The following is a 144,179-nucleotide window of genomic DNA, read 5'->3' as shown; positions in this document are numbered from 1 at the left end:
GCACGTCTCCGTTGTATCACGTCACGTATCGTCATTAATGCATGTAGTTCATAGTTATGTACATTAACTGCTCCACGTGTGTTTGACAGCATTAGTTACTAACGTTAGTTACTTGGCAGATTCAGGATATCAGACAAAATATACTCAACTAATAAATGATGTGTTATTACAGATTAAACTACCAGCAGTATATAAAGTCATTAAAGTGATGAACACATGCTTTTTTGTACTTTTACTGAAGTCAGACTTTGAGTAAGTAAGATTTGAATGCAGGACTTTTACTCAAAGAGTATTTCCACCATGTGGTGGTATTAATACATATTTTTTTACTGAAGTACAAGATGTGTAGACTTTCTCCATCACTGTTAAAATAATGTTTATGTACAAGAAGTGCAAGAAGATATTAATTTGATGAAGTTCTAATTCTCGTCTGTTTGCATCTCAGTGATGGATGAAGATGAAGAGCTGGAGAGAGGGATGCTGAGTATCTCTCCTTCAAAGCCACATGTGCAGAGCTGTGAGTAAACATTTGATGTCTTTCATTTCTACCACCTGAAGATTTAAAATCAGTTACAGTTCAGCCGGTTTGCTGACCGGTTAATCGTGTGTTCTATTCAGTGTATATGATATGTTTTTTGTTTGTTTACCAGCTGTTTCTGCATCATCAAACAGCCAGACAACAACAGGCTCCGGGAACAGAAAGAGGTTTTTCACCAAAAACGTTCTGCCGTCAACAGACAAGCATGGGACCATGACTTCTTATCCCACGTGAAGCATTGAACCGTTCTGTCTCATGTTGTGGTGTTCTGCTTGTTGTCCTTGTGACTATGAATTGATACCAGTCATGATGAGGGTACGTAGCACTCTTTGTTTTCTTATATGGATAAAAAGAAACAATATGTATGTATGAAACTGCTGTGTTACTAACACCTGAATGCATGTGTTTGAAGTGTGCCATGTTGCTTCACCTGCCTAGGTTACATCACAATGACACACACTGAATATTAACCCATTGAAAGACAAACACACGTGTATGAATGAAGTATATTCTTTATATATTAATGTGAGAAACAGTCTGTCATTGGATACGGCTGAGAAAGGTGAAGTAACGATACTAACAGTTGTGTTTCTTTGTCAAAATATAAATTACTGACAAGGTGTTTTCCATTGTAGAACCATCTGCTACACTGGCTGCACCAACTCATCTGAAGGGTTCACAAGTAGATGGTAAATACATCCAACATGTAAACACATCTGTCATATTCACTGTGCTCATATCTGTTATAAACCATTGATTGTGTTTTGTGATCCTTCTCTCCTTGCAGCTGTAACTGTAAGGAGACCAGTGCCTGTTCCTCAGGAGCTCACGTGTCTGCTGCCAGAAGGAGCGGGTCGTCCAGCAACAGAGGCGACTGTCACAGTCCCTGGTGTGTGTTATTTGACCTGTATTTGCATCTTAAAAATATACTTCATGTCGTGTTCATCAAAACTGTTGTTAATTCTATACAGTTGCTGCTGCACTGTATTCAGACAATAGGTAGGCAGCACTCCAGTGTCCAGCTTGCTGAGTTTCACAGACTACAGTGTAGATGTCATGTTACATCCTTGCTTCATCTTACTGTCAATAATAATGACAACATGTTTAATATTCTCGATAGTGTCAGAGGCCCCCCTGATTTCTCCTGAGACGTCTGCAGAGCCCGCTCAACTGTCACCTGCACAGAGAGATCAAAGTTAGTGTGAGAAGGTTTTTCATGTCAAAAGATTAAATCAAGACGCACCCAGAATCATACTCATTTGCTCCGTTTATTCTTGTCTGACTAGGTGAGCCATCACCCAGGCCGTTAGCTGTCCCCACCGTCCTCCTCCACAGCTCCCTGGATACGACCATGAAGTCAGCCAGTGGACCTGTTCACAGCAGCAGAGGATCTGGATGAAGACAGAGCTGGAATCCACGGGTCTCTGGCCAGGCTGCTTTCCTGTGCGCAACCTTATGAAGATGGTGTCATTGTGGCATCTCCCTCCCCAGCCAGAATGAATCCACAGCATCTCTGATCTTCCTCCTCCAAAGTTCTTTCAGCTGGAACTGGATGCTACAAGGAAAAGGGTGGAGGACAGAGGACAGCAGAAGAGGAAGAGGACTGAATCCCAGCCCACAGGTCGCAAGTGTCGATTCTGTCAGATGAAGCAGGATCCAAACAGTCCTCACATTCACACGGGGTTCCCTGGACTAACAGGGAAGTACATTTACTGCCCTGGTAAAGTCTTTTCCTTTTACAAAGACCAGGGCATGGAGAAGCAGACGACCTGCTTTTTATGAGACAGAAAAAAAGAGATGGGAGGTTGAAAAGGGAAAGTAAGAGAAAAGGGGAGTGTTTTGTCATTATTATATTTGTTTAACATATTTGTGTTGTGTATTTGTGACCTTGCATTATTGGCTCTGTGTTCAATATTCACTGTCCCTGTTGTGTTTAATAAATATATTTCAATCACTAATGTTCACATGTCTCATTAATACGTGAATCATTATAGTCAACAGTAAAAACTACAATATAATAGGTTTATAGCCAAAAATAAGTCAAGTACTTGATAATCTATCTGCCACTACAATCTAGTGATAATCAGTAAAAGGTAAAGCTGGATAAACATTTCTTGATTTATGAATAGCTCTTTGTCATTGATGAGTGGCTTAGCCCCAGTTAGACTCGAATCTGCGTCCAGGAGCTGAAACCAGCGATATGAAATGCTGCAATTTCATTGGCTGTCAGCGTATGCCAACTATACACGGCTTGCCCCCGCGCGGCACCCGGGGATTCTTTAGCTAAAACTCCCTAAACCGTTTCCCATTCATTTTCAATGGTAGTCCTAAACCAGTACGGATGTAATATATCTTTGGCCACCAGCAGCAGCAGCGCTGTGGTGCCGTTTTGCGAGAGAAAGATTTTCTCCGGTGTTTGTCAGTCAGTCGGAGCCTGGAAAGAGCATCGACAGCCCGCATTTTCCGGATCTATTCGCTGGGTGGACACTACGTTGAACGGTAAGTCATTAAGATGAATAACAATGAATTAAAATGTCATGACAATTAGTCTGGGCTGTCTGACATTCACTTGAAAGCTTCAAAGATAAAGTTAGTTGTGTTTTTTTTGTGTTATATTGTGTCGAAGTCGGACTTCTGTATGAGTTCGTTACCTTACAACGTAACGTAATCTGGAGCCGTTAACGGTTCATACCGGTTAATTCATGTCCTACTTTGATGCGTTTTTGTGACCAAAAGTATCACAAGTTAACACGAACGTGCATTCAAATAAAATGAGTTCGCGTTTACTACGCATGTCAGTGAACACAGAGGCTGAGCAGCGGCTGGTTAAGGTTATGGTGAACGTAAGATATACTCTGTTACTTTACGGACACGTAACAAAAGAACAACAAGCTGTGACCGGACCCGGTGGTTCATGTCAATCACGTTAACGTTAAATAAACACGCACGTCTCCGTTGTATCACGTCACGTATCGTCATTAATGCATGTAGTTCATAGTTATGTACATTAACTGCTCCACGTGTGTTTGACAGCATTAGTTACTAACGTTAGTTACTTGGCAGATTCAGGATATCAGACAAAATATACTCAACTAATAAATGATGTGTTATTACAGATTAAACTACCAGCAGTATATAAAGTCATTAAAGTGATGAACACATGCTTTTTTGTACTTTTACTGAAGTCAGACTTTGAGTAAGTAAGATTTGAATGCAGGACTTTTACTCAAAGAGTATTTCCACCATGTGGTGGTATTAATACATATTTTTTTACTGAAGTACAAGATGTGTAGACTTTCTCCATCACTGTTAAAATAATGTTTATGTACAAGAAGTGCAAGAAGATATTAATTTGATGAAGTTCTAATTCTCGTCTGTTTGCATCTCAGTGATGGATGAAGATGAAGAGCTGGAGAGAGGGATGCTGAGTATCTCTCCTTCAAAGCCACATGTGCAGAGCTGTGAGTAAACATTTGATGTCTTTCATTTCTACCACCTGAAGATTTAAAATCAGTTACAGTTCAGCCGGTTTGCTGACCGGTTAATCGTGTGTTCTATTCAGTGTATATGATATGTTTTTTGTTTGTTTACCAGCTGTTTCTGCATCATCAAACAGCCAGACAACAACAGGCTCCGGGAACAGAAAGAGGTTTTTCACCAAAAACGTTCTGCCGTCAACAGACAAGCATGGGACCATGACTTCTTATCCCACGTGAAGCATTGAACCGTTCTGTCTCATGTTGTGGTGTTCTGCTTGTTGTCCTTGTGACTATGAATTGATACCAGTCATGATGAGGGTACGTAGCACTCTTTGTTTTCTTATATGGATAAAAAGAAACAATATGTATGTATGAAACTGCTGTGTTACTAACACCTGAATGCATGTGTTTGAAGTGTGCCATGTTGCTTCACCTGCCTAGGTTACATCACAATGACACACACTGAATATTAACCCATTGAAAGACAAACACACGTGTATGAATGAAGTATATTCTTTATATATTAATGTGAGAAACAGTCTGTCATTGGATACGGCTGAGAAAGGTGAAGTAACGATACTAACAGTTGTGTTTCTTTGTCAAAATATAAATTACTGACAAGGTGTTTTCCATTGTAGAACCATCTGCTACACTGGCTGCACCAACTCATCTGAAGGGTTCACAAGTAGATGGTAAATACATCCAACATGTAAACACATCTGTCATATTCACTGTGCTCATATCTGTTATAAACCATTGATTGTGTTTTGTGATCCTTCTCTCCTTGCAGCTGTAACTGTAAGGAGACCAGTGCCTGTTCCTCAGGAGCTCACGTGTCTGCTGCCAGAAGGAGCGGGTCGTCCAGCAACAGAGGCGACTGTCACAGTCCCTGGTGTGTGTTATTTGACCTGTATTTGCATCTTAAAAATATACTTCATGTCGTGTTCATCAAAACTGTTGTTAATTCTATACAGTTGCTGCTGCACTGTATTCAGACAATAGGTAGGCAGCACTCCAGTGTCCAGCTTGCTGAGTTTCACAGACTACAGTGTAGATGTCATGTTACATCCTTGCTTCATCTTACTGTCAATAATAATGACAACATGTTTAATATTCTCGATAGTGTCAGAGGCCCCCCTGATTTCTCCTGAGACGTCTGCAGAGCCCGCTCAACTGTCACCTGCACAGAGAGATCAAAGTTAGTGTGAGAAGGTTTTTCATGTCAAAAGATTAAATCAAGACGCACCCAGAATCATACTCATTTGCTCCGTTTATTCTTGTCTGACTAGGTGAGCCATCACCCAGGCCGTTAGCTGTCCCCACCGTCCTCCTCCACAGCTCCCTGGATACGACCATGAAGTCAGCCAGTGGACCTGTTCACAGCAGCAGAGGATCTGGATGAAGACAGAGCTGGAATCCACGGGTCTCTGGCCAGGCTGCTTTCCTGTGCGCAACCTTATGAAGATGGTGTCATTGTGGCATCTCCCTCCCCAGCCAGAATGAATCCACAGCATCTCTGATCTTCCTCCTCCAAAGTTCTTTCAGCTGGAACTGGATGCTACAAGGAAAAGGGTGGAGGACAGAGGACAGCAGAAGAGGAAGAGGACTGAATCCCAGCCCACAGGTCGCAAGTGTCGATTCTGTCAGATGAAGCAGGATCCAAACAGTCCTCACATTCACACGGGGTTCCCTGGACTAACAGGGAAGTACATTTACTGCCCTGGTAAAGTCTTTTCCTTTTACAAAGACCAGGGCATGGAGAAGCAGACGACCTGCTTTTTATGAGACAGAAAAAAAGAGATGGGAGGTTGAAAAGGGAAAGTAAGAGAAAAGGGGAGTGTTTTGTCATTATTATATTTGTTTAACATATTTGTGTTGTGTATTTGTGACCTTGCATTATTGGCTCTGTGTTCAATATTCACTGTCCCTGTTGTGTTTAATAAATATATTTCAATCACTAATGTTCACATGTCTCATTAATACGTGAATCATTATAGTCAACAGTAAAAACTACAATATAATAGGTTTATAGCCAAAAATAAGTCAAGTACTTGATAATCTATCTGCCACTACAATCTAGTGATAATCAGTAAAAGGTAAAGCTGGATAAACATTTCTTGATTTATGAATAGCTCTTTGTCATTGATGAGTGGCTTAGCCCCAGTTAGACTCGAATCTGCGTCCAGGAGCTGAAACCAGCGATATGAAATGCTGCAATTTCATTGGCTGTCAGCGTATGCCAACTATACACGGCTTGCCCGCTCGCGGCACCCGGGGATTCTTTAGCTAAAAATCCCTAAACCGTTTCCCATTCATTTTCAATGGTAGTCCTAAACCAGTACGGATGTAATATATCTTTGGCCACCAGCACCAGCAGCGCTGTGGTGCCGTTTTGCGAGAGAAAGATTTTCTCCGGTGTTTGTCAGTCAGTCGGAGCCTGGAAAGAGCATCGACAGCCCGCATTTTCCGGATCTATTCGCTGGGTGGACACTACGTTGAACGGTAAGTCATTAAGATGAATAACAATGAATTAAAATGTCATGACAATTAGTCTGGGCTGTCTGACATTCACTTGAAAGCTTCAAAGATAAAGTTAGTTGTGTTTTTTTTGTGTTATTGTGTCGAAGGCGGACTTCTGTATGAGTTCGTTACCTTACAACGTAACGTAATCTGGAGCCGTTAACGGTTCATATCGGTTAATTCATGTCCGACTTTGATGCGTTTTTGTGACCAAAAGTATCACAAGTTAACACGAACGTGCATTCAAATAAAATGAGTTCGCGTTTACGACGCATGTCAGTGAACACAGAGGCTGAGCAGCGGCCGGTTAAGGTTATGGTGAACGTAAGATATACTCTGTTACTTTACGGACACGTAACAAAAGAACAACAAGCTGTGACCGGACCCGGTGGTTCATGTGAATCACGTTAACGTTAAATAAACACGCACGTCTCCGTTGTATCACGTCACGTATCGTCATTAATGCATGTAGTTCATAGTTATGTACATTAACTGCTCCACGTGTGTTTGACAGCATTAGTTACTAACGTTAGTTACTTGGCAGATTCAGGATATCAGACAAAATATACTCAACTAATAAATGATGTGTTATTACAGATTAAACTACCAGCAGTATATAAAGTCATTAAAGTGATGAACACATGCTTTTTTGTACTTTTACTGAAGTCAGACTTTGAGTAAGTAAGATTTGAATGCAGGACTTTCACTTAAAGAGTATTTACACCATGTGGTGGTATTAATACATATTTTTTTACTGAAGTACAAGATGTGTAGACTTTCTCCATCACTGTTAAAATAATGTTTATGTACAAGAAGTGCAAGAAGATATTCATTTAATGACGTTCTAATTCTCGTCTGTTTGCATCTCAGTGATGGATGAAGATGAAGAGCTGGAGAGAGGGATGCTGAGTATCTCTCCTTCAAAGCCACATGTGCAGAGCTGTGAGTAAACATTTGATGTCTTTCATTTCTACCACCTGAAGATTTAAAATCAGTTACAGTTCAGCCGGTTTGCTGACCGGTTAATCGTGTGTTCTATTCAGTGTATATGATATGTTTTTTGTTTGTTTACCAGCTGTTTCTGCATCATCAAACAGCCAGATAACAACAGGCTCCGGGAACAGAAAGAGGTTTTTCACCAAAAACGTTCTGCCATCAACAGACAAGCATGGGACCATGACTTCTTATCCCACGTGAAGCATTGAACCGTTCTGTCTCATGTTTAGGTGTTCTGCTTGTTGTCCTTGTGACTATGAATTGATACCAGTCATGATGAGGGTACGTAGCACTCTTTGTTTCCTTATATGGATAAAAAGAAACAATATGTATGTCTGAAACTGCTGTGTTACTAACACCTGAATGCATGTGTTTGAAGTGTGCCATGTTGCTTCACCTGCCTAGGTTACATCACAATGACTGGCCACTGAATATTAACCCATTGAAAGACAAACACACGTGTATGAATGAAGTATATTCTTTATATATTAATGTGAGAAACAGTCTGTCATTGGATACGGCTGAGAAAGGTGAAGTAACGATACTAACAGTTGTGTTTCTTTGTCAAAATATAAATTACTGACAAGGTGTTTTCCATTGTAGAACCATCTGCTACACTGGCTGCACCAACTCATCTGAAGGGTTCACAAGTAGATGGTAAATACATCCAACATGTAAACACATCTGTCATATTCACTGTGCTCATATCTGTTATAAACCGTTGATTGTGTTTTGTGATCCTTCTCTCCTTGCAGCTGTAACTGTAAGGAGACCAGTGCCTGTTCCTCAGGAGCTCACGTGTCTGCTGCCAGAAGGAGCGGGTCGTCCAGCAACAGAGGCGACTGTCACAGTCCCTGGTGTGTGTTATTTGACCTGTATTTGCATCTTAAAAATATACTTCATGTAGTGTTCATCAAAACTGTTGTTAATTCTATACAGTTGCTGCTGCACTGTATTCAGACAATAGGTAGGCAGCACTCCAGTGTCCAGCTTGCTGAGTTTCACAGACTACAGTGTAGCTGTCATGTTACATCCTTGCTTCATCTTACTGTCAATAATAATGACAACATGTTTAATATTCTCTGTAGTGTCAGAGGCCCCCCTGATTTCTCCTGAGACGTCTGCAGAGCCCGCTCAACTGTCACCTGCACAGAGAGATCAAAGTTAGTGTGAGAAGGTTTTTCATGTCAAAAGATTAAATCAAGACGCACCCAAAATCGTACTAATTTGCTCCGTTTATTCTTGTCTGACTAGGTGAGCAATCACCCAGGCCGTTAGCTGTCCCCACCCGTCCTCCTCCACAGCTCCCTGGCTACGAGCATGAAGTCAGCCAGTGGACCTGTTCACAGCAGCAGAGGATCTGGATGAAGACGGAGCTGGAATCCACGGCTCTCTGGCCAGGCTGCTTTCCTGTGCGCAACCTCATGAAGATGGTGTCATTGTGACGTCTCCCTCCCCAGCCAGAATGAATCCACAGCATCTCTGATCTTCCTCCTCCAAAATTCTTTCAGCTGGAACTGGATGCTACAAGGAAAAGGGTGGAGGACAGAAGACAGCAGAAGAGGAAGAGGACTGAATCCCAGCCCACAGGTCGCAAGTGTCGATTCTGTCAGATGGATCTGAAGCAGGATCCAAACAGTCCTCACATCCACACGGGGTTCCCTGGACTAACAGGGAAGTACATTTACTGCCCTGGTAAAGTCTTTTCCTTTTACAAAGACCAGGGCATGAGAAGCAGACGACCTGCTTTTTATGAGACAGAAAAAAAGAGATGGGAGGTTGAAAAGGGAAAGTAAGAGAAAAGGGGAGTGTTTTGTCATTATTATATTTGTTTAACATATTTGTGTTGTGTATTTGTGACCTTGCATTATTGGCTCTGTGTTCAATATTCACTGTCCCTGTTGTGTTTAATAAATATATTTCATTCACTAATGTTCACATGTCTCATTAATACGTGAATCATTATAGTCAACAGTAAAAACTGCAATATAATAGGTTTATAGCCAAAAATAAGTCAAGTACTTGATAATCTATCTGCCACTACAATCTAGTGACAATCAGTAAAAGGTAAAGCTGGATAAACATTTCTTGATTTATGAATAGCTCTTTGTCATTGATGAGTGGCTTTGCCCCAGTTAGACTCGAATCTGCGTCCAGGAGCTGAAACCAGCGATATGAAATGCTGCAATTTCATTGGCTGTCAGCGTATGCCAACTATACACGGCTTGCCCGCTCGTGGCAATAACTGGTTCTGATTCTGAAAAAAAGAAAACCAAACTTGATTTCCAAAACATGTTAGTGTGAAATGTTGGCGATCTTCACCTGTTGGAGACGGACAATGTTAAAGATGACAAAAACACGGAAGAGTGAGTGGGAGGGAGGGAGGCAGAGAGAGAGAGAGAGAGAGAGAGAGGGACTACTTATAAGGAGAGAGTGGGAGGCAAAGAAGAAAGGGAGGATGAAGGATAACTCGGCGGATATAATATAGACACACTGTACACTGCATACAGGAGTAAACAGAAGAGAGGGGGTGACAGTCAGAAACACAAAAAGAATATGGATGGGGCACGATGAATGAAAATATGAAGAGACATAGGAGGGCTGGACTATCACAGTGGCCTGTATGTCTTTAAACTATACCACCTAATTCATCACACATGATGATCCATTCAGACAGCTCAGACATGTCCGTCCTGTCACTGTTAGCTCAGCAGAAATGGAGCAGTCCAAGTGTATTTGCTGGCAATGGAGGGAAGAAGAATGCTGCAATTGTACGTAAAGGATAAGGTGTATCACAATGTATTCGTTTACTTTTAGTGATGATCAGATCAGGTTGGTTTTAGCCACTTCGAGCAGAACTCTGCAACATTCATGGCCTTGTGAGAGACCCAAGACAAACGATGTTATCAGCTGTTTCAGCAAGGGCCCCGAAACAAGATCGTTTGTGACAGCGCCCTCTACTGGCCGTAATAATCAGGAGCAAAGTAGGGAGTTAGGTAACAGTAGTAGTGAGGAGGTCGGGGTGGATGGATGGGTCAACAACACATCGAACTTTAACAACGGAGTCCTCTGTTTATTTTGGTTCGCATGATGTCTTTCAAAAAGTGATTTGGTTATTATCAGTGCATACTCCTATGAACCGGCAGAAGAAGCAATCAGTGCACCTGTGCAAGTCCCCACTGTGTGTAGGCAACATAACTACTTGGTTATTTGGTTTAGGAAAATACAACCGTTTGGGTAAAAATAAAGATGCTTGTGGCGGAACTTAAGTAGTTACGTTTTCAAGTCAATGTTGATCACTGGTTCACACGGGACACAAAAAGCAGTCTCCTGGGTGAAAGTCCAGTGTTTATTTGACCCACCTATGGAGCTCCTCTCGAGGTACCCCAGGGGTCGGTCCTCGTACCACTCTTGTTTTCTATCTACACATTACGTGTCATCCGCAGGCATGATGTCAGCTTCCATTCCCACGCACGACACGTAATTGTATCTTTTAACCACAGTGATTTTAATGAAATAAATTCACTCAACAGCTGTATTCCTGACCTCAAACGCTGGATGGAACTGTAAACATCTTGATGTCGTCTTTGATAATAACCTCAGCTTGAACAATTGTGTGGTCAGAGTTGTCCAGTACTCTCCAAGATCAGTTCTATTGTTTCCAGTAGAAATCTAGACGGCCCACTCTGGACATCTCAGAACCTGACATTACACGTGCCCGGTCGCAACCTGAGGTCCTTAGCCAAGGCTGTGACAGCCATTCTGTAATCTAGGCTGTGTACAAAGGGTGACCGGGCCTTTTCCACTCTCTGGAATAACCTCTCTGAGGAAATTAGAACGACAAGGACTCCTTATCCTATTTTAAACTCCTCGTAAAAACGTATTTTCTTCAGTGTGCTTTCACAGGGTTTGTGGCTTAAATTTTGACATACAGGACTTTTCTACAAAGTAATTGACGGTGGTGAAGGGGGTAAAGCATATGATGTTATTAAATAAATATATACTGGCAATATGTACTGCATAGAATTACAAAATAATAACAGAAATCTTTAACAAAGGGTGGGGCGTTAGTCAGGGTTGTGATCTAAGCCCCGCTCTTCAGTATTTACATGGATGGATTGGCTACTGTCATAGTAAAGTCAGCACACGGTCTATAGCAGAGCCTGGACCTGCAGAGCAATGCTGTCTGATGTGAGCCCTGCCAGTAAACGGCAAAAATACCAAAATAAGGATTTTCCGAAAAAAGGTCCAACCAAAGTTTTCAATTAGTACAATTATGTAGAGTACACACTACAATAACCTAGGTGTAAAAAATCAGACATTTTAATGAGGTAGTTCATGAACTGAGAGGAAAAGCATGCGGGGTTTTCTATGCCGTACCAATAACAATTTGGCTAAAACTCATTGAGTGTGTCATTGAACTAATTGCACTCTATTGCAGCGAGGTGTCGGTACACTTATACAACACAATTTCACCCAATGAGACCCTGCACACAGAGTTCAGTAAGATTATCCTCCGTGCCCAGAGGAAAACTACAATTAATGCATGCAGGGCAGAATTAGGCCAATATCCACTATTAATAGAAATACAAAAAAGAGCAATTAAGTTTTAAACATCATTACCGAGCCATGCAGTGAAAAACACCGTCAATTACACTCAACCAAATTACAGCACTGTTCAAACAAAACCACAGCACCTATTGGCTAACGCAGACAACAACACAGAACAATGAAATGATGTCTGGCTCTAAGTCAACAGTACAGCATAGCAGATTATCTGCACATGGTTACTGATCTACAACAGAAAGAACCTTGACGAAATACAGACTGAGCATAGAGCTCCCTGTAGAGCAAGCATGGGCAAACTACGGCCCGCGGGCCGTATCCGGCCCGTTGTGCGTTTTAATACGGCCCGTCAAATATTGGTACAGAATTGTCAATACTATAAGGGCTGGGCAGTATACCGGGTTTTTTTCCCGTATGATATGAATTCTTCACACACCATCATACCGGTGCATAGCCGAAACAATTGCCGTCTGCTTTCAACAGGAAGCTAAATGTATTTTTTGCTGCTATTTCTCTGCAGTCAGAGCTAGTTGTCTTATATGTATTGAGAGAGAACAAGGGGGGAGAGACAAGGAAAGACTTTACAGAGCAGAGCTCTGACAATGTTAGATGTGACAGTCAAATATTTGTATGATCCCGTCAAAGAATCAAGCTGCTAAAAAGACCACAGTCATTAACCTTTACATGAGAAACTCCGTGTAAAAAATGACTGCTTAATAAGTAAGTGCATGATAAAATATGCATTTATGCAATAAAAAAATACCGTGTACGATCCCAGTTAACTGATGAACACCTCAGATCTATTCTGAAAATTGTCACACCCAAACTGACACCAGACGATGCACTGGTTAAAAAGGGTGACCAACAGCACTGTTCCCACTGGAATTAAATGCAAGTTACTTTTTAGGTCATGGCTTTTACTTGTAATTTATATTAGTTCTCACAAACACACTCCATTCATCTGCTGCTGGCCCGGCCCGTCTGTCAAATTTTAAAACTCAATGTGGACCCCGAGCCAAAAAGTTTGCCCACCCCTGCTGCAGAGCAATGGCTGTTCTCTTTATGCACCCTGAGGCTGAAACAGAGCTACACCTCCTCACCAAATGTGACATATAGAAAAGATTTGAGGAATTTATATATATATATATATATATATATATATATATATATATATATATATATATATATATATATATTAGTGCTGGGCAAGTTAACGCGTTAATTTCGCGTTAACACATTCATTAATTAACGCTGACAATTATTTTATCGCGCGTTAACGCATTTTTAAAAACATTTAAATTTTTTTTTTAACTGAAAGACAAGAGACAATACATATACATAACAACAAGAGGATGACAAGAACAGTGGGATAAAAGCCAGCAAACATCGTATCGTCAGACTGTCTCATGTTTATCGTTTTGTATTAGAGATATGATGTCCCTTCAGGGTTGCCGTAGAGAAAAGGCGACTTCCGCTGCTCTCCCTGGAGACGACTGGACATCGCTGCGGTAAAGTCAGCAGACACTCACATGTTAGTGCACCTATATGCTGAAATTCACCGTAAACACATTTAAACGGTACAGATCGGGAGCGAGCGAAGGACTTTGAAATATATATATATATACATATATATACATAAATGTGTTAAGAACCAAAGGTTTTCTCAGATGAAGACAAATGACCAGGACACTAAGAGCTGCAGTGAGCTGTCAGTGTTGAGAAAATTATTTCTTTTAAGGTGTAATAGTTTACACCTTCTACTGTTTGCAATTAGTAGGGATGAAATAGCTTTATAGCAGCAGCTTTAATAGTCACTAAGCTTTATAGCAGCTTTAATTAAACACTAGCTTATATGCAGCTTTAATAACCATTAGCTTATGCAGCTCTATTAACCACTCACGCAATACACACAGTACACGCTAGGGCAAGGGAGAAGCAAGAGGGAGATTACTGATTTAACTGCGTCACAAGGAATAGGCCGCCATCTTTAGATAGGCCCAACAGCCTCGGGCTGTATTAACCCAGTCCCCCCCCTGCAGTCAACAACATTTCACCACACACTGACAGATGACGACGCCTTCTGGGACGGGCCAGTGTGGACGGATTTGTCCAGGCTCCACCCAGGTGTCATACGTGTACAAACACGCTACGCCTGCATCTTTGACTTTGGCCAATGGGCCTCCAGGGGAGGAACCCTACATAAAGCATCACGCTGCTATGTTGAAGTGTGTGCTTATGGTGGATCTCTGAGAGTGAAGCTATTAGTGGCCCGTGCACGTATGACTGCTGGGCTGAATAACTCTGTTGATAATAAACCTATTGCTTTTGATATAACTAAACGCCTCTTGAGAGCTTTCATTATCCTCTTAAATCCGCTCTGAGTGTGAAAGATAGCTTTATTTTCACAACAAATTGGTGGAGAATGTGGGCAGACACGATACAGAGCTTCGGATTAGAGAAATAATGAACCTCTCTTTATCTTTTCAGAACCAAAAGGCGTTTTTTCCTCTGAGGCTGGGATTGCTGGTAAATTGCCACCAGAGCAGTGCGAGCAGCTCGGGAGTCTGATTGTACCGGTACATCTAAGGTGAGCAGAAGCCTATTTAACTGAATTCTGCATATTGTATTTATAGACATGATCCAAATTTTATCAGACTGACCGAACTGTGAGTATTGCATAGTCATAGAGTACTTGTAAAGAATAATCAACCGAGCAACAGAGTTGTTATACAGCCATTTGGGGGGTCTGTACACATGCGTGAATGAGTCCGTCAGAAAACGTAAAATAAAGACGAAAGATTGCGCACCTGTGGCGGTGTAGATGTGAAGTAATGTGAGACGCGGCCACGCGCCTCTTCTGTCGCTGTCACGCGCCACACGAAGCACTCGAATTCATGCCACAAATAGCGTAATCTTTAACGTAATTTATAAGACGTTTTGGGCTACGAAGAAATTGTATAACATGACGGGGATATATGTATATGTCATTGATGTCATTGATAAACTGTATTGAGAGAATTGACCGTGAAGTATTACCGTATCAAGGCATCAAGTCTCCGGATACTAAACCCGTGTGTTGCGTGTGGTGTAAAACCAAGTTAACTCTGCGTAGAGTAACCTTTAGATAGTTTCTGCACGGGAGCACAGGTTTTAAGTTAACCGATGAATCGTTGTTAACCGATGAATCGTTGATAGCGGACGAAGAGAAAAATTACCGTATTGAGACCATCAAATCTCCGGATACTAAATTCGTGAGTGGCGTGCAGTGTAAAAACATGATATCTCTGCTTAGAGTATCCTTGACGAAGTTTCTGTACGAGATCACAGAATTTAAGTTAATCGGTGTGTCGTTGATAACGGACGAAGTGTAAAAAAGTAACCAGAGGACAGGTCCAGAGCAGAGGCCTAGGTTACTTAACTGTGTTAAATTGTGTTGTTGATGTACTGCGCTGGTAGTGTGGTGGTCAGTATAGCTGCCTTCCACGCGGTGGCAAGCCGTGTATAGTTGGCATACGCTGACAGCCAATGAAATTGCAGCATTTCATATCGCTGGTTTCAGCTCCTGGACGCAGATTCGAGTCTAACTGGGGCTAAGCCACTCATCAATGACAAAGAGCTATTCATAAATCAAGAAATGTTTATCCAGCTTTACCTTTTACTGATTATCACTAGATTGTAGTGGCAGATAGATTATCAAGTACTTGACTTATTTTTGGCTATAAACCTATTATATTGTAGTTTTTACTGTTGACTATAATGATTCACGTATTAATGAGACATGTGAACATTAGTGATTGAAATATATTTATTAAACACAACAGGGACAGTGAATATTGAACACAGAGCCAATAATGCAAGGTCACAAATACACAACACAAATATGTTAAACAAATATAATAATGACAAAACACTCCCCTTTTCTCTTACTTTCCCTTTTCAACCTCCCATCTCTTTTTTTCTGTCTCATAAAAAGCAGGTCGTCTGCTTCTCCATGCCCTGGTCTTTGTAAAAGGAAAAGACTTTACCAGGGCAGTAAATGTACTTCCCTGTTAGTCCAGGGAACCCCGTGTGAATGTGAGGACTGTTTGGATCCTGCTTCATCTGACAGAATCGACACTTGCGACCTGTGGGCTGGGATTCAGTCCTCTTCCTCTTCTGCTGTCCTCTGTCCTCCACCCTTTTCCTTGTAGCATCCAGTTCCAGCTGAAAGAACTTTGGAGGAGGAAGATCAGAGATGCTGTGGATTCATTCTGGCTGGGGAGGGAGATGCCACAATGACACCATCTTCATAAGGTTGCGCACAGGAAAGCAGCCTGGCCAGAGACCCGTGGATTCCAGCTCTGTCTTCATCCAGATCCTCTGCTGCTGTGAACAGGTCCACTGGCTGACTTCATGGTCGTATCCAGGGAGCTGTGGAGGAGGACGGTGGGGACAGCTAACGGCCTGGGTGATGGCTCACCTAGTCAGACAAGAATAAACGGAGCAAATGAGTATGATTCTGGGTGCGTCTTGATTTAATCTTTTGACATGAAAAACCTTCTCACACTAACTTTGATCTCTCTGTGCAGGTGACAGTTGAGCGGGCTCTGCAGACGTCTCAGGAGAAATCAGGGGGGCCTCTGACACTATCGAGAATATTAAACATGTTGTCATTATTATTGACAGTAAGATGAAGCAAGGATGTAACATGACATCTACACTGTAGTCTGTGAAACTCAGCAAGCTGGACACTGGAGTGCTGCCTACCTATTGTCTGAATACAGTGCAGCAGCAACTGTATAGAATTAACAACAGTTTTGATGAACACGACATGAAGTATATTTTTAAGATGCAAATACAGGTCAAATAACACACACCAGGGACTGTGACAGTCGCCTCTGTTGCTGGACGACCCGCTCCTTCTGGCAGCAGACACGTGAGCTCCTGAGGAACAGGCACTGGTCTCCTTACAGTTACAGCTGCAAGGAGAGAAGGATCACAAAACACAATCAATGGTTTATAACAGATATGAGCACAGTGAATATGACAGATGTGTTTACATGTTGGATGTATTTACCATCTACTTGTGAACCCTTCAGATGAGTTGGTGCAGCCAGTGTAGCAGATGGTTCTACAATGGAAAACACCTTGTCAGTAATTTATATTTTGACAAAGAAACACAACTGTTAGTATCGTTACTTCACCTTTCTCAGCCGTATCCAATGACAGACTGTTTCTCACATTAATATATAAAGAATATACTTCATTCATACACGTGTGTTTGTCTTTCAATGGGTTAATATTCAGTGTGTGTCATTGTGATGTAACCTAGGCAGGTGAAGCAACATGGCACACTTCAAACACATGCATTCAGGTGTTAGTAACACAGCAGTTTCATACATACATATTGTTTCTTTTTATCCATATAAGAAAACAAAGAGTGCTACGTACCCTCATCATGACTGGTATCAATTCATAGTCACAAGGACAACAAGCAGAACACCACAACATGAGACAGAACGGTTCAATGCTTCACGTGGGATAAGAAGTCATGGTCCCATGCTTGTCTGTTGACGGCAGAACGTTTTTGGTGAAAAACCTCTTTCTGTTCCCGGAGCCTGTTGTTGTCTGGCTGTTTGATGATGCAGAAACAGCTGGTAAACAAACAAAAAACATATCATATACACTGAATAGAACACACGATTAACCGGTCAGCAAACCGGCTGAACTGTAACTGATTTTAAATCTTCAGGTGGTAGAAATGAAAGACATCAAATGTTTACTCACAGCTCTGCACATGTGGCTTTGAAGGAGAGATACTCAGCATCCCTCTCTCCAGCTCTTCATCTTCATCCATCACTGAGATGCAAACAGACGAGAATTAGAACTTCATCAAATTAATATCTTCTTGCACTTCTTGTACATAAACATTATTTTAACAGTGATGGAGAAAGTCTACACATCTTGTACTTCAGTAAAAAAATATGTATTAATACCACCACATGGTGGAAATACTCTTTGAGTAAAAGTCCTGCATTCAAATCTTACTTACTCAAAGTCTGACTTCAGTAAAAGTACAAAAAAGCATGTGTTCATCACTTTAATGACTTTATATACTGCTGGTAGTTTAATCTGTAATAACACATCATTTATTAGTTGAGTATATTTTGTCTGATATCCTGAATCTGCCAAGTAACTAACGTTAGTAACTAATGCTGTCAAACACACGTGGAGCAGTTAATGTACATAACTATGAACTACATGCATTAATGACGATACGTGACGTGATACAACGGAGACGTGCGTGTTTATTTAACGTTAACGTGATTGACATGAACCACCGGGTCCGGTCACAGCTTGTTGTTCTTTTGTTACGTGTCCGTAAAGTAACAGAGTATATCTTACGTTCACCATAACCTTAACCAGCCGCTGCTCAGCCTCTGTGTTCACTGACATGCGTAGTAAACGCGAACTCATTTTATTTGAATGCACGTTCGTGTTAACTTGTGATACTTTTGGTCACAAAAACGCATCAAAGTAGGACATGAATTAACCGGTATGAACCGTTAACGGCTCCAGATTACGTTACGTTGTAAGGTAACGAACTCATACAGAAGTCCGACTTCGACACAATATAACACAAAAAAAACACAACTAACTTTATCTTTGAAGCTTTCAAGTGAATGTCAGACAGCCCAGACTAATTGTCATGACATTTTAATTCATTGTTATTCATCTTAATGACTTACCGTTCAACGTAGTGTCCACCCAGCGAATAGATCCGGAAAATGCGGGCTGTCGATGCTCTTTCCAGGCTCCGACTGACTGACAAACACCGGAGAAAATCTTTCTCTCGCAAAACGGCACCACAGCGCTGCTGCTGCTGGTGGCCAAAGATATATTACATCCGTACTGGTTTAGGACTACCATTGAAAATGAATGGGAAACGGTTTAGGGAGTTTTAGCTAAAGAATCCCCGGGTGCCGCGCGGGGGCAAGCCGTGTATAGTTGGCATACGCTGACAGCCAATGAAATTGCAGCATTTCATATCGCTGGTTTCAGCTCCTGGACGCAGATTCGAGTCTAACTGGGGCTAAGCCACTCATCAATGACAAAGAGCTATTCATAAATCAAGAAATGTTTATCCAGCTTTACCTTTTACTGATTATCACTAGATTGTAGTGGCAGATAGATTATCAAGTACTTGACTTATTTTTGGCTATAAACCTATTATATTGTAGTTTTTACTGTTGACTATAATGATTCACGTATTAATGAGACATGTGAACATTAGTGATTGAAATATATTTATTAAACACAACAGGGACAGTGAATATTGAACACAGAGCCAATAATGCAAGGTCACAAATACACAACACAAATATGTTAAACAAATATAATAATGACAAAACACTCCCCTTTTCTCTTACTTTCCCTTTTCAACCTCCCATCTCTTTTTTTCTGTCTCATAAAAAGCAGGTCGTCTGCTTCTCCATGCCCTGGTCTTTGTAAAAGGAAAAGACTTTACCAGGGCAGTAAATGTACTTCCCTGTTAGTCCAGGGAACCCCGTGTGAATGTGAGGACTGTTTGGATCCTGCTTCATCTGACAGAATCGACACTTGCGACCTGTGGGCTGGGATTCAGTCCTCTTCCTCTTCTGCTGTCCTCTGTCCTCCACCCTTTTCCTTGTAGCATCCAGTTCCAGCTGAAAGAACTTTGGAGGAGGAAGATCAGAGATGCTGTGGATTCATTCTGGCTGGGGAGGGAGATGCCACAATGACACCATCTTCATAAGGTTGCGCACAGGAAAGCAGCCTGGCCAGAGACCCGTGGATTCCAGCTCTGTCTTCATCCAGATCCTCTGCTGCTGTGAACAGGTCCACTGGCTGACTTCATGGTCGTATCCAGGGAGCTGTGGAGGAGGACGGTGGGGACAGCTAACGGCCTGGGTGATGGCTCACCTAGTCAGACAAGAATAAACGGAGCAAATGAGTATGATTCTGGGTGCGTCTTGATTTAATCTTTTGACATGAAAAACCTTCTCACACTAACTTTGATCTCTCTGTGCAGGTGACAGTTGAGCGGGCTCTGCAGACGTCTCAGGAGAAATCAGGGGGGCCTCTGACACTACAGAGAATATTAAACATGTTGTCATTATTATTGACAGTAAGATGAAGCAAGGATGTAACATGACAGCTACACTGTAGTCTGTGAAACTCAGCAAGCTGGACACTGGAGTGCTGCCTACCTATTGTCTGAATACAGTGCAGCAGCAACTGTATAGAATTAACAACAGTTTTGATGAACACTACATGAAGTATATTTTTAAGATGCAAATACAGGTCAAATAACACACACCAGGGACTGTGACAGTCGCCTCTGTTGCTGGACGACCCGCTCCTTCTGGCAGCAGACACGTGAGCTCCTGAGGAACAGGCACTGGTCTCCTTACAGTTACAGCTGCAAGGAGAGAAGGATCACAAAACACAATCAACGGTTTATAACAGATATGAGCACAGTGAATATGACAGATGTGTTTACATGTTGGATGTATTTACCATCTACTTGTGAACCCTTCAGATGAGTTGGTGCAGCCAGTGTAGCAGATGGTTCTACAATGGAAAACACCTTGTCAGTAATTTATATTTTGACAAAGAAACACAACTGTTAGTATCGTTACTTCACCTTTCTCAGCCGTATCCAATGACAGACTGTTTCTCACATTAATATATAAAGAATATACTTCATTCATACACGTGTGTTTGTCTTTCAATGGGTTAATATTCAGTGGCCAGTCATTGTGATGTAACCTAGGCAGGTGAAGCAACATGGCACACTTCAAACACATGCATTCAGGTGTTAGTAACACAGCAGTTTCAGACATACATATTGTTTCTTTTTATCCATATAAGGAAACAAAGAGTGCTACGTACCCTCATCATGACTGGTATCAATTCATAGTCACAAGGACAACAAGCAGAACACCTAAACATGAGACAGAACGGTTCAATGCTTCACGTGGGATAAGAAGTCATGGTCCCATGCTTGTCTGTTGATGGCAGAACGTTTTTGGTGAAAAACCTCTTTCTGTTCCCGGAGCCTGTTGTTATCTGGCTGTTTGATGATGCAGAAACAGCTGGTAAACAAACAAAAAACATATCATATACACTGAATAGAACACACGATTAACCGGTCAGCAAACCGGCTGAACTGTAACTGATTTTAAATCTTCAGGTGGTAGAAATGAAAGACATCAAATGTTTACTCACAGCTCTGCACATGTGGCTTTGAAGGAGAGATACTCAGCATCCCTCTCTCCAGCTCTTCATCTTCATCCATCACTGAGATGCAAACAGACGAGAATTAGAACGTCATTAAATGAATATCTTCTTGCACTTCTTGTACATAAACATTATTTTAACAGTGATGGAGAAAGTCTACACATCTTGTACTTCAGTAAAAAAATATGTATTAATACCACCACATGGTGTAAATACTCTTTAAGTGAAAGTCCTGCATTCAAATCTTACTTACTCAAAGTCTGACTTCAGTAAAAGTACAAAAAAGCATGTGTTCATCACTTTAATGACTTTATATACTGCTGGTAGTTTAATCTGTAATAACACATCATTTATTAGTTGAGTATATTTTGTCTGATATCCTGAATCTGCCAAGTAACTAACGTTAGTAACTAATGCTGTCAAACACACGTGGAGCAGTTAATGTACATAACTATGAACTACATGCATTAATGACGATACGTGACGTGATACAACGGAGACGTGCGTGTTTATTTAACGTTAACGTGATTCACATGAACCACCGGGTCCGGTCACAGCTTGTTGTTCTTTTGTTACGTGTCCGTAAAGTAACAGAGTATATCTTACGTTCACCATAACCTTAACCGGCCGCTGCTCAGCCTCTGTGTTCACTGACATGCGTCGTAAACGCGAACTCATTTTATTTGAATGCACGTTCGTGTTAACTTGTGATACTTTTGGTCACAAAAACGCATCAAAGTCGGACATGAATTAACCGATATGAACCGTTAACGGCTCCAGATTACGTTACGTTGTAAGGTAACGAACTCATACAGAAGTCCGCCTTCGACACAATAACACAAAAAAAACACAACTAACTTTATCTTTGAAGCTTTCAAGTGAATGTCAGACAGCCCAGACTAATTGTCATGACATTTTAATTCATTGTTATTCATCTTAATGACTTACCGTTCAACGTAGTGTCCACCCAGCGAATAGATCCGGAAAATGCGGGCTGTCGATGCTCTTTCCAGGCTCCGACTGACTGACAAACACCGGAGAAAATCTTTCTCTCGCAAAACGGCACCACAGCGCTGCTGGTGCTGGTGGCCAAAGATATATTACATCCGTACTGGTTTAGGACTACCATTGAAAATGAATGGGAAACGGTTTAGGGATTTTTAGCTAAAGAATCCCCGGGTGCCGCGAGCGCACAAGGAATGTGACATGATATCTCTTAAGTCTTTGTTTTGCCTGCTACGCTATTCTCCTCTCTGTCTCTTTCATTCTTTCTAAGTGTGTGTATGTGTGTCTGTGTGTGTGTGTGTGCATGTGTGTTTAGAATGAAGATGTTTCATGAAGTGGCATAGAGAGTGAAGCCTCTCGCTCCTTTTTTTCTTGTCTTGCTGATAGTCGGCAGCGTGTGTGTGAGAGTGTGTGTGTGTGTGTGTGTGTGTGTGTGTGTGTGTGTGTGTGTGTGAGAGTGTGTGGGTGTGTTAGTGTGAGTTTGTTGTGGGACTGGCTGGAAGAGGAGAAAAGCCTCTGATAGCTCCAGTCACTCTCCCTTGAGCCTGACGGATTAACTGGGACACACACACACACACACACACACACGCACACACGGTCGGCACAAACACACTTACAGTGTGCGTGCACATTGCAAAATGTAACTGCCAACTGTATGTGTATACATTTGCATGCATACACCCACGCGCATCTACATGCTGATATAATAATGGATGGGACAACACACACAAGAGGAAGATTTGTATGCTGCATTTCAGAACGCAGATTAAATCAGAGCATATGGCACATACACAATGTAGGTGTACGTACCTGCATCTATGCACACCAAAGTCAAATGAAAGAAGATGAAACACACACAAACACAGATCCAGAAAGACAAATATACGCTGTCCATGCATGGACACAAATAGACTAAATGCACAAACACATACGCGTCGACATCAGTCATAGTGAGTTTGATTCCAGGAAGTGTTGCCTTGGCTGTTTTTAGTCCCGGACATTAAATATTTAAAGGGGCCAATCAGACAGGTTTAATTGAATCTGAGGCCCCTCCCTTCGTGGGCGACGGGCTCCGATCACAGCCAATTAGAGGCAGAGGAGGCTGACAGTAATGGGTGCTATCTGCTAGTCCCTGGAGAGAAAGAGAAAGAGTGTGTGAGTGTGTGTGTGTGTGTGTGTGTGTGTGTGTGTGTGTGTGTGTGTGTGTGTGTGTGTGTGTGTGTGTGTGTGTGTGTGTGTGTGTGTGTGAGTGAGTGAGAGAGATAAGGTGCAGGGTAGGTTCTGTGACGCATCAACACACTTACCGACCACCCATTCACACACACACACATGCATGCATGCACGCAATAATGCTATTTACAAAGTGTGTGTCTGTCTGTACTCTCTTTGGGTGTGTGTGTGTGTGTGTGTGTGTGTGTGTGTGTGTGTGTGTGTGTGTGTGTGTGTGTGTGTGTGTGGAGAAAGAGAGAGAGAGATGGGGGACATGCAAATCTACGTTAACCTAATTATTCTGTTGGTCCCCTGTGTTTTCTCATTAGAACTCACTGCCAGCAGGGACCAGAGAGAGGGAGAGAGAGGGAGAGAGAAGCTTGGCGAGAGAGAGAGATTTAATAAGGCAGATTGAGCCACAAATGAATAGAAAGCAGGGAAAAAGATGGAGTGATGCAGAGAGATGAGTGTTACGGAGACACAGAAGACAGCTTGTTGAAAAGTGTATGAGCCATAAATACCCAGAGAGATGCGTGACTGAGGTTTCTCACCAACTTAGTACACACACACACATTTTTGTCATGTCCAAATTAGAAATCACTTTGATTTCATGGACATAAAAGTTTACAGTTTTAAGATATATTGATTTATTTTAGATTTTGTAATTTACTTTAAAACAATTAAACATGACTTGGCTGATATATTATATTATACTATATTAACAGCAGTGGCGGGCCGTCAGGGCCTGCAAGGCCTTCTCTGCTGGCCTAAACAGAATCACAATGCTATATCTGTTTGATCATTTAATCATTTTTCTTAAATACACTACATGTATTATAATTTATAAACATATTTTCCCCATTATCTTATTTTCTCATTGCACAGCTACTGAAGGATAGTTCCGATTTTTCTAAGTGGGTTTGCATCAGGTACTTATTTATAGATTGATAGAACCCCACTTCATAAAATCTGTACTATACCTTTAATATATGAGATGCACATGCACGTATCTGCACCTACTGTGCTGAAGTCAATCCAGCAGAAGGCTCAGTCAACCCCGCTTCCCATATCTCCTCGTGTTTGTAGCATGATCCTCCTTTGACTGGGCTTCGCTGATTGCATGCAAGCTGTACCTCGGCTCTGAGGAGAAAACTGTGCTTCCAGGCTGCTGCATCTGTTTGATAAAGAGCCTTCACGTCTCCAAACACAACCTCCGAAAGTAGCACAAACATTTATATTCTTGGCCTAAAAAAAGCAATGACAGGTCGATTTTTCATTGAAATGAACATTCAAAATGTTGTTATGGGAGTACCGTAGCTCCTTCAACCAAACAGTTACAAGTCGGGGATTTATGTCATGTAGTCGCATGTAAAGTGCGACGGTTAGACTGTTCAAGATGTATTTCGCAGCAGCCTTTAAAGCAGCTGTTATCTGGGGGGATGCTTACTACATTATTGAATGCATAATTTATGAATTAGTGAAGAAATAAAAAACAAAGACAAGCTGCTGAGAACAGAAATAAAGGGATCGTCCCGACAGCAACACAGTCATGAAACCCCCACAATCCAACGGGTTTACAATTAATATCCATATAGGCCTGTTGCTACAGCTTAGTTTTTCTCTGAACTCTCACAGACACAGTCAGCATGTGTCAGCTTTGCATTATGTCTTCTGGAATGTGAAGGAGCTTTTTATATTGGAACACTGCAGCGCCGGGACTTCATCACACAAGCATACAACCCATAATGTGATACATGTCAGAGACGGTATGCTGGCTCCAGTCTGCCTGAATTAACAAACATCTGAGTTTGCCAAGTATCGTTGGAAAGAGGAGTGAAATGTTTGGTGGAATGAAGTGAGTGGAGCAAACATAGACACGGAGTGTTTGTCTTATGAAGAAGCCGGGACTGGAAATAGAAACATTTGGATCAGCGTGAGAGGAGTGCAGATTGGAGACTCGCATTCTCTGCGCGTCATCCTGCTGGCACCTCCGATGCTAACTGCTAACTGCTGTGGTTTGTGGTTGGAAGGCTTCTCGCCACTATGTCACTGTCCATTCACTCGCGCGCGCACACACACACGCACACACACCCACACACACGCTCACAAAGGCATTCTCACAGAGAAACGATACTTATTATAGACTCACACAGACAAAGGACCGTCTGTAATCCCTGCCTTGAAAACTGAGATAGCGGGCTCCGTGCTAACACTTAAGCATGCACTGTGTTCACCGATAGCAGGCTGAATTTGATGACATTCAACTCTTTGCTCCGCGGCAAGATATGTCAACAAGCCCTGGACAGTTTGCTGTGGATAGTCATATTACCAAGCGGATGAATTCTAATGATTTTTTTGTATCTCATCCACCTTTTCTCTCCAGCACCACCATCAGATTGAAGTTCCTCAACAACCTTTTTCTTGATAATTTTTCTTAAAAATAATAATCAGATCTCTATGGCATTCACTGTAAATATTCAGGTTCCTCAGAGGATGAAGCCTCTCTCTCTGGTCATCACCCTTAGCTTTCCTGTCACTATTATGCTAAACCATATATATATATCAGTGGTGGGCCGTCAGGGCCAGCAAAGACTTCTCTGCTGGCCTAGACAGAATCATAAAGTTATAAGTTAATTCTTTTTCATAAATACACTACACGTATTCTAAATATTTTCCCATATTGTCTCATTGCACAGCTACTGTCTTCCTAAGTTGCCCTGCTTTCAGCTTCCAGTGCAGCTTACGTTGCAGCTTCCAGTGCAGCTTATTTTAAGTAGAGCTTTTATCCAATCAGATTTCACTCCTATGCTGTCTCTAGGTAAAATAAAATCTGCCCGGAGGCCTTCAGAATTACAAGTGAAACCCGTTGCAGTTTAAGTAAATTGGGACGATATTGTTGATTATCATAGTCTTCAACCAATCACATCTTTAGTTTGACGTGTCAGAGCTTCTAGCTGGCCTACATGTATGTCATCGTTAACGTGCGGCTTGATTGGTCAGTGGGATGGCGTTACTGTTGTGAAACTAGCTTGCAGAACTTTGTAGTAGTAAGAGTTTTTTTAACCTAGCTTTGTTTTTTGAACACTCAATGGCTGAAGGAGGGGGAGAAACGGATTTGGTGGCGGATTTACTGGCAACGCCTTTCTGGAGAAGGACATTCCCAGAAAAGCTGAAAGAAAGGGTCGGCCAACCCCACAGCTAGCAGCCCTGACCCAGCCAGGAAAAGGATTTGTACGAACGGTATTCATGGCTAACAGCGTCGGAGAAGCTTTTCATGGCTAAGAATGCGTTTTATTTGCGACTGAGCGTCTTGGTGTTTGGAGCTACGCTACGCTAACCTGAGTTGGCTAACCAAGGCAGCAACACGACACCATAGCACGACAGGACACTTACAAGCTGCGGTGCTTTTGAAAAACTTTAGCTGAGACCGAGTGGATCTACAACTCAACCAACACATTCGCAGGAGGCAGAGGCTGGAACTGAACCGCACCGATGTTCTGTACAACTGCGTCATTAAACTCTTTATTAACAAAGAAAGGAGGATGGACTTTGTCTCTAAGTCAACAGCAGCTTTGGTCAGTGAAGTGCTTTTGTGTTTTTACATCTGCAGTAGCGTTACTACGGTGTTCATGTGTCTATGGTGTTTTTATGATGTGGTTCATATTGTTCCCTCTGATGTGAATCATATTTGAATGGCTCGTGCTCTTCAGTGTGTGGATTATTACGTGTTTTAGCTCTGCAGGTTTGCTGAATTGATTTGTCATATGTTGTTGTCATATAAATATTTGTGACTGGTTCTTGTGAGTTTGTTCTTGTCATTGTGATATTTACATTGATTTTGACTACATGCATTGTCCGTTAATGACGAAGCATCCCGTCATGCGCGTATTCATGTATCTGCAGTTAGTGCATTTGTAGGTGTTGAGCTTCATGTAACATTTTATTTCACTTTTCAAATGTTGCTGTGCTTTTTACACAAAGAAATGATAACATGTAGCTGTGGCGTCATAATGAGGTTATTAGGAGGTGGTTCAACTGTAGTAGGCCAGCACTGAAGGCCCAGGTATAAAACACATGGCCCAAATATGTAATATAAAATCATAATGGTTGGATTTGTGTGAAATTTACGGAACTTATTTATGCTCCCCACAGGATGAAACCTCTCCATTTTGGACTCTTCATGAGCTTTCCTCTAGCAGAAATTCATAAAAATGTGTAATCCCTTGTTATTGTACACACACACACACGCACACACACACACTCAGAACCGATAGTCATGCAGTTAGAAGGACAATAGATCAGGGGTCTCCAACCTTTCTTTCCTCTGAGAACTAATTAGACAAAATGAAAGCCGCGAGCAACTCATAGCTCCAACTTGTAAATCGCCAATAAAAGGCATAATTTCTGGCTATCTTTATGGCCCTTTAATAATGTTTCATCCACTGCAGTCATCGCCTCTATTTCTATCCCGCCATGGGTGAAGGGCTCTTTGTGTGTAGTTGGGATGTGCACCACTAAACTAAGCCTCCGATGCTGCGCTGGCCTTTTTAGTCAGTTTGGTAAACTGTTGATTTTTGAGGTTTGTTTTCAGCTCCTTCACCTTCTATGTTAACCTTTAGTGAGCCACTCAGATATAGTAGCTCGTGAGTGCACAGCTATGTGTAGTATTCTATAGCATGGTACTATCTATCTGTGTCATTACACCTCATATCTGTGTGTGTGTGTGTGTGTGTGTGTGTGTGTGTGTGTGTGTATATTACCTGCCCTGTGGGACATATACTGTATAGCTTAGTATGATTAATAGGCCTTTAGGTTTGGTGAAGTGACTTTTTCCATTCACTCATATAGAAGCTGTGTGTGTGTGCGTGTGTGTGTGTGTGTGTGTGTGTGTGTGTGTGTGTGTGTGTGTGACCTATAACCTCTGACTATGACTAAAAGATCATCACTCACTTACACACATGTATAATGGCTCACATTCTCAAACATACATTCATACTCCAGCACACAATTCTGTGATTCATGATTCACATGATTCCCCCCCCCCCCCCCCCCCCAACACACACACACACACACACACACACACACACACACTGAGGGTGTCAGTGGTAGGTGTCGCTAGGCAGATGATGGCGAGGCGGCAGGTCATGAGCTTGAGGGAGGGTTTGAGAGTTAAGAGGTTCAGTGGGGGGACAGCACTCTGGCTGATTGGTTATGGTCCCATGGGACGGGGGAGGCACTGAGACATGACATCATACTGTGCTGTGAGGAAAGAGAGAGGGGGAGAAAGAGAAGGTTGAAGGTCAGAGGGTCATCAAAAGGAGCGTTGGATGGTGACAACAACGCCAACTGCATGAGGTCAACAGCTCAATATCAACCAGCATCCTGGCGAAACTGCAGTTCACTGTTTAGCTCAGTTTAGCCTCAGAGTTACTTTCTCCAGGGTGGAAACAGTACATTACGTAGTAAGGTAATCAGCAGTTTCAGAGGGCTGCACTCTAACTTCCATCATGCTGAAATATGTAATGTATGGCGTCATGCTCCAAAGAAATAAGGGGCAGCATTTCACCTCTACTACTGGGTCCATACAATCTAAATACAACCGTTCAGTCTAACAGTTATCAAAGAAAAACAAGCCAACTACTAACAAACAGCAGTGCAAAATTCAGCTGAAACTCTGAGAGGCGGTCAAATAACACTGTTATCTTAAAATGTTTGCATGTGGTGCTGGCCTTTAGTTTACGTTAGACATCTGTGTGTTTACTGTGGGCTTTACCGTCCATGAGCTGTTCGATTGTGTATTTATTGGATCAAATTCAAAGTGGAAGAAACAAGAAAACGACTTGTGTTTAGTTTTGTCCTCCCCGCCACCAGGAGGCGACTTCACCAGGAGGATAGCAGAGACGGAATTTAGGTTAGTGGCTGCGTAGCAACTCAAACGTAAAGGCAACACTCAAAACATCAGCTGGTTGGTGGAGCAGCAACAGAAAGTCCGATCTGGTGGGGAGTTAGGGCAGTTCCCCAGGTTCAGACCTCTGACACTGGGCTTTGCGCTGGCTGAATTCGAGCTAACTGTTAACTGCTAACTGCTAACTGAAGGTCTGTCTCCCGGAGCTGCCGCCCATTTTCCTCCGAGCAAAGTAGTCTCCTGGTGGCGGGAATGATGACTAAACCAAAATCTAGTCATTTTCTTATTTCTGCCACTTTGTATTTCATCCAATAAACAAACTAGCAAAATGAACACAGACCCTTTACCTTCAACGTATTTCACAAGCCCTCAGGGCAGCTCCATCTCTTCGACCTCTCATGTTGGACTGAGGGCAGACTGGACGCTCACTATCGCCTCTCCAGAAAAGAAAGTAGTATCACCAGACAGGGCGGGCCTGGGCTAGCTGGTTAGCATGCTAATACCAGTAGATATCCCTGCAACACAATACATAGAGGTCATTGACGTAACGTCAACACGGTCACATTCTGGCCAGATACACATGCACTTTAACCATACACTACACAGGTGTTGATATGAGGTTGAATCCCAATCTGAAAAGTGCACTGCACTGCACAAATAGCACCTGTATTATTTGCTTGTCACATATGCCTTTGAACCATCATTGGCAGTGATATCTCGCCGTACACCCCCGCCCGACCACTTCACTCTGCTGCCTCGGGGCGATTGGTCGCTCAGAGGTCCTTGCGGCCGATCGACCCGGTCACGGCTTGTTTCTGTCCTGGCCCCACAGTGGTGGAGTGAACTCTCCACTGACTTCAGGACAGCGGAGTCGCTGCCCATCTTTCATCAGGCTGAAGACTCACCTCTTCAAGAAGGCCTACCCTGAGCCTTCCACTCAGCACTTATTGTATTCATACTAGTTTGTTGCACTTATTGCATTCATATTAGTTTGTTTCTGCACTGTACGTTGGCTCTGGTTTATTCTCTTAGATGCTAAAAAAGGAGATGCACTTATGACTTCTGGTGACTAGTAGTTCTCTTGAAGCCCTTCTTCCAAAAATACAATATCCCTACTAAGCTAATGACGTTTAATATTCCTGTTTACATACAGCCAAACATACTCTGATTCATGTTAAACTCCCCAATGACACATTGGGATACATTTTCCCTCCTTTTCTATTTGCAGTCACGTTGCTCCGGTGGAGTACAGCAGCAGGTGAACAGGCTGAGGCCGGGTGGGTTTTGTCTTTTAATATCCCTTTAGTTCTTCGCATGCACCTCTTACCAATATCACTGAGGCTCAGTAGGTACCAATGATCTTTCGGGCGGTGTTAATCACCCGCTGCACATCTCATGCCTGTTTGTAATGTTTGCAGGATGCTTTCTTATATGCTGTATACATTTCCAAAGAATGCTCCTAAAACCTGAAAAATATCGGCAAATGAATCAGAAAATGCCACAAATAAGGCCTAATTCAGAATATCCAAACAGATCAAATTTGGAATATTGTCATGTTTGGAATAAAAGTGGAATATTAGTGTACCGTACATATGTGTAGTCAATGTTTTATTATTTTTCGCTCTCTGTCTCTCAACTAAATTGTCATCATGTGTGTGTGTAAAAAGCATGTTCATCATTTCTTTTGAACATTGTATAATACATCTGGCTCCAGTTCTGTAGCGAATGCACAAGCATGAGATTGATATTAATCTTCTCATCTCACTCTCAGAACAAAAGCAGATTATTTTTTGTAAATGTTGAACTATACCGAACACCAAAAAACATCCGATTTACATTACAAGACCTACAGGCTGCAGTCATGAACTATTTCAATAACAGCAATATGGAGGTTAAGAATGGTAAAATGTGTGAAAAAAAGTATTTATTCAAAGTGATTGTGTTATATCCAGTAATGTAATTGAATCTGTAAGTCTCTGCTGTCCAAAAAGTACTTTACTCATATTTAAATCGCTGGAGGAGCACATCTGATAATTTATCACCTTCATTATGCTGTAAATCTGTTCTTGTCCAATGTTGCTGCACGTCTGCACATGAAGCACATCACCTCTAACGTACAGTATAGGAATCGTAAAAAATGAAGTGTTTGCCTCAGTTTTACTACAGCGTGTGGAGAGATCTCTCCGTGATTTATTGGGAGGTAAAAGAAGACGGTGTGGAGTGGAGGAAAGACAGAGGCTGCTATCTCTTCCAATCACGACCCACTGCTGAATGGCTTTGATGGAGGACGGATAAATGAACGGGCCAAGGGAGGGAGGTGGTCGAGTAACATACGAGTGACTGGGGCATTCTGGTGGATTACCGCAATGTCCAACCCGTTCTCATTCACAACTCAACTCACATTGGGACGATTGGAACCCCAGGCTGGTCTCACACAGAGTTCATACCCACACGAGGATGAATGCACTGCAATTCATAGACAATCGTTGATCTACAATGTTCGTATCCCTCCTGTTTCGTTTTGTTTGCCCTGTTCTTCTTTCTTGGATTTTTAGTTACTACTATTGTACTCACCTGGCATGTAAGTTCTCTTTATTATAATCTCTGGTTATTGTCCTCCTGCTCACCAGGTCTGTCTGTATTTGGGGCCATCCCCAGTTGTCCAGACTTTGAATCCCTGTTGGTCAGGCTCCAAAAACACTAGTCCTACACTCCCCATATTGCAACTCCTGACCATGCTGTTCACGTTTTTCAAACTTCATACCCCAGTTTTTAATGCAGGGTTCATGTTAACAATGTTTAAAACCCCAAACTGAGATAACTGCACAAGACTTTGTGATTACAAAAGCACTCTGCCTAATGTTAGGGAAAGATCATGGTTTCTGATGAATGTTAATAAAAATATCATCTTTCTTATCAAATCAGAGTCAGCGCATTCTGATTCAAGACCTATTTGTCCCAAATTATTAGTATATGATGTCATTTCTTAGAGACAGGGTTGCTGTGGCGTTATTGGAATTAATGAAAATGTTGCATTTTGTTGTTGCTCCAACGATAACTTAAGAACTTCTCCCTATTAACTATGTCTTTAATATCGTATTTTATCATATTTTTATAGCCTTTGCAGCCAATTGGACCCACTATCAGGGCTTCACTTCCTGTGACTGAGGTCCAGATGGGTTTAACAACTCACAACATCATGAATCCACCAGATAATGAGAAGGAATACCAAAGGGAAGTCCATAATGTATGAGCGAGTCTGCAGTTATTCAGCTCCAACGATGCAGTTACATGAAATGTCCCCTTGAAGTACAGTGTGTCAAATAATGAAATAAGTATGACTGAACATTTATTATTAGAATTTGTTTCATTCTCTTTTGGTGAATCAACATTGAAGAGAAAGCATGAGAGTCGTATGTAATTCCATTGGTTTAGGCCTGACATTTTAAATTGGACAGCTAGCTACTATTTTAACACTTCAATACTTCAGGCCAGGTGAAGAAGTGTTTATCATTTATAAATAATAAAATAATCCACTATTCAAATCCAGTACTCTATTCATTATGGAGCCGTGCATGTCCCTGCATTCACCACAGCAGTGTCCTGCAAATCTTTCAGAATAAAAGCCTGACACAGAAAAACACAAGAGGGCAGTTGTTGAGTTAAAAAGAAATAATAGTAAAGTTCTTCATGTCCGTGACATGCTGTACAGATATAGATGTCGAAACTGCTGTAGCGTTGCTAATATGATGTCAATACACTGTCAAAAGATCATTACCACGTCTGTTATTAATGTGAACCAAGTGCACAAACAGTCCTTCACCTCTGGCGGGATTATTCTCAGTGTGTGACCATGAGTGCCAGGACTGATTGTGGCCTCATCAACTTTAGACCGCTGGGACTTTGTAATATACTCTAGACTTCTATTCAAAACCTGGCAGATTGGCTCCCTAAAGCCAATCAATTCACCCTGAATTCTTCAATGATTTTCCTCGTGGATCGGTGACGGAATGGATTTCCTGCATTGTGCTGCGTGTCGATAAAGCTGAGCGATAAAGCTGAGAGGAAGAGGACAGAAAGAGAGGAGGGGAAATAGAAGACTGGTATTCGTATTTACAGGATTCCAATTACTCTTTCAACTCTCAGTCACTCTTAATTCTCAGCATTTAACACAGATGCGGTTATTTGCAGGACGTTATAGAGTGGGATGTTTGGACATGTGGCCTTGTGTTCATTGTGAATTCACTGTGACTGTCCCAGCTTGGTAATTTGTCACTCTGGGTTTGCAAAATGGTGTTTCACTCAGCGGGCTGAGTGGCAAGCCCACTGGGACAGTCATGCTGGCTGTGATTGCCAGTTTGAAAAAGAATAACCAGCTCTGACATCAGTGAAAGCCGCCCAAGGCCATGAAAACAACACTGAACAGTGGGAGGCTCACACGCTGTCTGCAGAATTCACTCATCACAAGTCCACTCTTTGTATTTCATGACTGGGAGCACTCGTTAAAATGTACATTACATTACATTCGTCATTTAGCAGACGCTTTTATCCAAAGCGGCTTACAGTAAGTGCATTCAACATCGGTGTTCAAGAGAACTACGAGTCACCAGAAGTCACAAGTGCATCTCTTTTCATAAACAAGCATCTAAGAGCATAAACCAGAGCAAGAGCACAGTGCAGAAACAAACCAATACAATAAGTGCAACAAACGAATACGGATACCATAAATGCTAATACAACTCAAAATGTGTATTGTATTCAGAAAAGGATCTCAAGGCACTGTACAAGAATGTACAGAATAACTGTTAAATGTATAGATTAACCGAAACGTTGATGAAACAAAGACTTTAAGTGAGCTAGACACCTATCACCTACCTGCTTATCACCAAAACCCCACCAGCTGCTCCAACTTTAAGAGGAAAATCGTAGTCAGCCCGAGGCAGTCAGCATGTCCTCATACAACCGTTCCTATGATATCTTATGAAAAATGACTCCTCATTTTCAGATCCTGTTCAGATATGCTGCTCTGATGTCAGCTACAGGTGCTACTCTCTGTTTCTTTGAGCCTGTATTTGTCAACACAACGCCAGATGATCAGCTGTTTGCAGTGTACCTGTGTTTGTACAGACACCTTGAACTGGAACACTTTGACACTAAAGTCAATCAGGTATTCATAGAATCACATGTCATGTGTTCAGATTTAACTGAAGGAGCATGCTTCCATTGTTATCATTTCATGTATTGATTTTTTTTCCATTACTAGTGTAATTGATGAACACATAATGGAGAAGTAAACATTCCTGCGGAGAATATGATGGCCGTCTTGATGGCGATGATCCGATGGCAATAGATTTGAAGCTGGGTGTTTTCGTTTTTTGCTTGCTTGTTAGTTTCTTTCCCACGACCACTTGATTTTGTTGTGATGTCTAATTGTCAAGCAGGCGCGAGTAAAAGTAATTGTCTTCTGTAAATCCTCTGGCTGCCAAATAAAACAAAAACATCTCTGTCCCTGTGTGTCTCTGTCCCAGTATCGTATATGTCTCTGTCCCTGTGTGTCTCTGTCCCTGTGTGTCTCTGTCCCAGTATCATATATGTCTCTGTCCCTGTGTGTCTCTGTCCCTGTATCGTATGTGTCTCTGTCCCTGTGTGTCTCTGTCCCTGTATCATATATGTCTCTGTCCCTGTGTGTCTCTGTCCCTGTATTGTATGTGTCTCTGTCCCTGTGTGTCTCTGTCCCTGTATCGTATGTGTCTCTGTCCCTGTGTGTCTCTGTCCCAGTATCGTATATGTCTCTGTCCCTGTGTGTCTCTGTCTCTGTCCCTGTATCGTATGTGTCTCTGTCCCTGTGTGTCTCTGTGCCAGTATCGTATATGTCTCTGTCCCTGTGTGTCTCTGTGCCAGTATCGTATGTGTCTCTGTCCCTGTGTGTCTCTGTGCCAGTATCGTATCTGTCTCTGTCCCTGTGTGTCTCTGTCCCTGTATCGTATGTGTCTCTGTCCCTGTGTGTCTCTGTCCCTGTATCTTATGTGTCTCTGTCCCTGTGTGTCTCTGTCCCTGTATCGTATGTGTCTCTGTCCCTGTGTGTCTCTGTCCCTGTATCTTATGTGTCTCTGTCCCTGTGTGTCTCTGTCCCTGTATCGTATGTGTCTCTGTCCCTGTGTGTCTCTGTGCCAGTATCGTATATGTCTCTGTCCCAGTATCGTATATGTCTCTGTCCCTGTGTGTCTCTGTCCCTGTGTGTCTCAGTTTTCCACATCTCTGTGACTCTCCATGTCTCTTTCTCTCTTTTTCCCACCAATTGCCTCCTTCCCTGTTATCTCTCCATCTCTTCTCTGTCATGGCTCACTTTCTTTGTTTCTTTTCTCTCTCTCTCTCTCTCTCTCTCTCTCTCTCAGCGTCTGGGAAGTAGAGCGCTATATTATCATCTCCCCTCATTTCCGAGGCTGGCCTGCCACCTTGAGGCAATGGAGACAAAAACCCTGCATATTGCATAATTAGACCACTTTTATGTGACATAAATTACTCCAAATATTCACCTCCTCCACCAGCACTGGGCTATTTTCAGGGTAACATGACCAGATAAATAAGAGTCATCTTGAATGCCGGTTACAGCAGAGTGGTTCAAAGAGAAACTTCTACTGTGGTGGAAAGTTTATTCACTCAAGTAATGTACTGCCCATTTCAGCTACTTGTGCTTTACTTGAGTACATCCATTTCATGTGACTTTATACTTCTACTTCACTAGATTTCAGAGAGAGATACTATGCGTTATGTGACAAATTTACCAATGAGCTGTTTCATACAAAGCATATGATAAACATATACAATGTGATGCATTGCTATCGATGAAACAGCTCAGTAACATATAAATGAGTTAAAAGCATAGCTGGAAAAGCAGGCACACTAACCCTGTTATATACTGTCCCTGCACAATCCAAACATAATCTACCAAATTCTGTCCTTTTCATGATTTTTGTAACTCAAAATTATAACTTTCCTCAAAAAATAAGGTATTTTTTTCTCAAAAGATGTGGACTTTGTTCTCAAACCAATGAACAAAGAAGATACATACAGTATGTAGAATTATGATAATGATGGTAGTAGTTTCATGTGGATCATACCTACAGTGGAGACACACTTACCGTAGCGCTGTACTGAATGAGGGTCGTGGGTATGATGTGCTGCTTTCATTACAGCATAGAACTTTCTTCATCAGTTCAGTTTTGCACGACTCCCTCCCTCTGTCAACTTCACTTTCAAGAAATTTGGCATGACTGCATAATACAATCAATCATGCCAAAGCATGTTAATACAAACTACACAAATATAATAAACAATAAAGATGCAAAAGGCAGGAAAACCACAGGGCTGTGGATAAGGATATCACAAGACATAAATACATACAACAGGCAGCGGACATTAGTTATGTGCCATGTGAGACAGGGAGCTCTCCATAGAAATAGAATAGTAGAACAGACATCAAACTGTGTGGCGCGGATGGTTGTGTCTTGAAAAAAAACTCCAGGGTATTTATTGGTAATGTAAAAATAAATGATGAAGAATAAATACTATTACAATGAGCCCCCGTCATAGAACATGAGACAGTTATTGCTGCGTTTAGTTATTGTAAAAGGAGGCGGTGCCCAACCACACTGGACGAGTTCAGCAGTGATGTCACTGGGTTAGGGGTCAGATTAGGTCAACGAATGTGTCACGTTAAGAGCACAACAGACGATTAACAAATCATAATCAAGTAAAGGAAAACACAGCTGACCATTTGAATGAAGCCAGCAGTTGAATGCACACAGAGCCAACAGATCCACAGAGGACCGTGTCCTCAGCCCTCGCTGTGGGACAGAACACCTCCATCAGGATGCTGTAGCTGCCATCAGCGCAGCGTTCATTCCCGTGCACTGTGAAGGGTGATTAACAGCACCCACAACATTATTGCTACCAGTCTACAGAGCACCTGTGATATCAGTGAGAATATTTCATTTCTTCTTCAGAGCTACTTTTATAGGTTGCTCTCTTAGTTATATTTTATTCTAATTTAAATATTTTGGAATATCTGTTAATACGTGTGTAGCAAAACTAGACTGAATTAAATGAGTAGAAAGTTATAACATGTTTAAGCTTGGACTCAGCATCTCATCAGTGTGACTGGGCATATTAGTTATATGATATAGTATTGATAACTTGTACACTTATTGCATTTACTGTTGGAAAAGGGTTTCTGGAGTTTTTCTGGCGTCTCTGCATCGCGGCTCACGTCTTCCTCAGGGCTCACACAGAGCAGACATGTTGCTGGAGGATTCTAAAGAGAGAATCAGGACTACACTCTCAGGAACACTGGACAGACGAGGCCGTGGACACAACCTGGAGTTAGTCCAGCAGGAGGACTGCTTCCTGTTCTCTCCTCTAAACTTTCTTCAGACGACGACACGCAGCAGTTAACTACCGTAAGTGTCTGAGGAACAGACAGGCTCTGATTACCAATGAATCGGTCTGTCAGGTAAGTGGTGAAACAGATTATAAAACTCATGGTGCTGGATCAGCTGGTCTACAAGGCTCGAAGAAACCATTCCAACCGTTCTGAAGTCAGTAAACCATCAAATGATAGTCATGTATGTTACGTTTAACATATCTATCGAGTTTATTTTCCTTCATAAACACACAATTCAAATAAGGAAATAAAAGATTGTATTTTATTGACTAAAACAAATCTTGTCATTAGTAGTTTTAATGATGTATTATAAGCTGCTGAGAGCTACAGTGTAAACAGCTCATAATTCATCTCTAATATCTGTCGATGTTATTGTGAAAACATCTTCAAACATCTATGTGTATTCAAGTTTCTCAGTGGGGGATCAGTACAGATCACGGACCAGCAGTGGTCCGTTTCACCACTAACCCCAGTGCAATCCATTAAAACAAGTCCCCTTCAGGAAACTACTTTTATTCAGAACTTCTTGACGGTAGATAAGTAAGAGCAGGTCGACGGTGAGCTGAATTCAGTCGGACTCGCACATGTTGGAAAGTGGTTTTCATGGGATGCCTCACAGCTTTTCCCCATCAACGTAAACAGACGCAGAGCAGTGAAAGGATCAGCAGGATGTCTTGTGTGTCACTCAAACACGTTCAGTCCCGGCCTGCATGTGCTCTACTCCTACTCTCCAGTTAGCGTTACGTGTTGGGAGCGGACAGCGCCCTCGTGTGGCAGAGCATAGAACTTGTTTTTTGGTAAATAGCGGCTCATACTCTCAACAACACTCCCACCAGCACAATGGTACCTTTTGATTTTGGAAACATTGTTTTATTGATCCATTTGTCAGTTTGTAATGTATAAATTACTTTTAAAAAGGTGAGAAGCAGATGCACCTACAAGAAGGACATGGCATGAAAACACGGGAGTCATAGAAAACTTAGACTGTGTTTAAAGGAGCCGTCCAGGTCCACATCTCCCACGATCCTCTATTGCCTCTCCAGAGCGGATGTATCTGGGTTTTCCCTCAGTTACAGAACAAATGTGCACGGGGCCTTTTTTTAGAATTTAAAAAAGTTCCATGGGCGTCGACCTGCCTCCATGTGCCAGCTCCCTTTCCTGTCTCTTCTGTGGCACTCAGTCCATCCAGATCAGTGCAATGCAGGGGCCGTAGCCCGGGGGGGGGGGGGGGGGGGTGTTGGCAGACTAAGGCGTCTGGCAGCGTGTTGGCATCTCCTCCTCGTCCCAGCTCACATGTCGTTGGCCACGTCGTCGTGCTCTCCTGCCGACAGGTCTCCGTTGGCACTGATTGTGGCGTTGTTGTCCTGGTAACCGGGGGGCATGAAGGCCAGGCTGTAGGGGTAGATCTTATGGCAGGCCACTCGGTAAGCCTCAGCAGCCTTCTGCTGGCCCTCGCCCAGCTGTCCGTCACGCAGAGCCTCCAGCACCTGAGTACAGATCTGCAGCACAGACACACAAGCAGTCAGTCTGGATGTCTTGAACCTAAAGAACCGCATCAGAAAACTCATGGCTCACAGCACAAAAGACACAAGGAGCAAATAGAACTCCTAGAGATCCCTGATCACGTTATTTTGCCAGTGATACTAATTGATGATCCATATTGGCAGATACACATCCCTTTGTTGTTTGATTATAGCAGCTTTTTTTATCACTGCCCAAAAAAAGTAATTTCAGCTGCTCTGAAGTCAGTGTAAACCGTCACATATTCTAGATGTTATCCTTTTACATTGTTGTATGGTTTTTAATAACTGATCCCATACCTGGATGCTTCTTCCAGACAGTGACTCGTCCAGGGCCGTGGCTATCTCACAGGCCATCTGATCAGAGAGAGGCTCCAGGTGGACCATCATCTTAGCAGCTGGGGATGCAACACAGAGACACTCTGAACAACAGCACCTCCTCATGCTAATCATGTTGGTCAAAAATCTGTTTTATACAGCGGTCACATTGGTAATCACACTAGGTCCACCTGTAACACTTTTAACCCAACACAAGTCTGAATTAAATACTTTAATGTTGACAAAATAAAGTGAAGGGAGGGAGGACAGAGGACAGGGAGAGGAGGGAGGGAGGAGGACAGGAGGACAGAGAGCACGAGGGAGGACAGAGGACAGGGAGGAGGACGGAGGATAGAGGACAGAGGATGGAGGACAGGGGAGGAGGACAGAGGACGGAGGGAGGAAGATAGAGGACAGAGGATAGAGGACAGAGGGAGGAGGATAGAGGACAGAGGATGGAGGACAGAGGGAGGAGGATAGAGGACAGAGGATGGAGGACAGAGGGAGGAGGATAGAGGACAGAGGACGGAGGAAGGAGCACAGCGTCATTACTTTTACAAAACCTTCTGGGTTTATGTATTTTTCTCCTGGCCTTGAAATTGTTATATTCGACATCCATGACTTTTTCAGCTTTATATGACAGCACAAGCCCTGTAAGACTCTACTGGGAATAAAACGTTGATGTTTAAAATGTTTTTTCTTTGAAAAACAAAAATTGTTCAATATTTTAAAAGTTTTATGTTCACATAAATTCCTTTTCCCTCATTGAATATGAACATCCGAGTGATGCTCATTTCATAATAATAATAATAATAACTTTAATTTATATAGCGCCTTTCAGGGGACCCAAGGCCGCTTTACAAGAGTAACAGTTTAGACACAAACAGTTTAGACAAACAGTCAGAAAAACAGAACAAGTAAACTAGGGGCCGAAAGCCTTGGCGAACAGATGGGACTTGAGGGCCCTTTTGAAGGCGTCCAGAGTGGAGATGTTGCGGATCACCGCAGGGAGAGAGTTCCAGAGGGTGGGGGCTGCCACACTGAAAGCTCTGTCCCTGAAGGTTCGCAGTTTGGTGCGGGTGGTGGCAAGCAGGCCAGAGTCTGAAGACCGCAGGTTCCGGGGAGGGGCATGTGGACCCTGCTGGACACCGGCTATCACCTGCTTCAATGGTGGTCCAAAGGTGGCGGCTTCATCTAGTTTCCACTGAAACTGTAGATGTCCTGAGAGGTATCACTGTGTGTGTGTGTGTGTGTGTGTGTGTGTGTGTGTGTGTGTGTGTGTGTGTGTGTGTGTGTGTGTGTGTGTGTGTGTGTGTGTGTGTGTGTGTGTGTGTGTGTGTGTGTGTGTGTGTGTGTGTGTGTGTGTGTGTGTGTGTGTGTGTGTGTGTGTGTGTGTGTGTGTGTGTGTGTGTGTGTGTGTGTGTGTGTGTGTGTGTGTGTGTGTGTGTGTGTGTGTGTGTGTGTGTGTGTGTGTGTGTGTGTGTGTGTGTGTGTGTGTGTGTGTGTGTGTGTGTGTGTGTGTGTGTGTGTGTTCGTTCTGCTTACCGGCCAGTCGGTGTGGGATGGAGCTGGAGTGTTGACTCAGGTAGTTCTTGTTGAAGCTCTGAGGGTTGCTCTCTCCAAACAGCCTGGAGATCTCCTGCTTCAGCACCTCCCTCACTGCCTCCGCCAGGTCTGCACTCTCACGCACTACACACACACACACACACAATAAAGGACCTTTATGAATCGTAGCTCACACTGAGGCACGTCGCACTATTGAGGAAACGCCCACAGACTCATGAGTGAATGACTGTATACTTGACCTATACCACACAGAAAGGTTTCCCACTTTGATCGCACAATGTTTCCCACTCTTCAAGTCACTTTGAAGCCCCTCCCCCACAGCCCCAGTAATATGCGATGAAACATCAGCTCAGTGTGGATTATAACCTCTTGTTCCGATACTGAAACCAGCATCTAAGGCAGGCTCTCAAACTCATTTTCACTCCGGGCCACATCAGCATCATGGTCGCTCACAAAGGGCCGGTTGTAAATGTAACTACTCGTAACATGTTGTTAAATAACTCTCTGCATTCACAGTTTAAAATAGTCTTCAATGTGCTCACAATACATTTCCATGTTAAATGTACAGTAACCAGCCAAAGAGATGCTTCTAACTGTTTAAGTATCTCATCATTTTACTTTCTATTTCATAATTTTGACTGTCAATCTAATTTTTTGGACTTTCAATCTCATTTTTTTTACTTTCTATCTCAGAATTATGACTTTCTATCTCAGAATTATGACTTTCTATCATCGTTATGACTTTCTATCTAATAACTTCGACTTTCTATCTCATAATTTCGACTATGGCAGGCATGTCCAAAGTCCGGCCCGCGGGCCAATAACGGCCCGAGGTCAGATTTTATACGGCCCGCACCGTCTGTCTTAAAATGCATTATTTATGGCCTGCCAGCACAGTCAAAACGGAATGAATAAATCATACAAATTCAACATGCAATACCTCTTTTTACCTCATGGTGGCAGCACCACTCTGTAACTGTCTGTCTGTTTGAAATTTACTCTGACCCTTGAACTGTCATGTCTACGGCAAGTAAAAAAGGAAAGTCGATAATGAGGGCCACCGATTCCAGGAGGTGGAGATCGCAATATTTTTTCACCGAAAACCAAAACAACTGTGTCTCCCTAATTTGTCATGAGACTGTTGCCTTGTTTAAGGAATATAATGTAAAGAGGCACGGCGAGCGGTGCTTTTCACATGAAAACATCATCAAAGTAAGTTACAAGTGGCCGTGGTAATTGCTAAACATGAGAAACCTTTTACGGAATGTGAGTTTATCAAAGACGGTGTTATGAAAATAGCAGAAAACATAATTGCCCCGAGAAGAAGACAGAGTTTGCTAATGTTTGCCTGGCTCGTAACACTGAAGAGCGATCATCAGATACTAAGAAAAACTTGATTTTTTTCGTGAGCCTGTTTCATGTGTGTTGAATTTAAATGTTAGACAACTTTTCATCACCCTCACTAAGTCATATTTAAGATTGTCTTGAGGTGAGAATATTGATCGGTTCCTATGTAATTAGCTTTTAGATGGCTTGTTCTTTGTGTTATCTGACTTTCAAGATGTGAAAGAAAGGCAGAATAGTTGTTGCGATTTGTTCATACATGAATGCTTACATTTGGTTACATTGCTATTTTCTGTCATTGCAAATAAAATGATTAAATAACAATGTATGTATAGGCTACTTGTATTGTTTAAAATAATGTCAGCAGGGACTGTTGGCCCTTGGGCATTTTCACATTATCAAATCTGGCCCTCTTTGAAAAAAGTTTGGACACCCCTGGACTATGGGGATATTTTTATTATTATTAGTCTAACTTAAAAAATAAAAGAAATAAAAATAAAATTCTTTTTTTTTTGCTGGCGGATTCGCGGGCCACATAAAATGACGTGGCGGGCCGGGTGTTTGAGACCCCTGATCTAAGGTATCGGATCAGTACTCTGTGTCGGCCAATAAGCACATTGGGGTAAAGCGGTATCAGAGCATCTCTACCTCCTTTGAAGAAGCGCACCAGACACTGGTGCAGCCATGGGTTGGAGGGCTCTATGGTTACAGCCCGCTTTATCGCCTGAAGCATCAACAGGTACTTCTCTGAGGGAAGAAAAGACAAAAGAGAATGTTCGTTCAACAAGTAATGATGCGGTTACACCAGAGATCCTAAATAATCTTAAAGATGAGACAGAATATTTTTTTAAAAGAGTGCATGAAACACGGAGAAACGCAGGCTGGCAGTGCTGGTTGGACCTTTCCTGAAGTAGATCTCGAAGGCCAGGAGGTGAGTCTCGATCTTGTTGCGCACGAGGTTCTTCAGAGGGATCAGGAACTTCACCGCCTCCTCCAGAGGATTCTCTGCCTGGTGAAAACAAGTGCAAACGCGGTACACGTCACACCACTGGGAACATTCCAACGGGGAAAAAGGAATCTGCCTCCGTTAAAACTCTGGAGGGCGATATAAACGGAGGAGTCCGTACGTCGCCGTGACAGCACTCTGGTTGCTTTGGTGCTGGTTCTATTTAATCTGAATCTATGTTTTCCTTGTTATTGGTCTCTGTTCAGCAGCTGCATACAGCTCCACTCCACAGAGCTACATTGTGATGCATAAACCAAGATATCAGCACCGACTAGGCTGCAACTAGAAGCATATTCATTTATGAGTAGGACTGTAAGCGCTGAAGTCAATGACATGGCCTGTCAGAGTCAGGTAAATATAGGACTCAGTGATCCAGCCGACACTATTAGCTAGAATACACACAAGTCATGACATGTAGCATGTGACATCACTGCAGCTCCCTGGGTATTTATTACCTGCCGTCACGCTTTTAACAGAGATAGTGCTGGCTGACGTTAGCTAAACAAAGTGCACATGCTAACTTAGGCCCAAAGTTATTAACAACTTAGCCTTAATAATACTAATCACACTAATAAGCGGGATCATTTTGGTAACTTTCAGCCCTAACACACAGCCATCACCTTGATGCCGCTGTATTCACACAGCTCAGCTACTACAAGCTTCTGTGATGGCGGAGTAACTGATAAGAGGAGCCCACCTTGGCCAGTTTGTCTGGTACGAGCTCCTCTTTGGGCCCTCCGATCTCCTCATCGTCGTCCTCTTTCTTCTTCTTCTGGTTCTTGAGCTGTTTCTCCTTCTCCGCGTTCTTCTTCTCCTCCTCTAACTGGGCCTTCTTCTGGGCTCTTCGCTGTTTGTTGCGCTGCTTCTTCAGCTCCTTGTCGGTCAGATTCTCTACAGAGAGCAAAACAGAAAACGGTGCGTTTGAATCCACAGTGACGCTCTGAAGACACACCGACAGCAAACTAGTGTTGTTCCTATCGGAATTGACTTTACTCTCGGTGTTCACAGTGAAACTACAACTAGCCTACATACTACCTAGTCGGGGTGGAAATCGCCAGAGATCTCGCGATACAATATTATCACGATACTGCGATATATCACGATACTTTCACGATACTGCGATATTCTGAGTATTGTGATAACATATATTGCGATTTATTACTTTTTTCAACTTCAAATGATGTCCCCAAAGGAAAACTGTCAACATGTTTTATCTGATAGGATAAAGTTTTCAGTCTGTTCATCTCACTTCAATCATTTTTATTGCAGCAGAATATTATTGTCAAGCAGACAGACTGACCAACAATGTCATAAATGTTGCATGAACCTGACAAACTGAACTGTTTGTATTACTACACAGTCCAACTTAACTGAACGCAAACGTGTGGACTCAGTCTATGAACTATAACTTGTATAAGTAGGATATTAGAGTTATATAACTCAGTATAACTTGTGATGCGTGGACGTCGAGGGCAGAGACAGTTATGCGCTGCACTCTCCCCATGAGCCGGCTGCTGTTGGCAGGTTTAACCCCGTTGTGAGGCCAGATGTCTCTTTGTTTTGACCAACTTCCTACCAATCACGCTGACCTCACCAGAAAACAACTCAGCACCATCTAGTGGACTGAAAGAGCAATTGATTTGATTTTTGTAAAAATAAAATACAAATGTGATAGTTTATAAAACAAAAAAAATCGACAGTTGCCGTCCATGTATCGATATAATATCGCCACGCAAAATATCGCGATACTATGCTGTATCGATTTTTCCGCACACACATAGCACTGACCGGTGTCCGCCTGGCTCTCCTTGTTGTCGTCGGCCAGAGGTTTGTCGTGCAGCACCAGGTAGATCTGGATGGCGGTTCGAGCAGCTTTGTAGTAGAAAGGGTGTTGCCGCAGCACGTCCTCCAGCTTCAGCAGGTCCACGTAGGAGCGCAACGTCATCTTCCTCATGCAGTAGGTGTGGAAGTCGAATTGGTCATCTGTGATCTCCACAAAATGCTGATGGAGGGGGGGGGGGGGGGGGGTGAGAGGGGAATGCCTGCGTTTAGATCGGCTGCTTTCAAAGAATGAATGTGAAACTCCTCTGATGGGAGTGACGGCGGTGGAGAACACCTCATAATAACCTCAAGTGTCTCGGTAGAGATAAATGTGATATTCTGTGTTTTACAGCGGAAGTCATGGGGCCCACTGATATCACACTGAAGGCACAGCAAGAGTGTTGCAGCATCAAAAGAACTATTTTATGACCGGGCTCTGGAGGAAGGAGGTATGCTTGGGACAATCTAAAGATGCACACAAAACAAGTGAAAATAAATGATATCATAGAGCAGGAAGAAGAGCAAAAGCCACTGGACGTATTTGAAGGCTCCACCTAAATAATGTTAAGATATTATAGAGGACAGAAAATGAATATAAATTAGGTTGTGGAGGCTCACCCTCTCAATCTCGTGGCACTTCTTCAGGGCCTCTCCAAACTTGTTCATGGCCTTGTAGGCCAAGGCACACTCGGTCTGGAACCACATGCACTGCATCTCATTCAGGTTGTCCACTGCAGACGCCCCCTCCTGAGAGAGAGAAACACACCCACTGTCACGGCTCATACAATGGGAAGTTACACCGCCCGACTGAACTCAGTGACATCATCTCTCACATCCCAACGTTAGCTTTCTGGCTGAACCAAAGGGTTTTATGAGCTGAGCCAACTAGAAATATCTCCGTTTGCCCAGTCGTATCAAAGGTCCATCCTATTTACTGGAGCAGTGAACAACGTTTCCATCCCATAGTGATTGTTCCAAGTATTAGAAAACCAGTGAAACGGAGTGAATGCAACAAATTGCTTGTTTCGACCTGATGATTACCAGTTTCAGCCGACACTATATGATAGTAATATATAAAGTTCCCTTCTGACTCACCCGTGTGAACTTGGAGCACATCTCCTCTGCTTCCTTGATGAGGCCAGCCTTCAGCATGTACTTGGCACACTTGGAGTTAATGAAGCGGTCAGCAGTGTCCAGGGCCTGAGCTTCATCCATCCACCGAGCTGCTTCCTTTATGTTGCCCGTGTGCTGCAAGGACAGAACACAGGGACAGTGTGAACGCTCATGACACACAACAGATCTCAGTCCAGTTCCATCAAAGTCAAGAGCCGAATACAAATGTGCAGAGTTTCTACTCCACCTTGTAGATCTTGGCCTTGATGAGGAAGAGCTCGATGAGCGTGGGCGTGCTGTCGATGGCGGTGTTGATGTAGTCCAGAGCGAGGCCCGGCTGGTCTATGAAGTCAAAGTGCTGTGCTAGGAAATACTGGACCCACAACAGGGTGGTAGGGGGCTCCTCCTTCCCATCATCTGCACACACGTTTCACAACAGTCACAGTGTGCACTTCAGCCTCCACACGTATGAGCTTCAGCCTCCACACGTATGAGCTTCAGCCTCCACACGTATGAGCTTCAGCCTCCACACGTATGAGCAATCTAAATCAAACAAACACATCGAGGCCAGAGAAAGGCCACACTCACCGTTTTCACTAAACATTCGACAGGCCTTCAAACAGCTTTCATAGCCAACTACTAGTTCTTCAATGATTGCAACCTGCATAGGAAGAAAACAAGTCAAGAACACATCTACATACATATATACACAGGTTATTTGAGATGTCTCCATGCGTACCTTCTCTCTGTCGGTGTAGAGGGATTTGAGCGTGGTGAAGACGGGGGGGCAGCCTTTACTGAAGTTCATCCTAAGGTAGCTGTCCAGACATTCACCAAACTTCTCCCCTGCCCAGCACAACACACAGTAGAGGTACAGTAACGTGAGACTTGTATTGAGGAGGATGACAGTAGTGTACATGGCTTGATCCCACACCTCTTGAACCTGTGGTGAGACTCAGTGAGCATAGAACACGTATGGTAACATTTGGGTTTGGAACATAAAAAGAGCCAACTCTGCACACCAGTAAGTGGACAGGTACTGAGGTTTGAGATAGCATGGAAGCTGGAGGGATGAACGACATTTTCATTTATGCGCTGTTCTCCGGTGCCTGCTGGATGCCGGGGAGCCAGACTTCGCTAAAAAGTTTTTTGTGTATTTTGTTCAGTACTTTTGGTCAGATAGATCTTGTTTTGGCCTTCGTTAATCCCACATTATATTGTTGCAGTTCATTGTTAGCTGAAACTTAGTTGAATTATTAAGTAATAAATACTCGTATTGAGGAGGTAACAGCCTCTTACTGTCATGGTGTGCTTCTACTCCCCTAGATAGAGGCACAGCAAGGTTTAGAAACCAAACCTTCTTTAGGTTTAGGTACTAATTCTACTTGGCTAGGTTTCAGAAAAGATGATGGTTTGGGTTAAAGAAGTAGTTCATCCTGGAACTAGTCTCAGGGGGAGAGTTGTCAAGTTAAGTGGGAGTATGGTGTTGCCTGTGAGACTGCTGATGGAATAGCTGGCCTCTAACAGGCTAGAGAGTTTGTGTCACAATATGGATATTATATTCCAAATCATCGTGGGCATTTGCTCACTAAGCACGACGTACAGTAGATTGAGACGGACTGCATGGTGGTGCTGCAGGCTGTACTGTGTTTACCTGTGAGGAAATTAAGAGGCAGTCTGCGGAGAACCAGGCCTTTAGGAAACTTCACCCAGGAGTCCTCGTAAATCTTCTGACGAGCCTCTACACTTCCTGGAGAAACAGAAACAGAAACACACACACACACACACATGCACACGCATGCACGCACACGCACACACACACACACACACACACACTAAGGAGAAGTACTATCCAAGCACAGCTGATTTACAGCAACAGACATCTGAGGCGCCAAAGACTCATTGGACACACATCAGGGCTTCCCCCCCGAACAGTCAATTCTTCAAATCATCAGCCCAATCTCATTTTACAAGTCAAATCACTACATTTCTTTGTATTTTCTTATATTGATGTTTAACCCGTACAGAGAAAAAGGTACACATTAGCACATGATATCCATCCATCACACACTCTGCCTTTCTGTCACGGACAAGAATGCTCCCCAAACCTTCTTAAAGACAGCAGTCACCCTCTCATATCATCACTCATTCATTTAAAGTCATGACATTGATTGGTTTCCAGGGTCTTAAAGTCATTCTACTCCCTGTTATTGTGGTCAACCTAAGTCATAGTCTCGGCTGTTTAGTCAGTGTATTGGGCTCAGGTATTAAACCCAGCATACACATGAATCAGCTGTACTTTCACAATCTTAATGGATACACCCTTAACTGGTTACTCTGAGATCATTGTGGTTCTGGTACGGCCCTCTTCAATAGCTACAGTAGCAATAGTCAATCCACCATATCGCGTGGACCGAGGGTAGTGTTCACCTGGCTTTAAGGCCTTTTCCAGGCCCTGGTAGTAGGTCCAGTTCTCAGGGTTCCTCTCCTGGAGACTTCTGTAGACCTCAGAAGCCTCATCAGGCCTCTCCAGCTTCAGCAGCAGCTCTCCTACAAACACACTTTCAGCATTAACTGAGCACAATGGTTTCATTACACAGGTCATTCAATCTAAAATATCAAGCGGTACTGACATATCAAAAGTGCTCCTTAGCCGACCTCAATTGTGTTGTTAGCTCCGTCACATGTTCTGTCCAGAGAGAGCTGGAGAACCGACAGAACCTCCGTAGCTCCTCTGCATTAACACAGCAACTAAGTGCCGCCGCCGGCATCAACCCACCTCTCGTTTCCTCCACGGCCAGTTTGTCGCAGATCTGTTTCTCATAGTTGTTGAGGTGCTCGAGGGCCTCCTTGTGCAGGCCGGCCTCCCTCAGGACCTGGTTCTGATACAGCAGCAGTTCACTGTACTCGTAGTCCACCTTGTCTGGAGACGTCTGGGGACACACACACACACACACACACACACACACACACACACACACACACACACACACACACACACACACACACACACACACACACACACACACACACACACACACACACACACACACACACACACACACACACACACACACACACACACACACACACACACACACACACACACACACACACACACTGTTGGATTCTGTTTTTTGTGGGCACTACAGAGAGGATCATTTCTACACTTGAGAAGTTGAACCAGGACTCGGAGCCTTGTCTACACGTATACAGATAGCTTTGAAGATGGACATTCTCCCCCTTCGGAAAGAATAAACAAATAATTACCTTTGACTTACAAAATATCTCTGTCCACACGAAAACTTCTAAGCGAGGCCAAAGGCTCAAACAAGTACTGCCGATGCTTGACAGACTTTAAATTACCGTCATCAACATCAGAGATCATTTTTCATAAAAACTACAGAATGTGGGCTCAACGTTTGGGTCCTGCTGAACAGCTGATTCGACATCAAAGCGTTCAACGTTTCTCTGCCAAAGCTCTGCAACATGTCTCTCTTTGCCGACGAGAGACGGGCGCACAGGAGGACAAGAAATGTTACGAATTCAACTGTTACATCTATGTCACTACGTATTTATGAAATATGGATGGAATATGCAAACATTAAATGCCATTTGACAACATAACGGGACGCACAACAGAAGTGATCCTGGGCCAGTCACAAGCACAGCACATAGTAAATAAAAGACCACACTGATGCCTTCATTACTAATCTGAGACGATATGTAGCCTCCGTATAGTATCGATATATTGCCCCGTCCTAATTCAGTGACAAATATCTGGTTTATTAAAAATGGCGTATGCAAAAGTAGCCGACAGCAGAAAAAGCATGTCGTAACATTTTACTTCAACTTGTCGTTCAAAGAATTCAAACCTACTATTTCTATACCACCACCACTATAGTACTACTACGATAAAGCTGTTTTCGACTTATGTCATGTTCATGCTTATGAATCACTGAGTGTGATACAGTTTGTGCAGACTGTATTCGAGTCAAAGCTGTGGCGGGAATAAATGGGAAACTAAGCACGAGTCATAGAAAACAACAACCTTCATAGTTCTTCTGTGTCGAGCTGCTTTCAACCCAATTTAGAAAATGTCAAGAAATGCTCGTCACCATTCACCACCATAAAGCCATGATTAGGAGTTGGTTCCTTCAACAGTAGGTGGCAGCAAGTCTCCAGTCACAAAACCCAGAGAGGAAGAAGATGACACTGAAGCACAAGTTTCAGTGGACAGTGAAGTCTACAATTTCACGGACGTCATGATTTCCATTGAACTTTATCGCATTTCACTCCTTTTTTCCACCTCAGCCGGCATAAACCTTCTTGCCATATTTCCCTATTCGTTCCTGATATACGTTTTGTTGTGTGTTGACAAAAGAGAGGATGGTTTTTTACTCAAATACATCACACAGTATCTTCGCTTGACGTCTGCTTTTGGATGTCGCCGTCTGCTACAGACCATATCCTGGAGCTCTCTATAACAATAAGTCAAATTACTGAGGACCACGGTGAATATCTCCTTTGCCCCGCCTCAACCCCTGTAATGTTAATGTAGTGTTGTTAGAGTGGGTCTACTAAGCACGTAGAACGTTTGTACAGAAACGTGTACGCTTCTGTTGAGTCGTCTATAGCTCTGGCCTACCTGTTGCGTTTTGCGGAACTCCTCAACGATCTTGGCGGCCATCTCAAAGTCCTCCAACAGGTGATAGGCTACAGCGTATCCGATCCACGAGGCCCGCTGGGCCGGACGGAGCTGCAGCAGCTGGTACCGGGTCTCCTGTCATAGCACAGCAAAGTGAAGGCAAGAAAATGTAGGTTTTATAATCCCGTCCACCATTGACTTGAAGTGCTCTGTCAGCCTCTCCTCGGTCTTCATGTCCCCCCTCATGCAGGACCGTGGGTGACAGTATGACCCTGCACAACCTCCCGCCTCGAGTCCCCTTCATCTGTTTCCTACACACGTCCTCCTCCCTCTGCCACACTCACCCTGTATCCCTCCAGGTCCCTCATCTGGATCTGCAGCAGGGAGAGGTCTCTCAGGATCTGCAGGTTGTCCTTGTCCCACTTCAGAGCGTTGCGGTAACATTTGATGGCCTCGTCGTACTTTTTATCGGAGCGCTGCAGCAGGCCGTACACATGCCAGCCTGGAGGAGCGAGTTCAGGAAATAAAAACAGACACACACACTATGTGGGTTTTCACATGTGCTTGAAAATGTAAACACACACACACAAACTAAATTAAATGTCTAGAAGAATTCACAGAGTGTTTTACAGAAGCAGAAATGACGTTAAAGAGCAAGTTCAAGGTATTTCGGGGCGAATGCAGCTGCTGTGGGGCTTCACTGAATTTGAATGAAACCCGGCTGTCCTGAGGGGCTGATGTAAGGATACAGACGTGGCTCTTGAGGTCGTTGCGAAGGCCTCGTCTCACCAGCTCATAGGCGTCCTCCTTCTTGCCCAGACAGTTGAGGGTTAAACCCTTCATGGCCAGCGTCTCTGGAGCACAAAGCAGGGGTGGGAGGGAGAGGGGTGAGACATCCGGGGACATGACTTGTCAAGAGTGACACAGGCCGTGTTCCGTTAAATTGAAGAAGTGAATCATTGAAGCGAATTTTAGGCGAACTTTTGAAATGCTGTAAAACAGGAAATGCAAATCAGGTGCATCAGCACGGTTTGGTCAGTAGTTGGCTGCCTTAGGCTATGCTTTACACATGGCAGTGGTCTGCCAGTAAACAGAGTAGAAGAAGTAGGTTTTTGAACCGGAAACAAAACATTTAGCTCTGGCCATCTGAAGACGAAGACCAGTGTTGGGATCTGACGATATGGCTTCGACATGTGCTGTAGAACAAAGAGAGTCAGGCCTTCCCTTTTGCAAGCTAAGGTTTCATCCTGATTGTTGTTTGATGAGAGCAAACCTCCTCTGAAGGAATTTCACATTAGGGTGTGAATTTCCTCCCCCCCCCAAAAAAACTGCGTTCCTGAAGTCACCTGAATGCACCGCTGCAATCTCATTGGCTGAGAGCCAAGACACCCCAGGACCCCTGTAGTTCAGCAACCACCTGCAGCTCACACCTCAAGGCTTTTTCCCTTCGACCTCCGTCGAGCTAGGGAGCACACCAACGGTGCTCCTCTTTTTAACCAAAATCCTAGGTTTAACAGTTTATATTCGCTGGCCGAATTCACCAAACTGTCTATTTTATCTTTGTTCGCATCCACGAAGCGAACCCGTTTAATCCTGCAGAAGTGAAGGAGCAAGACTCCTTCAGAAAGAGAGACGGAGAACTTCCACTCTCCACCAAGCGCTTCGTCTGCTCCGGCCACTGAAAGTCCCTTACCCAGACGACAGCGAGCCTCTCCTACCGAGAGAAACACGGCTTCCGACGCCGCTGCACGAGCCCACTGACGCTCCAAAGAAACCCCCCCCCCCCCCCAGAAGACTCCCCTCAATCACCACGATTGAATCGTACCGTAAGGCAACAGAGAGTCTGGGCAGAGTTAGAGAGAGTTCATTTGTGTTTATTTTATCTTGTTTGTGTGCTTAAAGTACTGTTCATTTTTATAACGAGGTGCATGCTTAATAATCGCCGACACTAACGATCGCTGAGATCGTTGGGGTGGTGTAGAAGTAGCGTGTATTCCATGCTACTGTGATCTATGTTGAGCGAGCAGCTTAGTGAGGTCGAAGTTGCAGAACCGCCGGCTGAGACAAAGAGTCGCTGTTCTCTCCCCGGGCTGAGAGAGCAATCTTCCGTACTCCTGCGCGGCGCAGAGGATCGTAATCGCTTGTTTTATTTCATTTTGTTTGTTCCTTTCCCTTCTGTTTTACTCACACACACACACACATATAGCCTTGAGCTAATCTAGCTACGTGCTGAACAGCTACTAGTGCATGTAGACACCGGGTCTCCTGTGGGCTACCCGCCATTTTGGGTCCCGCGCATGAGAGACGTCACCACGTCCCACGTCACTGAGCTGTTCCCTCGCTCCCCCCCCCCTTTTGCTCGCTCACACACGCTCACACACACACACACACACACACACACACACACACACACACACACACACACACACACACACACACACACACACACACACACACACACACACACACACACACACACACACACACACACACACACACACACACACACACTCTCTCAATAGTCTGTTGATTTTAGATAGCGTGCTCATGAATGTATAGTTGTTGTTAGTTTAGATATTAGTTGACGAGATCATTAGTATTAGAACATAATGAACTCTGTTATATTTGAAAGAGCAGCTGTCTGTGATTACTTTGTGCATGCGTATTGTGATAATAACTGTATATGTGGTCTGTGCTCGAGCTTAAACCTTCACTTTACTCTGAATGTGTAATAGTACGCAGACTACTGACATTGTGAGTGAATACTAATGATGAGACTTAGTTTTATCGTTTGGTTATTGTTCCCTGTCCCCGTTATTATTAATAATCATTAATAATTGTTACTTACATCAATAATTCTATTGATGTCAAGAATTTAGTTTCTTAGATGCTGATAACCCAAACACGCTCCTTTACGTTCCCAACACCAGCATTCACGCGTCATGACAATATTCAGGGAAGATGCAAACAGCAGAAACAGCTGATCAGTCATAAGAGGTAAATGTTCACTACGTCAGAATATATTCGGCGTTTAGATAATCCGTTTAATCCATCAACTATTTTTCCACAAATGGAAAAAAACACCTCAAGTAAGCGTAAAAACATATTTTTTTGGATGAACAATATGTCACTGGGAACTCAGCTACTGTTTATTAACATCGCGGTTTACGTCACAGTATTTAAGAAGCGAGCTGGCCAGATAAATGGAACAGGCGTGAGAAAAAAATACAACCGCAGAACAGGTACACTATTAGAAATCCTGCTACTAAACCACTAAAAACTCCCAATGGAACACAGCATAACTTACATCACAATGATCAGTATCACTGCACACATCAACTGATAAGTAACAACACACTGAAAGAGCCATGCTATTACAGTTTATCCATCAGAGAGGACTGAGAAATGATCCACTCAGCACATATATATTGGTCAAAATTCTTTTAAAAAAGCTAAATTAAGGGATGTCAGTTTGTTATGTTACAGAAATATCAATATGTACTTGTATCTGCCTAAAAACAATCTACAATCTAACTCTAAAAAGACCGCTGTGTCAATGTTTTGCTTTGTTGTACCAATTTGTTTGCCATCAACGGTCAACGTGGACTTGTACTTGTATTGTGTCTCTCAAGTCTTCTGACAGCTCAGAGCGCTTTAACACTATATGTCAACGTTATCACACACACATGAAGGAGCCGGGAATCTAACCGCTAATATTCAGATCAGAGGTAGACCTGTTCTACCTCTGACCCACAGCTGACGTGTGTGTGTACACACACACACACACACACACACTTTTGTTTTTACTTCAAGTTGCTAGGACACCTATTGTTTTTTGATGACTGGCTATTTCACCTCAATCCACATTTATTTTAATGTGTGTGCAACTGTCAAGCGGAGAAGGGAGGTTGTGTGAACGTGCAGAAACATAAATTACACAGTGAACCATTCCACTGTACGTCATTAATCTCGGTGTCTTACCTCCATGTTCAGCAAACTTGGGGTTGTTCAGGATCTGCTTGCAGAACTTCAGGCCGTTTCTGTACTGCTTGTGTTCGTAGCATCTCTGCAACAGACAGACAGAGCAAACTTCACACCGGGCGTCTGAGGGACAACAGACCGCAACGCTCTGCTGCACTGATCCTCAAGACAGTCGGCTTCAAGTGCACAAATACATGTGCAGTGTTGTAAGTGCTGAATGCAAACCACCGTGTTCCAGACAACCAGCGGAAATAGTCCAGTCAGCAGGACTGTTGTAGCGCTGACTGAACAGCAATTGAGAGAACTATGTTGATTACAAATGTTGACACTGTAGACGAATATGTTTTAAAAAACGTTAAACTAACCCCTCAACTACCCTCCTAACTTAACGCTAAGCTGTGTATTGCTGTACATGCCGAGCAGCTCTGTTACTGTTGTACTTTACTTGTGTTTTAAGGCCAATGGCAGAGCTACGACACCACACGACTGGTGTTAGTCAATTAATTGCTGTTTCCTTAGTTTCATTATTACAACCAATCGTTAATAACAGAGACGTGAACAGCACAATGCGTTTGGTGTACTGCAATATTTGGGTTAATTCAGGAGCGACTTCCTAGCTACTTGCTCTGACTGCTACAACTGACGGCTACTTGGCAAACTAGCATTAGCCAGCAAGCTAACGCTTTCTCAGGCATTTAGCCTACCAATATTCTCTTGAAGAGAGCATTCTCCTTCGGCGGTAGAGTGATTGTGGGCATTGTGCTGGCTTCCTACGCCTCTGTCGAGTCACACATCAATAGTATCCTCTTTGGGTTCAGATATCCTGGGCTGTGTCAGTCTCCAACGTCTCACGTGTTGAAGCCGAGGCCCCCTTCCGAGCAAAATGGCCGATGTGCTTCTCCTCCGGGTCAGACTGCTCTGAGTCTGCGTGTCAAACACGGACAAGCGGGGCTGTGTGTCACTTAATGGCCTTTGGACAAGAATAACATGTTTAACTTCACATTTAAGCGCGTGTATCTGGTTATATAAAAACAAATACAACATGTCCTATGGTAGCAGGTTGAATGTGGCAGTAGTAGCCTACTGTGTCCAGTGCACTGTGGATGTATCGAAAGTTGCAAACCAAATTCCAAAACTGGATAACGTCAATCGAGATGCAATCGCTTTACAATCGTCAAGTCCAGACATTTGTTGAGTTTAAAATTCCAAACGCTATTAGTTTGTTAGTTTTTCTCATAAGTCTCCTAGCGATTTATCGGTGATTCTGTGATCAGCTACTCAAGTCTTCCAGGGCGTTTAATCGATTGCGGAGTGGCAGATCGCATGAAGGAAGCTGCTCTGAAGCTAAAATGACTTTCAACAGGATATTCTCTGGAGCCGCTTTCGTCGGCAAAAGTAAGATTAGGACAAAATCGTAATCCTTTCACGGATATGATTATGAATAACGTTTTTTTTTATCTCGCCGTTCACAACGTGAACGTTGTGATGTATGTGTATGTTGAAGCCTGACCTTAGCTTAGCTTCATGTAAGCACTGCAGTCACACACAGGCGGGTTTCTCGCCATTAATTACGCATTAAAAGTGTTTTTTAGCTTAACGTTAGTGATTTCCAAATTGTTTACCCAGCTGTTGCGAATGTATTATTATTATGTTTGGTCTAGTTAACAGGAAGGATTGTAATCCAATCAGTATCCACGTTATACCCTTCGCTCATGTATGAATAGGTATTCACGCCAAACTTCTTTCAGGATTTGTGCGATTTCTTTCTCTCCTGCTTCTTGTAAAAACAAATTCAAATACATGCTGTCAAGTAATTACTTCTATGTTTGCAAGGGTCCATTCCTGTAACCATGATCTTGATGCGACCCTTAATGTCTGTTTCAAGTCCAGTCAGTGTGCTTGTTTATGATGTTGTGCTGTTTTCTCTTTTCTTGCAGTTGGATCCAGGTCTGCATTCACAAGCTCCAAGCCTGACAGTGGGAACCCCAACTGGTTGAGAGTGGGCTTTGCCTTTGGAACATCTGCTCTCCTTTGGGGCCTGGTAAATGAACACATCATATTATCATCTCTAAACACTGATCATTTGTTGTTGTCAGAGTTTGGTGTTTAATTCACAGGAGGGGTTCTCAGCCCATTGAGCTCATGTCTGTCTCAGTGAAAGGAGACCAAACTGACCTATTCAGAAATGTATAGGCCTGCATGTCTTTTGGCAAGATGAAATACTTTTATTTTCGAATCATGCAGCAGATTGTATCAGGTCAACTGTTCAGCATTTACTGTACCTCAAAGGGACAGGAGAGGGCAGCAATGTTTTATTTTTTTTTTAAAGAAGAAAAAAAAGAAACCTATGTCACATTTTGGATTTTCAGTGAAGCATAGTAGATCAGGACAAAAAAAACTGTGTGCTTATTTCAAAGCAGAACAATGAAATATGTCCTCATGCTATATGGTGTGATATTCTCATCATAAAAGGAGCATTCCTTGATTTGATTCATGTAGTTTAAAAGAGCAGTCCTAGTAAAGATTGGTTTTCTTATATTGTTAAGATTTCCTTTTATTTAATTCCAGATGGCGATAGATCATGGAGTGTAGTTGAATATGAAGAGTGTTCTAATATAACGACTTGGTGCCATTAAACGACTTGTGGTGTCCGTCTTCCACCCGCAGCTCTTCAAGCAGCACAGTACGGATGTACACGAGTACAAAGTGAGGAATGGCCTGGAGTAACCCAGCACGCTGGTATGTGAGTGTTTCGTTTGTTTAGATGTTACTATAATCAACGGACAGTATACCATTATGCCTATATATGATCTGATGCCATATAGCGTTATTGGTATATTCTGCCATCCAGTGTGAAGGTGTATGTTCTATAAATAGATGAACACATTTAGACGTGATACTCTTGTCATTTCTTGTCCTTTTTAGGAGGTCGTCAGGTCCTGTCTATGGGATGCACCTGTTTGTCTGCTTCTTTCTGTTTCCACTGCTCTAAATTCTGTGTAAAATAAAAAAATCGAACATGTGAAATATACACGAGTCATGTTCATTTTGTTCACACACATTCACAGTTAGTGTGGTTGTTTTGTTGGACCTCATTCTTTGTACGTGGAGTTATTCAAATTACAATGTTTGACAGAAATCGTGATTTTTTTTATTTTTATTAAAGAGTCTGGAACTGTTGTCAGGGCAACCGCAGATTGATTGACAGCTAGCTGGCAATCGTACTTTATTACTTATGTTTGCCAGAGATCGGAAGTACATTCCAGCATGCACACGGATGACTGCGGTCAAGGTCTCCAAACAGATCACGGCTCAGTTAGCAACTGCATTTAGCTCAACTCAAGTTAGCTACATCGTGATACATGACCAACATATTATAGCTGTGGGGGGGGGCCTGATGGAGGACCTGGCAGTGGGAGCTTCTTCAGATTGTGGCCTTGATACTGGAAGGAGCAGGGATTCAGGATAATTTATTGTCATTATGCAACACAGGGATGCAGTTGTATCCTAACAAAACAAACACAGCAGTGTATTCCTGTAGCGCATGCTGGGGAATTTGCATCAGGAGGAATGTCAGCAGCAACAAAAACAGATAATATGGCCGATATCTTCACATAATTCAAAATGAGGCAAACATCGTCCATCAACTTTCAGCATGTTTGAGCATCAAGCATCATGATGTAAACACAGAGTCCACCAGGAGCAGCCGTGCACGTATATTACTTTGGCGAGCGCTTTTACATCACTCCGCGCAGAATATCTCTGCTCGCGGAAGCAAAATTTACACTATATAATATTTTATTTTTTTGAAATTCCTAACACAGCCGTTCTCGGCTTACACAAGACAACATATCCAGGTAAATTGTAAACCAGCTTTAAGAACACACAAAAATGAAGACACCTACATTCAGAGAGAGAGAGAGAGCACAATACCTACTATCTCCAAACAGTCGCTAACATGGAGGACAACACTTAAGTAAAATGTTAAGAATCCACAGCAACATCAGCTTGTGCATGAAAAACAGAGCCTGTAAAAGCAGAGTTGAGTACAGGAATGAGCAAGCATGAAAAAAAAAAAGATATCATTTTGTGTGCGCCCTCGACCTTCTGTGCTTCTTATGACGTGCCTCTTCCAGGTCAGAGGGGTGGAGCGATGAGTCACCGTGAGGTATGGAGGGTGATCGATGCCATGAAAAGAAACAGCAGCAGGGAGGAGTGCTCTGTAAGTTGACACTTTGGTGGGAGATTTTAAAAAAGCAGTTGAGAAGTGCAGTCGTAGAGGTGGATATAGCAGGAGTATAACTTTCTACACTTGTTTGTGGTATTTCCCAGTCTCATCTTATATATCTTAGACAGGTTTTGAGCATGTGGTGTGCTTGTGGTAGAGGATCAGTGGTAGTCGTGAGATAAAGTTATTTGGACATGGTAACCCCCACATGCTGCTTTGAAGATGGTTGATTACGAATTCCATGAAATGTACACCTTCATGCTGATCTATTTCAGATTGTCTTGTGTTTATTTGTGGTGGTGCAAGGGATCATAAAGCTCACGGTTCGGATCGTATCACAGATCAGATCAGAGATCAGATCAGCACAAAAGAAAAAAGGGAGCAAATATAACTTTTAGATTTGCCTGATCCTGTTGATTTGCTGCCTATACTAAATGCCGATCATTATTGATCCATAGATTGGCAGATATAGATCCATCTGTTTGATTATAGCAGCTGGTCTACAAGGCTACAGACTATTTGTTTGTTTTTTTCCTTTCAACCATTCTCAAGTTAGTGTAAACCATCAAAATACCAAATCTTATCCTGTTGCTTTGGAATAGCAATTCCAAATTGATCCAAATGATCGGAACCTTTGTTCGTTAGCCGTTAGCGGTGCTGCTAACTTTACTACCTCTCCTGTCAGTTTAAACACGGATTGGTTGTTTACAATGTAACATCAGAGATGGCCACTTGAACATCCTTCTCTTCCGTGGGTCCGAATGACTCCTCATACACCTCACCTTCCCCTTTCTGTGGCATTAAGCACCCTTCATACACAGCGCCGCACAACCACATTGCGCAACAGAAAGCAAGTGTGCCCTCCGCCTCGCACACGTTTTTCTGATCAGACCAGCCATTCATTCATCCAGCACTTGCTGAAACTGCAGCATTCATTCCCCCCCCCACCGTATCCCGGAGAGCAGCGATGTTTTCCTGCAGAGCGGCCTGGCAGAGGTGTGGGCCTCTGGCGCGGAGAGCAGCCTACAGGTTGCCCCGGGATGGTGAGTGTTCATCACTGGGACAAATTGGCAAAACACAAAATCGGAATTTCTCGTATTATTAACCGTTGTCTTTAACGCAAGACTTGCTATTTTAATGTGACGTTTTCTCGCGTCATCCGTCGCCTCCTGACTGAAGTGTGTGGAATAGTACACGTTGTCCTCGTGCGAATGTTTCTGCATAGCAGCATTCCCCCACCGAGCTGGAGAATGGCAATGGGCTGCCCATAGGATGTGAAGGTCAACTCGAGCTTTTTTTTATTTTGGGGGGGGGGGGGGGGCTGAAGCTGGGCTGTAACACGTTTGTGGTGTACTTTAATTTTTCTCATTTAAAGTGTGCGTCTCGAGAAATACGGGTATATTGTGAGCCCCGGTTGGAGTATTTCCGAATGACAGTTACCTCCCTTCTATCCACGGACAGAGTGCACACGCGTCCGAATGAACGCGGGCACGCGCTCTCTCTCTCTCTTCTCTGGGAAGTTCATGCCGTTTGAAAAGCGAACGTGAAGCATGCATCGTGTGTGACTTCACATGCTGCGGGTGGCGTGGAAACATGGTGGCCGCTGTCGGTCACGTGATGCGCTCGTGTGACTGCGGTCTAATGTAAAGAGTGTGGCTGACGTAAGCTCTCTGACGCCAATGTCAGCAGCTTCTCTCGCCATCGCTGATAATGACCTTACGTAACCACGGGTGACACATGGAAACTACTTAAGGTTCGTTAGCCGTTAATAATAATAATAATAATAATAATAAACTGCATTTTATTTGTAACGCACTTTTTATTAAAACAATCTCAGAGTGCTGTTAGCAGTGCTGAGTGAGGTTAAACTAGAGTGAGTGAAGATGTAGGCCAGCTGAAGGGGGTGTCCTTCAATCAGAGGATCGGTAGTTCGATACCCGCTAGTTTGTGTTGATGTGTCCTTAAGCAAGACACGTTACCACTTAACAGAGGATGGTATCATGGTCTAATCCTCCCGACATCTTGACCTGCATCCCCTCCACTGGCCACCCCCCCCCCCCCCCCCCCCCCCCCCCCAACTCCAACCTTGCTTAGACTTTAGCCGATTAGCTGGTAAAAATAACAGGGTGTCGTGTCAGAGCCTTGACTCCGGATTAGTTCCTGAGAACAGGAAGAGTTTAACCCCCTCAACACTGGACACGACAAGTCCCCGTACACTGGCTATGAAGTACTACACACAAAGCCACTTTCATACAGCCAAACTATCTACGACAACTAGTTAATGACATTGATTCATTTCATGTAATCTCGGGTTATTGATGACAGTGTCCGCCTCATAGAGTACATTAAATGTTCTTTAATCGCTATTCGGCGCATTAATTAATACAGTAGCGAACAACCGCTATCCATCTCCGTTTTTGTACTAAGGCTCTTCGGGGCACGGTCTCCACCAGAGGGTGCTGTTGTACAAGAAGTTATAGGCTTTTCTCTATTTCAGACGCAATAATGGCAAAGCTTTGTCTACTTCATCAAATGTTTGCAATTTGACATCATGTTCTGAATGAAATCTCTTCTCTAGAAACACATTGCTTTGTTGTGTGTGTAACTTGTGTGTCTTTGTACCTGATGCTGCTTGGTCTACTGCACTGATCATGAGTGGGGCCTGATGGCCAGGGTCCCTAAAAGCATCCCATTGGTTGGTTTTAAGGGGTGCAAGGGTGTACACGTGATATTGTACTTGCATTAACGTTACAATGGTCGTGATGACTCGTGTGGATTATTTAACTACGGTATGATTTAGCACTTTACACCGTGAGCAAAAATGGTAACGTTGCCTCTCAGCTTGACGGTGCGCACAGACAACCGTCGGACTGAATAAACGGGTCTGCTCTTGGCAGAATTCTAACCTGTATAAAGCTTTGTGGAAAGTGCGACGTTGCCTTGCGTGGACATGACGAGTCTGCCGGCTCGGTGAACCCTGGCCTTTTCAAATGCATATTTAAATGCGTATTAAAAACCCTATTTTCGGGCACTTCATCCATTATTCAAAAACAAACTTTTGGATTGCATGTACAATGTTTAAGAGGATGAGGCTGCTCAACAGATGACAAATGCACCTTTGGTTGCTGGCCATGAGCAGGCTGTTGGATGTTGACCTTTGGTGGTGCTATGTGTTGCTATGGTAAGATATGTAGTCAGATCTTCATCGTGTGATTTTTAGACGGTGTTATTCGGCTGTATGTTTGGATTGCATCATCACATGTTCTCGTGTGAATATTGTGTGGCCCCACCCAAAATGTTCATACCAAAATTGCCACTGCTGCTATCTGTTCAAGGATTCAAGGATCATTCATTTGGCATCATGCAACACAGGGATGCACAACGCAATTCAGCTGTAACACAACAAACGCGTGACGAACAAAACTAAAACAGTAATGCATTCCTGGAGCGCAGCTCTTGAATTAGCATCATAAGGAATGTAAACAGCAGATAATATGACCGGCGTCTTCACATTAAAAACTCAACACGAGGAAAAACATTATCAATCAACTCTGACTCTGATGTTTGGAGTCAGCTGAAACAACTGCAAGGCACTCGTTTGTCCTGTTTCCTGGATCTGTTTTATGAAAGGAATTCATTTGGGTGCTGTTTAGGTGCAGAGTTCATTGATTTACACAGTTTTTATAATGAAATGGTAAAAACTGACTTTGTTTAAGTGATGTGATGTCAGGAGTATTGGTAAAAGGTGTGGACTCCAGTCAAGTTTTTTATGAATAGTATTGTTAAATATTAAAATGGATAGCGTGACAGGCTCAAACCGAACTGCGTACCCGAGGGTGTATGCATCACCTTGCAGGTATCAAACAAGCCCTGACGAGCCTATTGTTTGGTAAAGTTGATCTACTCTGCTGAATCCAGTCAGAGCATGAGGCATCGTGAGCCCCTGGGTGCGTTCTCACCATATCTCCTTCTACACTGAGAGCTGACGCTTCGGGCTTGTGCAGCACATTGTTGTTATCCAGACCTGTGGGATCTTTTGAAAAGCTGCCGTGGGTCAAGTGTCATCAACAGTGAGGACACATGGAGGCAGAGCAGCCGATGTGAACAGTGAAGGCGAGGTTTATCATCCTCTGTGTTCTGTCTAGTGGTGCAAAGGATCATAAAACTCACGGTACGGATCAGAGTCACGGATCCGGTAACCGATCGGATCAGCACAAAAGAAAAAAGGAAGCAAATAGAACTTCGAGAGATCCCTGATCACATTCTTTTGCGGTGTTAGATCCTGGGGTACTTCTGGCCCGATACGAGGCTGCTTACTGACTCAGCTCTCTATTAAAAGATTGTCGAGCTGGTGTTCTTGCGAGGGAACTCGCCTGGCTCTTCTAACTGCCGTTACTCCCGACCTGTACCCTGCTTCCTCCGGTCTGAGTGCACTCGGTCGAGGGGCCACCCCGACCCCGGGCGCTCCTACCAGTCGCGTCGGTTATGGCAGCTTCCCTCTTCTGGATCCGTGCTCTTGGTAAATGCCAGGTTAGGTTTTAACGGCTAGGATTACTTCTAAAACCGTAAGGGATTGTTAAGTGGATTCGGCCTCTAGGATAACCTTACAGAACTCAGTTGTTTGACATACAATGGATTTAACTTTTTACTGCCACGAGGAACTTTTACTACTTGAGCAAATAAATGCACTTGAGAAATTTACTTTAAATGCAGATTAGGTATTTATTGCAGGTTATATTTAGTTAGTTAGCAAGGGTTAAGCTACAGCTCACATAAAATGTTACTACACTTGATTCGTTACTTTAATTTTCTTCTTTTAGATTGTACTCATTCGTTTTAGATGCCGAGACGGCTCGGTTGGAGCTGGATTTTCAATGGTGCGATGAAAAGGTTCTTTTGGAGTTGTTAGGAGCGAAGGTCTGGCCAGACCCTCGGTCCTCCTGCTCCCGCAGCGGAGTCCGTTCAACAGTCCTCAAGGCTCAGTACAAAGTCTTTCTAGGACTGCCGCGTTCCTCCGTTGTTCAGTTGTTAAAGTCGAGCAGTGGGGAGAGGAAAATCTCCGTCTTTCAATCTTTGTCCACGAACAGCGGTCTTCTTTCCGTGAACAGAGACGAAGTCCTCGAATACTTCAGTTACGATCGTCCGTATCTTCTTCTCAGAGTGTCTGGACGGCTCGTGCAGAAATCCCGTCTTGCTGTTTGCAAGTTACTTCTTTTATCATACTTTTGGGCTGCCTCTCGCGTCTCTCCCCCCTCTTCACTTATTCGATTTTTCTCTCCTTCTCTCTGCAGCCGTTATTTTCTTAAGGCCTGCAACTCAGCTCACTTCCTTTCTCTGTACTTTCTACACACAGACTGCACTATACTCAGATACACATTATTATTATTATCAGGTTTACATTTGTTAAATCACTCTATGTATTAAACATTCGTTATGTAACGATCATACACTTTATCTTTCGATTACACTTTAACTATTGATTTCTGAGTATATGCTTTATGCTTTTATATCCTGACCTTCCCCTGATCGTGTAGTATGTATCCAAGGCGGCTTTTTCTGTGAGCTCAACTCTTCTCGACAGCGGCGATACTATTTTTTCTTCATAAAAACACTCAATTCAAATGATAAAGGAGTTAATTAATTATTGTACTTTAATGGATTAAAACAAATGTCAGTTGTAGTCTTAATTATGTATTATAAGCTGTTAGAGATGTTATAAACAGGTCATAATTCATCTCTAATATCTATTTATACATGTTGTGAAACCGATTTTATTCAAGTTTTCTCACCAGTTCAAACACTGATTGGTTGTTTACGATGTAACATTGTCAGAGATCGGCAAACAGAAAGCATAAATGATGACCTGATCACATGTTTTACTGAACATTGATTGATAACGATCGTCAGTAAAACTATATTTCACCCTGCGATGGTTCACGTTAAACTGTGCAATCCGTGGTTCACGTGCGCGCCGAACCTTGAGGGGGGGGGGGGGGATCAATACGGATCGACAGTGGTCCAGTACTAGTTCTGTCACTCTGTTCCTTTCAGTGAATCACTTCCTGTTTGAGCCTTCTCTAAAGCCCCCTTTTTGGACTGCAGGAACCTTCCCCCGGGACGAGTAGGAACCTTTCTACCTGCGACCTGCAGAGACCCGGGTTGAAATAAACTTCTGGGGACACTCAACATTTCCCATCCCTTGTCCCCTGTCATGTTGTTTCTAATATGTCGGCGGACCAATTTGCCTGACCCGGGGCTGTCGGCCAAAACAGACGTTTGAATATTCGGTCTAAATAAACACATGTTCATGCCCTCGCTAGCAGGGAGCCTCCGTTTGGATCCCATCGGTTACGTGGTTTGTTTGCACGTCGTAACGTAGCAACTTGCTGTTGTTGAATTATTCCATGTCGAGCTTCACCCAACGTTTCCATTCTATGTTAATTAATGAGAGTGGCATTGATTGGCTCCTGTCATGCGGTTCATTCGGTGCTTAACATGTGACCTTTGAATCCTTTCCAGTTGTGCAACGGCGACCGATGTCATCCGTTCCTGGTGGGTCTGGAGAGAACATACTCTACACCCTGCTGTGTGGTGGAGTCTTTGTTGGCGCTGTGTCATACGTAAGTTGTATTATTTTTCATCATTTGATCATCATGATACGACCACGATACTAACTTGCACTTAAAAACATTGGCATTGTGTCCTCAGCAAAAGGTTTAAGCACTCAAGTGCAACAAACGAGCCAATCTTGTAGACTGACACAATTTGCAAAGTACCTGCGGTTTAAATCCTTTCATTTGACGAACTGAAATTTCTTTCGTCCTCCCACAGGCATACAGCACTGTGAGCACAGACGGCGCCAGGTTCAACGACCGCATTGCAGAACTCGATGCCAGACCCAAGGTGGAGTGGGTACCTAAGCCATGGCCCCCTAAGAGTAAGTATTCCTCAGCTGACACTTGTTTCCACCACTCTACCAGACTCCACTAGTGTTGATTCAAGACCAGATCCCCTCCACTAGCTCGCTAATTGTAATGTGTTGCACTAATAATGATTCTTGATAAAACGTTGCTCACGTATGCTTATCGTGCACGTACAAGCCATATTCGGGTTTCACCTCCCGATAGCTGGTTTTATTTTCAAACTTTTTCCAGGTTGGCAAATTATATCGATTTAAAGCTTTAATTCCTTCATCTTTTTAATGAGGCACATTGAGTCTGTGCCAGTTTATTCACTTACTCAAGAGATGACAACATGATGTTGTTTTATGCTTTCATTTTGTTCTGTCATCAAGTCGCTCACAGAACGGAGGGTTTTCACTCTGCGTACTTTCTGGTATTCGAGAAGATGGGAGATTTCCAGATCCCTTTTGGATCTCCACATCCTCCACCAGTGCATTGCCAGCGAGATGGTTTGATGTCAATCATCAAGCGGTTCCTGGAACTAGTCCAGCCGGACGATTGTTTCAACGCCGTCGACACTGTGTAGACCAGGGGTGTCAAACATACGGCCCGCGGGCCGGACCCGGCCCACCACGTCATTTTATGTGGCCCACGAATCCGCCAGCAAAAATAAAAAATAATAATTTTTTTTTTTTTTTTTTTTTTTACAAAAATTAAAAGTTAGATGTGAAAATAAAAATATCCCCATGGTCGAAATTATGAGATAGAAAGTCGAAGTGATGAGATGGCATGTTGTCTGTGTGCCGACATTAAAACTATCACAACAGGTGGACAGGAGATGCAACAGCCCATAAAGAGGATTTCCAACAAGTTTCTCAACATGCGTACTTCTCTGTACTGAAACGTCATCAGTCTCAGCCCAAGTACTGTTCCAATTCAAAGTTCACATCGAGCCAAGCACGGCCCTAATGCCCGGATGTGGCTCGCTCTGCCCATTTTACCCGGGATGCATCGGAGGTGACTTGTCTGTACTTGGGACAGCCAAATATCCCAGAATGCATTTTGCACCAGCAACAGGAAACAATGGCGGAGGAGAAATCACACAACTGGAAGTACGTGTTGTGGAAGTCACAGATATCCCGGGAAACTAAACTAACTATGTTAGGAGTACCGTAGTTACATTTACACCGTCTTACATTTACAACCGGCCCTTTGAGGGCGACCGTGATGCTGATGTGGCCCCAGAGTGAAAATGAGTTTGACACCCCTGGTGTAGACCGTAAAATATTGACATGGTCTCTGTGCCGTCACCGTAGCTTTGAAAGTGGGCGGCTCTAATGGTTAGCGTTGTAGCACAGCAGAGTGCAGTAAGGAAACAGCTGAGACTCATTTCCTCTCAATACAAACATCCTCTGGTCCAGTACACACGACTGTGTGTATTTTGTTTGAGTATCATATCTGTGTTTGTGATCCCTGATAGTCTGCTTTCTATTGGTTCTGGCTCGCAGAATCTTAACTGCCCGTGCCCACTTATCTCATCCATCCTAATGTGGAGGAGATAAGTTCACTTGATCCATTTGATCAAGTGTAAATGGATCAAATCTACCGATTGACAGTGTGCTCCCAAATCCCATCACCAGCAGCACAATCACTGCACAGACACGAATGCGTAGAAGATGAATCCACTGTGTAAAAGACTTTGCTTATGCCAAGTCTACCCATCACTTACGGTCAGAAAGGATCACCTCCAAGCATTGACAAATGGAGTTGGTTCCACAGAACTACAGTTTTAGGGGTTGTAGAACTGCATTTTTTGCTTTTGAGGAATCTTTTGTCCACCTTAAAACCAAATATTCCATTTTTACGTGAAAAAAAAATGACCGAAGTTAACTTAATGCATTCGTTGCTCCCCAAAGGACAAATCCTGTGTGATAAATAACAATAACGTTGGAAATTGAATATCCATTTCCAAAAGCATACCTAAGAAAACAAATGGCATAACTAGCGTGTTTGTACAGAAAAACGAATTGATTGCAATGCATATCAAAAGTCATTGTTCTTAAGCTGTAACAGAATGTAAACTGAGAGAGGTTCAGGACCTTTGCTGAACCTCTGCGTGTCCTCACTGCTCAGCTGCTGTCACTGTGGCTTGAATCTATGACATGAATGGTGTTTCTGTTTGCTTGCAGGCCGGGACGAAGAAGAGGGTAAGTCGCGTTGTCACAGACCTTCAGCATTCCATTCATTAACACTGCCTGAACACTTTCTGAATGCTCACTAAAATGCTGTGTTGAGTCCGGTTTTGGACTGGATTGGGCGTCTCTGGGCTATGTTTACTATCCCGACTCCAACATTGGTTGCAATGAAAGTTCATGATGGCACTAATCACTGTGTATTTGTTTGAACACTCACGGTTCCAAGATTAGCCCGCCGACGGCGGGAAGGTAATTAGTCAAGTGACGTACACACCGAAAACGGAGACGATTGTGACGGTCGTCATTCCATCGCCGCCATTGGCGACCGAGCTGCAGACTAAAGAGCTAAAGCTGATATTCATGGTTGACTTATTCGTCTTTCATCAGTGAAGTGACACACTTTCGGTTAATATTTGGCTCTCGACAATCACACAAAATAGAAGTTTGTTGGGTGAGCTATAGGTGGAACTGAGAATGAGGAGCACTTTTTGTTTTACTGTCCTATCTACGGGGACATGAGGGATGTACTCTTTCGTAAAATGACTTCCATTCATGTAGATTTCTTTCTATGGAAAACTTGAGGAAAACCTTTTTTTGTAGCAGATTTTCTTCGGCAGGTCTGGGAGAGAAGGCAGAATAGTGCAAGACCGAGCGGTGAAGTAACCTGTGATTTTGTAATTGAATGAAACTTAATGGAATGTGTCCACTGCAGCTGTAATTTGAGGGTTGGGCACGTTCATGACATGAAAATAAAGATATCAGTCAATATAGGTTAAATAATGGCTTCTACTGATGAACTCAATTTGCACAATATAAGAAAAGGACAGAACAAAGAGTATCCTGAGGAGCTAAGCTTTGTCGGTGCCCATATTTGCAACTCATTTTTAACATAATCCTATTCTGCGTAGAGCTTGGCTATACTCGGCCAATCCAATTTTGACAAATCCGTCCTCCCATGTGACCCCAGACTCAACTCTCCTGAATTGTTATCCTACTGGCCAAAAGGCTTCGGCCCAATCTCCAGTCTCACAGGCTTTAAGGTCCTCGAGGGTTTAGTTCTGTTCCACTGTCAAATCATCCAGTGTTTTAGGACTCTCAGACATTTGGAACACTTTCAGTCACTCCACATTTCTGTCGACATTACCCACAATTCATAGCAATCTGCCGTTAAACACGGGGTTACCAGTGTTAAACAAAGAGGATGCCACATGGGTGTTCAGCCTGTCGTATTGCATTTACTCAGAAACATTAAGGATTAAAGATTTTGTCATTAAAGCTGTTTTGACAAAAATGAGTGAATAGATTATTTGAAATGACCTCATCTTTGTGAGGAAAGAGCCTGGAAGATGTTCAAATCAGGGAGTAAGAAATGTAAAATAAATACCCACATTTGTACATCATATTGTCATGGTAACGTGATATGTTTCAGCAAAGTTGTTCCATTTGTATTCACAACATTTCATCTACCAGGTGACGTCAGTTAAGTCCCTGAGGGTTTTGGGTTTAGGGCCTTAGGGGGACATTGGGATTGGGCCTTAGTCTCCATCGGTCTCTTCCTTTGGTACCACTCGATCCCTCGTATCTCTCTCTTCATTGTCTCCCTCATACTTCTCTGTGTTTCCAAGAGGCTTCAGATAAAAACAATCTTTCGTCGTTATTTAATCGATCTCTGCTCCAAGTGAGACAAACTGCTGACTTTTGTCATAGTTTGCTGATGACTAAAGCTTGTTCTCATTAGAGCGCTTGCCATCAACCTCACCAGTGCATCGTGGTAGCAGCTCATACCCATTTATTGATTGTATTTTTTGCTAACTACACACCACTTCTGTGGTTGATCTGTAGTTTGACAATGACCTTGTGTAAATTGAACTGGGCTCTTTTGAGAGAGCACGAGTCCTTCCTCCCGTTTCTCTAATTCTTTGTGTCTTTGCTCTTTTCAGTGTAATGGTAAAGCTAAGGTCCTCTGTGGCCGCATGGAGATCCGTCCTAGAACTGGATTCTTTGGATCTGAAAAGGGAAACAAAAATCCCTCTCTCCTTCCTCCCTCCCTCCCCCTCCTGTACTGATAAGAAAGAGAGAGTGCTCCACTCAGCCTAAAACCTCGGGACAAGTCTGTGAAGGATATTGATTCCGTGCACCGTCCTTCATTCTTTTTTTGTTTGCGCCTCTTGCTGATAAATGTAAATGTGCAACCCTGTGAAGAGGATAAATGGACTCGACAGAAGAGTCTGAAACATTCTTCATGGACTTTTCTTTAGTCAATGGACTTCATCACTGCTCAACACCACTGTGGGTTGTAAGGAGAGGATTTGTTAATGCGGGACATTTGGTGAACATGTACTGATGTATCTGGTGAGCGATTATTCATCCACTGTATTTGCAGCCGCAAAGGGCCACTTCAAAAATCATTCAAATAAATCGTTACGCATTGAGACTTGGGGAAAGCTTTTTATAGCAGTCGTGTTTTCAGTATGAAAGAGTGGATTAAAAGGTTGCAAGTCGCTTCCTTTGATCATGATCAAGTGTTGATCGAGTCAAAGTGGACTCCTGGGCCAGTCTCCCACAACTCTGTGTGCTTCTGCTGATGGTCAATGTGGAGGATCCCTCCGTTTAAAGATTAAACAAGCTCAACCTACCTGGGCTGGTCTCGCTGTCAGACTCGCTGTCGGAGCTCCAGATAGCACGTAGTTTGTTAATTGGATGGTAAGAACCCAAATTCAACTTGACCCCCTTCTACCCTGCACCTTGACCCGCACCCCTCTCCTTCCCCCTGCCCCTCCCCCTCTCCTGTCTATGTCATGCACCTCCCTGTCTTTGAGTTTGCATGCGGTTTAATGTCGTGAATGTGTCGCCTCTTTGTTGTTTTTTTCCCAGAAGAAGTATTCACTGAGGCAGTGGTGTGTTTTAAAAGTGGCTTGTCAGCCTGCTATGTTTCCATCCAACGGCCTGTCCCACACAGCTGGTATACACTTAGTCCAACGAGGTTACACTTGTCTTTGCAATGCACCTCTTGTGATCGGACGCACCGCAACGGAGCTCAGCTGTGTCCCCACATGTGTGTTGACGGTTAACGCAACCTCAATGATGGCCATCGGATATATTTTGCGGTCAAAAGAGCAGCTATAAAAATGGTAGATTTCATTTTCTATCAATTCTTCATAATAAAAGTCCACCGTTATTTTTTTTGCTGCCTTCTCTTCCTCCGTCTAGTAGTAGTAGTTGAGTTATTGAAGAATGGCTGCTAACAAAGCTCATTTTCCTATTTTCTTTTCACAGTACAAGTCCCCTGTTATTTTGTTATTTAAAAGCTTTTATTTTAAATCATTTCCATCATCAGTAGCGGCTGTGCTCCAGCCTGGTTGTCCTCTCTTCCCATTGCTGTCCACAGGAGATGATGATGGAGAGACCCACATTTAATAAACTGTCTGTGTTGTGTCCACATGCTGTCCACACCTCACTGACACCACTGAGGTGTGGACAGCATGTGGATACAACGCAGGCCACCTCGGCATACAGCCCCGGCTGGTCCGATCCTGATCTCCGAGCGCACAGACTTGACAGTCAAAGCGTCCCGGCATAACCGGATGACAATAGTTTGCACTGAAAAGACCCGTGTCAGCCCTACTACATTTGAGTGCGCCCTCTCCGTTGTGTAGTTCAACACACCTTGGATGGAAACCCAGCTGCTGATAATATAACAACAATGCCGCTTTTTAAAATTATGGTTTATCTTCTAACGTGCAGCGTCTGTGTCTGTAGAAAGCACAGAGCAGCTGCACCGCTGATTTGATATCGTTGAGGGAGGGTGGCTGCTTACTGTAGTAGATAGAAGAGTGTGGTAGTGGTGCTCTGGCTAATGCGCTCCTTCTGCTTCTTGTGTTCCAGCTGGAGAGGAGGGGGAGGAAGTGGCAGCTGAGGAGGCCGGCGGAGAGGCTGAGGTCGGCGAAGAGGAGGCGGCCGCTGATGGCGAGGCAGAGACTGTAGCCGAGGCGGTTTCCGAGGCGGCGGAGGAGGTCGCCGAGGCCGCGCAGGAAGTGGAGACGGTTGCGGAAGAAGTGGCTCACATGGCCGAAGCGGTCCAGGCTGCCGCAGAGCCAGCCGCCGTCCCCGCCGAGGAGCCCGACAGCAACGGTACGACTTCTTCACCTGAGGTGGTGGTGGAGGAGGAGGAGGAGGCGGCAGCTGCCTCTGAGGCCTGAAGATCCACACAGTCATTATAGGGAAACATACACGCGCACTACCAGACACAACCGCAACTATCTCTAAACCACTTTCAATTAAGAGCCACTGAGAACAGTAACGCTGGTAGCTGTCTAGAACCCTAGAGGGTAGTTGCTTCTCCTTGGGTGCCTGGGTTCACCTCTTGTTCATCATCCTCTATTCATTTCCTAAAGCTGTATATTATTTTCTCTCATATTTATTGGAGTGGGTATCGGGCGCAGCATTGTGCAATTGAAGCGTGATTTCTGTTGGTGTGCAGCGTAGATCACCTTGTGCGATGTCTATATTTGTTCAGATTATAACGGAGCCCTCTACTCAGCAGGCTCCTCTTGGTGTACAGCTGCACACCACAGGGAAACATTTCCAAAGTGGCAAAGAGGTCTTTATGTGACTCTTATGTAGTTATGGGTGAAATAAATGTGATCACTGTGAACACAGAATCGGCAGGAACAGCCCTCAAATACTGTTATATTATTGGTATATTTTTGTTACGAAGGGCCTCATGCTATTTCACGAGATTTGACCAAACACTGTATTTCATTGAAAATCTCTGTACTGTTGCACTTCCTCGCCACGTGTCAACGAGCAGCTGTGTATACCTGACAGCAAGAGGAGATGGCTCGGTACAAACTGTAACTGCTGCAGTGTGCTCTTTTTATTTTCAGTGTAATGTGAAACTCGTCACCGAGTGATTTAACCCACATGTGATCATTATTTTATTTGACTTATAACTGGTTAATGAGCACTGTCAACATTTTAGGGTAACTCATCAAGCCACACAATAAAACCTTTATCAAAGCGGAAAGGTTTACTGCAGTCTTTAATTTGTCTGAATTGGTCTTTTAATCCTAATTTGTGTTGGAGCTTTTAAGGATCTTTTCTCGCTATCCGTTCCAAGTTTAAAGTCTCTCGTATTGAATGTTGGTCAACATGGAACTTGCAGATGTAAGCTCGCTCGTTTCATTTATTAAGTGAGCATTTCAGCTTGATTGAAATGCACACTTAATAAATGCATTTTCATATGCGTTGCATTTTCTTCTCACTGCTTTCTGCGCCCAACTCTACTTTGCTACACTGTCAGAGAGGCACTGTGACCTGTATTTGTCAAGAACACAACCCTTACCTTCTGCATGGGTCTGTGCACGATGACCGAAAGTATGTTCCATTTGTATTGTTCAAAATTCCCAGTCTCTTCACAGATACTGTGTATCGGCACCGCTGCATGTTTTGTGGAAAAGTGAAAGAAATCTCATACGTACGTGCGTGTTGATATTTATCATGTACTCTTATTCTGATATGGAAGATCTTCATTGGTTTATGGCACTACATCGACACTCTTAGCGACTAAAACTGCTTCTCTGTTGCACCTTATTCTTCTACTGCAACTGTTGACATTGCACCTGCACGTTGTCTCAATCCACCAGATAGATTTTCACTGGATTTGGTTAAACACCACAAGTTGAGTTACCTTAATGTGGGAAAAAATATATAACTGAAGCATCAGTGATGTTTGGATGGCTGGGTTTTGTGTTTCAGTGCTGCTGGCAGCTGCCTCTGCTCTAGAAGTACCAAAGATCACTGGAGTAAAGGAAGAGGTGGCAACTGCTGTTGAAGACATCGATGAGTCCGTGGCACCAGTTGAGAAGGCTACTAAACCAGTAGAAGAGGCCCTTGCCCCAGTAGAGGCTGCACCTGCTGAAGAAGCCCCTCCACCAGTAGAGGCTGCACCAGTTGTTGTAGAGGCCCCAGTAGAGGCTGCACCAGTTGTTGTAGAGGCCCCAGTAGAGGTTGCACCAGTTGTCGAAGAGGCCCCAGCCCCAGTAGAGGTTGCACCAGTTGTCGAAGAGGCCCCAGTAGAGGTTGCACCAGTTGTCGAAGAGGCCCCAGCCCCAGTAGAGGTTGCACCAGTTGTCGAAGAGGCCCCAGCCCCAGTAGAGGTTGCACCAGTTGTCGAAGAGGCCCCAGCCCCAGTAGAGGTTGCACCAGTTGTCGAAGAGGCCCCAGCCCCAGTAGAGGTTGCACCAGTTGTCGAAGAGGCCCCAGCCCCAGTAGAGGTTTCACCAGTTGTCGAAGAGGCCCCAGCCCCAGTAGAGGTTGCACCAGTTGTCGAAGAGGCCCCAGCCCCAGTAGAGGTTGCACCAGTTGTCGAAGAGGCCCCAGCCCCAGTAGAGGTTGCACCAGTTGTCGAAGAGGCCCCAGCCCCAGTAGAGGTTGCACCAGTTGTCGAAGAGGCCCCAGCCACAGTAGAGGTTGCACCAGTTGTCGAAGAGGCCCCAGCCACAGTAGAGGTTGCACCAGTTGTCGAAGAGGCCCCTGCACCAATGGAGGCTGCACCAGTGGTTGAGGAAGCCTTGGCGCCAGTAGAACCTGATGTTACCACAGCTCTTGGTGAAGAACCAGTCACCACCACAGTTGAGGAAGAAGTTGCGGCAACCCCTGCTGCAGAAGTAGAAAGCCATGTGGTGGTGGAAGAAGCAGCTACTGAGACCCTGGCAGAAGGTGCAAAGAGAGAGTACATTGTCGTGGTCCTGGAAGGAACACCTAAAGCTGATAAATCGCCCAAGGTGCTTGGAGTGAGGTCCATGACTGGTAGAATCATACCAGCTCCAGACGACGACGCCCATGCTTCTGAGGTACCAGATAACTTTGTTTTTTGACTGATCTCAGATTGGTTACTCCATGTACGGACGCTGATCAGTATTTTTCTCACATGTCCTAATCTTGGTTTCAGTGTAGCAGTGTTTTGAGAAAGGCTTTAAGAGACCAATTTGTGTTATCAGTATGCTTCACTAATTATATATAGTGGTTTAAAAAAAAATCTCTTTAACATGGGTTTTTACACTCTGCTACTCAGGGTAGGCGACGCCTTCTTAGGATGCAAATGCAGTAGTTCCAAATAAGGTACTGAGCCTTTAATTTATTTCTACCATGGTAGTTAGAGCATGCTGTGGACATGACATACTTATTCTTAAAATATAACATTCCCACCCGTCCACATTTCTATGCTGACGGTTCAAATACACTCTAGGGATGTAGAATTGTTTTTTTTGGTTTTTAAATATATTAATATTGGAATATGTTAAATATATTGGTGTTCGTATGGCTGCAGACAGTGTACACTACGATTGACTTCAGTGCTTCTGTCCATCACAGTAAACAGCTTCCTGAATGATGACTTTCTATCCTGCAGAAGAAGATGGATGTGCCTTCCTCCAACACTTTGCCCTTACTCCCATAAAAAACACTGCAAGGGATAATATGTCATTCCAGTGTAAAGATACACATACCGCACAGTGTTCAATGCCCGCTTTGTGGAGCCATCAACCCGACATATGAGCCCCTTACTGTGACACTCTACACCAGGGGTCTCAAACTCCCGGGCCGGGAGTTTTTTTTCTTTTTTTTTAATAATAATAAAAATATCCCCATAGTCGAAATTATGAGATAGAAAGTCAAAAAGATGAGCTTGAAAGTCAAAATTATGAGATTGAAAGTCAAAATTATGAGATTGAAAGTCTAAATTATGAAATAGAAAGTCAAATGATGAGATACTTAAACAGTTAGAAGCATCTCTTTGGCTGGTTACTGTACATTTAACATGGAAATGTATTGTGAGTACATTGAAGACTATTTTAAACTGTGAATGCAGAGAGTTATTTCACAATATGTTACGAGTAGTTACATTTACAACCGGCCCTTTGTGGGCGACCATGATGCTGATGTGGCCCGGAGTGAAAATGAGTTTGAGAGCCCTGCTCTACACCGACTTCCATGTCTTGACTCCGTAGATTAGCCCAGTCAGTAGTTGAACAGATCTCTGGTATATCTTTTAGTAGCCTCACTGAGCCATTCAGTTACAGTCAGTGTTTACTGCTTCAGAAACTAGTTACACATTTTAGAGAAGCAAGGGGGCGGGGGTTGTGTTTTACTTCAGCATTCTACACAGCAGGAAAACACCTGTTGTACTATTGTTATGAAGAAACACCTTGACCACACTGGCTCAACGGCCCCTTTGTACAGAAGCTACCTCACCGGTCGTCATGTTTTCAGTCCTTACAAATGAAACTCCTGACCTCTTTATGACGCAGTCACACAGAGGTTACACTTCCTGAGCCAACAACACAGTTTCTAAGCCACTGACTTCAATATGCACATCGTTATTCTTTTCAAAAGCTGTCATTTGATCACCCAAACTCATCTTATAAAACTAAATACTGGAGGCGTTTTGATTTCATGACACTTTTCTAATTATTATTCAGTGAATGTATGAAATACATGGGACATTTATTAAACTTTTTGTCCACATCTGCGCCTCAGTCATTGATCTAGATTCAATACGTAACAGTTTGTTTTTAATCTAGGCTGTGGGTTGAGGGAGGTGGACGAGCAACATCGTGTTCTTTCACTCTTTGCTTTTCTTGTCTTAGTTCTAGCGGTCAGGTCTGTGTAGATGTGTGATTTAATGGCTTTGCAGCAAGTATGAACAGTAGTAATATCAGATATGTGGGTGTGACATGAAGTGTGTGTGTGTGTGTGTGTGTTTTGGAGGTGTTGCGTAATGTCTGAAGTGAAGTCTCCCGTGTGAAATGCTTTGACAGCTGCTGTTGTGGTCCTTTCTTCTGGGACTTCCTCTTTCAGATGTTCTCACCTCTACCATTGAACCTCTGGCTGTGTTAGCTCAGTGGACTGTATTTGAAATGGAATCACTGAGGTTAGATTTGAACAAGACCATGAATTCTTTGAAATGGAAATGAGAGAAATTACACTCTTGGCGGTCTTCGCTGCTCGCAGAAAGGATTTTGTAGTCTGATGTGAGTGGATGCCTTTGACTTGGCAAAGGACTGAAACTGACTGTTTCACATAATACCGTTTTTCTTGTTTTTTTGCTTAATAAAGTGGGATTAAACATGATTTCTGTGCTGTCATTCTTAAGCCAATTTTTCCCACAACAATTGACTGCTTGACTCGCCCTAAGTTGACATAAGTGTGTGTCCTGTAAAGTCACAAAAACAGACGAGCAGCCCCTGTGCTAAATGATTCAAGTTCAAAGTAATGATAATGGGTTACTGGTCATTTTAAATGGCTGGTGTAATACATTGTCACCCTGCAGCGCTCATCTCCTGTGCTCTCTCTGTTTGTGCTAATCTCCTCCAACTACACACACACACACACACACACACAATGTCAGTCAGCTGAAGGGCTGCGGTGGAGACTGAAGTGAAGACGACAACTACACTCGTTACTGTTAGTGCAATAAAACTTTCTGGAGTAAAAAGTAAAAACTTTGTCAAATCTGTTGAACAAGCATGAACATGTAAACCGAATTCAAGCTGCTCTCATCCACCACCGCTGTGTTTACGGCACACTAGCTCGGCTAAAGCTCTTTTTTTTTTAAACAAAAGCTGAGTGTCTGTAGTCTAACTGTTCATCTTAGTTTGTTCTTGTAAACGTATCTGCTGCCTGAGACAAAGCAGCTCCTCTCTCTAGAGGTATACCTATATGAATATATATCTATTAATCAGCAGAGGACAGGAGGGAAGAGGACTGACTCATGTTCTTCATTCATTACAAACTTCACTGAGGAATGTTATTTAGTCATATTTGTTTCCAGTAAGATATTATTGACTTTAAAAGTGACTGTTGCTGCTCTAAAAACAGTGTTTCGTTCTATCTAGTCTAAAAAATATATAATAATCCTGCTCTGAATTAATTTTTTTAATTGTATGTTTTTATAATTAATTATGTAGTCATGAAGACTAACAGAGTATTGATAAGAGTATAGCTCCTAGCAGTAATACTATCCTAAAGATACCTATCTCTACCTGAAGGACATCGCCCTTCTACACGAGGGAAGAGTGAGCTGAGGGGTATTTAGTTGGTTGTAATCTGCAACTCGCCACTAGATGGCACTAAACCTCACACACTGCTCCTTTAAAGTTACTGGGAGGAACTTTTAACTGGTAATGAAACAGCCTCCGTTTCATACTGATGCCTTTCTATGTATATAGATAGATAGATAGATGTAAACTTTATTTATCCCCAGGGGGAAATTCGTTTGTAGCAGGAGCAATTTACAGCAGCAGCAATATAGTTATTCTTCATGCTTGAAATCAGATGAAATCGTCCGGGTTCACTGGAAACTGATTCAGGTCAGACTCCAGCGGGGCCTCCAGCAGAGACCAGCCCACCATGGACAGACACAGATCCTCCAGCAGAGACCAGCCCACCATGGACAGACACAGATCCAGTTTCGCTGTTGCCTTCGACCTTGCAGTCGAAAGCTCTGACGGGAGGAGGAGAGCTCTGCGCCCGTCAGCAGTGGCGACTCCTCTGGCCAGGAGCAGAGCTTAGGTTCGCTGCTCCTCCGATCCCTGCTGCTGATGGGATGGATCACGCTGGAGGGAGGCAGGGCAGAACCAGGACTGAGCAGGGCAGACTGTCAAACCCTGCTGCGTAAAAACAAGAGCTTTTTTAAAGGGAATCTGGTGTACGGGACCCCCCCCCACACACACACACACTTTCATCCAGAGGGACTGCCAATATTAACACAAAATGGAAGAAAGGGTATTTTTTGAAGCAGTTTCTTATGATGTGATCATACATTAAAACATTGTTATTATTATTACCATGCAAGAGGCCACCTGCTAGGTGGACTATCTAATCATTCATACTCATTCATACACCGCAGGCACAGCGATTCTGGAGGTCAAAGGTCACTGTGACCTCAGGTCTAACCCTTTCTCTGGAATGTGTTATGTCTGGAACAACACATTTCCTCAAATGTAACACAAACATCTACCTGCACTGGGTGAACTGATTAGAATTTTGTGGTCAAAGGTCACAAAACACGTTTTTGTGAGAAACAAGTGACAGTAGAGTGCAGATGGCAGAGAGTACATATCTTTACATTAAAATTCATAATTAATCTGGAATGTAAACAATGGTTTTTGGGGGAGGTTACACATTTACATTCTACTAGGACGTGTCGGCTACTTTGCATGTGAATAAGGTGCCAGAGAGCATTAAAAAGCATCAAAATAGAGCAGGTTGATTGAAAACATTCCCGGGGGAAGATCCCCCCCAGGTCCGCCAGTTATAACTATTCCACATAAATGCTAAGCATTTTTTTCAAATTATACTGACTGCTTATAGACTTAGATTAACTTTTGGATGTATTGTGGAATGGAACAAAGACTGTGGATTTTGTCCCTCATCTCTTAAATTAGAGGCACATCAGAAAGGCCTGTAAGAGTAGGGGGGATGATTCTGGCAAGTAAAAACGTTAACGGTGTTCGTTTGGGCACCTGGCCGTTGTTTTCAGACGGATTTAAAAAATTGTGAACGTATCCTTTAATAATCACGGCTTTCATGTACCTTACGTGTTCATTAATTGGTATGACTGTTTATGTAATTATACAACATATTTGTGGGTAAATTTGTGATTTTTGTTCCACAGGAGGACTTATGTATGGAAGCCCATTTCCATTAGCAAATGTTATTTTTTTTAATCACTAAAAAAAGATCCAAAAAAAAAGAGAAATTCTGAGATAGAAAGTCGAAATTATAAGATTCTTTAAGACAACAGTCATAGAAGCAGCTCTATGGCTTAGGTTACCCTACATTTGACAGAAATGTATTGTGAGTACATTGAAGACTACTTTAAACATGGCTTTACAACAGATGGTATACTTCAATTGCTTGCTGTTTCACGTGGAATTGTACTAAGCACAGAAAGAATAAAACCGAATTTCCTTTCTTTTTGTATTTTTTTTTTGTAAATTAAAAAAAAATAATAATGCTAACTTTTTATATGTTATTATAATTTTTTTGCTGCCGGAAATGGGCCTCCATATTTCCGAGCTTCCTTTCTTACAAAAAAAACACATACGAGATTGCGCCCATTGGTGGGGTTCTGTCGTGGTGACGTCACGGCGGGCCGTGCTCTGATCCGCCTGGATATCCGCTGCAGCGAAGAGGCGACGCGCCGGAAAGCTACAGGATAGCAAGAAACGAGCTGGTATCAAAACACCACTTCAAGGCTTGCGTCCGCGTCCACTCTATAGATCCCGGCGCAGGAAGGCGATAAGTGTCTGCAAAAGTGATTTTGAGGGACGGAGGACGTGGAAACACTGGTTTTATGCGAGCAAAGTAAGCGTTTTGGCCTTGACAGCTCGGCTAACGTTAGGCCCAGCTAGCGATAGCCGCGGAGCTTTTCTTCTGACAAGCAAAAGCAAAACAAGGTAAGGGGGAGGAAACTCATTGCTATAACACACTAGCGAGCTCGGATAGAGCACAACTCCCAATACAGACGTCTTAATTGGGCCACTTGGTCAGTCAGTGACAGTGTACTAGTTAAATGTTAAGTGCGGTATCAATGTTTGCTAGCCGTATGCTAACGTCAAGTGTTTCGAGCTTGTTCGTTAAACTTAATGCTAGCTGGCTATGTTATTCGGTTTTGGGCGAAACCATATTTTACAGGACAATCCTCTGTTTATGTATTCTTATGGAACGAAATGTGTGACGTTACGCGACAAAAGTGCACAACGCGAGTAGGAGTAACGTTCGCTAATTTAAGTTTTGTTCGCTAAGTAAGTAACAGGAGCGTTGTCGTTAGCCGACGCATTAGCCGCAGAGTTTGTACAGTAGTTGTAGCCACGGACCCGCGCAGGAAGTAAACATGAGCCCGTGTGGTGAAGAGGCTCGGCGGCGTCTGAGGGGATGGACGCGGTTGTAAAAATTAGTCGTGCTGGCATTTTGCCAACGGTACGGTTTTTCTTCTGGATCCTGAATTTCATGCATTTCGTACTAAGTCATGAGAGGAACCGTGGGGCTTTCACATGATCACACACACACTCACACCCATCTTCTCCAGCCTGACCCTTGTACTTGTTTGTTTTGGTAGGAATGAGTGATGACCTCTGTGGTGGTGTCAGATGGTGGAGGGAACATAGTGGAGTATGTCACGGTGGTGGAGGAGCCCCAGCAGGTAAGCCCTTACATCCCCACAACAGCTGTCAACAAAGCCCTATGTTGGAACAAGACTGAGTTATGAAGGAAGCTATGTAAAAAATAATCAGAAATGCTTTTGTTGCCAAGTACGTTACACATACAAGGAATGCTGCATAACAATAAACACAACATAATATAATATAATTATAAGACACAATGTGAAATAGAAAATGTATGATGAAACATGATAAACAGACAAATAAGAGTATGTTAAGACAAGTATGTTATTAACGTGTCAATTGTATATTAATAGAGAAGAGTTGTGTATATATAGGCGGTTATTGTCAATGGACTAGCCTATTAATACAGTTTGGTGCTTTTCATATAGGATGGGGGTGGTCCCACTTAAATAATGGTGTGGAGCAAGTACCTATTGTGATATTAGTACAAACATAGTCATACCAAAGGCACAAAACATAAATATGTTTTCAGAAAATATGCAGCATTCATTCAGTAATGATAAAATCAGGACAGTATGAGTGTGATGAAATATTCATCAAGTGTACTGCTGCTGATTAAAATGATTTATCATTTCCCAAAATTCTGTGGTCCAAAAGATTTCACACCTTTTGTTTTTGTACATGCTAGTGAAACAAATGTTTATACTGAATTATATAACACTGACTACGTTTACATGTGTACTAATATTCCACATTTATTCCCAATATGGCAATATTCTGAAGTTGATCTGTGTCCTGTAAACATCATGTTGGATATTCTGAATTAGGCTTTATTCCAAACGGAGCATCTTCTGATTAAGACGTGTGGGATAAGCGATATTATTCAGCTGCTATGGACATTCTTTGGACATGTATCCAGCACATTCAGAATGTGTGCATCAATGAGGCGTGTTAAGACGTCACACTGTCTGTTTACGGCCAGCGCTGTGCGTTGAACACAAACCAACTACGGTTTGAAAAACATATCGCAAAAATAATGAAAGACGGAGGCTGTACTACTACATGTATTGCTACATGTAAACAGAAGTATTAATTTTCATTCGGCATGTAAACAGCTCTAACTCGACAAAAACAAAAAAAATCTCACTTTTCTCACATCTTTCCAAACTGTTCAGTGTGAGCAGCAGCACACTGAGGAGGAGGCGGAGGAGGAGGCGGAGGAGGAGGAGGAGGAAGAAGAAGAGGAGGTGGTTGAGCAGGAAATAGTGGCTGTGATCGTGGGAGGCGGCGAGGAGGTGGAGGAAGATGTGCTGGAGGAGGAGGAGGAGGGCGTGTTGCTGCAGGAGGAGGGCTGTCCGGCGGTGATCGTGGAGGAGGTGCCGAGCGCCCAGGTGGAGGAGTGCTACTCGGCACAGGTCCTGGTCTACGATGACGAGACGTACCTGATGCAGGATGTGGCCGAGGAGCAGGAGGTGGTGACAGAGGTGTCCGAGACCGGTAAGGAGTTCTCTGGATTTTAATATTTACTTCTGACAAAGTTTGCCATGTGAAATCCTATTGTGTGAATGAGAAGGGGCAGATTCACTCTGTCGTCCACATTGAGCTACATCGACGGTACCTGTTGTTGTGTATGACTGCAGCAGACTGCCCTCTACTGGCAGCATCAACGTCTTACTATTTACACCAGATTGCTGGCAACGTGAAGAACAGACGTAACCCAGAGTGGACATTTGAAAGTGGTTGCGGCCGCAGCGCTGTGCTTTTGTGAATGTGACCACGGACGGGATGTTTGAGCAGTCTTCTAGCCTCTCTCTGCTCCTCTTCTCAGTGGAGATGTCCGGTCACAACATGGTGTGTTTTGACAAAACCTTCGAAGCAGCCGAAGCTCTTCTCCACATGGAGTCTCCTGGAGGACTGCACAATGAACGCAACACAGGTAAACGCACCTCAGCGCTTCCTCCTCTGTGGTTAAGGTTAATGCTGTGTTTCATAAATTATGTCAGCAGCTTTTTAACACTGGAAAACATTGTATCGTTTTATTTAAATATACAATGGGCGTATGGCCCAGATTTATTTCAGGGTTTCATTTTAAATCAAGGTCGGTAACAGTTTATATCACAGTATATTTGTTTTTCCTAAAATGTCAATACAAGTGCTTTTGCATTTCTACCAATCATTACTGAAACAGAAGCGTAGGCTGTGCCAGCGGGGTTTGATTACACCAGAACAGATCAATCGATTGTTAGCGTCGAAAAAGACTGAACAGCAAAGAAAACGAGACCCCACTTCATCAAAACGATTCAGAGTGATGCTTCTTCTCTGAGGAGTTCATCTCTGACCAAGCAGAACTAGTACAGGTACAGCTGCTGAACAAGAAGTTTTGAAGTTGAAGTTGAACAAATAAAGACAAGAATTCAGATTCAGCCAACCGGTAGTGTATGTAGTAGGCATTCCAAACTGCCTACTACATACTACGCAGTTCATTTAGCAGGATACTCGGCCAGGCTCTAGCCTTTAAACAAGCTCTTAAAGCACCGGACAAAAAACTAAGTTATATGAAAAGTACAAGTTACTGCCAGCTGCTCTGAGTGAGGTAGTGCTGGACACACAGAGCTGCAGCTCTTTACAGGCAGCAGTGTGAACAAACAGCTTGACCGCACCTGAGCTGTTATTGGCCCACTGACCAAAGGCCGACGCCCAGAAAATGTAATTTTAAGATGTTTTGATCATATTTTGATCATTATTGGGACCACATGGTTAATCTCTTATATTCTGTCCAGGATTGAATCGAGTATACGGTGCGTGTGTCATGGAGTCTGTCCGGCCCTTTGTCTCGTCCGGTGAGGAACCGGCTTGCAGCCGTGAGGCTCCAGCTGATATGTGAATGTGTGCTTTGTCTGACAGCAGAGGATGTGATGATGGAGACGGTGGTGGAGGTGTCTACAGAGTGCGGACCCATAGAGGAGGAGTCCTTCCCCATCCCTCCTGACTGTGAGCCCGCTGTCAAGAGGAAGAGAGGAGGTCAGTGTCACTACAACACACCTCCGAGGCTTAATGTGTGCTGGAGGCCACACGGGTTCTCCATGCCACACGCATACACTGTATGAGTCATACTAGATAGGTGCAACAGATAAGGTACCACACATGTTTGGACATGAGATCATGACATGGTGCATAAAGGATCCCGTGTATGTGTGATGGGTGCAGGTGGACGCAAGCCCAAGACCAACCAGCCCGCCTCCAACGGCTCCTTTGACCTGGGCATCAAGAAGAGGCCGAGGGAGGGCAAAGGTTTGTGATGCTCAAGTATGCTTCTATCAGATCACCCCGCTCGCTAGAGTGGAGAGTATTAATATTATCAGATACATTTTTGAATCCCACTTAAAGTGACTGTGAGGAGCTTTGAACTCGTTGTGAAACAGGCTCGGTCATCATTGTGCTTCTTGGCACATCGTGTTATTGACATACAGGTTGTCATGGAAGTTAAGACCTGTGTTTTGTATAAAGCCAGTGTGTGAGTATTATGGAGTATATCTGACAACATCTTGACTACTTTTCCTACTCCAAGATGTCCCCAACTGGATGTGAGGAGAGACTCAAAGATATTGTATTTCCACAGCTTTTAAATGAAGCTCTTGAACTAGAACTGTGTGACATCTTTAAGTCCGTTAATATTCAATGTGTTCGGTAGAGTCTCTCTATGTAAAAGTCTTCTATGTTGCATAGCAACTTGTGAGCTTCTGTATTTCATGTTGGTGTTCTCCGTTTCCCCCAAGGCAACACCACCTATCTGTGGGAGTTCCTGCTGGAGCTGCTGCAGGATAAGAACACCTGTCCCAGGTACATCAAGTGGATGCAGCGGGAGAAGGGCATCTTCAAGCTGGTCGACTCCAAGGCCGTGTCCAAGCTATGGGGGAAACACAAGAACAAGCCCGACATGAACTACGAGACCATGGGGAGAGCCCTGAGGTCAGCCCGTCCTCTCCGCAGACACCCGATCCTTTAGTAGTCCTGAGCAGAGTCCGTCTCGGTGCTGTCTGACAGCATAGCTCTGATGTTGCCTGTGTGTGTGTGTGTGTGTGTGTGCAGGTATTACTACCAGCGCGGCATCCTGGCCAAAGTGGAGGGACAGCGGCTGGCCTACCAGTTCAAAGAAATGCCCAAGAACATCCGAGTGATCGATGACGAGGAGGACGGAGATGAGGTGGAGGACAGCGAGGGCGTGGTGTCTGGCCAGCTACCTGATCACCAGCACGGCACGGCCAGCCTGGGCACCAATGCTCCCGCTGCCACGCAGCCTCAGCATACCTACATCACCGTCATCCCCAGCAACGCCACCACCAGGTCTCTGCTCCCCGTCTCTGCCCGTATCAAAGGGACCATGTTAACTTGTGAATGGTAGTTTATGGACCACAGTGTTTTGTGAAACCATCTCATGTAAAATATGCTTCTGATCTGGTCTAGTGTCCCAGTTAGAACAGTACAGAGGCCCTGGAAGGGAAGCAGCTAAATGGAACTCAGCCACCTTTCCTTTTCATGATGCCTGTGCTTCTCTGGCTGCGTTGTGTCGGTCACAGCTGTAGTGAAGTGTTACAGCTGAGCAGAGGTGTAACCATTCACCCTCCCTGTGCTTCTCCCTGCAGGTCCATCCGAGCCATGCCGCTCGTCATGACCAACTCACTGGGTCAGATGACGATTAACTCCTCCTCCATCCTCACCACTGCCGCGGGGGTCCCGGTAACGGTGGCCAACGCCTCCGCCGGCGCTCCCCCGAAACTGGTCATCCAGGCTCTGCCCACCATGCTGCCCCACGGCTCCAAAATGGGGGAGAAGATCACCATCATCACCATCCCAGCCAGCCAGCTCGCCACGCTGATGCAGGCCAACCCGTCGGGCCAGATCGCGCAGCTCTTCCAGGCTAAGCCCGTGGCGACGCAGTTGGCGCACGGCGCCGCCAAACAGGCTGCTGCCGCCGTCGCCACCATCCAGCTGGTGGCAGGCCGGCAGACGCCGCACCTCATCCTGGCTAAGCCGGCGGTGGTGGCCCAGCCGCTGCCGCAGCTCTCCATATCAGTCGCCCAGCCTCACCCCGCCCCACCCAAAACCCCCACCCAGCTCCCCAGCAGTCAGCCTGAAGCAGCAGCAGTCGAGGCTCCACCAGCAGCATCAGCAGAAAGCACTTCTTCCTGAGCGCCCCAGGGCCCTGGTGGGGTACAGGAAGTGACTGTTGACACTGCTGAGGAAGTGCAGGACACATCCCCCCCCCCCCCCCCCTCCCCCCTCCACCCACCCTAGTCACAGAGCAGAGCTGCTCTCTGATTGGCTCAGACTATGGAGCTGGTGAAACCCCACAATGGATTAAAGGGACACGGACGCACACACAGACCCTTCGGAGCTCAGGACGCATGGGCAGCCTTAGATTGTAAATGGAAAAAACTCGTTTTTGGAATATGACGAGACTTGTAAACAGAAATGTAAAAAGCTTTTTTTTGATACTCAGCGGGTATGCATCAGTCCGGTCCTTCATGTCTTTGTTTCATTCTAATGGTTTGTCTGTTTTTTACAGTTCATAAAAAGGGAGTGAAAGATAAAAGAACTAAATGATGTGCTCCACATCGGAAGGATATACTATTTTTTTCATTTTACTATCATTGTATTGACGTAGATTTTACTGAAATATGTATTATATAAAAAAAAAATGACATGTGAATTGAGACCGACTGAAGTTTGTCTTTTTCAGCCATCTGAAAAAATGAGCTGCTCGGCTAGATGATTCTTTAGTGGCAGTTTTTAAAGTAAAGAGTGCTGTCAGAGAAATGCAGAAGCTGAATAGAAAAAGGGTTCAGACAGCTCAAATCTATTCTTTGGACGTATCCAGATTGATTCCAGAAATTCCTGACGGCAAAGAAACACATGAGATGCGATCTATGCAAACTGGATCCAAACCACATCTCAGAGTTGGTTGGTGTTGTGTTTTCGAGAAGGATTTCTACAGCTAGCCGCTCAAATCGAATTTGGAAGTGTAGCAATGCTGAGCAGCTTCCTCGTGCCCCTTCAGCCCGGGTTCAGTACTCTGTCCCTGCTGTGGGAGTGAGGAGGTTCGCTGCTGGTCTGAGGAAATGTCTGAGCGGGCCGAGATGCTATGACTTATCCAACACACAATACTTTGACATACTGTACCATGTATGTTTTTGTATACTTTGACTTTTTATAATTTATACTTTAGTCTGACTTTGACCACACTGTTTAACTTACTATACTAAAATGTTTGAATGACTTTTTCCGACCTACTATACTTTTTACATACTATATTTAGATTTTCTTTAATGACTCATTTTGACATACTACGCTTTGACTTAATAACTTCAAAAAGAATGCATGCTCTCCCTTTATTTGACCTTTTTTTAACGTTTGTATTTTAAACATACCACACTGTTCCCACATATACTGTGACTTGTTATGACTTTAAACAGCTATACTATCACTTTTTATAACTTTGGAATAAATAATTAGATTTTATTTTTTGACATGCCATAATGTGACCTTTCATGAAATACTATGACTTTTGACACATTACTGTGCATTATAATACTTGACTCTTGCACCTTTTTAGACATGTTTTTATGGCTCTTTTCGGCATCTATCCTATGACAAACTACACTTCAGCAGCAACCAGCCCATCGAGCACAGAGGCAGCTGCAGGGCCCCTCCTCCAGCCAGGGGCCCGGCTCCTTCTCGCTGCTCCCCCGTTCCTTTTGTCCACAGGGGCCGCCAAAACCAGCACAACATTTAAATTAAGTAGACTTTGTACATTTTTACTTTTATGTTTATTGTCATAGTTAAAGATCAGTCTTGAGAGTTGATAACATGCTGAAACAAATGAACAGAACTCTTCAACAGTGACTTCTACAACTAGGATGTCAGCAGGAATAAAAATAACTCTTTATATATATTAACATTTCTCCTCATTGTAGTCACAGCAACAACATTGTCCAACTGCAGAACCGTCGTCAATGACTTTAATGCAAAATAATTCGTTTAAAAAAAAACTAGGATTGATTGTTTAACCAAAAGATAGAAAGAATAAATGAATGTAATAACAGTTGGTTTGCAGAGGTCAAAGTTCAACAGATGAAGCACATAGCTGCTGTTTCAGCTGCAGCTGGGTTAAAGAGGAACCGACAGGCTGCTCCTCCTCAACACAAGTCAGTGGATCGAATCTCAGTTATTGCTAAAACTACAAGTAGTTTTTCCATCCATCATATGTGATGATCTTCTAATATTCCACCTTGTGAATATCATTAAATAGCAACAGTACAGAAAGTGGTTCGTATCTCATGATGGCAAATTATTCACAATCCAATCAGATTTCCCTCCATCCGGTAGATGACGTCCCGTTCACTCTCCCCTCTCTGGTCTGCAGTGGAGGTGGACTATTGTTCCCAGCGGTCTCCTCTCTCAGTGCATCTCTTGGTCCAGGGCTGCTGTGATTGGCAGCCTACATCAACCTATGGGGCTCCTCCCTGAAGCTGACATCACAGAGCAGGGATAGATGGTCAGAGGGGTAGTGGTAGGAGGGGAGGCGGTCTGGGCCGATCTGCTCCTCTGTGGGGATGTCCAGCAGGCGCTGCACACTCAAAGCATCATGGGTATACCAGATGTAGTCCAGGGTGCTGCAGCTCTCTCCGGAGGGGCGGATCTTCCACGTCGTATAAGCCGGCTCCGTCTGTCCGTCGGAGCTCAACAGCTTGTACGCAGAGTTCAGGCCGAGAGCTGAGGAGCTGAACCGCCGGTACACGTCCTCCGAGGGCTCTGCGTTAAAGTCCCCGCACACTACCAGAGGCACGCCGCCTGACTCCGCCTCCTTCTGGCTGCCGCCGCCACATTGGGACGTTATGCTGCGCAAACTCTGCAGCAAGTCGGCACCCTGAGCACTCCGCAGTCTCTCCCAGCCGCTACGAGCTTTCAGATGGGTGACGGCAACGCACAGCCGCCGGCCAGTTCCCCGGCACTTCAGTGTCTGGACGATGGCCACCTGGTTGGTGGGCAGCATCATGGCCGACAGCCGCAGGTGAGCCGTGGCCTGGAGGGAGAAGCGCGAGCGGCGGTAAAACAGAGCGCAGCCGTCGGGGCCGTTATTCTGCTCTACATCCAGACAGGGAGACCAGGGCTTGGCCAAGAAGCTGCCTTGGTAGCCAAGGCTGGCCATGATTGGCTGAAACGTGTCGTAGTAGTGGTCTACTTCCTGCAGGCACAGGATGTCTGGGCGGTAGGTGAGGATCTCCTCCAGGATCAGGTACTTCCTCTCCTGCCAGTTGAGAGCGTCCAGTGGACAGCGGGTGAACCCGTCCTTCCCCTCACCGAGAGCTGGAGAGAGAGAGATTCATTTTAATGCTTCATTCATTCATTATCGTCAAGCACAGCAGTGCTTTCAGCTAAATGGTAATACATCTTCATTTAGTGTGTCAGCAGAATTAGCATAATAACCAAGTGACTGAGAGGAACATCAATGTCTGAACCAAAGCTGATGGCAATACATCAAATAGCCGTCAACATATTTCACTTCAAAGGGATCACCTCAGTCAGCTGGATTTACCCTCTGGGGACCATGAATGAATTTCAGTCTGGACTGAGCGACAGCAGAGCTGCTGGCATAGTAACCTAAATAACCTCTACATGTCACTGGAGTCCTCACAAATTACAAAGTTGTAGTTTATCCACAGATGTCTACCTTGTGCCAGTATATTCCACTGCATGATCCGTATGGGGGGGTTGAGCTTGTGGTGGTAGGGCGCCATGCCGCTGGGACGGACCAGGTCTCGATGCGGCCTGGCCGGACGCCCCTGCAGGGCCTCTTCACACTCTCTGAGCAGCTGCTCCGGGTCACTCTCGACCACGTCCTGGTCTGGGTTCTCCTCTGGGTACGGGTCTGACTGGTCCAAGGGGGCGCTGTTCAACGACTGGGCCAACGTACTAAACAACCTGCTGCCGATGCCACCCATTGGACAAACTGATGAAGGGAAACAAGGGACACATATGTGTGGTCATTAAATGGGCTTTCTGTAGGTGTGGCAACAACAGGTGCCAGAGTTTCTGGAGACCCTGCTTTGATTCTTCTCGGTGCCATTTTCATATTGTGTCACACTACCCGAGAGAGAGAGCGAGAGCAACCTTTACAACCTCCACTCGCTCAAATGATTTTGTCTAAAATGTACTCTTCCTGTTTTGTCTCCATTTACCACCAGCCTAGTGTGTGTACGAGTGCGTGTAAGACGTGGATGAGGATGTTTCCATTGAATAAGGAGGTGGGTTTTTAATAAGAATAGGCATGTTGTTATGACATCATTTAAACTAAGCTGAAGAGACTACTTGCTTTGAGTAGGCTAGTTCACAATGACAATGCTAACATGCTTACTTTCAGACTGTAATGTTCACCATTGTTGCCACCTTAGTTTAGCATGCTAACATTAGCCAATTTTGTCACAACTGAAAGTCTCATGTAAGCAGCAGAGGAACAACTTTAAAATACTTGGAACATTGAACTCATCACTTACAGCGTGAGGGGTTTCATGGCATTACATTCTAAATGAAGATATTCCAGTTAAATTGTCCTTCAGCCTACCAACCGACAGACAGAAATCCATGACCTCATCCAACTCAAGAACGTCCTCATGCTTTGACTTCATACATAGCTACATCTGGATGCTGATCAATTCCACCGTGACAATATAATCAGTCACATTGCAGAGAGTTAAACACATATGACAATATTCAGACAGAGTTTTACACCATGCGTGTATGAAGGGTACTGGATCCAGTGTTCCAGTGTTGGAGGCCGGTCCCGGGTCATTCCTAATAAAACTGCTCAGTGGGGCATAAAACTAAACGTTTTACTTCCAAATAGAATTCAGAATTAAAATCTTCTGGGAATCTTCCACAGTGCAACACGTTGTAGTTGCACTGTTTGGCCACTAAGTACACTCTGGATCAAAGCCTGGCTCTCTTCCTGGGGGCTCACTAACCTCAGCCATCAGATCAGTTGGATGTTTGAGTGCTGTTGTGTCGACACTGCCAAGCTAACTCAAGTGGAAGATAATGGGCCTGATGGGTTGATGTACACATAGTATGCACTCCCTTGATCCATGTCTTGGTGATCATGTAACTCACCCTGACCTCCAATCCCATTACCAATGGTAAAGACCTGCATGTTGGATTAAGAGTTTTAGCCTCTTTTACAAAGGCTAACCCAAGGCCCTGTTTTGCTGACCCAGGCCATGCGAGGATGTTCATGCATGTGCACAGTTATGAAAGGAGCGACTTGACCCATTTCTTTGTGACAATAACTCAAATAGAGAACCCATTGACCTGGTTAGACCTGCTTTAAGACTTTGACTCAAACCACGGGTCCTGAGCGGCTCACGTTTCACCTGCACGAGTTGAAGGCCAAAATCAGGCTTCCTTTAGACAGTCATATTTTTTTACAGCAAATACTGCCTGTCGAATGTAAAAGCCAAGCACTGACAGTCTTCTGGTTGGGTAACCCTGCTAAGTTCAAATGCATGAGCAAGCATTGAGGAGGGATGGAGCACCAATTGGCATCTGATCTGGTGTCTGTGTCGGGGAAATGGAGAATCGGTCGTGTAGTGTAAACTCTGCACATACAGACAGGGAGGCCTCCTCTTAGTCATTTCATTTCTTTCCAAGAAACTGATGAGCATATCTCTGGTAAACACAAGAGTGAAAGAGATGCTTTTGTGTGATTCTTTGCGGAGAAAACTCAGTTTTACAGATCCGTCGATTAAATCAAGGAATCGATTAATGGACGAAAGAGCCAGAAGACTAAGAACTCCTTTGTTCAAGGACAGACATGTCTCTGAGGAGCTGAGGCCAAACACACTCAGAGGGACACAAACACAACAAATCAATGCTAGTGCTGCGCTGTTGCAGCTGGATCGCTGAGTTTGCCTTATCAACTGAAACAGCTGGCCCGACATGTTGCTATTGCAGTTATAAATAATATTTAACAAAACCATGCTGCTGCCGCGTTATGTCAAACCTCTCCTCGCAATGCAAGATGATGGTGTACACACGGAGCTGCACTGATCTGCAACAAGGTCAATGATGTGCGTTAAGTCATGCTGGTTGAGAAGTGCAGTGTCAGAGTTTTGCAGGCTGCTTGAACAGATTAGCAGACAGAGGTAACTGCTTAAGAACACGGAGAACATCCTGTATCTCCGTTTCAGAGAAGGATAAATGGAAGTGCCTAAGTATAGGCACCATGGCTGAAGAAATGGGTGTTTTATGTATGTTTTCTTCTGTTGGAATGAGAACTGAAACATTTAATCAACTCATTGGTAAGTCGATCAACAGAAAATTCATCAGATGCGCCTCCATTTATGACTGTAACAGATTAAACATACAACACAATGTTGTTGATGATATTTTAATATTACACTTTGTTTGCAGTAGGGATGTTAATAATTAACAGTTTTACCGTGCGATCAGTTAAAAGACTTATTACAAAACTCAGAGGAGCGGCTCGTCTGTTACAGGACGATAACCTCGCTGCTACACCGATTGGTTCTTTGGAGACTTAAGTGGCTGCATGTGTCCACACCACTGCACGCAACAGCACGGCTGCTCGCCATCTCTGACCGCTGAACTGGGACCTGTTTAGCTCAAGCACTGCAGCTGGCTGTGAATGACTGGTTATATGAAGATTCAACCAGTTTGTGTATCAGGTTGTCGTTGCAGCCGGTCGGCTTGCCGTAAAGTGGTATCGACACAATCTGTTCCAACTTCCGTCAGGAGACGGAGCAGGATGTCCGCTCAGAGGAAGATGAGTGGACAATGAGATGAGTGGACTTCTACAAGGTCCATAATAAATATGGGGCACGGTAATGAAGAAGAGCATAGTTGCTAAAAAAAATGAATCAGCTTGTGTCAATATTTCACACTTATTTGTCCGAAAGTTATAATGATAGAGGAGTAGGCGTTATTACTACTGATGAGTGCAGTACCTGGTGCTGCCCCAGTGAGGGGTGTCTCGTTCGGCTTCAGTTGGGGACAAGTCCCTTTGACTCCCTCTCCACCTGCTCGTCCGACACCGGAGTGACAGTACCGTGTTCCCGCCGAGGCTGAGACCGCTGCCTGTGTCCTGGCGGTCGGCCCCCCTCGCGAGGACACACACAGCTGGCTCAGAAAAGCCGAACAGTGACGAGCTGGATTCATTCCTCACTGTACTGAGTGTAACGGAGAGAGAACTGTTAGTTCCGGCACAGTGCTGCTGTCTTTTCACCTCTACTAAAGAAACCGAGCCATTTATTAAACCGAGAATGTCCTTCTTACACGCGGCTCACTGCTGTACCTTCCTTTTTGTCTCTGTGCTTTTGAAGGTAACAGAAACCCGGAACCGGCAAAAGTTACATCATTTTTCTCGTGTGTCACGGAACTCCGGCAATTGAGGGTTGGGCCAAAGATGGACTGGTCCATTATGCTTTACCATTGACATAAACATACGTTGGAGTTCACTCCATAGTATAATGAGTGAAATAGCGTCCATCCATAGCGTCCATCCACCTGACTGTTACTTTTCCTTCGCAATCGGCATTTTAAATCTACAATTTTAAAAAGCAACATAGCTGATCCCCCTCCTGCCACCAGTGGCTGGTGCCGCAGTAACTTATAGGCGGGAACCTGCCAGAAGAGGGTGTTGACTTTCCATAAACAAGCCAATCAGCGTTCAGATCATTTGTTACATAGGAATGACGGCTCTGACGTCAGCCGCACGCACGCAGAGTGCCTCGAGAACAGGGCTGGGCAAATATATTTCCCAAGGGGCCACATGAGAAACAAGGACTGTTAAATTCCACAACAAGGACTGTTGTGGAGGGCCGGACCAATAGACTGAACTCAATCCTGCTCTATATTATTCCACCTCTTTAAAAAAACAGTACATTGTATGGTTTTGATAAGCTGCTAGTAAATATTATGATCAGTGGTGGAAGTATATTTTATTATATTTTATTAAACACTGTAATTATGTACAAATTAAAGTTACTTTACTTGAGTGTTTCCATTTTATTGTACTTCCACTCCACTACATCTCAGAGGGAAATTTTGTACTTTTTACTCCACTATATTTGTCTGGCAGCTTTAGTTAGAGTTACTTTGCACAATATCATTTTTCAAACCCTTCCGAACTACCCAAACTGAACAACAGAGTACAAAGCAGTTAAAATGAGCTCCACCTTAAACATCTGCAGCTGGAATAATGATCCAAAAACATTTGTAACATCCATATATAATAGTAAAACACTGACAGTGATCATGCTTTTTGTTGGAGTAGTTACCAATGGAGAAGCTACCAATGAGATTCGGCAATAACCCTTAACTGGCATTGTTCATCATACAACGTGAACAACAGAAAATGAATTATACTTTGTGCACAGACCTTTTATCCTAAACATTTATTACATTATTAATAAAGTATTGTTCCTACATTAATAAACATTCGTATGGAATTATTAAACACATCTATCAATGTTTTATTCTTGATTAATAAGCTCATCTATAATGTGATTAATTGTTTTATTTTCATACTTTATAAATGATGTATTCCCCATTTCTAAATTAAGTTTTGTATCAATTATAAATCAATTATTTACAAGTTGCTAGTGCTTCATAAGATAATTTATAAAGTGTAAGTCAATAATTAAGGAATTATTTCAATGTACATTTATGCATGCATTTATACTAGTGCTGGGCAAGTTAACGCGTTAATTTTGCGTTAACGCATCATTAATTAACGCCAACAATTATTTTATCGCGCGTTAATGCATTTTTCAAATGTATTATAATTTTTTTTTTGAGAGACAACAGACAATACATATACATAACAACAAGAGGATGACAAGAACAGTGGGATAAAAGCCAGCAAACATCCTAGAGTCAGTGTGTGTGTGTGTGTGTGTGTGTGTGTGTGTGTGTGTGTGTGTGTGTGTGTGTGTGTGTGTGTGTGTGTGTGTGTGGTGCGTGTGTGTGTGTGTGTGAGGTCAAATGCTCTAGGTCAGCGGTTCCCAAACTTTTTAGGCCGCGCACCCCCTTCTACATCCCGACCGGGTTCGCGCACCCCCCCCCCCCCCCCTTAATAAAAAAAAAAAAAAAGAAGCAACAGAGCCTTTTAAGCCTTCATAGCCGCATAAGAATCGGACCAACAGTTTGCTCGCGCGTGGCATTTGTTTACAAGATTTAGTCCGCTGTTAAATGTTGCAGTGTGAACACAAACCGAACAAAGGAGCAACTGCAACATTGTATCATATTAATCCCTGAATCAGAACAAAGCAAACGAACTGAAGGTGTGAAAACGCCCTGAAACACTGCAACAAAGTTTCAATAACTTTCAGTGACACAAGGCGTCACTTTTAAAGAGCAATACGGATGTGACAGGCTCAGAGGCAGATTATCACATTTAACTTACAATTAATGAGCGACTAATGAAGCCAGGATGTCTTCGGACGAAGCATCGATGCGGCGCGACACAGTGTTGTTGGACACCGGGATCATGCACAACTTTTTTGCTTCTTTCTCCCCAATCATACATTCCACCATCTCTCTGGCAGCTGGCGAGCTCACGTCTTCAGTGATTGTGTACGGTAGCCCCTTTCTCGCTATTCTGTAACCAGATATGAAGCCCGTAGTGCGTCATTTATAGACCAACACATGAATGAGACTCCAGTTGTTTTTGGCTGTTTTGTAACACCTTCCAATTTCGATATAAACAATGTAAGGGGCTTTTGACTTGCACTGGCATGCTTGGTGTTCAGGTGGCGACGTAAATAAGAGCTTCAGACTGCTAGCCAGAACCTCACTGCACACCACGCACTGTGGCTTTGGGCAATCTGCGTTGCCAATCCAAGTGAAGCCCAGACACAGATACTTTTCATCATATTTCCTCTTTTTTTCCCAGTCTGATGCTCACTCTCGTTTCCTCTTTTTCACCTTGACTCCGCGATGGGCCGATGTGCTCCCGATGTGTCTGTGCTGCACCTCTCCGTTCCCCTCGCCTCCGATTCCTCTCTCTCTCTCTGTCCCTCTCCTCTTTTACGACTGATAGCTTCAGATGTCCCACCTGACAGTTTTTAAATTAAAATTACATTTTTTTTTATATTTAATATTATTACACCATCAGACCGCCATTACACTTTTCCTCTCGCGCACCCCCTAGAGGCAGCTCGCGCACCCCCAGGGGTGCGCGCACCCCACTTTGGGAATCCCTGCTCTAGGTCTTCTGTCAGTCCCACGCACACGATTTAAGACCCGTGGTGACCGAGCCTTTGAGGCAGTGGCCCCGAGGCTCTGGAATGCTCTGCCTGCAACTCTGCGCATCGCAGATACTGTGGATACTTTTAAAAGCCAGCTCAAAACCCACCTCTTTAGGCTGGCGTTTGTGTAAAAGTAAACCCATGTCCTAGACCTGCTCTTAAAATATGTTTTACATTTTTATTTAATTTTTATTTTATTCTTTAACATTTTTTATTCACTCTGTGTAGATAATTTATTGACCCTAGGGTCACATTGTGTTTTTTATGCTTTTAAATGTCTGCTCTGTTAAGCACTTTGTGATAGTACTGTCTGTGAAAAGCGCTATATAAATAAAATTCATTCATTCATTCATTCATAACGTGTTTGTGTATGTCCTTGAGCCTTTTGAGATGAGAAAAAAAATAACGAGAGAAGCTGCACCAGCTGTTGTTCTCCCTGGAGACTACTGGACATCACTGCCGTAAAGTCAGCAGACACTCAGATCTCCGTGGTCAACTCAGCAGACACTTACATGTTAGTGCACCTATATGCTGACATTCACGGTAAACGCATTTAAACGGCACAGATCGGGAGCAAGCAAAGGACTTTGAAAGTTAGCGGAAAGATTAACGTGAGACAACATCCGGTTTCTTCAGACGAACATCCGGTTTTCAGAATAAGATGCCAACAAAGTATGAATTATATTCACATTAAGTATGAAACATGCTACCTGCATCTCGTGAACCAAATGTTATTGCCCTTTTGTTCATATAGCAGTACTTTTAAAATAAAAGTGCGCAATACACTATTTTGAATTCATTATTGAACTTTGCCATAACAATGCGATTAATCGCTATTAATCGCAAAAAATCCATGCGATTAATCGCGATTAAATATTTGAATCGTTGCCCAGCACTAATATGTACATATCATGATTTAGATATGCACTATTGGTTAGGGGATTAATAGATGTTTTATGAACATGTATTAATACTGGAATTCATGATTAATTTAGTTACTGGTCGTTACTTAAGTATTTTGTATGACCTGATCTAAAGTGAAGATTAACTGTGCCTTCCAAAGCATTTACAGATGGCATTATACGGCTGGCAATACCTGGTTCCAACAGCATCCCAAGACTCGCAAGTCTCAGAACATTTTTTCAACCACTATTCTATAATAATTTATTAACACAGCAATTCATGATGAATTCAGGTAGTTAGAAAGCATTTACTAGTTGTTAGAAAAGTATTTTGTGTGACCTCATCTAATGTGACGATCATCTGTGCCGTACAAAGCATTTATAAATGATATTGTTCGGCCATCAGTGCCTCAAAACCTCCAAAAGTCTCAGTTCTTCTCAACAGAAAAGGCAAATAGACACAACACAAAGTGATCAAGAACATATCAATATTTATTGCAAGATGCAAACAATGTACTTGAAAATACATACCTCTCAGGCATTCATTCATGTGTAACTATACAACTGTACTGTTTATGTAAAAGGAAAATAAACCTAGTGGTGCTTCCTGCTCAAATTTGACCATCTTAAATACTGAATGCAGCCAAGTCACATGAACTCCGCCTACTTTTTGATGAGTTTTCAGTGGTCTAGACCAGCGGTTCCCAAACTTTTTAGGCCGCGCACCCCCTTCTACATCCCGACCGGGTTCGCGCCCCCCCCCCCCCTTAATAAAAAAAAAAAAAAGAAGCAACAGAGCCTTTTAAGCCTTCATAGCCTCATAAGAATCGGACCAATGAGAGAACAGTTTGCTCGCGCGTGGCATTTGTTTACAAGATTTAGTCCGCTGTTAAATGTTGCAGTGTGAACACAAACCGAACAAAGGAGCAACTGCAACAAAGCAAACGAACTGAAGGTGTGAAAACGCCCTGAAACACTGCAACAAAGTTTCAATAACTTTCAGTGACACAAGGCGTCACTTTTAAAGAGCAATACGGATGCGAGCACACACGCACAGGCTCAGAGGCAGATTATCAAATTTCATTTACAATTAATGACCGACTAATGTAGCCATCAATGCCATCGATGCGGCGCGACACAGTGTTGTTGGACACCGGGATCATGTCCAACTTTTTTGCTTCTTTCCCCCCAATCATACATTCCACCATCTCTCTGGCAGCTGGCAAGCTCACGTCTTCGGCGATTGTGTGCGGTAGCCCCTTTCTCGCTATTCTGTAACCAGATATGAAGCCCGTAGTGCGTCATTTATAGACCAACACATGAATGAGACTGCAGTTGTTTTTGGCTGTTTCGTAACTCCTCCAATTTCGATATAAACAATGTAAGGGGCTTTTGACTTGCACTGGCATGCTTGGTGTTCAGGTGGCGACGTAAATAAGAGCTTCAGACTGTTAGCCAGAACCTCGCTGCACACCACGCACTGTGGCTTTGGGGAATCTGCTTTGCCAATCCAAGTGAAGCCCAGACACAGATACTTTTCATCATATTCCCTCTTTTTTTCCCAGTCTGATGCTCACTCTCGTTTCCTCTTTTTTCACCTTGACTCCGCGATGGGCCGATGTGCTCCCGATTTGTCTGTGCTATCCCTTCCTCCTTTTCGGTCTCCTCCGTCTCATCTTCCGCTGACTCTGGCTCAATTTCTTCTCCCGGTCTCTCCCCAACGCACCTCTCCGTTCCCCTCGCCTCCGATTCCTCTCTCTCTCTCTGTCCCTCTCCACTTTTACAACTGATAGCTTCAGATGTCCCACCTGACATTTTTAAAATTAAAATTACATTTTTTTTTTATATTTAATATTATTACACCATCAGACCGCCATTACACTTTTCCTCTCGCGCACCCCCTAGAGGCAGCTCGCGCACCCCCAGAGGTGCGCGCACCCCACTTTGGGAATCCCTGGTCTAGACTATGTAAGAACACAAAGGCTCCATGAAGATACAACTATCAACTTAAATGTATGCACACCCTTAGCATTTGATGAATGGTCAATTCGATTGCAATGAGTGTTCTTGGTGCAAATCTTTGTCACATGGTGGCCTGAAGTTGGAGCTCACTCAGGAGTACTGAGAACCAATACAAAGATACAGCTTACACACTTGAAGATGTAGAGATCAGCAAAACTACCCCAACAAAAATCACTTACTGAATTCAACAGTCAATGCTCAAGTTAGGGTAGTAGGAAGACTTAGAAATCATGTTCTTTAACTCGTAACAATAGATCTAGAAGGGCTTTCTTCATAAATTCTTTGAAAGGAAGGCTGGGATTGCAGAGGTCAGCAAAACTACCCCAACAAAAAGCACTTACTGCATTAACAAGTCAAGTCAGTGCTTGTGTTTGGGTAGCTTTGGTGCCTAATTTATGCATTTAGCTTGTCATTTTAAAATGATGGAAATCTACTGTCTGTGCATTTGTCCCCTGATATGTCTGTTGAAGAACACACAACCAAGACAACCCCAAAGAAAAGCACTTATGAACGAAATAATCATCAGTGTCTCAGTTTGAGGTTATCTGAATGTGATTTCATTGACATCTATCTTCAGTTGTAGTCTGTAGTGTTTGTCATGTCCCCTGATATGTCTGTTGAAGAACACACAACCAAGACAACTACAAAGAGAAGCACTTATCAACGAAATAATCATCAGTGTCTCAGTTTGAGGTTATCTGAATGTGATTTCATTGCATCTATCTTCAGTTGTAGTCTGTAGTATTTGTCATGTTCAACCGCCGTTCGCTCCTTGCATCATCTGTGTTGTGCCCAGGAAGCTGTGGAAGTGGTGCTTCCTGCTCAAATTTGACCATCTTAAATACTGAATGCAGCCAAGTCACATGAACTCAGCCTACTTTTTGATGAGGTTTCAGTGGTCTAGAATGTGTAAGAACACAAAGGCTCCATGAAGATACAACTATCAACTTAAATGTATGCCCACCATTAGCATTTGATGAATGGTCAATTCGAGTGCAATGAGTCTTCTTGGTGCAAATCTTTGCCACATGGTGGCCTGAAATTGGAGGTCACTCAGGAGTACTGAGAACCAATACAAAGATACAGCTTACACACTTGAAGATGTAGAGATCAGCAAAACTACCCCAACAAAAATTACTTACTGAATTCACCAGTCAATGCTCAAGTTAGGGTTGTAAGAAGACTTAGAAATCATGTTCTTTAACTCATAACAATCGATCTAGAAAGGCTTTCTTCATAAATTCTTTGAAAGGAAGGCCGGGATTTCAGAGGTCAGCAAAACTACCCCAACAAAAAGCACTTACTGCATTCACAAGTCAAGTCAGTGCTTGTGTTTGGGTAGCTTTGGTGCCTAATTTATGCATTTAGCTCGTCATTTTAAAATGATGGAAATCTACTGTCTGTGCATTTGTCCCCTGATATGTCTGTTGAAGAACACACAACCAAGACAACCCCAAAGAGAAGCACTTATGAACGAAAGAATCATCAGTGTCTCAGTTTGAGGTTATCTGAATGTGATTTCATTGACATCTTTCTTCAGTTGTAGTCTGTAGTATTTGTCATGTTCAACCACCTCAACAAGTAGCACTTACTGAATTAAAAACACAAGCCAATGCTCAAGTTGAGGAAATATAAATGACTTACAGAGAGCAGTCATGAGTTCCCCCGTAGTCCAAATGGTTCGCTCCTTGCATCATCTGTGTTGTGCCCAGGAAGCTGTGGAAGTGGTGCTTCCTGCTCAAATTTGACCATCTTAAATACTGAATACAGCCAAGTCACATGAACTCCGCCTACTTTTTGATGAGGTTTCAGTGGTCTAGACCAGCGGTTCCCAAACTTTTTAGGCCACGCACCCCCTTCTACATCCCGACCGGGTTCACGCACCCCCAACCCCCCCCCCCCCCCCACACACACACACACCTTAAAAAAAAAAAAGCAACAGAGCCGCATAAAAATCGGACGAATGAGAGAACAGTTTGCTCGCGCGTGGCGTTTGTTTACAAGATAAAAAACACAAAAACTCTTCCTGCACCGTGCCTTCGAAAAGGTAACGGACGTAACGTTACGAAGGTAACGGACGATTGGCCAGATTGGCCACATCTGTAGGCTCGTCTACTTGCAGAGAGTAAAACTCACTCTTCTTCACGCGACCGACCAATGTAGCGAGGATGTCTTCGGACAAAGCATCGATGCGCGCGACACAGTGTTGTTGGACGCAGGATCACGTCCAACTTTTTCGCTTCTCTCTCTCCAATCATACATTCCACCATCTCTTTAACATTTTTCCCTCTCCACCACCGCCTCTCCTTCTCCCTATTACGCGGTCAGAATACTACCACAACACGCCGCCTGTCTCCGGCAGAAATGCGCTCATCCACGCACGGGAACAACACCGAGTTGTAATATAAACCTCCATAACACCCCGCCACTCTCGGCTCATACCTCCCCAGCAACGAGGCACATCACCCGGTCACAATACCTCCAGAATGTCCCCCGGGTGAAATCCGGGACTTGGTTTTATGGTTCCGAGTAGCGCGCGCTCACTCGTTGGCGCTGGGACGCGAGGTCTCCAGCCGTCCCCGCCGTGAGGCACCCGATCGTCAGGTCTTCAGCCCTCGGAACAGGCCGCGGGTCAACAACTCGTGGGTGGCGGGGTAGAGGCGAGGCAGATCACAGAAACATCATAAAGACTAGAGTACAGCAAAGATATGTTGATGAGAAACGTATTTGTACGTCAAAACACAAACGTAATCAGGGAGAAAATACGTTCGTGGTAAAATATAATTGAGAATGCATTTTAGTTTTGGGGGAACGTAATTTTTAGGAGATAGGACTGCACCACCATTACATTTTTCCTCTCGCGCACCCCCTAGAGGCAGCTCGCGCACCCCCAGGGGTGCGCGCACCCCACTTTGGGAATCCCTGGTCTAGACTATGTAAGAACACAAAGGCTCCATGAAGATACAACTATCAACTTAAATGTATGCCCACCATTAGCATTTGATGAATGGTCAATTCGAGTGCAATGAGTCTTCTTGGTGCAAATCTTTGCCACATGGTGGCCTGAAATTGGAGGTCACTCAGGAGTACTGAGAACCAATACAAAGATACAGCTTACACACTTGAAGATGTAGAGATCAGCAAAACTACCCCAACAAAAATCACTTACTGAATTCACCAGTCAATGCTCAAGTTAGGGTTGTAAGAAGACTTAGAAATCATGTTCTTTAACTCATAACAATCGATCTAGAAGGGCTTTCTTCATAAATTCTTTGAAAGGAAGGCTGGGATTTCAGAGGTCAGCAAAACTACCCCAACAAAAAGCACTTACTGCATTCACAAGTCAAGTCAGTGCTTGTGTTTGGGTAGCTTTGGTGCCTAATTTATGCATTTAGCTCGTCATTTTAAAATGATGGAAATCTACTGTCTGTGCATTTGTCCCCTGATATGTCTGTTGAAGAACACACAACCAAGACAACCCCAAAGAGAAGCACTTATGAACGAAAGAATCATCAGTGTCTCAGTTTGAGGTTATCTGAATGTGATTTCATTGACATCTTTCTTCAGTTGTAGTCTGTAGTATTTGTCATGTTCAACCACCTCAACAAGTAGCACTTACTGAATTAAAAACACAAGCCAATGCTCAAGTTGAGGAAATATAAATGACTTACAGAGAGCAGTCATGAGTTCCCCCGTAGTCCAGATGGTTCGCTCCTTGCATCATCTGTGTTGTGCCCAGGAAGCTGTGGAAGTGGTGCTTCCTGCTCAAATTTGATCATCTTAAATACTGAATGCAGCCAAGTCACATGAACTCCGCCTACTTTTTGATGAGGTTTCAGTGGTCTAGACTATGTAAGAACACAAAGGCTCCATGAAGATACAACTATCAACTTAAATGTATGCACACCATTAGCATTTGATGAATGGTGAATTCGAGTGCAATGAGTCTTCTTGGTGCAAATCTTTGCCACATGGTGGCCTGAAGTTGGAGCTCACTCAGGAGTACTGAGAACCAATACAAAGATACAGCTTACACACTTGAAGATGTAGAGATCAGCAAAACTACCCCAACAAAAAGCACTTACTGAATTCAACAGTCAATGCTCAAGTTAGGGTAGTAAGAAGACTTAGAAATCATGTTCTGTAACTCGTAACAATCGATCTAGAAGGGCTTTCTTCATAAATTCTTTGAAAGGAAGGCTGGGATTTCAGAAGTCAGCAAAACTACCCCAACAAAAAGCACTTACTGCATTCACAAGTCAAGTCAGTGCTTGTGTTTGGGTAGCTTTGGTGCCTAATTTATGCATTTAGCTCGTCATTTTAAAATTATGGAAATCTACTGTCTGTGCATTTGTCCCCTGATATGTCTGCTGAAGAACACACAACCAAGACAACCCCAAAGAGAAGCACTTATGAACGAAAGAATCATCAGTGTCTCAGTTTGAGGTTATCTGAATGTGATTTCATTGATATCTATCTTCAGTTGTAGTCTGTAGTGTTTGTCATGTCCCCTGATATGTCTGTTGAAGAACACACAACCAAGACAACCCCAAAGAGAAGCACTTATGAACGAAAGAATCATCAGTGTCTCAGTTTGAGGTTATCTGAATGTGATTTCATTGATATCTATCTTCAGTTGTAGTCTGTAGTGTTTGTCATGTCCCCTGATATGTCTGTTGAAGAACACACAACCAAGACAACCCCAAAGAGAAGCACTTATGAACGAAAGAATCATCAGTGTCTCAGTTTGAGGTTATCTGAATGTGATTTCATTGACATCTTTCTTCAGTTGTAGTCTGTAGTATTTCTCATGTTCAACCGCCTCAACAAGTAGCACTTACTGAATTAAAAACACAAGCCAATGCTCAAGTTGAGTAAATATAAATGACTTACACAGAGCAGTCATGAGTTCCCCCGTAGTCCAGATGGTTCGCTCCTTGCATCATCTGTGTTGTGCCCAGGAAGCTGTGGCAGTGGTGCTTCCTGCTCAAATTTGATCATCTTAAATACTGAATGCAGCCAAGTCACATGAACTCCGCCTACTTTTTGATGAGGTTTCAGTGGTCTAGACTATGTAAGAACACAAAGGCTCCATGAAGATACAACTATCAACTTAAATGTATGCACACCATTAGAATTTGATGAATGGTCAATTCGAGTGCAATGAGTCTTCTTGGTGCAAATCTTTGTCACATGGTGGCCTGAAGTTGGAGCTCACTCAGGAGTACTGAGAACCAATACAAAGATACAGCTTACACACTTGGCATCGATTCCAATTTATTAGATGTGCTGCCTTAGCAAGCAAATTGACTCAGCGGTGAGGGTCGGAGGGCTGCAATCCCTATGAACCACCACAAGAGCGAGGGGTGAGGTCTGTCCCTGGCAGACGTCAATGTGTTTGCCGGCCAAAATGTTAGCCGTGAGTGCCGGCTAATTCTGTCTGACTGTTTCATCCACAAAAAGGATAAGCTCAAAAGTGACCTGACACTGTTTGCGGGCCGGTGCCCAAGTTGCCTTTCTGGCCAGGGGCTGGACTTTGGCCCTAAGCAGTCCCTTCGTAAGACACACCCCCAGAACGACTAGCAAACTCTGAGAATCCCTCTGTGAAATCAGCAGTGGGATAAGCCGCACTGTGTAAGGTCGGTCATGCCAAATTTATCACCCTGAGCACATGGGACAACTTTAAGCCCTTTATTGTGGGAACGACACCTTTAATCCCCTTGTTGTCCACTTTTTGCTGCCGTCTTTATCGGACGGCAGAAAGTCCTGAAGTAAACTTCTACCATGTGCCTTTCCCGCATGGAGCTGTCAGGCAATCGTAGAGGGGTCTGCACCGTTTCCTCTCTTTCAGCATGCTCTCTTGACAAGGTGTTACTTCCTTGCTCTCTTGACAAGGTATTACTTCCTTGTGTTACCACCGTGTTGCGGCGCACCTTGCTCGGGGCAACACGGGCTGGCCAAAATGTGGAAACGCTTCACGAATTTGCGTGTCATCCTTTCGCAGGGGTCGAAATGCTGCAAGATACGACTTGCAGCGGTTATGGCGACTTTGGACAGTGTGTGTGTGGGCTCCTTTTGTGGAGAAACCATAAGAAATGAAAGAAAATCGATGATTTCTTTGCAAAGATGAGGATTTTGGGCATTCTGGGATACCAAACACGGACATGTTTTGTGACGTATTTGCGCAAACAAGCCGTAGGAACGGAAGGGGAGGGGATCGAGGATGCCGGTGTTGAACAGGCAAAACCCTTGTTAAATAAATGAGATGATACAATGTGATGATCACAAAGACATTTATTATCATGTGTATGTAAACCTGCATACACAACAAGAAGCCCAACAGACTTTCCCACGAGCGTTGGATGTTTCGTCGCTTGGTGTCGCTTTATTTTTGAAGGCTTCAGTGCTTCGTTTGATAGCATTAGCCCACATTCCACACACTGAGCCCTCGGCTCTGCCTCGTTGCCTCCGTTCACAAAGCCGTACTTAAGAAAGTCAGGGTTGTACTTGCGCACACATTTAGACTTTTGGGGGGGTATGGCACCACTGTCGTCTTCATTTTTTCCTTTTAATAACTTATCCATAACTTTCGCTACAGGCTAGCGGCTAGCTGAGTGTCTTCTTCTGCTTATTGCAGCTTGTTAAACAACTGACTGACGCATTACCACCACCAGGTGGTGGGAAGCTATATTGTAACTGAGCGTCTCATGGATAACAGTAATAACTCTGGTGTCTTCAATTGATAACCTATGCGGTCCCGCGGCCCTCGCGGCCCACAGGTGCAAAACTGAAAGTTTTTCGCGGCCCTCTAGGTGGTGGGCCGCGGTTGGGCCGCGGCCCTATGGTTAAGAATCACTGAGCTAGACCATAGCGTTACACTCGTATTTACAGTTTAATCATCACAGTGTGTAAAACAGTTTTACTGCTGCTGTTCCTTTTCAAGTAACAAGTCCCCGAATAACTATGCAGAGTGTTAGTGAACAGATATAAAGCAGTAATGCGTTCACGTGAACGGAGCGTGTTACAGCATTTAATGGTGAAAGTCACGGAGAGTGAAGGAACTAACGGCATCATTTAAGTCCCAATTTTAGGAGCATTTTGTCTTCCCTGCAACTTATAATTGCGGATGAGGGTGGGGGATAAAGGCGTTACGTTATGTTGTCGTTGTTTAACTTATGAAGCGCCACCATGCCGGTCTGTCAGCGGGGCCAAGGCACAACAACAACAACAACAACAACAAGGTGTCATCACGGCATTTAAGAGACGTTTGTGGCAGAATCAGACCGGGCTAAAGCTATTACAACATCTATTTGGTAGCTCTGCTTTCTGTCTTTTTCACATTTTGGATGCTGTAGATTCTTGAATGTTTTATTTGTATTCATTGTTGTTATTTATTTATGTCCTCCTCTCTGTCATATTATAGAGTTCACTTTCTAAACAATGAGTGTAAGTGTCGCATGTCATTTCTTCATTATCATTCATTTTTCTTCCTTATGATCTTGAAGTATTTATTGCAGTATTCTGCTAAAGTTTATCTTTGTGTTTAGATGGAACATCCTACATTCAGGAGGGCCCCGAATGGGACCCTCCTGCTGAAGGCCTCTCCACAGGCCCAAGCCCTTGGCCCTCGGCAGGTAGCCGGGGGGCCAAGCTCCTTACAGGGCGAAGAAGCCGGAGGAGGTGGATGCAGAGGCCTGGGCCCACATCACCTCCGAGGGTGGAGACACCACCAATGCCACCCTTGTCCTGAGCCGTTGGAAGATGCAGTTCGGTCGGTATCAGGGCAAGATCTTCCTCTGGCTCTTGGAGAACGACGTGGGCAACTGCGTGAATCTGGTCGCCTCCCACCAGAAGGAGCGAGAGAGGACAGGGTCTCAGTCCCCCCTGATGGCCAACAAGGTGGGGTCCTTCAGTACACGTGAATTTAATTTAAAAAGAGTGATGCCTGTTTTAACCGCCCTTTGTGACCTTGCAGGACGCCTTCACCCGCTACTCCTTGGCGTACCCTGAGTTTGCGGAGGCAGTCAGCTTTCACCGGGCGTTTGAGGAGGCATGGGTGAAGATCCGGTATATCTTTGTAACATTCAGATTATAATATAGTTGCTGTGCTGACCATCGATTAATAGAATCATATGACAAATGTCTGATTCGTACAGATTTGTCAACTACCTCCGAAGGACGGCACCAGCTCCGGGTACGCAGATGGAGAAAGCCTTCCACTACGTCCGGAGCAGAGACAGGCAGAGGACGAGAGCTTCTGCTGCTGCTGCCACCACCACCAGCAGCAGCAGCACAGCCTCTGTCTCGGCCGTAAGCCAGAGAGCTAAGAGTGCATCACAGTACGTGTTTTTACTGTAAAGCTCTCTGACTTTGATGTACCTGGATGACCTCCCTGAAGAATGTTAGTATTTGTAATGTTGTCTCATCATTAATGTTGCTGTGTGTCATTTATTCTTATTATAGGCCTCTTGGTTCAGCACTTGCGGCCTTTGTCTCTGGGCGGCGTTCTCTGTCTGCGGTGGAAATGCAGTCCCATGTTAAAAAGATGGTGGCCACTAAGCCTGCATTTCCAGGCAAGTCCAGCCTAAACTATATACAGTTTGTTCAACTTTATTGAAATTCCTGTGTTCACTGTGTTATGTTCTGTCATCGTGTGATTACAGCCTCCCACTTCAACCCCTTCAGACCAGCTCTGTCCTCCTCCAGGTCTGAGGAGCCTTCGGATGAAGAGCTGGTCAAGGCAGTAGTTGACTTGGAGAAGTGTAAGTAAAAAGTAAAGTTATACACGGGTCACAATTTGATAGCAACAGAAAGACCTGAATTCATTGTTGACACTTTTTTTTAAACTTTAAAATGCTTCTTTAATCAGAGGAGAGGAGACGACTGGTAAGTTTGGGTTGAATGGAAAACTATCTGATGTCTGCCTGGTGCACATCTCAGATCACTAACTCACCTGCCAGCCAATCACCTTTCAAAACATCACTAATGGGAGATCACCTGCAGAGTAACATTTTCTTCACCCTGCTTTCTCTAGTCCCCTGTCTGCTGCCTGCATCACTCACTCAACATGTCTGATCAACATGTCTAATCTGTTGTGTTCGTCATCGTCACAATTTTCTCTTCAAAACCACCCTCTGTGCTCCTGTAGTTTTTATATGCAGCTTGGCTCAATGTGTGTCCGTCTCTCAATATTAACACAACAATCTTATCCTTTAAGATTACCATCACATTTTATTTCTCTTTAAGCCTCAGATGTACAGGCCCCTCTTTCGCCCGGTCCAGCCTTCCTCCCTCCCCCACCACCTGCTGGCAGTGCTGAGGTGAGGCTATCTGTCAAACATATGAGGCCTCAGGTGTCCCTGCTGCCCTCCCTCATGAAGTGCTGTCCTCAGATATTGAAATGTCTTGTATGTGTGTGTTGTCGTTTCACCAGTTGCTGCCTGAGTCCTGGCGGGCAGCTCTCACTGTCGAGCAGCAGCAGTGGATCGGTCGAGTGCAGTTTACCAGGGACAGCTTGGGGAGGTCTCGGCTCGTCAGTGAGCTGAATCTCTGGTGGTTCCCCCCCCAATCCCGGCCGGTCTAAAACCAGCCTCCCGCATCCCCCGACCCCTTCTTTGCATGCCGGCTGTTCCTCTGGATGCCACACCGGAATTGGCATCTGCAGCTGACATGTCCCCAGCCTTTGTGCACTGGGTCAATGACAAAGGCTGGGCTGTACAGGACCATCCGGAGGGTCCTGGAAATCGACGGCTGGTACCTCATGGCCACTGAGTACCTGGAGTGCCGTCGATGTAAGAAGAAGGTCGGTGGGTGGTCACAGGGCATCATCAGGCAGCTGTCCCCCACCTACAGCTGCCAATTTCCAGCTGTACTGACGTACAAGTAAGAAATTATATTAATATCTTTATATTTGTTTGTGTTGAACATCCTGTTTGATGTATGTCTGTGGTGACTAAGTTGTACATAATGCTTGTGTTGTGGTTGTGCAGGCTGTCCTGTGACATGAGGGTGGTTGCGCAGCTGAGGTCTCGCACTCTGGGCAACAGTGCTAATCGGCTGTACAACAGCCTGCGGGAGCAGCACTCAGACACCTGGATGCGGAGAGCGATCCTGTACCTCGGCGTAGGCGAGCAGTTCCGGGCCTTGTGTTCGGCGAGGAGGCAGATTCCACCTCTACCCCAGATGCCCCCCCTGCCGTCCCCCGTCTGGCTGCTGACCGTTTACGGCTACGATGTGCTGACGCGGCTGGACAAGTACAAGGCCAGGATCACGTCCACCTTCGGATCCATCTTGAAGATGGATTCCACCAAGAAGGCGAGTAAAGTTTGTCACAGTTTTATATTTTCTACCAGCTGCTTTGACACCACAGCTGTGTGTTTATGCTCTCACATTAACATTTCTAATCTCTCTTTCTCCAGGTGACGAAGAAGCTCGCAGGTACCGCCTCTGACACGGCCGCCTGGGTTACCAACGTCGGTAATGAGCACGGGCAGGTCCTCATCAGCGTCCTCACCTGCTCCGAGAGCGCCGAGGGCCTGTCCACGATGGCGGCCGGATTGATGAGGCGGTACCGACTCGCCGGGGTACCTCCCCCCCGGCTGATCTACGTGGGCCGCGACTGCTGCAACAAAAACGCTGTGTCGAAGACAGCTGCCTTGTTTCAGGTGTGAAACTGAGACTGTTAATACAAATCCTGAATCAGTAATATAAGAGTACAGTTTAGGAGAAGATTAAACCACATTATGGTTCTTCTTTCACAGGAGTGGGAAAAGCTCGTGGTGAGACTGGACATCTGGCACCTGATGCGACGCTTTGCATCAGGTGTCACCACTGAGAGCCACGAGCTGTACCCCACGTTCATGAGGCAGCTGTCTCACTGCATCTTCCAGGTCGATCCTGATGATGCCCGCCGTCTAACTGAGGCTAAGCGGTCCCAGCTGGAGGGGAAGCACGGAATGGTTGGCCTGACTGATGCCGCGGTGATCCGGAGGATCTCCAGAGAGGAGTGGAGGGTCCACTGTCGCCGGAGGACACGTGGGCCCGAGGAATCGGCAATCCTCATCCAGGAGCTCCTCGACACCTTCGGTGGACCAGCAGGACGCGACACCCTGGACATCCCGTTGCTGGACGCCCTCCGCATCAAGGACATTTGGAGTACGCAGAAGACCCACCTCAGCTGCATTCAGGACCCACCAGGTGTGCTGCTGTACACCCAGACCGGCAGGCTGACCAAAGGCGGAGTCATCCTGCCGGTTTATCGCTGCGCGAGGGGCTCCACATCTTTGGAGTCCTTCCACCTCCACCTTAACCGGTTCATCCCAGGTACTCGCATGTGTCTCACAGCTTGTGACAAAATATATTCTGTTTTCACATTTCATAAAAAGGCTAATTCATGCTTGATCCAAAACCTCAGGGACACGAGCCAGTGCCAAGCACTTCCAGGCGTTCCTGGTTGATGGACTGGTGAGGTGGAACGAGGACCGCGCAGCAGCAGCTGCACCACCACCGGTTGCAGCTGAGGGACAGGTGGGACCTCTGTACTCCTACAGTGGCCACCTCAAGCACGTCCTTAACCAGAAGAGCCAAAGAGTGCTTGGTCTTCAGGTGGTTAAGGACTTCACCAAGCCTGCTGAGTACACAGGTATGTGATGTGAAAACACTTTATTTCAACATCATAACTCAGAGTAAAAAGAGCAATTACTAAATGCACATGCGTTTGCTGTATGACAGGGGAGCTCATCGGGGTAGAGTACCTGTACCAGCAGACAGGCAGAGTGCTTGAGGACGTCAGCTTGGACCCTGACACTCCGGACGAGGCTGCTGCTGCCATCGAGTCGCTCGAGGAGGATGATGAGGGTATCGTGGAAGATGTGGACGCCACCATCTTCGAGGCCGATACCCCATCCACCAGCACAGCAGCAGCCCGGTCAGGTGATCTAGCTGACGCATCGTCTGAGCCATCCGGTCCAGCCGCCCCTGACCAGGATGCCCCTCCTGAGGCCCCTGAGGTAAGTTTGCTACCGATACTGATAACGATGATGATAACAGTGACGATAGAATATTTCATATTTCACAGCGCATCGCTCTGTGCTTACTGACTCGTTTCTCCTCCTCTTCCTTTCTTGTTTCTTCTCAGGAGAATATACAGGGTCCTGATGACCAGCCTGGGTATCAGCACGTCCTGAAGCTGGCCCAGGCCCTGGTGGAAGGAAGGAACCTTCAGGGGCTTACTGACAGTAGGGTAGACAGACTCATCCTTCTCTGGAATCGCTTGCCAGAGCAAGACAAACAGCGAGTTGTCTACCCTCCCAGATACCAGGAGAGGCAACCTAAGGGGCGGTTCAAGGCAGCGAAGGGGAAGAACACCTCCTGTCCTGGCAAGGAGAGTCTCCAACGGTACGATTTTTTTCAAATATGAATGTATCCTCTTGTAAATATCTGCTGTATATCAAACCACACTTTGCTCTCCATGACTTTTTCAGCTGCCTTCTCGGACCGAACTCCAGCCCTGCAAACTGGCCCAGCGCCAGTCGCCTGGTCGAGGCAGTTTGCAGCCGGCTCTGCCAGCTCCACCCAGTGGCTACGCGGGTCTGTGGGTTCACGAGGACTCGGTGGTCCCTCATCCTAACGGACTACGTGGCCATCAGAGAGGTAGTGCTGGCCATCCTGAGGCTGATGGCTCAGATGGAGATCCAGCTCTTTGAGCTAAATCAGAGGACCCTGACCCAGTGGTAAGGGTTCAACATGAAGCTTTAAAGTTTTGATGGGTTGTAATCTGAGATTTATCATTTGATGAAGAGCCTAAGAAAAATCTGCGTTTGTCTCCCAGGTTCTCTTGGCGGCAGAAGAAAAGAGGGAGGGATGTGCTGCTGCAGGGAACTGGCGTCGTCCCTGCAGCAGCTATTGCCGTCCTCCCTCTCCCTCCAGCTAAAGGGCTGTCCTCTGTTCAGGTGGGACAAGGACAGCCCTTCCCCTTCAATGTCCCCGATGAGCAACAACGACCCTCATCGGGTGGCCTTCCCCCTCCTCCTCATCCTCCTCCTCCAGATGGGGAGCAGCCCAGCCCGTCCTCCATTGGCCTTCCTCCTCCTCCTCCACCCGCAACGCTCCCGGGTGTCTTCCCCGCTCCTGTCCCTGCCGGTCACCCTCCTCTTCCTGGACCACACATGTCCAGGTCCACGGCATATAGGAAGAGGAAGGCGGCCGAGGCTGCTGCAGCAGGGCAGGAGCCGCTGCCCAAACCCCGTCGGCCGACGACACAGTACAGATGCACAAAGTGTGGCCAGCCCAAAACACTGGCTACAGGACACACTCGCTCTTTTGGTGTAGCGTACTGTGCGTCTGTCGGCAAGAAAACTGTGGAGGAGTGGAAGGAGGAAATGAATAAGAAACACAAGGGGGGGCCATGAGGGAGACTGTTTGTTTTTTCTTTATTTATTCCTTTGTATTTATTTATCCATCATTCTGAAAGTGTTTATTTGAATTTGGAAATAAAAGTATGTAATCTGCACTTTGTTTGTTTGGAAGCTTTATTATTTCTGATTATAAAACTGGTTTAAAAAACGAGCTTTACACATTAGGATAGAAATATGAGACACATACACACACATATATTATATATATTTACACGATGTGCTGCTGATACACTTAGGGGTCGAAGTGGTCAAATAATGAACAATAAACAAACAACTAGAAAATGCATTTCCTGCTGAAAATGCATTGGAATGCTGAAAGTTTAAATGAATCTCAAAAACATTGCTGAAAATAGATATCCAATTTTTTAAAAATTGCCAAAAGCTTAATAATTCAAAAAGTTGAGATTACAAATATGAAGTTATATCACACCTCTCCTGAAAGAGCTGAACATTTTGATATTCGAACGGTTTCTGTAGCTTAAAAGAATTCCAGCGGTAGTGATATTTGTTGTAGTAGACAAACACCTGTGTGCCTGAAGCCATTTCATGGAAACAGGGAAACACCTCTCAAACAAATCATCACCAAACTATTAACACCAGCAGAGATGCGAGTTTGCGACTGTTGCAGCACTTTTTCATGAAAAGGTTTGAACAGATTCACGCAGGCAGAGGACCAACTACCAGCATCCTATTGAGCCAGAGCAGCGACTGGCAGTCTGTCTGAGGTAAAACATGTTATAGCCTTTAAGCTACTGTAAGATACTTCATTGAGTTTTTTATTCTTGTTCTATATTTTCATAAATACGACAAAACTATAGTTTTTGTATGTATAATATAAATATATATAAAACTTTTATATAAAACATTATAAGCTGTGATATCAAATAGCTTTTGCGGCTCCAGACAAATTTTATTTGGTGAAAGATTTGGATAGAATTTGGATAGAACTTTGGATAGTAAAGGTTGCCGACCCCTGATCAAGTGGGATCAACTGAAACACTGGGTATTGCAGGAAAAAGGCAAAATGAATGCGGCCTTTACTATAATTTGGATAACTTTGTACCAATATTTGACGGGCCGGATTAAAAAGCCCAAGGGTCCGTATATGGCTCGCGGGCTGTAGTTTGCCCATGCCTGCAGTAGAGTCTAGTTGGTTGGAAGATCTGGGGGAATAGCATGAACATCCTGCATGTCACACCTACATGGATCCTCATTGACAGGTGCTTCTCTGCACGTATGTCCACACATTTATTTTTATTTTTGTTTCAAACACAAAGTTTATGTTCATACATTTCTCAAAGCTACAATCATGGATGCATCAATGAATTAGTCAATTATGATTTTCAGAAGAGAAAACTGACTGAAATTTGTATTTTATGGGTATTTTTACGTGCATTCCTGACTTTGAAAGACTTTCTGATGAAGTGCGTTTTATTTGAGTAATGAGGTACTGTCATGTATTTTCAATGAAGAGGAGAAAACAAGAGAAACATCCTTAAATGTCAAACGTTGATGTGGATTTTAAACCGATCCTCCTCTGGCTGAATATTAGAAAAACAAGTCTGTGGTCCTTTTGCAAACAGATGCCTCGTAATACTATTATTATTATTTTACGAGAGATTCCCTCTCTGTGAAAGAAATCCGCCCAACACTGCAGCAGGTAGGCTATCACAAGAGGTTTATGTAAAAGGCATGCAGGAGGTGGACACCTGCAGGAATGACTCTCCATTCCTGCATGATGGCACATTTGCTCGATTATTATTAATCGGAGATAGCTTTCCAGAGGATCTGCAGATTTGCTGCTCCATGTGCTCATTCAAGTCATCAAGGGGAGTGTCTCGTTCAATTACAACACAGTTCCAACCCTTTTCTGAGAAGTTATGACATTCAATACTTTCCATTCAAATGTAGTCGGGATGTCCCTTTTTGGAAAATGGGCCTTTTCGGATAAAGGTCAGTTTTCACTCTTTGGGGTCGGCAGGAGATTTTTTCCGGCCCCTAAAAACACGAATAAATGACATTTTTGATATGCAATTGACAATTCTTGGACAAAATTGAACACTCTACTGGTATTGATTGGTTTTATAACATTAGCACGTTGCTAACAGAAGATAGCTTTCCAGAGGGTCTGCAGGTTCCATTGCACCATTTTCCCATTCACGTCATCACGGGGAATGTTGTCATGCAATCTCCCATCAAATTCAACCATGTTGTGAGAAGTTATGACAAGTTGAAGGATTGGCCGTTTGGGTAATCACTTTCCATTAATTTTATCCTTCAAAATGCCCCATTCAAATGTAGGCCACCTGCTCCTCTTCCCGCGCAGGCATGCTAAGTGCTAGGGAGTCCCATCCAACTTGAATGTGCCTCATTGGGGCCTGTCTACAACATATTAAAAAAGCAGGGCTCTGACATCTTCAGAAGTAAAAGATGGTCTGATCTCATCAAGAGTACGACAGGGTGTACAGCTTAGGGACGTGTACCCCATGCTGAAGTCTGAGTTTGACACAGGCAAAAATCAGTTCTAGATAATCTAGAGGGATTTTTTCAGGTGGTTTTATTGTAGGCCTTGACCACAACGTGTGTGCACAATCTGGGGGTTCTAGGACCCATATTTGAGAAATTATGGCCATTCTTGCATATGCCAAAAAATAAGTGAATAAGGCCCCAATTAAGCCCTTTGTGGCTGTTTTTGGGGACCTTAACTTGCAGCTATGAGGCCCAGATTATAGGTGTGTAATGGTGACGAGCCCCTCTTTGAAGCAGAAAAGGATTTAAAACGCTACCCCTTTTTAAAGTATAAAAAGTTTGAGAAAAGACTGGTAAAATCTGGATTTTGACCACTTTTTAATATTGGTCCATTTTCAAACACTTGTAAATGGCCTTCTTTGATGAAATTCACATATGATGGACAAAACAGGACCCTCTTCAAGGATCAATTGGATTCAAGTCGTTAGCATGCTGCTACCGGAAGTTAGCTTTCCCAAGGGTCTAAAGATATCTCGCTTTAGATCCTGCATCACCTTATCACAGGCGACTGATTTATGCACAAATCAGGCAGTTTCAACCTTTCACTAAGATTTAATGGCTCGTTTCTCACTTGCCAAAACAGGCCGAAAGATGAGGTCATGTGCCTAAATTTTGACCTTTGGGGCTGTTTTTGGGACCTTAACTTGCAGCTACGAGGCCCCTATTATAGGTGTGTAATGGTGACGAGCCCCTCTTTGAAGGAGAAAAGGAATCAAATCTCTACTTTGAATTAAAGTGGACATTTTGAGAGAAAAGACTGTTGAAGGCCATGTCAGAACATAAGTGTCATCTGGGTAGAGACATCCATAGTTCACTATGGGAAAAGTGTTTGGAGTGTCCCATTGAGTTTCATACCATTTAACGATGGGGCAAAGATGGAATGACTGTGAAAATTTCAGGGTCCTAGCCGATTGTTTTCTGGGGTAATTAGCCAAATCAATTTAAAATGAAGAAAAATGTCATATATTACTACGGGAAAAGTGTACCGAATTTCCCATTGATTTTTATACCACGTGGTTTATGGCCAAGGGTCGACTGACTGTGAAAATGTCAGCGTGCCAGCCCATTGCTTTCTAGGGGTATTAACTGAATGTCTATTTAAGCCAAATAAATGCAAAATGCCATGAATCACTATGGGAAAACTGTACAGAATTTCCCGTTGATAGTCACACCATTTAATCTTGGGGCAAAGGTTGACTTAATCTGAAAATGTCAGCCTCCTAGCCCATTGTTTTCTAGGTGTCTTTAGGCAGAATTAAGTCAAAAGGCCGTAATTCCTACGTGTACGGAATTTACCACAGCAGAAATTTCCCCTTGATTTTCATACCACATGGTCATTGGCCAAAGGTCGACTGACTGTTAAACTTTCAGGGTCCTAGCCTATTGCTTTCTATGGGGATTTGGGCCGAGTTCTGTAAGAAATTTGAGCATAGAACTGTGTTTAGTAGATATAATAAAAGTGTTCAATGATTGATATTTAAGAATTCATAATTAGTCATAATCATAAGGGTTTTGGAAATGCATAATTAAGATAAGCATAAAGTGTTTTAGGATTAGTAGCTAGATGGAGAATTTGAGACATGAAGCTTGTGCCAAAAGTTGCAGAGTCTTACGTAGTATATGGAATGTTTATCATAGAGGGATTAAACCATAACTGACGGTCATTGAATGTGTTAGTAAACTCAGGGACAGAAAGGCAGACAGGCAAATACACTCCTGGAAGTTAGCCAATAGGAATCGGGATAAACGGAAGAGGAGGTGTATCGAACGGATGTGGGTGGTTTTTCTCGCGTGATGGCTCTCAGAGGACGGGCGGGTTTTATACCTGAGGAGCTGAGTTGAGTTTTTTGCAAATGGGGTTTTAGTGATTTAATATTTCATGAAATAGTGTACTTCACTGTAAATACTGTACTTGCATCAGTGGATTAAATTCCTTTTAATTGTAAACCAGTTTTGGTAGATTTATTGTTGCAGCGTGTCGACTGCACAAAGCAGCCGGACACGTGCTCTGGCCTCCTCGCTGTGGAACAGACTCAAACTTCCACAGTTCGGTGAGAAATCCATAATTCACTGTGGGAAAACTGTACACAATTTCCCGTTGATATTCACACCATTTAATCTTGGGGCAACGGTTGACTTAATCTGAAAATGTCAGCCTTCTAGCCAATTGTTTTCTAGGTGTCTTTAGGCAGAATTAAGTCAAAAGGCCGTAATTCCTACGTGTACGGAATTTATCACAGCAGAAAGTGTACCATCGCAGAAAGTGTATGGAATTTCCCCTTGATTTTCATACCACATGGTCTTTGGCCAAAGGTCGACTGACTGTCAAACTTTCAGGGTCCTAGCCCATTGATTTCTATGGGGATTTGGGCCGAGTTCGGTGAGAAATCTATAATTCACTATGGGAAAAGGTGTTTGGAATTTCCCCTTGATTTTCATACCACATGGTCATTGGCCAAAGGTCAATAGGACCAAAAAGGACTTTAACTTGCAGCTACGAGGCCCAGGTTATAGGTGTGTAATGGTGACGAGCCCCTCTTTGAAGGAGAAAAGGAATCAAATCTCTACTTTGAATAAAAGTGGACAATTTGAGAGAAAAGAGTGTTGAAGGCCATGTCAGAACACTCTGAAAGAGCTGTTAGCTGGAAGAACTGTCACAATATCCACCTTATGTTCATGGACACACAGTTAGCTTTTGCTCATGCTACAGTAGAGGAAGTGGAGCCTCTTCTGGGGACCGAAAATGTTATTGTTGAATAATACTTTGAGCTTGTGCCCAACATATAGGCTATATATCATTTCTTACAACCTCAACAAAGCATGGTTCAAACAGGAGGTATGAACGAAAGAATCATCAGTGTCTCAGTTTGAGGTTATCTGAATGTGATTTCATTGACATCTTTCTTCAGTTGTAGTCTGTAGTATTTGTCATGTTCAACCGCCTCAACAAGTAGCACTTACTGAATTAAAAACACAAGCCAATGCTCAAGTTGAGGAAATATAAATGACTTACAGAGAGCAGTCATGAGTTCCCCCGTAGTCCAGATGGTTCGGTCCTTGCATCATCTGTGTTGTGCCCAGGAAGCTGTGGAAGTGGTGCTTCCTGGTCAAAGTTGATCATCTTAAATACTGAATGCAGCCAAGTCACATGAACTCCGCCTACTTTTTGATGAGGTTTCAGTGGTCTAGACCAGCGGTTCCCAAACTTTTTAGGCCGCGCACCCCCTTCTACATCCCGACCGGGTTCGCGCACCCCCCCCCCCCCCCCTTAATAAAAAAAAAAAAAAAAAGAAGCAAAAGAGCCTTTTAAGCCTTCATAGCCGCATAAGAATCGCGCGTGGCGTTTGGTTACAATATTTAGTCCGCTGTTAAATGTTGCAGTGTGCACACAAACCGAACAAAGGAGCAACTGCAACATTGTATCATATTAATCCCTGAATCGGAACAAAGCAAACGAACTGAAGGTGTGAAAATGCCCTGAAACACTGCAACAAAGTTTCAATAACTTTCAGTGACACAAGGCGTCACTTTTAAAGAGCAACACGGATGTGAGGACACACGCACAGGCTCAGAGGCAGATTATCACATTAAATTTACAATTAATGAGCGACTAATGTAGCCAGGATGTCTTCGGACAAAGCATCGATGCGGTGCGTCACAGTGTTGTTGGACACCGGGATCATGTCCAACGTTTTTGCTTCTTTCTCCCCAATCATACATTCCACCATCTCTCTGGCAGCTGGCAAGCTCACGTCTTCGGCGATTGTGTGCGGTAGCCCCTTTCTCGCTATTCTGTAACCAGATATGAAGCCCGTAGTGCGTCATTTATAGACCAACACATGAATGAGACTCCAGTTGTTTTTGGCTGTTTTGTAACTCCTCCAATTTCGATATAAACAACGTAAGAGGCTTTTGACTTGCACTGGCATGCTTGGTGTTCAGGTGGTGACGTAAATAAGAGCTTCAGACTGTTAGCCAGAACCTCACTGCACACCACGCACTGTGGCTTTGGGGAATCTGCGTTGCCAATCCAAGTGAAGCCCAGACACAGATACTTTTCATCATATTTCCTCTTTTTTTCCCAGTCTGCGCCGTCTCATCTTCCTCTGACTCTGGCTCGATTTCTTCTCCCGGTCTCTCCCCAATAACGCACCTCTCCGTTCCCCTCGCCTCCGATTCCTCTCTCTCTCTCTCTCTCTCTCTCTCTCTCTCTCTCTCTCTCTCTCTCTCTCTCTCTCTCTCTCTCTCTCTCTCTGTCCCTCTCCTCTTTTACGACTGATAGCTTCAGATGTCCCACCTGACAGTTTTTAAATTAAAATTACATTTTTTTTTAATATTTAATATTATTACACCATCAGACCGCCATTACACTTTTCCTCTCGCGCACCCCCTAGAGGCAGCTCGCGCACCCCCAGGGGTGCGCGCACCCCACTTTGGGAATCCCTGGTCTAGACTATGCAAGAACACAAAGGCTCCATGAAGATACAACTATCAACTTAAATGTATGCACACCATTAGCATTTGATGAATGGTCAATTCGAGTGCAATGAGTGTTCTCGGTGCAAATCTTTGTCACATGGTGGCCTGAAGTTGGAGCTCACTCAGGAGTACTGAGAACCAATACAAAGATACAGCTTACACACTTGAAGATGTAGAGATCAGCAAAACTACCCCAACAAAAAGCACTTACTGAATTCAACAGTCAATGCTCAAGTTAGGGTAGTAAGAAGACTTAGAAATCATGTTCTGTAACTCGTAACAATCGATCTAGAAGGGCTTTCTTCATAAATTCTTTGAAAGGAAGGCTGGGATTTCAGAAGTCAGCAAAACTACCCCAACAAAAAGCACTTACTGCATTCACAAGTCAAGTCAGTGCTTGTGTTTGGGTAGCTTTGGTGCCTAATTTATGCATTTAGCTCGTCATTTTAAAATGATGGAAATCTACTGTCTGTGCATTTGTCCCCTGATATGTCTGTTGAAGAACACACAACCAAGACAACCCCAAAGAGAAGCACTTATGAACGAAAGAATCATCAGTGTCTCAGTTTGAGGTTATCTGAATGTGATTTCATTGACATCTATCTTCAGTTGTAGTCTGTAATGTTTGTCATGTCCCCTGATATGTCTGTTGAAGAACACACAACCAAGACAACCCCAAAGAGAAGCACTTATGAACGAAAGAATCATCAGTGTCTCAGTTTGAGGTTATCTGAATGTGATTTCATTGACATCTTTCTTCAGTTGTAGTCTGTAGTATTTGTCATGTTCAACCACCTCAACAAGTAGCACTTACTGAATTAAAAACACAAGCCAATGCTCAAGTTGAGGAAATATAAATGACTTACAGAGAGCAGTCATGAGTTCCCCCGTAGTCCAAATGGTTCGCTCCTTGCATCATCTGTGTTGTGCCCAGGAAGCTGTGGAAGTGGTGCTTCCTGCTCAAATTTGACCATCTTAAATACTGAATGCAGCCAAGTCACATGAACTCCGCCTACTTTTTGATGAGGTTTCAGTGGTCTAGACTATGTAAGAACACAAAGGCTCCATGAAGATACAACTATCAACTTAAATGTATGCACACCATTAGCATTTGATGAATGGTGAATTCGAGTGCAATGAGTCTTCTTGGTGCAAATCTTTGCCACATGGTGGCCTGAAGTTGGAGCTCACTCAGGAGTACTGAGAACCAATACAAAGATACAGCTTACACACTTGAATGTAGAGATCAGCAAAACTACCCCAACAAAAAGCACTTACTGAATTCAACAGTCAATGCTCAAGTTAGGGTAGTAAGAAGACTTAGAAATCATGTTCTGTAACTCGTAACAATCGATCTAGAAGGGCTTTCTTCATAAATTCTTTGAAAGGAAGGCTGGGATTTCAGAAGTCAGCAAAACTACCCCAACAAAAAGCACTTACTGCATTCACAAGTCAAGTCAGTGCTTGTGTTTGGGTAGCTTTGGTGCCTAATTTATGCATTTAGCTCGTCATTTTAAAATGATGGAAATCTACTGTCTGTGCATTTGTCCCCTGATATGTCTGTTGAAGAACACACAACCAAGACAACCCCAAAGAGAAGCACTTATGAACGAAAGAATCATCAGTGTCTCAGTTTGAGGTTATCTGAATGTGATTTCATTGATATCTATCTTCAGTTGTAGTCTGTAGTGTTTGTCATGTCCCCTGATATGTCTGTTGAAGAACACACAACCAAGACAACCCCAAAGAGAAGCACTTATGAACGAAAGAATCATCAGTGTCTCAGTTTGAGGTTATCTGAATGTGATTTCATTGACATCTTTCTTCAGTTGTAGTCTGTAGTATTTGTCATGTTCAACCGCCTCAACAAGTAGCACTTACTGAATTAAAAACACAAGCCAATGCTCAAGTTGAGGAAATATAAATGACTTACAGAGAGCAGTCATGAGTTCCCCCGTAGTCCAGATGGTTCGGTCCTTGCATCATCTGTGTTGTGCCCAGGAAGCGGTGCTTCCTGCTCAAATTTGATCATCTTAAATACTGAATGCAGCCAAGTCACATGAACTCCGCCTACTTTTTGATGAGGTTGCAGTGGTCTAGACCAGTGGTCCCCAACCCCCGGGCCGCGGACCGGTACCGGGTCGCGGGTCATTTGGTACCGGGCCGCACAGAAAGAATAAATAACTTTTTTTCATTTCATTGATTATCAGAGTCGGAAAGATATTTTATTTTGAAAAATGACCGGATTCTCTCCCAATTACATGCGCCTGTCTCTCTTGACACATGTCAACACGCTTGTCACGAGCGTTACTTCCCAACCACAAAAGACCCACGAACTGCGAAGGAATGGATCCGCGACCCATTTGTGAACAAACCAGGTGAATCGAGCTTATCCGTGCCAGAGGGAGATCAGCTGCTGGAGCTTGAAAAGGACGGCGGCCTTAAAAGTATGTTCGGGACAACAACTCTGCCGGTGTTAAATGTTAAATTACCAAGTACAAGTGGGAGTTTTGCTGGACAGAGTTCGAATCCAGGTTGTTGCGATCTTTCCATAAATGTATTTTCTTCCATGTATTTCTTCATACGTGGCTGTGATGCAGTGCTCACTTATACAATCATAATCCCTGCAATTGATATGAGATGTGTCTTTTAGATCTCCAGCAATATGTTTGTGAAAGTGTGACGAAACAGGCGACAGAGGCAGAAAACCGCTGCAGCTGTTAAGCGAACACAACACACGCACAGAAGGGAAACCAGTAGGTCCAGAAACCAGTAGGGACGTAACACCGGTCCGTGGAAATATTTTATAACATGAAACCGGTCCGTGACGCAAAAAAGGTTGGGGACCCCTGGTCTAGACTATGCAAGAACACAAAGGCTCCATGAAGATACAACTATCAACTTAAATGTATGCACACCCTTAGCATTTGATGAATGGTCAATTCGAGTGCAATGAGTCTTCTTGGTGCAAATCTTTGCCACATGGTGGCCTGAAGTTGGAGCTCACTCAGGAGTACTGAGAACCAATACAAAGATACAGCTTACACACTTGAAGATGTAGAGATCAGCAAAACTACCCCAACAAAAAGCACTTACTGAATTCAACAGTCAATGCTCAAGTTAGGGTTGTAAGAAGACTTATAAATCATGTTCTTTAACTCGTAACAATCGATCTAGAAGGGCTTTCTTCATAAATTCTTTGAAAGGAAGGCTGGGATTTCAGAGGTCAGCAAAACTACCCCAACAAAAAGCACTTACTACATTCACAAGTCAAGTCAGTGCTTGTGTTTGGGTAGCTTTGGTGCCTAATTTATGCATTTAGCTCGTCATTTTAAAATGATGTAAATCTACTGTCTGTGCATTTGTCCCCTGATATGTCTGTTGAAGAACACACAACCAAGACAACCCCAAAGAGAAGCACTTATGAACGAAAGAATCATCAGTGTCTCAGTTTGAGGTTATATGAATGTGATTTCATTGACATCTTTCTTCAGTTGTAGTCTGTAGTATTTGTCATGTTCAACCACCTCAACAAGTAGCACTTACTGAATTAAAAACACAAGCCAATGCTCAAGTTGAGGAAATATAAATGACTTACAGAGAGCAGTCATGAGTTCCCCCGTAGTCCAAATGGTTCGCTCCTTGCATCATCTGTGCTGTGCCCAGGAAGCTGTGGAAGTGGTGCTTCCTGCTCAAATTTGACCATCTTAAATACTGAATGCAGCCAAGTCACATGAACTCCGCCTACTTTTTGATGAGGTTTCAGTGGTCTAGACTATGTAAGAACACAAAGGCTCCATGAAGATACAACTATCACCTTAAATGTATGCACACCATTAGCATTTGATGAATGGTCAATTCGATTGCAATGAGTGTTCTTGGTGCAAATCTTTGTCACATGGTGGCCTGAAGTTGGAGCTCACTCAGGAGTACTGAGAACCAATACAAAGATACAGCTTACACACTTGAAGATGTAGAGATCAGCAAAACTACCCCAACAAAAAGCACTTAATGAATTAAAAAGTTAATGCTCAAGTTAGGGTAGTAAGAAGACTTAGAAATCATGTTCTTTAACTCGTAACAATCGATCTAGAAGGGCTTTCTTCATAAATTCTTTGAAAGGAAGGCTGGGATTGCAGAGGTCAGCAAAACTACCCCAACAAAAAGCACTTACTGCATTAACAAGTCAAGTCAGTGCTTGTGTTTGGGTAGCTTTGGTGCCTAATTTATGCATTTAGCTCGTCATTTTAAAATGATGGAAATCTACTGTCTGTGCATTTGTCCCCTGATATGTCTGTTGAAGAACACACAACCAAGACAACCCCAAAGAGAAGCACTTATGAATGAAAGAATCATCAGTGTCTCAGTTTGAGGTTATCTAAATGTGATTTCATTGACATCTATCTTCAGTTGTAGTCTGTAGTGTTTGTCATGTCCCCTAATATGTCTGTTGAAGAACACACAACCAAGACAACCCCAAAGAGAAGCACTTATTAACGAAAGAATCATCAGTGTCTCAGTTTGAGGTTATCTGAATGTGATTTCATTGACATCTTTCTTCAGTTGTAGTCTGTAGTATTTGTCATGTTCAACCACCTCAACAAGTAGCACTTACTGAATTAAAAACACAAGCCAATGCTCAAGTTGAGGAAATATAAATGACTTACAGAGAGCAGTCATGAGTTCCCCCGTAGTCCAAATGGTTCGCTCCTTGCATCATCTGTGCTGTGCCCAGGAAGCTGTGGAAGTGGTGCTTCCTGCTCAAATTTGACCATCTTAAATACTGAATGCAGCCAAGTCACATGAACTCCGCCTACTTTTTGATGAGGTTTCAGTGGTCTAGACTATGTAAGAACACAAAGGCTCCATGAAGATACAACTATCAACTTAAATGTATGCACACCATTAGAATTTGATGAATGGTGAATTCGAGTGCAATGAGTCTTCTTGGTGCAAATCTTTGCCACATGGTGGCCTGAAGTTGGAGCTCACTCAGGAGTACTGAGAACCAATGGAGTGGTCTCACCGACGTCACGATCTCCTTAGTTACGAGGTCGGTCGGCCATGTTGGAGTACATACAGATCCTACATGGCGGCGCGTAAACAAGGAAGTGCGGCGAAAATACAATACTTTGAATCACTGGATAGTGCATCAAAGGTTCGCTACCTGGCCAAATTGAAGGTTATTGGTAACTTGGATCCCTATACGATGAGTGCAGATCGTTTCAGTGCCGATCCTACTTATCTTCCATCGGTAAACTACGCCAACATCTACACGTATCTCGTGAACACCCCCAGTCCTTACACGAAAGACGAGTTGGAGTGCTACAAAGGGCTCGACGCTTATAATCAGTTTGTCAGTGGATGGGTCCGAGACGTCAAAGCAACGGTCGTCGAGAATTCTCATCTCGTCATTGGAAGAGTAAATATATACAGATCTGGTCAGATATTTAGCAATATTCAATGTTTACTCAGCGCAAACAGACACGTGTGTTTGTTTACATTGTACGTGCATGTCATTGTGTGCGTGTGTGTAGGAATTCACTTTCAACTAACTCCTAACTTCATCCCCCCCCACACATATATATATATATATATATGATCCGACGTTAAACTCATGTCAAGCAATGCTGAGGCTGCATCTCTGTGTTTCGCCTGTTGTACACGCTCGACACGTCTCTGGCACCGACTGCTGTCACGGGCCGATGAAGCTTCGGTAACCTTCTCATGTCCAAGTTTAATTTATATTTCCTTTATTAAATACTGTTCACAAATGAATTTGCAAATAAAATCACTGACCACTTATAAAGTGATCCGCACATACTCTAGTGTACGCCAAATTCCATTCCTTTATATCTCGAGAGATGCGTGACAGCCATTTCTCGCGACGTCGCTTGGACAGTTCCTTCGTGTCATTTCCTTGATGTGTAATGACCGCTGGCAAACGAAAGAATGATTTCTTGTCTCTATCAGCTCTGCTGCCACAACCAAAGACAGCACAAAAGTTCACCACCGATAGGTTATGCGACTCAGCCGTGCATGCCAGTGGCTTTGTGTGTACTCCAACATGGCCGCCAGCTAAACTGTGACGTCACACGAGACCACTCCATACAAAGATACAGCTTACACACTTGGAGATGTAGAGATCAGCAAAACTACCCCAACAAAAAGCACTTACTGAATTCAACAGTCAATGCTCAAGTTAGGGTAGTAAGAAGACTTAGAAATCATGTTCTGTAACTCGTAACAATCGATCTAGAAGGGCTTTCTTCATAAATTCTTTGAAAGGAAGGCTGGGATTTCAGAAGTCAGCAAAACTACCCCAACAAAAAGCACTTACTGCATTCACAAGTCAAGTCAGTGCTTGTGTTTGGGTAGCTTTGGTGCCTAATTTATGCATTTAGCTCGTCATTTTAAAATGATGGAAATCTACTGTCTGTGCATTTGTCCCCTGATATGTCTGTTGAAGAACACACAACCAAGACAACCCCAAAGAGAAGCACTTATGAACGAAAGAATCATCAGTGTCTCAGTTTGAGGTTATCTGAATGTGATTTCATTGACATCTTTCTTCAGTTGTAGTCTGTAGTATTTCTCATGTTCAACCGCCTCAACAAGTAGCACTTACTGAATTAAAAACACAAGCCAATGCTCAAGTTGAGGAAATATAAATGACTTACAGAGAGCAGTCATGAGTTCCCCCGTAGTCCAGATGGTTCGCTCCTTGCATCATCTGTGTTGTGCCCAGGAAGCTGTGGAAGTGGTGCTTCCTGCTCAAATTTGATCATCTTAAATACTGAATGCAGCCAAGTCACATGAACTCCGCCTACTTTTTGATGAGGTTTCAGTGGTCTAGACTATGCAAGAACACAAAGGCTCCATGAAGATACAACTATCAACTTAAATGTATGCACACCATTAGCATTTGATGAATGGTCAATTCGAGTGCAATGAGTGTTCTCGGTGCAAATCTTTGTCACATGGTGGCCTGAAGTTGGAGCTCACTCAGGAGTACTGAGAACCAATACAAAGATACAGCTTACACACTTGAAGATGTAGAGATCAGCAAAACTACCCCAACAAAAAGCACTTACTGAATTCAACAGTCAATGCTCAAGTTAGGGTAGTAAGAAGACTTAGAAATCATGTTCTGTAACTCGTAACAATCGATCTAGAAGGGCTTTCTTCATAAATTCTTTGAAAGGAAGGCTGGGATTTCAGAAGTCAGCAAAACTACCCCAACAAAAAGCACTTACTGCATTCACAAATCAAGTCAGTGCTTGTGTTTGGGTAGCTTTGGTGCCTAATTTATGCATTTAGCTCGTCATTTTAAAATGATGGAAATCTACTGTCTGTGCATTTGTCCCCTGATATGTCTGTTGAAGAACACACAACCAAGACAACCCCAAAGAGAAGCACTTATGAACGAAAGAATCATCAGTGTCTCAGTTTGAGGTTATCTGAATGTGATTTCATTGATATCTATCTTCAGTTGTAGTCTGTAGTGTTTGTCATGTCCCCTGATATGTCTGTTGAAGAACACACAACCAAGACAACCCCAAAGAGAAGCACTTATGAACGAAAGAATCATCAGTGTCTCAGTTTGAGGTTATCTGAATGTGATTTCATTGACATCTTTCTTCAGTTGTAGTCTGTAGTATTTGTCATGTTCAACCGCCTCAACAAGTAGCACTTACTGAATTAAAAACACAAGCCAATGCTCAAGTTGAGGAAATATAAATGACTTACAGAGAGCAGTCATGAGTTCCCCCGTAGTCCAAATGGTTCGCTCCTTGCATCATCTGTGCTGTGCCCAGGAAGCTGTGGAAGTGGTGCTTCCTGCTCAAATTTGACCATCTTAAATACTGAATACAGCCAAGTCACATGAACTCCGCCTACTTTTTGATGAGGTTTCAGTGGTCTAGACTATGTAAGAACACAAAGGCTCCATGAAGATACAACTATCAACTTAAATGTATGCACACCATTAGCATTTGATGAATGGTCAATTCGATTGCAATGAGTGTTCTTGGTGCAAATCTTTGTCACATGGTGGCCTGAAGTTGGAGCTCACTCAGGAGTACTGAGAACCAATACAAAGATACAGCTTACACACTTGAAGATGTAGAGATCAGCAAAACTACCCCAACAAAAAGCACTTACTGAATTAAAAAGTTAATGCTCAAGTTAGGGTAGTAAGAAGACTTAGAAATCATGTTCTTTAACTCGTAACAATCGATCTAGAAGGGCTTTCTTCATAAATTCTTTGAAAGGAAGGCTGGGATTGCAGAGGTCAGCAAAACTACCCCAACAAAAAGCACTTACTGCATTAACAAGTCAAGTCAGTGCTTGTGTTTGGGTAGCTTTGGTGCCTAATTTATGCATTTAGCTCGTCATTTTAAAATGATGGAAATCTACTGTCTGTGCATTTGTCCCCTGATATGTCTGTTGAAGAACACACAACCAAGACAACCCCAAAGAGAAGCACTTATGAACGAAAGAATCATCAGTGTCTCAGTTTGAGGTTATCTGAATGTGATTTCATTGACATCTTTCTTCAGTTGTAGTCTGTAGTATTTCTCATGTTCAACCGCCTCAACAAGTAGCACTTACTGAATTAAAAACACAAGCCAATGCTCAAGTTGAGGAAATATAAATGACTTACAGAGAGCAGTCATGAGTTCCCCCGTAGTCCAGATGGTTCGCTCCTTGCATCATCTGTGTTGTGCCCAGGAAGCTGTGGAAGTGGTGCTTCCTGCTCAAATTTGACCATCTTAAATACTGAATGCAGCCAAGTCACATGAACTCAGCCTACTTTTTGATGAGGTTTCAGTGGTCTAGACTGTGTAAGAACACAAAGGCTCCATGAAGATACAACTGTCAACTTAAATGTATGCACACCCTTAGCATTTGATGAATGGTCAATTCGAGTGCAATGAGTGTTCTCGGTGCAAATCTTTGTCACATGGTGGCCTGAAGTTGGAGCTCACTCAGGAGTACTGAGAACCAATACAAAGATACAGCTTACACACTTGAATGTAGAGATCAGCAAAACTACCCCAACAAAAAGCACTTACTGAATTCAACAGTCAATGCTCAAGTTAGGGTAGTAAGAAGACTTAGAAATCATGTTCTGTAACTCGTAACAATCGATCTAGAAGGGCTTTCTTCATAAATTCTTTGAAAGGAAGGCTGGGATTTCAGAAGTCAGCAAAACTACCCCAACAAAAAGCACTTACTGCATTCACAAGTCAAGTCAGTGCTTGTGTTTGGGTAGCTTTGGTGCCTAATTTATGCATTTAGCTCGTCATTTTAAAATGATGGAAATCTACTGTCTGTGCATTTGTCCCCTGATATGTCTGTTGAAGAACACACAACCAAGACAACCCCAAAGAGAAGCACTTATGAACGAAAGAATCATCAGTGTCTCAGTTTGAGGTTATCTGAATGTGATTTCATTGACATCTATCTTCAGTTGTAGTCTGTAATGTTTGTCATGTCCCCTGATATGTCTGTTGAAGAACACACAACCAAGACAACCCCAAAGAGAAGCACTTATGAACGAAAGAATCATCAGTCTCTCAGTTTGAGGTTATCTGAATGTGATTTCATTGACATCTTTCTTCAGTTGTAGTCTGTAGTATTTGTCATGTTCAACCACCTCAACAAGTAGCACTTACTGAATTAAAAACACAAGCCAATGCTCAAGTTGAGGAAATATAAATGACTTACAGAGAGCAGTCATGAGTTCCCCCGTAGTCCAAATGGTTCGCTCCTTGCATCATCTGTGTTGTGCCCAGGAAGCTGTGGAAGTGGTGCTTCCTGCTCAAATTTGACCATCTTAAATACTGAATGCAGCCAAGTCACATGAACTCCGCCTACTTTTTGATGAGGTTTCAGTGGTCTAGACTATGCAAGAACACAAAGGCTCCATGAAGATACAACTATCAACATAAATGTATGCACACCATTAGCATTTGATGAATTGTCAATTCGAGTGCAATGAGTGTTCTCGGTGCAAATCTTTGTCACATGGTGGCCTGAAGTTGGAGCTCACTCAGGAGTACTGAGAACCAATACAAAGATACAGCTTACACACTTGAAGATGTAGAGATCAGCAAAACTACCCCAACAAAAAGCACTTACTGAATTCAACGGCCAATGCTCAAGTTAGGGTAGTAAGAAGACTTAGAAATCATGTTCTGTAACTCGTAACAATCGATCTATGAGGGCTTTCTTCATCAATTCTTTGAAAGGAAGGCTGGGATTTCAGAAGTCAGCAAAACTACCCCAACAAAAAGCACTTACTGCATTCACAAGTCAAGTCAGTGCTTGTGTTTGGGTAGCTTTGGTGCCTAATTTATGCATTTAGCTCGTCATTTTAAAATGATGGAAATCTACTGTCTGTGCATTTGTCCCCTGATATGTCTGTTGAAGAACACACAACCAAGACAACCCCAAAGAGAAGCACTTATGAACGAAAGAATCATCAGTGTCTCAGTTTGAGGTTATCTGAATGTGATTTCATTGACATCTTTCTTCAGTTGTAGTCTGTAGTATTTCTCATGTTCAACCGCCTCAACAAGTAGCACTTACTGAATTAAAAACACAAGCCAATGCTCAAGTTGAGGAAATATAAATGACTTACAGAGAGCAGTCATGAGTTCCCCCGTAGTCCAGATGGTTCGCTCCTTGCATCATCTGTGTTGTGCCCAGGAAGCTGTGGAAGTGGTGCTTCCTGCTCAAATTTGATCATCTTAAATACTGAATGCAGCCAAGTCACATGAACTCCGCCTACTTTTTGATGAGGTTTCAGTGGTCTAGACTATGTAAGAACACAAAGGCTCCATGAAGATACAACTATCAACTTAAATGTATGCACACCATTAGCATTTGATGAATGGTCAATTCGAGTGCAATGAGTGTTCTGGGTGCAAATCTTTGTCACATGGTGGCCTGAAGTTGGAGCTCACTCAGGAGTACTGAGAACCAATACAAAGATACAGCTTACACACTTGAAGATGTAGAGATCAGCAAAACTACCCCAACAAAAAGCACTTACTGAATTCAACAGTCAATGCTCAAGTTAGGGTAGTAAGAAGACTTAGAAATCATGTTCTGTAACTCGTAACAATCGATCTAGAAGGGCTTTCTTCATAAATTCTTTGAAAGGAAGGCTGGGATTTCAGAAGTCAGCAAAACTACCCCAACAAAAAGCACTTACTGCATTCACAAGTCAAGTCAGTGCTTGTGTTTGGGTAGCTTTGGTGCCTAATTTATGCATTTAGCTCGTCATTTTAAAATGATGGAAATCTACTGTCTGTGCATTTGTCCCCTGATATGTCTGTTGAAGAACACACAACCAAGACAACCCCAAAGAGAAGCACTTATGAACGAAAGAATCATCAGTGTCTCAGTTTGAGGTTATCTGAATGTGATTTCATTGACATCTATCTTCAGTTGTAGTCTGTAGTGTTTGTCATGTCCCCTAATATGTCTGTTGAAGAACACACAACCAAGACAACCCCAAAGAGAAGCACTTATTAACGAAAGAATCATCAGTGTCTCAGTTTGAGGTTATCTGAATGTGATTTCATTGACATCTTTCTTCAGTTGTAGTCTGTAGTATTTGTCATGTTCAACCACCTCAACAAGTAGCACTTACTGAATTAAAAACACAAGCCAATGCTCAAGTTGAGGAAATATAAATGACTTACAGAGAGCAGTCATGAGTTCCCCCGTAGTCCAAATGGTTCGCTCCTTGCATCATCTGTGCTGTGCCCAGGAAGCTGTGGAAGTGGTGCTTCCTGCTCAAATTTGACCATCTTAAATACTGAATGCAGCCAAGTCACATGAACTCCGCCTACTTTTTGATGAGGTTTCAGTGGTCTAGACTATGTAAGAACACAAAGGCTCCATGAAGATACAACTATCAACTTAAATGTATGCACACCATTAGAATTTGATGAATGGTGAATTCGAGTGCAATGAGTCTTCTTGGTGCAAATCTTTGCCACATGGTGGCCTGAAGTTGGAGCTCACTCAGGAGTACTGAGAACCAATACAAAGATACAGCTTACACACTTGGAGATGTAGAGATCAGCAAAACTACCCCAACAAAAAGCACTTACTGAATTCAACAGTCAATGCTCAAGTTAGGGTAGTAAGAAGACTTAGAAATCATGTTCTGTAACTCGTAACAATCGATCTATGAGGGCTTTCTTCATAAATTCTTTGAAAGGAAGGCTGGGATTGCAGAGGTCAGCAAAACTACCCCAACAAAAAGCACTTACTGCATTAACAAGTCAAGTCAGTGCTTGTGTTTGGGTAGCTTTGGTGCCTAATTTATGCATTTAGCTCGTCATTTTAAAATGATGGAAATCTACTGTCTGTGCATTTGTCCCCTGATATGTCTGTTGAATAACACACAACCAAGACAACCCCAAAGAGAAGCACTTATGAACGAAAGAATCATCAGTGTCTCAGTTTGAGGTTATCTGAATGTGATTTCATTGACATCTTTCTTCAGTTATAGTCTGTAGTATTTGTCATGTTCAACCGCCTCAACAAGTAGCACTTACTGAATTAAAAACACAAGCCAATGCTCAAGTTGAGGAAATATAAATGACTTACAGAGAGCAGTCATGAGTTCCCCCGTAGTCCAAATGGTTCGCTCCTTGCATCATCTGTGCTGTGCCCAGGAAGCTGTGGAAGTGGTGCTTCCTGCTCAAATTTGACCATCTTAAATACTGAATACAGCCAAGTCACATGAACTCCGCCTACTTTTTGATGAGGTTTCAGTGGTCTAGACTATGTAAGAACACAAAGGCTCCATGAAGATACAACTATCAACTTAAATGTATGCACACCATTAGCATTTGATGAATGGTCAATTCGAGTGCAATGAGTGTTCTGGGTGCAAATCTTTGTCACATGGTGGCCTGAAGTTGGAGCTCACTCAGGAGTACTGAGAACCAATACAAAGATACAGCTTACACACTTGAAGATGTAGAGATCAGCAAAACTACCCCAACAAAAAGCACTTACTGAATTCAACAGTCAATGCTCAAGTTAGGGTAGTAAGAAGACTTAGAAATCATGTTCTGTAACTCGTAACAATCGATCTAGAAGGGCTTTCTTCATAAATTCTTTGAAAGGAAGGCTGGGATTTCAGAAGTCAGCAAAACTACCCCAACAAAAAGCACTTACTGCATTCACAAGTCAAGTCAGTGCTTGTGTTTGGGTAGCTTTGGTGCCTAATTTATGCATTTAGCTCGTCATTTTAAAATGATGGAAATCTACTGTCTGTGCATTTGTCCCCTGATATGTCTGTTGAAGAACACACAACCAAGACAACCCCAAAGAGAAGCACTTATGAACGAAAGAATCATCAGTGTCTCAGTTTGAGGTTATCTGAATGTGATTTCATTGACATCTATCTTCAGTTGTAGTCTGTAGTGTTTGTCATGTCCCCTAATATGTCTGTTGAAGAACACACAACCAAGACAACCCCAAAGAGAAGCACTTATTAACGAAAGAATCATCAGTGTCTCAGTTTGAGGTTATCTGAATGTGATTTCATTGACATCTTTCTTCAGTTGTAGTCTGTAGTATTTGTCATGTTCAACCACCTCAACAAGTAGCACTTACTGAATTAAAAACACAAGCCAATGCTCAAGTTGAGGAAATATAAATGACTTACAGAGAGCAGTCATGAGTTCCCCCGTAGTCCAAATGGTTCGCTCCTTGCATCATCTGTGCTGTGCCCAGGAAGCTGTGGAAGTGGTGCTTCCTGCTCAAATTTGACCATCTTAAATACTGAATGCAGCCAAGTCACATGAACTCCGCCTACTTTTTGATGAGGTTTCAGTGGTCTAGACTATGTAAGAACACAAAGGCTCCATGAAGATACAACTATCAACTTAAATGTATGCACACCATTAGAATTTGATGAATGGTGAATTCGAGTGCAATGAGTCTTCTTGGTGCAAATCTTTGCCACATGGTGGCCTGAAGTTGGAGCTCACTCAGGAGTACTGAGAACCAATACAAAGATACAGCTTACACACTTGGAGATGTAGAGATCAGCAAAACTACCCCAACAAAAAGCACTTACTGAATTCAACAGTCAATGCTCAAGTTAGGGTAGTAAGAAGACTTAGAAATCATGTTCTGTAACTCGTAACAATCGATCTATGAGGGCTTTCTTCATAAATTCTTTGAAAGGAAGGCTGGGATTGCAGAGGTCAGCAAAACTACCCCAACAAAAAGCACTTACTGCATTAACAAGTCAAGTCAGTGCTTGTGTTTGGGTAGCTTTGGTGCCTAATTTATGCATTTAGCTCGTCATTTTAAAATGATGGAAATCTACTGTCTGTGCATTTGTCCCCTGATATGTCTGTTGAATAACACACAACCAAGACAACCCCAAAGAGAAGCACTTATGAACGAAAGAATCATCAGTGTCTCAGTTTGAGGTTATCTGAATGTGATTTCATTGACATCTTTCTTCAGTTATAGTCTGTAGTATTTGTCATGTTCAACCGCCTCAACAAGTAGCACTTACTGAATTAAAAACACAAGCCAATGCTCAAGTTGAGGAAATATAAATGACTTACAGAGAGCAGTCATGAGTTCCCCCGTAGTCCAAATGGTTCGCTCCTTGCATCATCTGTGCTGTGCCCAGGAAGCTGTGGAAGTGGTGCTTCCTGCTCAAATTTGACCATCTTAAATACTGAATACAGCCAAGTCACATGAACTCCGCCTACTTTTTGATGAGGTTTCAGTGGTCTAGACTATGTAAGAACACAAAGGCTCCATGAAGATACAACTATCAACTTAAATGTATGCACACCATTAGCATTTGATGAATGGTCAATTCGATTGCAATGAGTGTTCTGGGTGCAAATCTTTGTCACATGGTGGCCTGAAGTTGGAGCTCACTCAGGAGTACTGAGAACCAATACAAAGATACAGCTTACACACTTGAAGATGTAGAGATCAGCAAAACTACCCCAACAAAAAGCACTTACTGAATTCAACAGTCAATGCTCAAGTTAGGGTAGTAAGAAGACTTAGAAATCATGTTCTGTAACTCGTAACAATCGATCTAGAAGGGCTTTCTTCATAAATTCTTTGAAAGGAAGGCTGGGATTTCAGAAGTCAGCAAAACTACCCCAACAAAAAGCACTTACTGCATTCACAAGTCAAGTCAGTGCTTGTGTTTGGGTAGCTTTGGTGCCTAATTTATGCATTTAGCTCGTCATTTTAAAATGATGGAAATCTACTGTCTGTGCATTTGTCCCCTGATATGTCTGTTGAAGAACACACAACCAAGACAACCCCAAAGAGAAGCACTTATGAACGAAAGAATCATCAGTGTCTCAGTTTGAGGTTATCTGAATGTGATTTCATTGACATCTATCTTCAGTTGTAGTCTGTAGTGTTTGTCATGTCCCCTAATATGTCTGTTGAAGAACACACAACCAAGACAACCCCAAAGAGAAGCACTTATTAACGAAAGAATCATCAGTGTCTCAGTTTGAGGTTATCTGAATGTGATTTCATTGACATCTTTCTTCAGTTGTAGTCTGTAGTATTTGTCATGTTCAACCACCTCAACAAGTAGCACTTACTGAATTAAAAACACAAGCCAATGCTCAAGTTGAGGAAATATAAATGACTTACAGAGAGCAGTCATGAGTTCCCCCATAGTCCAAATGGTTCGCTCCTTGCATCATCTGTGCTGTGCCCAGGAAGCTGTGGAAGTGGTGCTTCCTGCTCAAATTTGACCATCTTAAATACTGAATGCAGCCAAGTCACATGAACTCCGCCTACTTTTTGATGAGGTTTCAGTGGTCTAGACTATGTAAGAACACAAAGGCTCCATGAAGATACAACTATCAACTTAAATGTATGCACACCATTAGAATTTGATGAATGGTGAATTCGAGTGCAATGAGTCTTCTTGGTGCAAATCTTTGCCACATGGTGGCCTGAAGTTGGAGCTCACTCAGGAGTACTGAGAACCAATACAAAGATACAGCTTACACACTTGGAGATGTAGAGATCAGCAAAACTACCCCAACAAAAAGCACTTACTGAATTCAACAGTCAATGCTCAAGTTAGGGTAGTAAGAAGACTTAGAAATCATGTTCTGTAACTCGTAACAATCGATCTATGAGGGCTTTCTTCATAAATTCTTTGAAAGGAAGGCTGGGATTGCAGAGGTCAGCAAAACTACCCCAACAAAAAGCACTTACTGCATTAACAAGTCAAGTCAGTGCTTGTGTTTGGGTAGCTTTGGTGCCTAATTTATGCATTTAGCTCGTCATTTTAAAATGATGGAAATCTACTGTCTGTGCATTTGTCCCCTGATATGTCTGTTGAAGAACACACAACCAAGACAACCCCAAAGAGAAGCACTTATGAACGAAAGAATCATCAGTGTCTCAGTTTGAGGTTATCTGAATGTGATTTCATTGACATCTTTCTTCAGTTGTAGTCTGTAGTGTTTGTCATGTCCCCTGATATGTCTGTTGAAGAACACACAACGAAGACAACCCCAAAGAGAAGCACTTATGAACGAAAGAATCATCAGTGTCTCAGTTTGAGGTTATCTGAATGTGATTTCATTGATATCTATCTTCAGTTGTAGTCTGTAGTGTTTGTCATGTCCCCTGATATGTCTGTTGAAGAACACACAACCAAGACAACCCCAAAGAGAAGCACTTATGAACGAAAGAATCATCAGTGTCTCAGTTTGAGGTTATCTGAATGTGATTTCATTGACATCTTTCTTCAGTTGTAGTCTGTAGTATTTGTCATGTTCAACCGCCTCAACAAGTAGCACTTACTGAATTAAAAACACAAGCCAATGCTCAAGTTGAGGAAATATAAATGACTTACAGAGAGCAGTCATGAGTTCCCCCGTAGTCCAAATGGTTCGCTCCTTGCATCATCTGTGCTGTGCCCAGGAAGCTGTGGAAGTGGTGCTTCCTGCTCAAATTTGACCATCTTAAATACTGAATACAGCCAAGTCACATGAACTCCGCCTACTTTTTGATGAGGTTTCAGTGGTCTAGACTATGTAAGAACACAAAGGCTCCATGAAGATACAACTATCACCTTAAATGTATGCACACCATTAGCATTTGATGAATGGTCAATTCGATTGCATTGAGTGTTCTTGGTGCAAATCTTTGTCACATGGTGGCCTGAAGTTGGAGCTCACTCAGGAGTACTGAGAACCAATACAAAGATACAGCTTACACACTTGAAGATGTAGAGATCAGCAAAACTACCCCAACAAAAAGCACTTAATGAATTAAAAAGTTAATGCTCAAGTTAGGGTAGTAAGAAGACTTAGAAATCATGTTCTTTAACTCGTAACAATCGATCTAGAAGGGCTTTCTTCATAAATTCTTTGAAAGGAAGGCTGGGATTGCAGAGGTCAGCAAAACTACCCCAACAAAAAGCACTTACTGCATTAACAAGTCAAGTCAGTGCTTGTGTTTGGGTAGCTTTGGTGCCTAATTTATGCATTTAGCTCGTCATTTTAAAATGATGGAAATCTACTGTCTGTGCATTTGTCCCCTGATATGTCTGTTGAAGAACACACAACCAAGACAACCCCAAAGAGAAGCACTTATGAATGAAAGAATCATCAGTGTCTCAGTTTGAGGTTATCTAAATGTGATTTCATTGACATCTATCTTCAGTTGTAGTCTGTAGTGTTTGTCATGTCCCCTAATATGTCTGTTGAAGAACACACAACCAAGACAACCCCAAAGAGAAGCACTTATTAACGAAAGAATCATCAGTGTCTCAGTTTGAGGTTATCTGAATGTGATTTCATTGACATCTTTCTTCAGTTGTAGTCTGTAGTATTTGTCATGTTCAACCACCTCAACAAGTAGCACTTACTGAATTAAAAACACAAGCCAATGCTCAAGTTGAGGAAATATAAATGACTTACAGAGAGCAGTCATGAGTTCCCCCGTAGTCCAAATGGTTCGCTCCTTGCATCATCTGTGCTGTGCCCAGGAAGCTGTGGAAGTGGTGCTTCCTGCTCAAATTTGACCATCTTAAATACTGAATGCAGCCAAGTCACATGAACTCCGCCTACTTTTTGATGAGGTTTCAGTGGTCTAGACTATGTAAGAACACAAAGGCTCCATGAAGATACAACTATCAACTTAAATGTATGCACACCATTAGAATTTGATGAATGGTGAATTCGAGTGCAATGAGTCTTCTTGGTGCAAATCTTTGCCACATGGTGGCCTGAAGTTGGAGCTCACTCAGGAGTACTGAGAACCAATACAAAGATACAGCTTACACACTTGGAGATGTAGAGATCAGCAAAACTACCCCAACAAAAAGCACTTACTGAATTCAACAGTCAATGCTCAAGTTAGGGTAGTAAGAAGACTTAGAAATCATGTTCTGTAACTCGTAACAATCGATCTAGAAGGGCTTTCTTCATAAATTCTTTGAAAGGAAGGCTGGGATTTCAGAAGTCAGCAAAACTACCCCAACAAAAAGCACTTACTGCATTCACAAGTCAAGTCAGTGCTTGTGTTTGGGTAGCTTTGGTGCCTAATTTATGCATTTAGCTCGTCATTTTAAAATGATGGAAATCTACTGTCTGTGCATTTGTCCCCTGATATGTCTGTTGAAGAACACACAACCAAGACAACCCCAAAGAGAAGCACTTATGAACGAAAGAATCATCAGTGTCTCAGTTTGAGGTTATCTGAATGTGATTTCATTGACATCTTTCTTCAGTTGTAGTCTGTAGTATTTCTCATGTTCAACCGCCTCAACAAGTAGCACTTACTGAATTAAAAACACAAGCCAATGCTCAAGTTGAGGAAATATAAATGACTTACAGAGAGCAGTCATGAGTTCCCCCGTAGTCCAGATGGTTCGCTCCTTGCATCATCTGTGTTGTGCCCAGGAAGCTGTGGAAGTGGTGCTTCCTGCTCAAATTTGATCATCTTAAATACTGAATGCAGCCAAGTCACATGAACTCCGCCTACTTTTTGATGAGGTTTCAGTGGTCTAGACTATGCAAGAACACAAAGGCTCCATGAAGATACAACTATCAACTTAAATGTATGCACACCATTAGCATTTGATGAATGGTCAATTCGAGTGCAATGAGTGTTCTCGGTGCAAATCTTTGTCACATGGTGGCCTGAAGTTGGAGCTCACTCAGGAGTACTGAGAACCAATACAAAGATACAGCTTACACACTTGAAGATGTAGAGATCAGCAAAACTACCCCAACAAAAAGCACTTACTGAATTCAACAGTCAATGCTCAAGTTAGGGTAGTAAGAAGACTTAGAAATCATGTTCTGTAACTCGTAACAATCGATCTAGAAGGGCTTTCTTCATAAATTCTTTGAAAGGAAGGCTGGGATTTCAGAAGTCAGCAAAACTACCCCAACAAAAAGCACTTACTGCATTCACAAGTCAAGTCAGTGCTTGTGTTTGGGTAGCTTTGGTGCCTAATTTATGCATTTAGCTCGTCATTTTAAAATGATGAAAATCTACTGTCTGTGCATTTGTCCCCTGATATGTCTGTTGAAGAACACACAACCAAGACAACCCCAAAGAGAAGCACTTATGAACGAAAGAATCATCAGTGTCTCAGTTTGAGGTTATCTGAATGTGATTTCATTGATATCTATCTTCAGTTGTAGTCTGTAGTGTTTGTCATGTCCCCTGATATGTCTGTTGAAGAACACACAACCAAGACAACCCCAAAGAGAAGCACTTATGAACGAAAGAATCATCAGTGTCTCAGTTTGAGGTTATCTGAATGTGATTTCATTGACATCTTTCTTCAGTTGTAGTCTGTAGTATTTGTCATGTTCAACCGCCTCAACAAGTAGCACTTACTGAATTAAAAACACAAGCCAATGCTCAAGTTGAGGAAATATAAATGACTTACAGAGAGCAGTCATGAGTTCCCCCGTAGTCCAAATGGTTCACTCCTTGCATCATCTGTGCTGTGCCCAGGAAGCTGTGGAAGTGGTGCTTCCTGCTCAAATTTGACCATCTTAAATACTGAATACAGCCAAGTCACATGAACTCCGCCTACTTTTTGATGAGGTTTCAGTGGTCTAGACTATGTAAGAACACAAAGGCTCCATGAAGATACAACTATCAACTTAAATGTATGCACACCATTAGCATTTGATGAATGGTCAATTCGATTGCAATGAGTGTTCTTGGTGCAAATCTTTGTCACATGGTGGCCTGAAGTTGGAGCTCACTCAGGAGTACTGAGAACCAATACAAAGATACAGCTTACACACTTGAAGATGTAGAGATCAGCAAAACTACCCCAACAAAAAGCACTTACTGAATTAAAAAGTTAATGCTCAAGTTAGGGTAGTAAGAAGACTTAGAAATCATGTTCTTTAACTTGTAACAATCGATCTAGAAGGGCTTTCTTCATAAATTCTTTGAAAGGAAGGCTGGGATTGCAGAGGTCAGCAAAACTACCCCAACAAAAAGCACTTACTGCATTAACAAGTCAAGTCAGTGCTTGTGTTTGGGTAGCTTTGGTGCCTAATTTATGCATTTAGCTCGTCATTTTAAAATGATGGAAATCTACTGTCTGTGCATTTGTCCCCTGATATGTCTGTTGAAGAACACACAACCAAGACAACCCCAAAGAGAAGCACTTATGAACGAAAGAATCATCAGTGTCTCAGTTTGAGGTTATCTGAATGTGATTTCATTGACATCTTTCTTCAGTTGTAGTCTGTAGTATTTCTCATGTTCAACCGCCTCAACAAGTAGCACTTACTGAATTAAAAACACAAGCCAATGCTCAAGTTGAGGAAATATAAATGACTTACAGAGAGCAGTCATGAGTTCCCCCGTAGTCCAGATGGTTCGCTCCTTGCATCATCTGTGTTGTGCCCAGGAAGCTGTGGAAGTGGTGCTTCCTGCTCAAATTTGACCATCTTAAATACTGAATGCAGCCAAGTCACATGAACTCAGCCTACTTTTTGATGAGGTTTCAGTGGTCTAGACTGTGTAAGAACACAAAGGCTCCATGAAGATACAACTGTCAACTTAAATGTATGCACACCCTTAGCATTTGATGAATGGTCAATTCGAGTGCAATGAGTGTTCTCGGTGCAAATCTTTGTCACATGGTGGCCTGAAGTTGGAGCTCACTCAGGAGTACTGAGAACCAATACAAAGATACAGCTTACACACTTGAATGTAGAGATCAGCAAAACTACCCCAACAAAAAGCACTTACTGAATTCAACGGCCAATGCTCAAGTTAGGGTAGTAAGAAGACTTAGAAATCATGTTCTTTAACTCGTAACAATCGATCTAGAAGGGCTTTCTTCATAAATTCTTTGAAAGGAAGGCTGGGATTTCAGAAGTCAGCAAAACTACCCCAACAAAAAGCACTTACTGCATTCACAAGTCAAGTCAGTGCTTGTGTTTGGGTAGCTTTGGTGCCTAATTTATGCATTTAGCTCGTCATTTTAAAATGATGGAAATCTACTGTCTGTGCATTTGTCCCCTGATATGTCTGTTGAAGAACACACAACCAAGACAACCCCAAAGAGAAGCACTTATGAACGAAAGAATCATCAGTGTCTCAGTTTGAGGTTATCTGAATGTGATTTCATTGACATCTTTCTTCAGTTGTAGTCTGTAGTATTTCTCATGTTCAACCGCCTCAACAAGTAGCACTTACTGAATTAAAAACACAAGCCAATGCTCAAGTTGAGGAAATATAAATGACTTACAGAGAGCAGTCATGAGTTCCCCCGTAGTCCAGATGGTTCGCTCCTTGCATCATCTGTGTTGTGCCCAGGAAGCTGTGGAAGTGGTGCTTCCTGCTCAAATTTGATCATCTTAAATACTGAATGCAGCCAAGTCACATGAACTCCGCCTACTTTTTGATGAGGTTTCAGTGGTCTAGACTATGTAAGAACACAAAGGCTCCATGAAGATACAACTATCAACTTAAATGTATGCACACCATTAGCATTTGATGAATGGTCAATTCGAGTGCAATGAGTGTTCTCGGTGCAAATCTTTGTCACATGGTGGCCTGAAGTTGGAGCTCACTCAGGAGTACTGAGAACCAATACAAAGATACAGCTTACACACTTGAAGATGTAGAGATCAGCAAAACTACCCCAACAAAAAGCACTTACTGAATTCAACAGTCAATGCTCAAGTTAGGGTAGTAAGAAGACTTAGAAATCATGTTCTGTAACTCGTAACAATCGATCTAGAAGGGCTTTCTTCATAAATTCTTTGAAAGGAAGGCTGGGATTTCAGAAGTCAGCAAAACTACCCCAACAAAAAGCACTTACTGCATTCACAAGTCAAGTCAGTGCTTGTGTTTGGGTAGCTTTGGTGCCTAATTTATGCATTTAGCTCGTCATTTTAAAATGATGGAAATCTACTGTCTGTGCATTTGTCCCCTGATATGTCTGTTGAAGAACACACAACCAAGACAACCCCAAAGAGAAGCACTTATGAACGAAAGAATCATCAGTGTCTCAGTTTGAGGTTATCTGAATGTGATTTCATTGACATCTATCTTCAGTTGTAGTCTGTAATGTTTGTCATGTCCCCTGATATGTCTGTTGAAGAACACACAACCAAGACAACCCCAAAGAGAAGCACTTATGAACGAAAGAATCATCAGTCTCTCAGTTTGAGGTTATCTGAATGTGATTTCATTGACATCTTTCTTCAGTTGTAGTCTGTAGTATTTGTCATGTTCAACCACCTCAACAAGTAGCACTTACTGAATTAAAAACACAAGCCAATGCTCAAGTTGAGGAAATATAAATGACTTACAGAGAGCAGTCATGAGTTCCCCCGTAGTCCAAATGGTTCGCTCCTTGCATCATCTGTGTTGTGCCCAGGAAGCTGTGGAAGTGGTGCTTCCTGCTCAAATTTGACCATCTTAAATACTGAATGCAGCCAAGTCACATGAACTCCGCCTACTTTTTGATGAGGTTTCAGTGGTCTAGACTATGCAAGAACACAAAGGCTCCATGAAGATACAACTATCAACATAAATGTATGCACACCATTAGCATTTGATGAATTGTCAATTCGAGTGCAATGAGTGTTCTCGGTGCAAATCTTTGTCACATGGTGGCCTGAAGTTGGAGCTCACTCAGGAGTACTGAGAACCAATACAAAGATACAGCTTACACACTTGAAGATGTAGAGATCAGCAAAACTACCCCAACAAAAAGCACTTACTGAATTCAACGGCCAATGCTCAAGTTAGGGTAGTAAGAAGACTTAGAAATCATGTTCTTTAACTCGTAACAATCAATCTAGAAGGGCTTTCTTCATAAATTCTTTGAAAGGAAGGCTGGGATTGCAGAGGTCAGCAAAACTACCCCAACAAAAAGCACTTACTGCATTAACAAGTCAAGTCAGTGCTTGTGTTTGGGTAGCTTTGGTGCCTAATTTATGCATTTAGCTCGTCATTTTAAAATGATGGAAATCTACTGTCTGTGCATTTGTCCCCTGATATGTCTGTTGAAGAACACACAACCAAGACAACCCCAAAGAGAAGCACTTATGAACGAAAGAATCATCAGTGTCTCAGTTTGAGGTTATCTGAATGTGATTTCATTGACATCTATCTTCAGTTGTAGTCTGTAGTGTTTGTCATGTCCCCTAATATGTCTGTTGAAGAACACACAACCAAGACAACCCCAAAGAGAAGCACTTATTAACGAAAGAATCATCAGTGTCTCAGTTTGAGGTTATCTGAATGTGATTTCATTGAC

General features: G+C 43.4%; 4 protein-coding genes across 7 annotated transcripts; 2 read left to right on the top strand and 2 right to left on the bottom strand.

The window, feature by feature from the left end:
• Positions 1-38,352: 38,352 nt before the first annotated feature.
• On the bottom strand, positions 38,353-56,560 carry LOC306777385 (N-alpha-acetyltransferase 15, NatA auxiliary subunit-like). Its single transcript, XM_079268469.1, has 20 exons — positions 55,944-56,560; positions 55,240-55,324; positions 52,008-52,112; positions 51,603-51,760; positions 51,259-51,393; positions 49,390-49,543; positions 49,041-49,160; positions 48,265-48,360; positions 47,350-47,456; positions 47,199-47,271; positions 46,858-47,027; positions 46,593-46,745; positions 46,116-46,244; positions 45,465-45,678; positions 44,374-44,567; positions 43,571-43,679; positions 43,319-43,417; positions 41,306-41,449; positions 39,743-39,840; positions 38,353-39,421 (listed from the first exon to the last, which is right to left on the bottom strand). The coding sequence occupies exons 1-20, from the start codon at positions 55,995-55,997 to the stop codon at positions 39,212-39,214; spliced, it is 2,607 nt and encodes an 868-aa protein (XP_079124595.1). The 5' UTR covers positions 55,998-56,560; the 3' UTR covers positions 38,353-39,211.
• Positions 56,561-60,310: 3,750 nt separating this feature from the next.
• mgarpa (mitochondria localized glutamic acid rich protein a) lies at positions 60,311-77,696 on the top strand. Of its 3 annotated transcripts, XM_079269361.1 has the most exons (9): positions 60,311-60,510; positions 65,987-66,087; positions 66,299-66,404; positions 68,559-68,576; positions 72,450-72,695; positions 74,322-74,611; positions 74,645-75,418; positions 75,640-75,686; positions 75,939-77,696. In XM_079269361.1, exons 1-8 carry the CDS (start codon positions 60,435-60,437, stop codon positions 75,673-75,675), a joined length of 1,647 nt encoding a protein of 548 aa, XP_079125487.1. In that variant the 5' UTR covers positions 60,311-60,434; the 3' UTR covers positions 75,676-75,686; positions 75,939-77,696. The 3 variants fall into 3 exon arrangements, with proteins under 3 accessions (XP_079125487.1, XP_079125485.1, XP_079125486.1); XM_079269359.1 differs by having other exon boundaries at positions 74,322-75,418; XM_079269360.1 differs by lacking the exon at positions 75,640-75,686 and having other exon boundaries at positions 74,322-75,418.
• Positions 77,697-80,746: 3,050 nt separating this feature from the next.
• On the top strand, positions 80,747-87,404 carry LOC306777403 (ETS-related transcription factor Elf-2-like). Of its 2 annotated transcripts, none has more exons than XM_079268493.1 (9): positions 80,747-81,025; positions 81,688-81,771; positions 82,870-83,191; positions 83,523-83,630; positions 84,602-84,715; positions 84,902-84,985; positions 85,471-85,663; positions 85,784-86,038; positions 86,338-87,404. In XM_079268493.1, the coding sequence occupies exons 2-9, from the start codon at positions 81,697-81,699 to the stop codon at positions 86,882-86,884; spliced, it is 1,698 nt and encodes a 565-aa protein (XP_079124619.1). In that variant the 5' UTR covers positions 80,747-81,025; positions 81,688-81,696; the 3' UTR covers positions 86,885-87,404. The 2 variants fall into 2 exon arrangements, with proteins under 2 accessions (XP_079124619.1, XP_079124618.1); XM_079268492.1 differs by having other exon boundaries at positions 84,599-84,715.
• Positions 87,405-88,537: 1,133 nt separating this feature from the next.
• Positions 88,538-94,023, bottom strand: nocta (nocturnin a). Its single transcript, XM_079268284.1, has 3 exons — positions 93,715-94,023; positions 90,426-90,704; positions 88,538-90,061 (listed from the first exon to the last, which is right to left on the bottom strand). Exons 1-3 carry the CDS (start codon positions 93,923-93,925, stop codon positions 89,193-89,195), a joined length of 1,359 nt encoding a protein of 452 aa, XP_079124410.1. The 5' UTR covers positions 93,926-94,023; the 3' UTR covers positions 88,538-89,192.
• Positions 94,024-144,179: the final 50,156 nt, after the last annotated feature.

This window comes from Melanostigma gelatinosum (genome assembly GCF_949748355.1).
Source record: "Melanostigma gelatinosum genome assembly, chromosome: 5".
Taxonomy (NCBI): domain Eukaryota; kingdom Metazoa; phylum Chordata; class Actinopteri; order Perciformes; family Zoarcidae; genus Melanostigma; species Melanostigma gelatinosum.
The sequence above is the reverse complement of the archived record's forward strand: the minus strand, read 5'-3'. Positions and strand labels throughout refer to the sequence as shown.

What these genes read in the sequence shown, in the direction of transcription:
- LOC306777385 (XM_079268469.1), bottom strand. Translation starts at nt 55,997, where the DNA reads ATGCCCACAATCACTCTACCGCCGAAGGAGAATGCTCTCTTCAAGAGA. An exon ending in TCGAATGTTTAGTGAAAACG is followed by an intron (nt 47,028 to 47,198) that starts GTGAGTGTGGCC and finishes ACGTGTGTGCAG; the next exon opens with ATGATGGGAAGGAGGAGCCC. An exon ending in GGTGCGCTTCTTCAAAGGAG is followed by an intron (nt 41,450 to 43,318) that starts GTAGAGATGCTC and finishes GTGTGTGTGTAG; the next exon opens with TGCGTGAGAGTGCAGACCTG.
- mgarpa (XM_079269359.1), top strand. Translation starts at nt 60,435, where the DNA reads ATGTTTTCCTGCAGAGCGGCCTGGCAGAGGTGTGGGCCTCTGGCGCGG. An exon ending in TTGTTGGCGCTGTGTCATAC is followed by an intron (nt 66,088 to 66,298) that starts GTAAGTTGTATT and finishes GTCCTCCCACAG; the next exon opens with GCATACAGCACTGTGAGCAC. An exon ending in ACGACGCCCATGCTTCTGAG is followed by an intron (nt 75,419 to 75,639) that starts GTACCAGATAAC and finishes TCTGCTACTCAG; the next exon opens with GGTAGGCGACGCCTTCTTAG.
- LOC306777403 (XM_079268492.1), top strand. Translation starts at nt 81,697, where the DNA reads ATGACCTCTGTGGTGGTGTCAGATGGTGGAGGGAACATAGTGGAGTAT. An exon ending in TGGTGGAGGAGCCCCAGCAG is followed by an intron (nt 81,772 to 82,869) that starts GTAAGCCCTTAC and finishes CAAACTGTTCAG; the next exon opens with TGTGAGCAGCAGCACACTGA. An exon ending in GAGGCCGAGGGAGGGCAAAG is followed by an intron (nt 84,986 to 85,470) that starts GTTTGTGATGCT and finishes GTTTCCCCCAAG; the next exon opens with GCAACACCACCTATCTGTGG.
- nocta (XM_079268284.1), bottom strand. Translation starts at nt 93,925, where the DNA reads ATGAATCCAGCTCGTCACTGTTCGGCTTTTCTGAGCCAGCTGTGTGTG. An exon ending in CCTCACTGGGGCAGCACCAG is followed by an intron (nt 90,705 to 93,714) that starts GTACTGCACTCA and finishes TCCCTTCATCAG; the next exon opens with TTTGTCCAATGGGTGGCATC. An exon ending in GTGGAATATACTGGCACAAG is followed by an intron (nt 90,062 to 90,425) that starts GTAGACATCTGT and finishes CTCTCTCTCCAG; the next exon opens with CTCTCGGTGAGGGGAAGGAC.